At 35.8% G+C, this 144,179-nt stretch overlaps 1 pseudogene; it reads left to right on the top strand.

Annotated features, from left to right (window-relative positions):
* Positions 1-79,653: 79,653 nt before the first annotated feature.
* On the top strand, positions 79,654-80,222 carry LOC129512418 (40S ribosomal protein S19-like; annotated as a pseudogene).
* Positions 80,223-144,179: the final 63,957 nt, after the last annotated feature.

Genomic DNA, 144,179 nt, shown 5'->3' on the forward strand with positions numbered 1-144,179 from the left:
GAGTACATATAATAATGATAAGTATTAGTTCTGGTAGCCATGGGTGAGAATCAGATCACAAACATTTTGAATTTTTACTTTATAGCTTTGCCATTGAATTCAGTATAAGATGGAGATTTTCTTCATGTATAGTGTAATACCATATATCAGCAATTCTAAGATTTCCATTTTTTTTGATATAATGTCTTTGAAATGAAGATGTGGCATACAGTTGATGGTTTATCATAATTTAATGCCAATTGTTGGCTTTTTAAGTGTCTATAAGATAATGATGTCATATACTTGATAGTGCCTTACATTCAGTGAAATACAGTATATTAGAAGCTACCATTCAGAGTAGTGCAAAATTAGTAGTGAAGTATTGTATGTGAAGGGATATTTAAATCCTCACTCCTTTGCCAGATTGTCTTCTATTGTTTAACTCCTTTAGGCCTTAATTTCTTAAAAATTAAGCAGTTTGGCAACTTTATTCCTAATATTCTTTCAAATATAGTATTCTATATATTTTTATTATTTATTTATTATTTATTTATTTATTTTTCATACATCACTTTTCCATTTTATTAAAGTGGCAAAAATGAACAAGTTAATTAACATAACTCAAAGGTATATTGACTCCATACCACATGCAAATAAGCAACAAACTATATAAAATTAAAATTATGCCCTGCAACCAGTGGTTCACTATTCAGTCTTACTTGGAAATTATCTATAAATTCAAAGATTGTCCATTAACTCATTTCAATATTGGTTGCAGGATTTTAGTTATCTAAAATCTGAGATTTTTTGTTCAGTATGATCTGAGAAGTTTTGTTCAGTATGATGGGCTGTAAACTATATTTATACTTCATATAAAAAGCTTGTCAGAATTCTTTTTCCATTTAATTAAATTGTTATTTACATTTTTGTGATCTCAAACGTTATATAGGTTTAAACCAATATGAGAAGTATGAACTTTCAGATTAATGTATCTTTGTGAAAAAACAAAGCCAAATCTTATAAAAAAATAAAAATCTTTTAAATCTCATGAAAATATATAATCTGTAATCTATAAAGTTTTTAAAATTTTTACTTTGTGTTGAAACTCAACTAATACACATAAAGCTATCATTATTTATTTATTTTTTTTACTGAAGTTCAATTTGCCAACATACAGTATAAACCCAGTGCTCATCCCATCAAGTGCCCTCCTTAGTGCCCATCACCCAGTTACCCCATTCCCCCACCTCCCCTTCCACAACCCCTTGTTATTATTAATGATTTATTTATATATTTGAGAATGAGGGTGCGTAGGAGCAGGGGCAAGGGCAGAAGGAGCCGGGGTGGGGGCGGGGGGAAGCTAGATGTGGGGCTTGATTTCAGGACTCTGAGATCATGACCCGAGTCAAAATCAAGAGTCAGATGCTTGACTGACTGAGCCAACCAAATGCCCAATATTCTATCATTTTACTCTTCTTTTAATTTAAATTTTTTTAATATTCTATCATTTTAGAGTATGAGGATGATGATGATGATGATGATGACACTATGACTGAAAAAAAGGATATACATAAGGAAGTTGATAAATAGAAAATGAGCAGGCTATAACCAACTCTGTCACTCAATCTTTACTGTATTTCAGAAATGATAGGAGATAGCTTAATTTAGACTCATTATTGACAGGCATATTCATACCACCAAAGAGGAATGACTTTAACATATACAATGATTCATGGATGACATCCAAAAAAAGTGTGGTCACCTAAGTTTAATATAAATAAAATGTCACTGAATAATAATTTGCATCTCATGAAGTTAGTGCATGCATAAGATCAATTATGTATTGAATATTATAAAAGACTAGTTTAAATTTCAGACCTCTTTTCTTTAATGCATTTTTAGTTTTCATTATTCCATGCTTTCAATTCCCATGGGTTAATCATTTGGTTAGAATCTTGATTATCCTTGAAACTATACCTGGGTTTAGGATGTAAAAATGATAACTTTAACATTCCCAAGAAAACTGTTAAAATGCAATGTGTGTGTGTGTGTGTGTGTGTGTGTGTGTGTGTGTGTGTATAGAGAGAAAGACAGAGAGAGAGAGAGAGAGAGAGAGAGAGAGAGAGAGTTGGGGCTTTTTTTCATTGTCTACCACATGTCATCAATCTTTTGCAAGCAGTAAGTGAAAATAGAAGCTGTCATCCAGACCTCAGGGTTTGCTTCAGAGCCTTCAGGCAGCACATTTCTGTTCACTTTTCTTAAGCATTGAGCTTCATTCTGTCCTTTCTTGATAACCAGAACTTGACTTTATCTGCACCTGTCACTCTAGCCAGTACACAGATTTGCTTATTACACTTGTCTTCCATATCATTTAAAAGACTTAGCTATGGTTATGGATTGCTTTCAAAAAATGCTTCCTGCAGGTCATAGCTGTATATATCCTCTCATGCATAAAAACAGGTAGGCGTGAAGACCCTATGGCAACAGAAAGAGTTCCCATAAAATAGTGAGGATGCATCTAGTGTTAATGTGCCAATTCAAAGTAATAGAAGTTAAGCTAAAATTTCAAGACTATCATTAATGCCCTTGTACCTAGGAACTGAGAACAGTCTGTTAAGTAATGCATGTGCAGCAATAATTTGTACAGAAAGATTATGAAAAATGTGCCCTCTGAGTTTTTTGTCCTAATGATAAATGTGATCCAATCAAACTATTAAAATGACTTAAAAGCAACTGAATGTCATTTGTTGCTTGCCATAATATTTTAAGAAAAAAATAGTCATTATGAACTCTTGAAAAGGTCTTAATTGCTTTATAACCTATGACAGCTCTGGGTGACTAGAATAGCCATTTGGCTTTTGTGGAAATTATGAACTATGAAGGTCTAAATGTCATGTCTGCATGAGGGTGTAAAAGTGTTTCTTCCTTTAAAAAATTATATTTTTATAATTATCTAGAAAAATCCAAAGAAGTCAGAACTTGAAACAGCCTATTGACTTATTTCAGCTAGTGTAGTTTTCTGTGCTATGACCTAATTTAGGACATTTTAGATCAGTTATCATAGACTAAATATGTTAAAGTGGTCTTGGATCTGTTATCTTCTGAATCAAAATAGCCTTTACTGAGGAGAAAAGACCCCAAGCTACATATTTCCACTTATAATTAAAATATATACTTCTGTTGTTTAAGATGTTATAATATATCTTTTGGATGTTTTAGTATTAGTGTTTTTTTTTAAACTGTATTACATTTATGAAATTATACATGGCACCTGTTACTTTCCTGAGAAGTTACCCCTCAGATAAATGGGGGTAAAGCAGTTTTATCTGAGTTTTGTTATTTTAGTGAGCAATGAGTAACAAGCAGCTGACAGAAGGAGGACACCAGGTCTTTAATGACTCTTAGTGAGGACAAGGCCAGAAGGATAAATGTGATACTTAACTCAGATGAAGAGAGAAGACACCACAGCAGTTTTTCAAATAGAGTTGGGTCAAAGGAGAGTAGCTGACACTATCAGGGGATACATGGCCCTAGAACCTTGAAATATTCTATGTTCTAAAGTAAGCTTTTATCTTAAATCTTGCACAATACTATTAATTTTCTCAAGCAAATAATATTTTAGTCACCATTACATTTAGGGCTCTTGTTGTTGCAAATCTTGCTCCAATTTGCAGAAAAAAAAAGAACATCAGAAGTGTGTGTGTGTGTGTCAGGGTACAGGAGGAGACTGCATGTGTTCCATGTATGCTGCTAGAGAAAAAAGAATCATTGCTGTCTTAAACTTAAAATGAACTCTTTCAATTGTGAAATATGTCATGTTCTAATATACAAGTGGTAAAAAAAAAACACATTTCTTTATCAAGAAAGAGAATAAGAGCAAAGAAACCACAAGTACTTTGGCATCCCTTAATTGAAGCCATGTTTTAGTCATGACAGTTGAAGCTGGCAGATATTAGCCAGGCTCATTTGTTCATGTGTACTCTTTAAAAAAAAAGATTTTATTTATTTATTCATGATGGACACAAGGAGAGAGGCAGAGATATAGAGGGAGAAGCAGGCTCCCTGAGGGAAGCCTGGTGCAGGATTGATCCCAGGACCCCAGGATCACGACCTGAGCCAAAAGCAGATGTTTAGCCCCAGGTGCCCCACTCTTGTGGACTCTTCCTATTTGTTCTGCATTCCTTGGTGCACACATTTCTCACTCTGCTTCAGTCAAACAATATTTTGGCAAGGATTAGTATAGTCTATTGTCTTTGAAAGTGTTATTTCAATTATTTGAAATTGAAGTCATAATAATGCCTACAACATTATCTGGGTATAAATGTAATTATTCAGATGTTTCTTGACTCAGTGCATTAAATCATGTGTCTGTTGACTCAATTATCTTCTCTGGCAAACTCCCAGGGACCCTGCTTGACTCTCCTAAAGTGTCAGACCATTGATTCCCCCTTTGTCTCCTCTACTTTGTTAGCACTACGCCTTTCCCCTCCTACTTTGGAATTGTCAAGAAAGATAGTACAGTAACTGACTTAGGCCTCTGAATAATCACACATATATGCCACCCTGCCGCCTTGTTTGATTTAACACAGGGCTCTACTGTTGGCTTGTTTTTCATTACAGGTAATTGTGTTTTCACAATTAACTTCTGTTTCAATAATGAATTTCATTTTGCCTATTTTTAAGAAAAAAATTATTGTTTTGATCATGGAAGTATAAGCAGATATTAGCTGAGTTTAGTTTGGTTTCCTGGATTAAATGTTAAGTTTGGGGATCCCTGGGTGGCTCAGCAGTTGAGCGCCTGCCTTCAGCCCAGGGGTGATCCTGGAGACCTGGGATCGAGTCCTGTGTTGGGCTCACTGCATGGAGCCTGCTTCTCCCTCTGCCTGTGTCTCCTCCACCTCTTTCTCTCTCTCCCTCTCTCATGAATAAATAAATAAAATCTTTACAAAAAATGTTAAGTTTGTTAAATTCAACCATAATTATAGAAATTTCCTTTTTACTGTAGTACTAAGATTAAGGACAGATCTTAGAACTATTCAAGCATTTAACTTAAAATTTTTAGTTTTATTATGCATATTATCTAAAGTAGCATTAGCAAAAACTAAGACTTCTGGGCATGTATGTTTCACTGTTACATTAATAAGGTTACTTATATTTACTTGTTCCGTCAGAGCAAAAACAAAACCACAAGATTTCCAAAGAGCCAAGTCTAAATATAAAATTCATTATGATACTATCATAACTTTCTCTGGACTCTTAATGGATGGAAGATGCTAGAATCTCAGAGAGTTATTTTTAGCTAGTTTATTTAGAAAAAAATTATTGGATACATTATTAAAAATTCAAAATATGTGACAATTCATTTAGAAACACAGAATGTGTACAAGGTAGGATACAAGTGCCTCATAGTACAAGACATAGGATAAAGTGGCCTACATGCTAGAAAAACATTTGTGAAGAAAACAGGACTGAGAGGGAAGAGAAGATGATCCACATGCTTCTTCTTCCCCCATCCCACCTTTCATCCCTCTGCCAATAGGCAAAGTGCATCATAAGAAAGAAAGCTGTGGAATATGAACTCCACAGATTGCTACATTTCTATCAGAGATTCATTTGTTTAGTGAGTAAAATACCTCTGAGAAATTACCACCTGGAAGATTTGCTTTCTCTAGTATAGAAACCAAAGTCTCCTGCTTCAAACTTTGCCAAAGGCAGATAAAATATGATTAGAATTTCAAACTAAATGAAGCAACTGGGGAGAAATTCTTGATGTTAACATTGTCAAGAATCTCCCTGAATTTTGGCCTTTAGCTTTTACTTGCATGTTCAACTTTATCAACTCATCAGATAGAATTTATGTAACATCTCAAGTTCTCATGTACTCCTTTTCATAAAATGGAAACTCTTTTAATCCCCCCAAATTACAGACTATTAATTTACTGGATATTCTGTCAAAAACGTGTACCACTCTTTGGCTTATAAATTACATGCCTGAATTATAGGCCAATATTCCATGCAAGATGCACAGAGGTGATGGTGGTGAGTTGTAATGCCTATAATATTTCATTTCTGTGATGAAGGATCTATGATTCCTACCCTCAGGGTTTACAGTCAAGCAGGGAGATTATGAATTAAGTGTATCATTAGATGAATATTTAATTACAACCATGATGTAAACAGTATGATCCCATTAACTGACTAGTTATTTCATCTAAACTGTGTAGTTGCTTGCCCTGCTTACTTCAGAGAGATGAGATAGATTTGTACCAAGATTTATATTTACTTGTAAAGGGTTTCATTAGTTTGTTTACTGCTTTTAACATGACTACACTCATAGTACATTTCAGGAAGTATTAACTCACTGCTGCTCAACATCTATCAAAGCTTTTGTTGAGAGAAACCATATTTAAGAAGGATTGACTTAAAGATATGCTATTCATCCTTCTTCAGATGCTTTGACCCTGGATGAAATCAGTGCAATAGGTTGCTGCCTGTGTGGACTGCATTTTATTGCTCACCTTCCCTTGTGGAGTTTGTATTGACTTGTATTTCGACACAATGCCATTAACTTATGTTGAAGGATGTTGCAGCAAACAGGCTGAGGAAATGCACTGTGGCGCATACTGCAAGGCTGTTGTCCATTACATTTACACCTTATTCTCCAAGAGAACCTAGAGAGAATTTCTTTCAGGGGTTAACACACAAGTATTTGTGCATCTTCCTAGCAACTAGTTTGTCTTTATCTCATTATCTATGTGAATTAAGTAACTACTACTCCAGTCTTCTCATTTGATGCTAGAAAAAGTTTGTGGCTTATGTCCAGCATATATATAGTATTTTAAGTCATACATAAAAGAACAAGCAAACCTCTCTTCTTCTAGCTTTGTTTTCCCCTTACCTCATTTCTCCCTTATGAAATTTACCTTATCATGCTCTATGATATACATCTCAGTAAGCCATCTTAAACTGTTTCTGTAACAAGGAGGAATGTTAAAAATAAGTCTGGTGAATAGCTAAGCAATTGGCCTAGGAACATTTATTGTAAAACAATTCCATTCTACACTAATCCATGATGTCTACTTTGTCATATATGTAATTCTTTGCATATACTCATCTCTGTATTGGGGCAGTTTATTTTGTTTCACTCATTCACAGTACCATATTGACTCAGAAATTTACAGCTTGAAATTCGTCCTAGGTAAATAAGGATAAGCATAATGATTTAACTACAAAATATTCATTGGGTTATTTTTTTATAATAGTAAAAATTGGGAAATAGTCTAAAGATGTTGAGGTTGTATTGAACAAACTGAAAAGTAGTGATTTAATGGAATACTTATATAGCAAGATAACATTATAGTTTATCAACATGTTTACAATTTATTAAATGGAATAAAGCAAACAGTGTATGCTAATGATTATATGTATGTAAATATGTATTTAACTTAGATACTTTGCTTAATTTTTTAAGAAGCAGTTAATGGCTTTTCTTTTTTTTTTTAAGATTTTATTTATTTATTCATGAAAGAGAGAGAGAGAGAGAGGCAGAGACACAGGCAGAGGGAGAAGCAGGCTCCATGCAGGGAGCCCGATGTGGGACTCTATCCTGGGACTCCAGGATCACGCCCTGGGCCAAAGGCAGGTGCTAAACCACTGAACCACCCAAGGTCCTGATAATGGCTTTTCTATAGTACCCAAAGCACAGCAATGGAGCCACTTCCTACAAGGACTAGTGAAATGTTTTTCTTTCCTTGGGTTCTTTCTTCAGTGATATTCTCATGAATACTTAAGGCTGTTTTCCCATCCTGAAGGCCCCATCCTGGTTTTCCTAGCCATTTTGTAAGAGCCAGAATTGAGAAGCCCTCCCTCGAGGGCAGAACTGTATGTTGCTACTGAATACTGGTTGCTCCATAATATGTCACTACACCCCTAAGTTTCCAAGACAGGAAGAAGATGTTGTCCCCATACTTGGTCAGCATGAAAAGATAAGTTTAGGGCTGAGGCTCCTGCTATCAGTGTACATTCCTACCCAGCACAGGGTGCCTCAGGGCATGAGGGAGGAATCCCTTGTTCAGTGTTTTGTTTTCTCACCAGAAGTACTCAATGGTAAGATTGTCTGTACTCCTAAATGTATGGTTCTTTTATTGCTACTCAAAACCCCATTTCCAAGGCAAGTAATAGAAGCTGAGTCCAGTGTTTTCCAAGTTGTCACAAACCAACCCTAGAATCAGCTCAGTGCTTAGCCCCACTCTCAGTTCCTGTGTCTCAAGATAAATCATTTTTCTTTCATTGGAAAGCATCATTTTCTTATATACCCACATAGGAAAAGGTATGGAATGGTATGTCATAATGACATTGCTTGATCTTAGTCTTAATTTTGCTTATCTATTTTTTTACATGTTCGTTGATTACTAAAGAAAATCTCCCAGTATATCTGAGCCCACCCACTTCTTAAAATTTAAAACCCTTTTATTATGGAAACTTTCAAATACATCAAAAGTAGAGAGGATAGTACTGTATCGTGAACCCCAATATGCCTATCACCTGGAGTCAACAAGTATTATTATTGTCATTTTTCATTTATCTCTATTACTGCCAATATTGTATTTTGCTGAGATATTTTTAAAGAAAATCCAATATATTATGTCATTTTACCTATAAATACTTTCATATTCATCTCTAACTGCAAAGACATTTCTAACATACTCATAATGCCATTATCACACCTATTCTAATTAATCGTACTTTCTTAATGTCATCTGATATCCAGTATATATTCAAATTTTCCTATTCTCAAAGATGCATTTTTACAGTTGGTGTGTTCAAATCAGGAATAAATTGTGCTTCACATATATATTGTATGTCTCTTCGGTCCCTTTTCTGCTATAAGTCATTTTTTCATTTTGTCATTATTTGTTAGAAAACTAGATCATTTGTCCTTTAGAATGTCCAATGTTTGGGAATTTGGTTGATTGTTTCTTTCTTGTCTTATTTAGCTTTTAAAAAAGTATTCTATGTATCTTCAATAAACTGTTCAATTGCAGTAAATGTTCTATTGCATTTAGGTTGTTTTCAAAGCAAAAGAATGCGTTGACATATCTTGTTATTTCATTTTAGTATGAGAAGAAAATGCCTAACTGTTGGTGATGCTAAGACTGGTCATTGAGATCGTTTGCCTTTATGTACGTATATTTCATTTTTATGGAAGTAGCATATGTACATGGCTAAAATATGCAATTGTGCAGAGCAGAGGTCTTATATGGTTCTACCTTCCCTCTCATTTGCTCTACCCTGCACTATTCCCAGTCCCAAACTTAATTATTTCCATTTTTAGTTCTTCTTGTCATTGAATCTGGCCCTCTAATTACATGCTTATAGTCTTCTTTCTTGACTTACCAACTTTAAACATAATCTATTTAAGCAAGACAATGACTTAACTCATTTACACTATCTCTCCATGTTATGTTCCCACTCTTCCTGATGTAACAATTGTGTAATAACAATGTAGTAATGATTACATTATTATTTTTAGTTCATTTGTCTTGTATTTGTTACTATAAAAATTCAGTTTCAGTTATTTTTCGTGTTCTATCAATTTTAGACAGAATTACTAATTCTCTACATTGAAAGATGAAGTTTCTAGCATTCCTATTCTTTTGATCTCTTTTTTTACTCAAGATTATTCGTTAATCTGGTACCTTGAGTAATATTTTTACTCAAGATTAATCGTTAATCTGGTACCTTCTTCTTCTGATGGGGGAGAAATGCCATTTTTCTTGAAATGAATTAAAACTTGCCTCAAATAAAACATGTAGTTGTGGAACATCACTATAAAGACTGTGGAACAGGATAAAGATAGCTGAGGGAGCACTGTCCCAGGCAACCTCATGGACAGGACTGTCTCAGAGGAAGCACCAACTTCAAGTCTTGGTCTCACTCTGAGCGTGAAGTCCTTTCTAAAGAGACCAAAGAAGCTCGTGTTGGAGCTCAGAACTACAGTGTGTTTGGAGTTGGCCACAGTGAGGTATATTTGGTCCCAGTTGCTTTTATTTATTTATTTTTTAAACATTGCTGCAAATTCAGCAACTCTGAATATAGGCAGCAAGTTCACTCAGAAGTTTGGTGCTAGTTAATTATTCTGGGGACTTCTTAAAGTTCAATGGAAAAAAATAATAACTGATAAAAAAGAAGGAAAAGAATGTTCATTTCACCTTGTGGAAGTAGAGAATATCTTCTTAACAATCCTGAAATCTTAGATACTGTGGAATTGAAATGTATTTCAGTCGTTAAATGTATGAAAAATCCATAACAGTGTAGAGAATGATACATATGATAAAGGGTTAAAATTTTTAGCAGTTAAATATCCTCTCCTGACTTTGCAGAAGAGAGGAAGAATACTAATGATGGTAAAGACACACAAAAAATTTATCCTTTCACATGATTAAAAGGTAATAAGAAACAAGTCAGAAGATCAGATTAAGCAATACATGATAGAAGAAATACAATAGTTCTAAAATTCTAAAATCAGATGTTAATATGTATATGCATAAATGGTGTGTTTATACCATCACAAAATTGAATTAGAGAAAATATTAAGGTCTTCCTAGAAATGTGAGGAAGTGGCATTCTCTTATAATGCTAATTAGATCAGCAAATAATTATTACATTAAAAAAGCCCCTAATATGACCCAGGAAACTTACCTTGAGAAAGCTAGCATGGAAAACTTTACTGGGGTACCTATATTTTTATATAGGGATGTATTTTGCTTCCCTGTGTGTTGGATAAAAGAAACTCCAGATAATAGTAATATTAATAAGAAGAATGGCCATTAAAAAGGAAAAGAGGAAGAAGGTAGAAAATACAGTGCTAAATACTGTTGTTTCATACAGAATGTTCTCCTTCAGAGCTTCCCCTCTTCGGGGAATTGCTACAGGACATTCTCTGAGCTAATGGTATTGGAGGAGGTCATGGAGACGATGTGACCTCTTGTTGACCTGCAAGTGGACCCAGGCAATCAGTCTCTTTACCGTCTCCTCTGTACTTGGAGTGTACATTCTGCCGGCTGTTCCCACAGGGGGGCTCCTTTCAAGGACACAGCCATGAGAGATCAATGAGTTGTTGAGATCATCTAGATGGTATGTGTGACTGAACCCCATTAAGGCTCCATATAAACTTTTAAGGTTCTGGCAGGCAGGTGTGGTGTGGAGATTTATTCATCATGCAGCCACTGGAGATAAGTCACTTATGTAAGTTCCCTTGCTTAGTAAACCTGACACCTACCAACCTGGAATGGCCTGACTCTTTCTTCAGTCTCCCTTTGCCCTCCATGAATGGGGGTCAGTTTTGAATTTCACCCAGAAAATTCCCAATGTGGTAAATCAACAAATGCTAATAATTAACCTGTGTTCTCACTTATAGGTTTGAATTGATCATTGGCCTGGAAACTCAGGGTGGGGGGGGTGGAATAAGATATTTCAGTTATAGAAGAAACTGAAAAGATACTATTTCTTAGATCATGTTAAATACATTGGCACATGCAACTAAAAATGCGATTTTGGCCTAGAATGTGTGTGCATTAGGAGTATGTTGAATTTTGTTGGTGATCACAACCTGGTTGTACTTAGGACAAGATATTAATTTAGTTAGAATTGGCCTGATTGCATTTGGCTAAGGGATATATTCCTTAGGAATATATACACACACACACATATACATATATACATACATACATATATATATATATATATATATATATATATAATTCCTAAATGTGTGTGAATACATATATATTAATATATCAGAGATAATAATAATAATAATAATATATATATATATATGACAATAATATATCAGAGATCTCTTGATCTCAACGATCAAGCCCTGCTAAGCTTTCTGTCACTTCATCCTGGTTACTTGCCAGCAAGAGGAAATTTCTTACAGCTGAAAGAGAAGTAGAGAAAGGGAACCCCCCCAAAAAAAGAGGTTGGGGGGAGTTGGAGGCAGATAATCAGAATTGCTTTAAACAAAAAACAACTACTGTATACAAAAGATTGCATTAAAAACAGGAAAAGCTTTTATATTTTTAGTATGTCGAGGATGGCTGTAGTAAAGGAAATGATAAAGCAATGACATGATTTGAAAAAGTATAAAAATATGGTGTTGGTTATACTGAAGACATGAAATTTAATAGCAATAATTATTTTAATGTTTCCCAAGGCATGATTCTCAAGATATGAATACACCATAGAGCTTAGAGAATCACTATTGAGCACACATTTACTTAAAAGTTAAATTTATCCTTTAAAAATGGAAGTAATGACCTTGAACATAGTAAATGATTTTTGTTGGTTTGAAGATACGATAAAACCTCATTAATTCAAATTCTACTTAATTTGGAATTTCTGAGCATTTGCCAGGGCTGACATTTCCCTTTGTGTTATCTTGAAGGAAGTTTTAACTGAATAGATGAATAGCTTAAAGAAGATGGTGGGGGGTGTTTAACCTTTATGAAAGAGACAACATAATTTTAGGAGACTTTAGAATATTGTTTATATGCAAATGGATGCTATTATTTATGAATTGATTTTTGCCTATTTATGAAAGCAAGCCTAGAATAATTTGTTTTTACAAATACAGTCTTAGTTACTCTAGCATACATATAACAATTCCAACTAATTATTAAAGACAGTGAGTTAGAGATACTTATTATTCATTTACCTATTAAACAAGAATTTATTGAGGGGTAATCATGTTCAAGGCCCTGTGAAGGGTGCAGAGACAGACATAATCCCTCTTCTTGTGGTGTTTATGGTCTGGTGCAGTGTTTTATTTTTTTAAACCCGTTTGATTGCACAGCTCTGTTAGCAAAAATATTTGCAAATGTACCATTAACACATGCATATTTATTTACACATTGCATGCATGTACTACTTTCCTAATATACCAAGTATGTAAAATAAATGAATTCAGGAATAAATTTTGACAGGATGAGATAAAAAGAAACATAAAAATTTAATGTCATCCCTTCTTAGCAAGAGTAGCCATTTTTCAGGGGCAACTCAGCCCTATGGAAGGAGAAGCTCAATGCTACCAATTCCAGACACAGACAACAACAGAGGTGACAGTTGCAACAGAGACCTGCAAAGCCTTAAATGGTCCTTACTTAACCCTGAACAGAAAAAATATATATATAATCCCCAACCCTTGATTTAAAGAATAGATAGGAAGACAATTGCTGTTTAAGAGGATGTATGTAATATGCTGAAAACAGAGACCCAGAGAAAAGTATTCAATAAATATTAGTTCCATTCTCATCCTTCCCCTCATTTTTTTCATGTTTTTATTTAGTCACTTAAGGAAAATTTAAAATATTCAGAGCAATTCATACTGTTAAAGCCAAATATATTTACTTATTATGTTTACTTATTATGATAGTTACATATTTTGAATTTAGATTGGAATCCCAATTTTTTTTCGTTAAACATCATAAGTATACATTAAAGTATTTTAAAACAGTTTCTTGTAAATTTATAAGGTGATTGTAGTAGGTATTTAATGGCAGTATTATATAAAGGTGACCTGCTTAGTTCACAAAATTTCCTTTGCATTAAAATTTGCTGTCTTTGAAAATTCAGGTGTTTGAAGCAAATATGGTACCTGTTTATATTTAATGTTTAAAACTGTGGTACATTGAGTAGATTGGTTGAATATTTTGTCAGTTATGTAAATTAAGTCTAAATCAAATTGCTAAGTAAGCATAGTATATTAGATACATAAAATAATAGTCCATCAAGTACCATCAATACTGAAACCATGTCTTTAAATTCTTTTGTATTCTTTTGTATTCTTTTGAATAGAACAAAAGTGTTTTTATTTCTATAATTTGATTAGTGGTCAGTCTAAAAATTTCAGTTGAATCAAACATTTATTTTTGACAAAGTATTTGATCTAGTTTTTCATTTTGACAACATTTAATCAAATTTCAACCTATTTGAATTTCACAGAAATCATGTCACTATAAACTGTAAGACCAGGAGTTTATTTTTTAAAAAGATTTTTTTATTTATTTAAGAGAGAGAGAGAGCATGGTGGGAAGGGGCAGAGGGAAAGAGAGAGAGAAAGTCCAAGCAGACTCTGTGCTGAGCGTGAACCCAGACACAGAGCTCATTCTCATGCCCCTGAGATTACCGTGTGAGCTAAAACCAAGAGTTGGATTCTTGATCAACTGTACCATCCAGGCACTCCGAGATCAGGAGTTTAGAACCTTGATTCTAATCATTACCTTCCAATTAAAAATAAAATTCCTATCCTGGCAATCACATTTTTTTCCTCTTCCTAAACATTTTCTTTTTTCCTATTTTTCATATTTGCTTGTTTTAGGGAGGGATTACACCTATTGCTAAATACCTTGAGATGAATATTTAATTTAAAATACTGTGAAAAATAATATTTAAAATATCATCCAAGTGTAAAAGCACAAAGAAAATAAGCCTCTTTGCATTTGTGCATGTGATACAAAAAATAAACCCCTCTCCCCTATTATTGCCAAAAATATTATTTCCTGGAGAACACCAGTTTGAGATACTATATGGGAATACTTGTATGCTGCTAAAAGAAAAGCATAACTATTCAAGTAGTTAAGATTAAAATTTATTGAACATTTAAGCTATACATACACAACATACACATTATATATATATTTTTAAAAAACAGCTTTTTGCTACAGGTGGTAAGATACATAAAGTCAATCTACTTTATAATATATAAATTTTTCCTGAGTGTGGGAATGAAAATATGGTATCGCTATCTCCAAGGCTGATGAGAATGAAAACATTTCTTTGTGGGAAGAGCACAAGAGGGGATGTGATGGAGAGACAGACCTTTAATCATGTGCGGGATTCTCTGTGTGAACAAAAGAGAACATGAATCTTGAATGTTGGTATAGTCATAAGTCCTGGTTCCTCAAGCTGTAAGCCTTAAGGCAGGTATTTGTTGTCACTAATGAATTTTGGCTTTTCATGTTTGTCCTTTGTGAAAGGATGTGAATGATCTCATCACAGTCTTTTTACCAAGTGTGACTTTGTGCATTATTTTTTCATATTGCTTTGAGGTTTGAGGCAGTCCTAACTATACTTCTCAGATGCCCCTAAGATTTTCTATTCATTCTTATGTTGCTGGCACTGGGTGAGGAGAGATAATAGCTATTTCTTAGTTACTGGTGAATAGCCTCAGGAACGTGCAAACAGATTTTACAATAGTATCATACAAGTTACTATTAATAATGATTTCTAATAAGAAATATATTTTAGTTAAAGCAATTACAGTTAATCATGATAAGAAATTTGTTAAAATGGAAACTGTCTCTTTTGGAAAATATTATTTCCAAAGATATAATTGATAACCAAATCCAACAGTCATTTGACACTCTCATTCTGAGAACTCTGTCTCCCTGAGGATCTCTCACTCACGAACATTACCATTTGAACCAACTAGGTCAGATCTGTTCTTTCTCTTATAAAAATAACTTCCTGGTACAAAAATGCTTTCTCTGTGCCATTAAACTTTCTTTCTTCTATATAGCCTCAGCCCAGTGCCTTTTCTTTCTGAGTAGACTTTTTCTTTCTACTAGACTGGCTCTTGCATTTCATAATGTGGCCTCATGGTCCTAAGGCTATCCCATCATTTCCTCCCTATAAAGTTCACAAAAATTAATACAGCTTAACAGAAACTGGATCTTGGCAAAAATGAATGTGTACTTACTGAACATAAAGTAATGTTAGTTGGTGCTTATGGGGATAAAATACTGTTAAGACTTTTAGAGCAAATCAGAAAGTTTTGAAATAATATTTTAAAATCTACTCTAAGGATGACTTTAATTAATCTTAGAAATAAAGGGTATCATTCAGCAATTTTATTTTCTAAAATAAATGAATTCTTTGATTTGATAGATTAGATTAAAATCTCAATCAAACATTAAACATGTAAATGACCTTCCCCTCCACTAACCGTCCAAGTATTTGATTACAGATTTTCTTTTTAAAAATAATTATTCTTAGTTTCTTTTATATGTGTTATAAAAGCAACAACCTTTTTTTGGAATTGGAAATCTTATTTTTTTAATTATCTGTTAAGATAGATTTTCTTTTTGGTAGCCTAATTTTTATATCTTCTATTTAAAGCACATATAAACCACAGGTAGATAAGTATGAAATAAAATTAAAAGAAAACTCAAGATAGGTTCTCATTTTCTGGAGTTTGGAGCAATGATATTTCTTTTGTAGCTTCTATCAAAAAAACAATATTTATAGCTTACATTTCTATAAAACTTCAGAAGCAGATTCCCATAGAAATCCTTTGAGATACATTATTATTGGGTCCAATTTATAGATGAAGAAACAGATTCAGGAAGTCAGTAGATAATGTCAATATTCCACCCATAACCCTTTGTCATTTATTAATTATTTCTGTGCACATAAACTTGCTATCAAGCTGCCAGTAAATGTGATCTTTTACATTTCCAGCACCACAATCAGGGTGTCCACAAAGTACCTGATTTATCATACTGGAATTCCACACGATGTTGCTTGGACCAAGGGAACCACTATCAGGCATGAAATTTCAACAATGGACATGCTCTTGGCACCCATTAGTTCTACCATTTTGTGCATCACCCACCCAGAAGCTGCTGACCTGATGAAATGCTGTGTAATTTAGTTCTTAAAGGCACGGTCATAGAGTCAACTGGGGGATGAAGCTCTGAGGGCTCTGCTTAAGAGATGTTACATACTTTGAATTGATTGCCATTATAGGACTCTGTGTTCCTGATATATATATATATATATATATATATATATATGATAGGAAGTAAGAGTAGGCCATCTTAAAATCAGTCTGATTAGGGAATTTGTGATTTCTGGAACAACAACTTTAAATTTTGCTGGATTAGAGGTTCTCAGGAGAAGAAAGTACGTCTTCTCTCAAGGGACATTCCATTGAACCTTAGCTAGGGCTATCAAATGGTAATTTTGTGCTTCTTATAATAGTAGACAAACAGCCAAAGAAAGAAGTTACCATATTGGCATGATGGTTGGCCCTGATTTTTCAGAGGAGGTGGAATTGTTACTACCTAATGGGAGCAGGAAAGAGTATGTTTGGAGGCCAGAGGATCCAGTGAGTTCCCTCTAAATGCTTCCTTGCCTGATAATAACTTTGAGTCAGCCATATCTGACAAGGATAAAATAACCAGGAGCTCAGATCCCTCGGGGATTAAAGTCTGAGTCACCCTACTAGGCAAGCTAAAGGACTAGATGAGGATAAAGGAAAAGCAAGCATGAGTGATAAAGGAAGGATAATGCCTATCAGTTATGGTCAGGATCAGTGAAGCAGTGGGGACTGTGGCTTGTTCCACTAACACTTCTAATGTAATTTTAAAAAGAAATTGCAAATCAGTGACAGGATAGAGTGACTTTCATAGGTGGTATGAGTAAATCTAAATAGTGCAAGGGAAAAATGCAGCAAGGCATGACAAGTGTCCTTACCATAGTTCCTTGATATTTATTATTTCCAAACACCCTGCCAAAACTTATAACTAATAGGATTTTTGATACTTTGAGTGTTTCTAATCAATGGGTCCTTCCCTGTCTGTTCTAAGAGCAGGCTGGAATTAATACCCCTCCCAAAAGAAGACTTCAACAAATATCTCATAGGAATTACTGTTTAAATACCCTATTTGCCTCATCCTGGAGTGGGATGACTTAAAGGGAAATCCCCTATATATTAAGAGTTCCCAGCAAAATAAACTTCAGTTGCCCATGGTGGTATATTCATAATACCTCTGTTGCTGACTTCTTCCTTTTTTTATCTCACTTCCCTACTCAGCACATGTTTTTTGCAGTCATCTTCCAAGTCTGCTAATTGGACTTAGATATTTGTCTTAGGGTCTGCTTCTGGGAATCATAAACTAAGACAGCAAGTGATTTACTTAAGGTCATCCAGCCAGTGATAGTGCAGTCTAATTCCAGGTATTCTAACTCTTAGACCAGTGTTCTTGTCACTACCACATTCCAAAAGTTTTCTAGATATGATTCTAGACTTTTATGTAGAGAAGTTACATTATATACATCATGGAGGTTGAGTACAGTTAGATAATATCTCTCCTAGATCTTTTTTGTGTGTGCAAGAAATTGCCAACTAATATGGTTTTGAACTTTAGAAAAATAAAATATAATGACATATTTATCACATTCATATTTATCACATTCATATCTTTTCTCTCTCTTGTGCCCCCTTCAAATAAGGGAGGGGTCTATTCTTGATTGATGAGTCAGTTCATGGGCTCTCCTTTGTTGTACAGTTTGGGCAACGTTCTGATTCTTGTCAGAGAAGTAATTCAATGCACCTCTTTCTTTTGCAGTATGAAGTGTTCCATAAATGGAGAGCTTGGGCTTCTGGGGAAGGCATAGTGTGGATGAAGTGTTGGCATGTGTATATAGAAAGGAGAATTCAGAAGTAGTATATAGACAAAGAGAGCTGCAGTGATGAACAAAAAGTGATTTTTAGCCATTAACTTAAGAGAGAAAATATGGAAAGAGAGAAGAGCCATGTGAGGTTTTGTGAGGTATTTCCATCTGTGTAGAGAATACTGAGAGTGGCAATGATGGCTAGAAAGGATTTTAAAGATAGTTTGCTGTACCTTTTGGGCTTTCTTAAGAGATGAATGCAGATTTGAAATAATTTCTATTTACTTTTGTTTGATTATATTTCTTTAATTGTGATACCCTGCCAGACTAGATCACAGCAGACCTCTGTAATTTTGAGGTTAGAAGCTTATTACAAATTCTAGAGCAAATGTAGTTCAAATAGAGTTCCTACTGAATTTAGTTTTTGGATCCTTTTATACCTGTATAAGAGGCTTGTATTTCTGACGAGGCAGCATGACTGCCCCTGGGATGAGGGGTAAAAGAAGAACAAAGAGTGAGGAAAGCAAAGAACATTTAATTTAAAGAAAACATCAGACTAAAGTGTCCAGGACTCCTAAAACAATTTTCAGTTTTTAATCTAAGGGTAAAAACCCAGGTAGCACAGGTGTGGGAGTAGTCAGGGGAAAGCAACAGTCCAGTGTATGCTCAGACTTCTGTGGTCCTTGTGGAGAAGGAGAGCCACAGCAGGTACCAGCCAGGCAGAGTTCGCTTGTGATGAGCTCAGTGGTGTTATTCTGCTCCAGCCAAGCTCACACTCAGTGTCCAGGCTACCTGCAAATGTGCGCTCTGTAAAAAAAGAAGCAATGGTGAGAAACTGATTTAGTGTGGAAAAGAGAAATGAAGGGAAAGGAAAAGGAAAGCAAACTCACCTGCTGGGTTAGCTTTTTTTTTTTTTTTTTTTTTTTTAAGAACTAGTTTAGGGAGGAGCTTAAGAGTAAGCGTAAAGAAATTGTTCAGTCTCTAGGAGGATGCAGAGCTGCTGGTGATGCTTTTAAGGGAAGAATCACAGTGAAGATTTGCCATAGGGGGGCTGAGAAGAGTTGTTCAACCAGGGAACACTGATTAGAGACTCAGCTGGATTGAATACAAGAGGCATGTTTGAGATAATTAAAATCCTTGTTAATAATGAATTTGCTGTACGCTTCAGATTGGGTGGCGAAAGAAACAGATCAGATTTTGGAGAATATATGAGGAAAAAAAAGAAGTCAGAACTTTGAAATTATTTTTTAGTGATTCCTCTGAGTAAGCCAAGAATAAAGAGTATCACACAAAAAAGTAAAGGTCAGAAAAACTATGGTTAACAGATACTGTTATAGAGATAAAAACGTAGAATGTATAGCAGAAGTAGAAACATAGAATAGGAGAGAAATATAATTGGAAAATACGGTCAGACAGAATGACAGTGGGCAAGATGGAACTCAAAGGAAATTTTGAAAGAGTAAACTGCACAAATGTTTTCATCAAAATTGAAATGAGAACATGCTATAGAGTAGAACAGCTTTAAAGTTCTGATTGACATATATTTGAAAAATAACAGGAAAATAAAGTCATCTTGGGAGGTGGAGGACAGGAGAAAAATTATTGGTTGGTAGAAGGTAGGTAATAAAAATGGTAATGGGAGAAACCCAGGTAAAAATTTATCTTAAAATATTTGGAAAGATCACAGTACAGTCTCTGTCTTCTCCAGAAGGCAGGAAAGCCAACCACTGAGGTTCATAATGTATACACTTGAGCAGAGGATTCCGAGTGTCTTTCCATCATTACATTGCATCACTCATTTGTGCCAGGCTCCATAAACATGGCATAGGAATAAGCAAAATAAATGAACAAAAAAAATTTAGAACCTCTTTTTTTCCCCAAAGTGAAGTGACCCTAGGAGAATTGCAATATTAACACAAATGGAAGGAGATATTTGCTATACCCCACAATAAAAACTGAGTCAACATATATTATGTGTTTATGTACCAGCAATGTAGTACTTTAGAGCATGAGGGGATTACATAGTAATGTTCCAAATGACCATTTCTTGGGCTATGTGAAAGTTGGAGATGTAAAGATACAGGAGGAGTAAGTGAAAATTATTTAAAGTTCTAACTTTACACATGAAGAGATATTTTATATCAAAGGATATTTCAAATCTCAATTATTACCACACCAAATTGAAAATACAAAGATTCTGGTCCTTCAAAAAAAAGTTGCTGATTTAACATATTCAAAATAGAAAGACTGAAATGATGCATTTTGGAGTCACTTTGAATTAACACATTAAAATGGGTTTATTTTTTAATTTAATTTTTAAAATACTACCTTTATGGTTTCCTCCTAGTCAATCCTTAGGGATCTTCCAAGAAAGGAATGTCATGTATATTTGGCCCATGTATTCTATGTATTTATATTCCCACTCCCTCCTCACCTCAGTCCTTCCTCTAATAGAGTAAATATAGTACTTCTTATCATTTTCTTACCCATTAAAATTCCTTCTTGGAAAGCTAGGGCTGAAGAAGGGGCAACTCCTTGTTATATAAACACATCTGCTCCAATAATATGGAAGGATGATGATGCCTTAACTGGGCATTGTGGCATCTGAGGTAGAGAAAAGTGGATATTTTCAGATATATTTAATGGATAGAAATAACATGTAAAACTTAGGTAGATTAAGTTTGGGTGAGGAGGGAGGAAAGAGAGGAGTCAAGGGTGAGATTATGGTTTAACTTGTATAACAGGAAAGTTGATGGTGCCACATTTGAGATGGGGAAAATTAGAAGAACCTAGGAAGTTATATTAAGAGTCTGATTTAGAACATATCAAGTATGAGATATCTACTGGATATCTAGGTATAAAAACAGGATATATTAGAGCAGAGCTTGGGTGCTAGAGGTAAGATTTTGGAAGTCAATTGAAAAGTACCAATTCCATCCATGGAACTGGAAGAGATTACAGATAGAGAGATTAAATATAGAAAGATTAAGTCCTGAGATTCTCCAATATTTAGAAGTTGGAGAGGAGGAGGATCCTGCAAAGGAGATAGAAGATAGGATAAAGGAGAACCAGGGTTGCATGATATCATGGAAGTAAAGGGAGGAAATATTTTAAGAAAAAGTGAGTACTCTATGAATGCTGCTGAGAGGCCAAGGCAGAGATGACCAGTGAAATAAGCATGGATTTGACCAGGTGATCATTTATTAATTGCCATAGAAAGAACAAATTGTGTTCAAAAGAGAAAAAGCCAGGGTGATTGAAGAATGAATGCAAGTGAAGAAGTGAAGGCCATGAGAATAAACTTTTGAGAAGTTTTGCTGTGAAAAGGATCAGAGGTAGAATATTAACTACATGAGGATTTAGGATGGAGGCAGAAGATTTCTACTTTAAAGAGAATATATCCAAGAATATGTCAATAGCAGATGGATTGACATGGCAGAGAAGTGATTGATAATGCAGGGGAGAAATGGGTGAGGGTGACTGCGGAAGAAAAGCCTCAGAGTGGAAACAGGATCTGGAGTACAAGTGGAAGGTTGGTAGGGCATGTCTTCCATTATAATAGAAGAGAAGGCAAAGAATAAGGATAAGGAGCTAGGTTCATCAATTTCATGGTAAGAAGAGAAAGGAGTCCTATCTGGGCAAAGAGGGAGGAATCTGCATAAGACAAAATCCAGAAGAGGTTCTATGCAGAGCCAATACAAATATTATCTCTTTGATTACACTGCCTAAGTGGTATACCAGTTCCTCACTGAAGAGGAAGTGAACTGGAATTGTCATGCGTATCAAATAATAAACTTCATGTAGTTTTCTTTTACAGAGAATATATTTAGTCATTGCCAACAAATCCTTTTATCATTGCCAGAAAATCTTCAAATAAAGAACTCTTCTAGATGTTATTAAAAATAGATCCAGGGATTTGAAGGACCTCACCTTTCCACTGGGAGTTACAGTTCTGGTGCCCTGGATGGAGGACAAAGCAGGTCAACTTGCCACAGGAACTGTTACATGTTCCATTTGAAACGGTATTTAAATAATGGAAAGGGAAGAGTTTAAGAGCTACTACGTACCGGAACTTTGTTGAACACTATGCAAATTATTTGAATCCTCAGAACAGAGCTCGAAGATAGGGACACTACTTTTTTTTCACATGTGAGGGAACTCTGACCCAGAGAGAAAAGTATATCGCTAGGCTTTGAACTTAGACAAGTATGATTCCACCCACAGGCAGCAAAGTGTGTGTAAAGTATCAGAGCGTGCATGTGCATGTGCGTGTGCATGTGTGTGTTTGTGTGTGTGTATATATACATGCACTCACAAACTGAGTAGCATAACGAAGTCCCAGGTTTGAGACTTACAGAGCACGCTATTTAGAAATTTTACAATACAATTTCTCTATAGAGTTCAGACAAAAAATAATTAAAAAGTAAAAGTAAAGTAAAAATAAGGAACATAAGTATTATGATATTGTAGAATTTACAGTTGGAAACTGGGAGGAAAAAAGGTGTGATTCTAGCTTAGTCTAAGAAATAGAATTCAACAGCAAAATAGGTATATAGACATACAGTTATGGATACAGTTACTGATTCTTGCAATTACAGAATTTCCAGCACTAGCAGTAACCTCACAGAAAAACCTGAACTCCTTTCTCACAAGTGAAGAAATTGAGCCCCAGAGAGGTACAGTGGTTTGCCCAAGGTCAAAGAGACCGTTAATATGCCAGGATTAACCCCAGATTACTTCCTTCTTCCATACTTCCCCACTGTGTAATGAGGCATCTTGTAAGCATAGATAGAAAAAAATGAGAGTGGAAATTAAAACATAAATAATTAAAAGAAAAAAAGAAAGAATATGGTCAAGTGACTGAGAAAGGGAAAAAAAACACACAAATGAGAAAGTGAGTACAACATGCATATGCTAAAACATTCAAGTAACGTGCATGGACTGTTTTAAGAGAACTGTGTTATTTAGATAAACATAAAGAAGAGGGGTAGAATCAGGACTATTTTACAAAATGAGTTTGGAGATCACTCAGGAAACAGAATTAGGAAAAGAATGCCAAACACCACATGGAAGTCCAAGAAGAGATGAAGAGACAAAAGCTTACACAGGAAAGGTACAGATACAACTTTGGTGGGCCTGAGATATGCAATACTGCATTCTAGAAGCACTTGAAAATGTTCTCATCAAACTCAGAAATCAGTCGTTAGTGACATACGGAAAATGTCAAACAACTGCAGTATTGTAATAAGTTGCTAACAATGTTTTTACAAAGAGAAGAGTAAGAGAGACAAGAGGACCTTGATGTTGGTAAATGCAGGTTTCAAGGTTGCCCTCCGCCCTGCCCCCAGTAATTCTGCACAAATGTTCTCATGAATAGTTTATTGCATGACACATACAGCACAATGGTATACTGTAAATCAGAAGAAAATGACCAGTGAATTTGAACTTACAAAATATGTTATTTGAGGAAGCTGGGGAGGATACCTTGGTTTAGATCAGAGAGGTTGTGTTTTTCTCTTCAGGACCATGCTGAGCTATATGAGCACTCCGCATTCAAATGAACCAGGGTGCCCACCCTCAAGCGAGGTGGGGAAAGATGAAATGACGGGTGCAATGAATTACAGTGTCTTTATTACTTGGGTAATCCCATGTCCCTCCTCGTAAGGAGACATACCAAACTCATACCAAGTCAAGACTACAAGTGGAAGCTTCCGAATGAAAAAGAGTTAAATGGCCTGTGATTATCCAGTGATGTTGTCTGGGCAACAAACAACAGGAGGACGGTAGAGAACACATGACAAGTTGCAACAATAGGGGTGGTATGAAAGATGAAAATTAGCAGAGGTGTAGGCAACAGACCTTTAAAAATATACTCTCATGTGCCTTATACGGCTTATAACACTTATGATTCTATGTGATGGAATATATTTAATAGTTGTAACTTAGTGTGGTAGAACTTTGAACCATTGGTTTGTGGCATATATAATCACAGTCTTTTTTTAATTAAAGGAAAGCCTGAAAACATACCACAAATGGCAATGAACTTTATAATATGCAAAATATTTCACTCTAGCAAAACATGCCAATGAAAATAGTCATGAAACTGGATTGAAAAACCTCGGAACTAGACATGGTACATTCATAATTCTAAGTAAAGTAAACAAAACAAGGGAAGTAAAAACAGAAATCTGGTATGTATATTTTATATCATGGACTCTGGTAAGAACGTTATTGGAGTATGTTATTTTTGTTTCACTTTCTACCATTTCGATAAAAATCTTGCTAGAGAATCAACACTTGTGTTTTGTTCAATTAAAGTATAATTTAATTAGAATTATTGTTCCCATATTCTAAGAATATTTAAATTTTAATCATACAATTGTATAGGGACTCATAATTTTAATATCCTAGTCCCTAGATAACCATGTGTTATAATGTTTCCCTCACATTGCTATCCTGGTTAAAATACACACACACACACACACACATATCTACCTCTCTTGGATTTTAATTATGGATCCTAGGATATTCCAAAAGGAATATTTTTAAAATAGCATCTATAGTACCATATTCTAGAACACTTTTTATTCTTTGCACTTTATTAACTTTCCATAAGACAAAAACACTGTGAGGGATACTCAGCATTTATTCCTATTAACTTTTTACATTATTCCCTGTTTTGTGGGGTCAGAATCCCGGGAACCAAATTTCCCAGAATCTGTTGCTGGTATGATTCCAGTTTTCACCAATGAGAGATACTTCATGAAATTGAGTTGTAAGGAAAGAAGAAAATATTATTCTTCCTCCAATCATGGTGAATAAGAATGTGAGCTTCAGCAAACATGAGTTTTGAAAAATCTTTTTATTAAGATATAGATATATCCTATAAATTATGCCATAATATTAAGTTTACAACTTGATGAATATTTATATATGCATCTATGTAACCAACATTCTGATAAAGACACAGAATACTTTCAGCACCCAAGAACAATGCTTCCTCTTAAGTGTCAATCAGTTTTGACCTGACCCTCCAACCTTAGAGTTCTCCAACTGTTCTTCTGACTTCTAGAACCTTAGATTAGTTCGGCTTGTCCTTAGAATTCACATAAAGTGATGTACACAGTGTGTGCTTTTCTCCCCTTTAGCTTTATTGAGGTATAATTGACAAAATTGTAATATATTTGAAGTGTACAACATGATTTGATATGTATATATTGTGAAAAGAATACCTGCCTTCCATTGAGTTAATTAACACATCCCTTACCTCACATTTTTTACTTTTTTTTATGAAAAAGCCTAAGTTCGGGGATCCCTGGGTGGCTCAGGAGTTTAGTGCTTGCTTTCAGCCCAGGGTGCGATCCTGGAGTCCCTGGATCGAGTCCCACATCAGGCTCCCTGCATGGAGCCTGCTTCTCCCTCTGCCTGTGTCTCTGCCTCTCTCTCTCTCTGTCTCTCATGAATAAATAAAATCTTAAAAAAAAGAAAAAGCATAAGTTCTACTCTTATAGGAAGTTTCAATTATATAATACAATATTATAAACTATAGTCACCATGTTATATATTAGATCCTCAGACCTTATTCCTGTTATAACTGAAATTTTGTACCTTTTTATCAACCTCTCCCTTTTTGCCTCACCTACCAGCAACCACTTTTCTACTCTGTTTCTATTAAACTTTTTTTCTTTTCTTTTTATTTTTTTAAAGATTTTATTTATTCATGAGAGACAGAGAGAGAGAGAGACAGAGACACAGGCAGAGAGAGAAGCAGGCTCCATGCAGGGAGCCAGACGTGGGACTCTATCCCAGGTCTCCAGGATCAGGCCCTGGGCTGAAGGTGGCGCTAAACCACTGAGCCACCTGGGCTTCCCCTTTTCTTTTAGATTCTACATGTAAGTAATATTATATAGTATATTTCTTTCTCTATTTGACTTATTTCACTTAGCATAATGCCCCCCGTTTCATCCATGGTGTAGCAAAGAGTAGGATTTCCTTCTTAAGAGTAAATTATATTCCTATGGTGAACCTAACAATATATTAAACTTGTCAACTCATAGGTTGCATACTTGAAACTAATGTAACATTGTATGTCAACTATACTCAAATTTAAAAAACAATGAAAAAATCAAACTAAAACAAAGTGAATGACATTCCATTATGTGTGTGGAATGGACACACATGCACACACACACACACTACATTTTCTTTATCCATTCATCCACTGATGGACACTTAGGTTGTTTCCATACCTTGGCTACTATGAATATCTCTTCAAGATTCTGGTTTTATATCCTTTGGATATATACCCAGAAATGGAATGCTCGTTCATGTAGTAGTAGTAGTTCTTTTTTATAACTCCTTGAGAAAACACTATACTGTATTCCATAGTGACTTTTCCAGTTTACATTTCCACCAGCAGTGCATGCGGGTTCCCTTTTCTTGATATCCTTGTCAATATTTGCCATGTCTTGTCTTTTTGATAGTAGACAGTTTAACAGGTGTGAGGCAATAGCTAATTCTGGTTTTCATTTTCATTTCCCTGATGATAAGCGATGAGAATGCATCTGTTGGCAATTTGTATGTCTTCCTTGGAAAAGATTCTATTCATGTCCTCTGCCCATTTTTAAAAATTTGTTTTTTTTTTTTTCGCTACTCAGTTGTATAAATTCCTTGTATATTTTGAATATTAACTCCTTATCAGATAGGTGATTTGCAAACATTTTCTCCTTATCTTTTAGTTGCTTTTAGGTAGTCATGACCAGTAGAACTGATTTCTTACAGTTTTAGACCTGAGTATTAGATTTCCTAAAATCTAGTGGAACAGTTGAGACATAGAAGGGGCCTTTCCTGACCTTTTTGTCTTCCTCCTTCTAAAATACTTGTCTATTTAGAACTCCCTTTATTCAATCTCCTTCAACTTGGACTACCTAAGATGATTTCTGTAGGTAATTAAAATGGTTGCAGGATATAAACTGTCAAAGTTACACATCTGGGATTATTTATCTCACCTACAGATCCCAGATAAATAATAGAGTGCTCAGTTATTTTGAATTTCAGATAAAGAACAAATAATAATTTAGCATAAGTATACTGCATGCAATATTTGTATTTTTATGTGCTAAATCTGTCAACCCTAATCAAACGTAGTTAGGACAAAAGCAGTGATGATTCACCACCAGTAGGTACTCTCAGCTCAGGGGCACAGGAGAAATGAATCCCTGTGGTTGCTGGGAATGAAGCATATACAAAGGCAAGGCTTTGGGATAGTGGCATGTGGTTAATGTCAAGTCTCAATTTTTAATATAATTGGTATAATTTTTACGACAGACAATTCACCCCAGAACATAAGACAAAAAGGACACTTTACATCAATTAAGACTTTTTTTTCTATTGACAAAAATATCCAATATAAAACAACCTGCCCAAAGATTAAGTTTGTTCACACACTTAAGTAAAGTGCTGAGGTATATCTGGCTTCAGGCCCAGGTAGCTCCAACATGCTACCTGGACCTGGTGATTTCTTGTCTCTACTTGTCTTTTTACCTTTTTTGTTTGTTTTTAAGATTTTTATTTATTTATTTGAGAGAGAGCATGAGCTGGGGGAGGGGCAGAAGGAGAGGGAGAGGCAGACTCGCCTAGATCCCAGGACCCTGGGATCATGACCTGAGCTGAAAGCAGATACTTAACTGACTTACCACCCAGGCAGCCCTCATTTGTTTATTTTATTTAATTTTAAAAACAGTTTATTAATGTTAGGCTGATGTAACATAAGAAGCACAGGTCAAAAACTGTATAATTTGATATTTTTGATGTACCTATGTAGCCAGTAAACATATCTATCATACCCAAAAGTTTCTTTACTTCTTTATAATCCTAAACCTCCCTCTCTATTCACAGTCAACCACTATTATTCTTTTTGTCACTGTAGATTTGTTTTCATTTTCTAGATTTTATTTAAAAGGAACTAAACAGCTTCTCTTTTTTTATGTAACGTCTTTGACTCAGTATAATTATTTTGAAATTCATCTACAGTGTTTTTTTTTTAAAGATTTTATTTATTTATTCATGATAGTCACAGAGAGAGAGAGAGAGGCAGAGACACAGGCAGAGGGAGAAGCAGGATCCATGCACCGGGAGCCCGACGTGGGATTCGATCCCGGGTCTCCAGGATCGCACCCTGGGCCAAAGGCAGGCGCCAAACCGCTGCGCCACCCAGGGATCCCATCATCCACAGTGTTATGTGTATCAATTGTTGATTCTTTGTTATTGCTCTAAGTTTTACATTGAATGGATATACCACAGTTTGTTTATCCATTTACTTGTTGGATTCTAGGGTGGTAACCAGTTTGAGAAAAAGAAAGAAAGAAGGAAGGAAGGAAGGAAGGAAGGAAGGAAGGAAGGAAGGAAGGAAGGAAGGAAGGAAGGAAGGAAAGGAAAGGAAGGAAGAAAAGCAAGCCACTATGAGCATCCATATATAAGCCCTTGTATGGACATATGCTTTCATTTCTCTTAGGTAAATACTTATTAATAGAATAGCTGAATCATGGGACAGGCATATTTCTACCTTCATAATAAATTGGTAAACTAATTTCCAAAATGATTATGTTATTTCACCAGCAGTGTACTTGGCACACTTGATGTGGTATTTTCTTATGGATTATTGATGTGGTGTTTTCTTAATTATTGAGTTTTGAGAAGTTTTATATGTTATAGTTATAAAGTTTTTTATCAGATATGTAAATTTTAAATATATTCTTTTGTCTGTGATTTGTATTTATTTTTTACTTTTTAAAAAGATTTTATTTATTTATTTGGTAGAGAGACAGAGAGAGAGAGAGTGTGTGTGTGCGTGAGTCAGGGGGAGAAAGGAGGAAGAGAGAGAATCTCCAGCAGACTCTGAATTGAGTGCAGAGCTCGATGAAGGGCTTGATCTCATGACCCTGAGATCATGACTTCAGCCAAAACCAAGAATCAGTTGCTTAACTGACTGAGCCATCCAGGCATCCCTGTGATTTGTTTTTACATTCTTATTCCAGGGTCTTTCAAAGAGCAAGAGATTTGAATTTTTAGAAAGTCCAATTTATGAAGTTTTGTTGGGGGGTCATTCTTTTGATGTTTTATCTTATCTAATCTTTGCCTAATCTAAAGTCACAAAAGTATTCTTTTATATTTTATTCTAGAGGTTTATGGTTTAACGTATTACATTTGGGCATATGGTCCATTTTAAGCTAACTTCTGTACATGGTGCAAGGTATGGACTGAAGTTCAGATTTCTTTGTTTTTTACAGTTTAGCCAGTTGCTCTGGCACCATTTGTTGAAATCACTATATTTTCTCTAATGACTTGTCTTTGAATATTTGTCCAAAATCAGTTGTCTGAATATGTATGAGTCTATTGCATTATTTATGCTGTTCTATTCATCTATTTCTCTATATTTATACAAATTATTGATTATTTGATTGTCTTCATTAGTATAGCTTTAAAGTAAGTCTTGAAATTAGATAATGTTGGTCCTCCAGCTTTATCAAGATTGTTTTTTCTCATAAGTTCTTTGTATTTCTATGTGATTGTAAAATTAGCTTGTCAAGTTCTAATAGAAAGCTTTCACATATTTTAATAGGTATGGCATCAAATCTACTTGTCAATTTGTAGAAAACTGACATCTGAGCTATAGTGGGTATGATGATCGATCAGAATGGTATATCATTACATTGACTTTGGTCTTCTTTGAGTTCTCATAGCTGTGTGTTTTAGTTTTCAGTGAATAGGTTTTGCACATTGTCAGAGTCATCCCTAATTATTTCACACTTTTGCTGTTATGATATCGGTTTCTAATTTCAATTTTTTAAATGCATCTCTTTTGTTATCAACTATAAAAACAGCTATGCTTATTATTTTGAAGTTCATACATTTTCTGGGGATGTTAACAGTTGTTTTTTTATATCCCTTCCACTTTTAATTTTTTGTTTTCCTATTAAATAGATGCACAACACATTATTTCATATTTATCTTTTATCTTACAACCTTGATAAACTCATTTATCAATTGTTTTTGGGTTTGTTTTTGTTTTCTGATGGACTCTATGGGATTTTTACATAGATGGTAATGGTATCTCTGAATAAAGACAGCCTTACTTATTTTTTTAAAATATGGGTGCTGGGGGCAGCCCCGGTGGCCCAGTGGTTTAGCGCTGCCTTCAGCCCAGGGTGTGATCCTGGAGACCCGGAATCAAGTCCCACACCAGGCTCCCTGCATGGAGCCTGCTTCTCCCTCTGCCTCTGTCTCTGCCTCTCTGTGTGTGTGTGTTTGTCATGAATAAATAAATAAAATCTTTTTAAAAATATGGGTGCTGTTTCTTTCTTTTTCTTGAGAGAGCAGACATCCTTGTCTTGTTTTTGATATTAGAGAGGAAGCATTTAGTCTTTCACCAGTAAGTATGATGCTACTTATAAGATTATTTGTAGATGCCCTTTATTAATGGTGAGGAAGTTCCCTTCTTATTTTAGTTTGTTGGAAGATTGTTTTGTTTTGATGAATGGTGGTTGAATGGCTGAATTTTGTCAGATGACTTTTTTTGTGTATAAAGAAATGATGATCATATGACTTTTATTTTTTAGTTTTTGAGTACTTGAGGGAAATCTGTTTATTTGTTTTGTACCTCTCATCTCTGGTTCCCTGTCCTTAAAACTCTAGCTTCCTTGATCTCCATAGACTCTCAGTTCCATCTCTTCAGTTACAGTCTCTTCTAGACTCTGCCTTTGTTCTCCTGCCCAGGTTACAGTCTAGAAATGTTCTCAAGGCAGTGGTTTGGAGCAGTAGTGGGATTTACCTTATTTGTTTCTTGACTCTTAAGCATTCTTCTTTGCCTGAGATCTGTTTCTTTAATTGTTTCAAGTGAGAGGGTAAATCTGGTCTTTGTGTTTTCACCATGGCCATAATCAGAATTCCTGCTCATATCTATGATTGATTTTTTAAAGATTTTATTTATTTATTCATGAGAGACACACACAGAGAGGCAAACACATAGGGAGAGGGAGAAGTAGGCTCCCTGTGGGGAGCCGGAAGCAGGACTCAATTCTGGGATCCTGGAATCGCACCTTGAGCCAAAGGCAGATGCTCAACTATTGAGCCACCTAGGCATTCCCATGATTGCTTTTTAACAAAACATAGATTTAATCTATTGTGAAGGAAGTTTGGGGTCTCCAATGTCAACTCTTAGTACTTAATTTTTAATTTTAAGTGGGTTTATTAAGTAATCTATTAATATTTTAATAGCTGGTTATTTTAAATATGCTAGGTGGTAAGTTTATATCACAAAATAAATACACTCTTTTTAAGGTCATGTTAGTCCCTGAGTAGCAGCTACTCAGCTCAACTGACACTGTGACAATATAAAGTAAATAAGGAAAGTTTGTAAAAATATCTTGAAGAATTAAATCACATTATGTAACCAGCCAAAAGAAACCAGAAAATATTACTAATTGTTTCACCAACCAACTATCATTCTGACTCATTGTCTTTGTAAATTTAGTTGATAATAGTCCTATAATTAGGAACTCTTTTATAACTTTAAAAAGAGTTTAGGTTTTAAAATTTAAGTAGAGGCAAATCAACACTATCTAATTAAAATAAGAAATAATAAAATCATATAGATTGCATTCATGTAGTCTTCAGGATGAAAAGGATTACTCAATTTAACTTGATGAGGTACCATATCATTTTCTTCAAAGAACGAACATTTTAGGAAAATAATAGAGAAAAAATAGAAAGCTTAAGCATATGTGAAATGATGCACTGATGCATCAAAAAAAAATATCATTCAAACTCTATGTAATTATACCTGTGTGTAATCAGGGGTGGTTTGTGAGGGGAAGTAGGCCAGGTGTAAATTAAATACATCCAATGAGTTGACTCCCAGCTAGCACTTCCTGGTAGGTATTGCATTGTTTGGAAGGCCAGACAGGTATTCCAACGATTTATGTCACAAAATTTTGATTTAGAGAACTCTTAGTCCAATACTTCTGAAAATTTCAAAATGAATTTCATGCTACTTTAAACAGCTAGAGTTGGAAGATGGAAAGATTCTAATATAAGCTGCTTGATTACTTGTTACTCACTCATGGTAAAAAAAAAAAGAAAGAAAAGAAAAAGATGTATTGAATAACATTTTTAAGCTGTATTTTAATGGTGATCTTACTTTTAAAGAAAAAAATAAGTACTATATACTTGAATGGTAATGTTATCTTCCATAGGGTATATCCACCCACTCATAAGTTCCTTAGAAATACAAATTAGGAGGGATCCCTGGGTGGCGCAGCGGTTTGGCACCCGCCTTTGGCCCAGGGCGTGATCCTGGAGACCCGGGATCGAATCCCACATCAGGCTCCCGGTGCATGGAGCCTGCTTCTCCCTCTGCCTGTGTCTCTGCCTCTCTCTCTCTCTCTGTGACTATCATAAATTAAAAAAAAAAAAACAAAAACAAAAAACAAAGAAATACAAATTAGGGATGAGGTATATGCATTTTCACCTTATTTGCTTTAATAACAAGAAGCAGTGTGAAATCCATTGGTCAACAAAAGATAGGTCACCTTATCTAAACTAATTTTGGATAAGATAGATTTTCGAAATCCTTACTTGCATATTCTTGGTCTTTAATACAAAGTAAATCATGACTCTTTATTTTATGGAATTGAAAACAGGCATCTTAAGAAGTTAAGTAATTTTTGAAATGATACAAACATGTAGTATGAACTAAAAATAAAGGCAAGGCCTCTTATAATTTCAGTTTTATTTTCTCTGCATAAAAGTTTACTTCATTTATGATCTTGAACAGAGACCATTTATAATATTGAACCAGAGAATTAATTTAGGTCAGTTGAATTATTTTTTTAAAATATTTTATTCATTCATAAGAGACACACACAGAGAGAGGCAGAGACATAAGCAGAGGGAGAAGTAGGCTCCCTGCATGGAGCCTGACACAAGACTCGATCCCAGGACCCCAGGACCACACCCTGAGCCAAAGGCAGACCCTCAACCATTGAGCCACTCAGGAACCCCTAGGTCAGTTGAATTATTATGAAGCTGTAACTGTTGACAAAATGACTCAAAGGCAAAACAAAAAAATAAGACAAAGACCTAAAACTTTTTACTTGAGTGACTAAAGTAAGTTTCCTCTATTTACTTTTATGCTTATTATGCTATAATAAGCATAAAAAGCATATAATAGACACCATTTTTTTTCTTGTGTTTTGCTTTTATCCACTTAGCCATCTATCTATTTATCCCTCTTGCAATAGCACCCTGATTATCTTCTGGGGGAGGCATTTCTACCTTACTCTCAACCCATGTAGTGTGGCACTTGTAAGAGTACCCTGCACCCAGGTGGATAGAGATGCAAGCTGTCCCAAGTAGAATACAGAAATCCCAAAGCCACAGTGATTGCCTCAGGATAGTTAACTGACTGATGCCAAGCTATTCAAGTTCATTCAGGACCAAACTGTGGATCTTTATTTCAGGCACTAACAAAGGGGTTGAATCTTTTCTTCTGAGTCTAAGGCTATGAAGATATAAGTCTAAAACTACTGAAAATTCTCATAAAATCAAAGGATAGAGCTTTCTGACAATGTTACTTAACTCTTCCAGCAAAAAACAGAACTGAGAGGACTTTTGGGTTGTGACCAGGGACAAGGACCAGACTGACCTTCTTATGAGAAACAATGACAACAAAAAACTGGACAAAATATGTGAAGCAATGATTTTTCAAGATACTGAGCATCAGGCAATAAAGTACAATGATCCCTGAAATATGAGGGGAAAAAAAATAAGACATGCCCTGCAATTGTCCTCAACAATTGTCTTATAATAATCTCCAGACTAGGGTACACAGAGAGGGAAACAAAAGCAGAGGCTAGCAGACTCCTGATTGAAGGAGGCCAAGAAAATCTGAGTTTGTAGGAGAGAGTGCCAAATATCTGAGATGTGTATAGATAACTCCAGAGACCATCTGTGTACCCCTTGAGTATTCAGTGGTATACTGATAAGTACATACATGCAAGAAAAGTATTTATAGCCATGGAAAGAATCACCCATTAGAGGGAATAGTACAAATGCTCACCACAGGACTAGGAATAGACCTACAAACCAGACTAGATTTCACAATTCACAGAGAAATGGATAGAGTATCCAGAATAGTCTTGACTCAGTAGAGGGAAATAACTTTAAACTAAATATGACTCTGTCCCTGCCTTACAAATCTTAAAAAGTGAGACCTGAAAGAGTCAAACTGTTGCCCAGCAACTTAACTGCCTTCCAAAAAAAAAAAAAAAAAAGCTCAAGAATATTTATATGAGTACAAAAATATCTTGTATCCAACAAGGTAAAACTCTCCATCTATGGTATCCAATTAAAAATTAGCAAGCATGCAAGGAAGCAGGAAAATACAACTCACAATGAGGAAAATTAAACAAATAAAAACTCAAAAATAACACAGGTGTTATAATTAACATACAAAAATATTGACCAATTATAGTTGCATACCTTATCTTCAAAAGTATAAGTAGAAACATGAAGATATTAAAAATACCCAAATTGAACATCTAGAGATGAAAACTGCAGTGTCAGAGATGAAAAACACACTGTGTACGACTAATATAATGAGATAAAAATATACGGAATAGACAGTGAAGAAGATGAGATGAATAATTTCAAGACTTCACCATAAATACTACCCAAAATGAAAATGAGGAGAAAATGGGAAAAATAGAAAGGGCACCAGTGAGTTATGGAATCTACAGAAAAGTAACTAAAAAGTTACAAAAATGTAACTAGTCAAAAAGGAGCATGTTTATCAAGGTTACAGGATATGTGATTGATGCACAAATATCAGTTGTATTTATATATACTAGCAACAAACAAAATTTGAATTGGAAGGCAATTTAATAGCACCTGAATAAAAATTACTTAGAGATAAAGCTAATAAAAGTTGTGGAGGCCTTTATACTGAAAACTGACAACACTATTGAGAGAAAGCATTAAGACTTAAAAATTGTAGATATATAGTATGTTGGTAGGTTAGAAGACTTAACATTGTTAAAATGTCAATTCTCCACAAATTGTTGTATAGTTCCAATGCAGTCCCAGTCAAAATACAAGTAGTGCTTTTTAAACTTTTTTTAAATTTTTATTTATTTATGACAGTCACACAGATAGAGAGAGAGAGGCTGAGACACAGGCAGAGGGAGAAGCAGGACATGGGATTCGATCCCGGGTCTCCAGGATCGTGCCCTGGGCCAAAGGCAGGCGCCAAACCGCTGCGCCACCCAGGGATCCCCCAAGTAGTGCTTTTTAATAAATAATACAAGTTAACTCTAAAATTCCTATGGATGCAAAGGACCAGAATAAACAAAACAAGTTTCTCTCTCTCTCTCTCTCTCTCTCTCTCTCTCTCTCTCACACACACACACACACACACACACACAGTTAATGGGCTAAAGCTACCTAATTTCAAGACAAATTTAAAGTTACTATTATTAAATAATGTAGCATTGGGATAAAGATGGACAACTAGATTAATGGAAGAGAACAGAGAGTTGAAAAATAGATCCCACATGTATGGATAACTTATGTTTAACAAAGATGCAACAGAAGAAGAATCATCTTTTCAATAAATAGTGCTGGAATAATTGGATATCCGTTTACAAAACAGGAAAAAAAAGAAAACGAATTTGGATCCATATGTTAGACATGAATATGTTGCACATATGCACATACATAAAAATTAACTCACCATTAATCATATACCTAAATTTAAAATATAAATCTCTAAAACTTCTAGAAGAAAATACACTAGAAAATTGTGATCTTGGATTTGGCAAAGATTTTTTAAACAGGGCCAAAACTCAAACTATAAAAGAAAAGACAATAAATCAGACTCAAAATTATTTTTTTGTTTAACTTTCCAAAAGACACTGTTATGAACAAGCCCTTTAATGAGAAAATATTTGCAAAACATGTTATCTAACCAAGGACTTGTGTCTTAGAGAGTACACAAAAATAAGAAAGCAAACCACCCAATTAAATTTTGAAAAGAGGTAAGTATTTGAATAGACACATCATGAAAAAGATTTACAAATGTCAAGTAAGCACATGAAAAGATACTTCATATCATTAACCATTAGGGAAATGTAAATCACAATGAAATGATACTATACATCTACTAGAGCGGATAAAGCAAAAAGAGATTGACAGTACCAAGTGTTGGAGAAGAAGAAAACCAACAGGAACCCTGATACACTGCTGGTAAGAATGAAAAATGGTATATATATCCATTTGATAAGACACTTGGGATATTTCTTTAAAAGTTTAATACGTACCTACCATGGGATATAACTATTCCACTTCTAGCTACTTATCTGAGAGAAATAAATGCACATGTCAGTAAAGTTTTTATGTCTACATTTATTTATGTTGATGCAAAATACGAAGTTGCTGGGTCAAAGGACAAAACAATGGTTTATCCACAGAGCATCTCATTGCCATTTCTCCAGGCCCCAATAATTCATGGACTGACACAATGAGGGCCTGATGCTTTTGTGCACAGGCAGGGATTTGCACCACAGGAGAGGAATTTTGAAGCTATGAATCTCAGATTTTACACAGAATTGTGGGTAAATATACCAATTTTTCTCCTATATAAAAAGAGCAAGCTTTGCTCTGGAGTATGTAAAATGTAAGGAAATTCTCTCTGGGAAGGGGAAAGAAAGTCTCTAGGTACCTTATCCTCTAAAACGGAAATGAATGATGGCCTAAGGGAGAGATAAGACCTCATATCTCTCTGGTTGTCTCTATCTTTAGGCTTGTTCCTTAGTTATCTGCAAACCCCAATGCCATTGTTTTTTGTTTGTTTGTTTGTTTTGTTTGTTTGTTTAGAAAGCCCTGACCAGGCAGGAAAATGAAAATATTTATGGAGCATTGTTTCCCAACAATATCCATACAAAACTTGCATCTGATTACTCATAGCCCCCAAATGGTCACATTACAGATGTGAATGTAGCATGAAATATAATGAATAGACAATTGTGTTAAATCCATGCAATTGACTATCACTCAGCAATAAAAAGAAATGAGCTATTGAAATATACAACCACGTGGATGAATTTCAAAAAATTGTGCTGAATGAGAAATGCAGACCAAAAAAAAAATCACACTGGATGATTTCATTTATATAGAATTCTAGAAAATGCAAGTTAATTTATAGTGACAAAAAGCAGCAGATCAGTGGTTGCATGAAGGCTGTGGAGAAGGACTGAGATGGGTAGGAGGGAAGGATAAAAGGGTGCAAGGAAACTTCTGTGTGTATATGTTGGTCATCTTGATTGTGTTGATGGTTTCTTGGGTTTATACATATGTCAAAAACTAGCAAACTGTACACCTAAGTATGTGCAGTTTATTTAACATCAGTTTTACCATGATACTGCTGTTTTAAAAACTAGAAAAAGCCCCTCTAGACTTTAAAAATTATTTCTTTGAGTGTGGATTATAGATACATGGGGAGAGAAAAGAGCAGGAATAGCTTCTCCTCCTGTCAGGGAGGTCAAGGGTCACAGTGCTCAAGTTCCTCAGACTCATACTTAACCTGGGTCTGTACCTAGACTAAAGCAACCTCGGCCTGGGTTCTGGCGGAACCTGGGGCGGGGAAACTTCACAGGATTGACTGAACTGTAGTTTTTGATGAAACTCTACCAACTTGTCATAGTGAAAAAAAAAGGAGACAGAGGAAACTCCAACTTCACTCACAATTCTGGGACTTGTTGATTTTGCATTATGCAGCTTTTCCTATTATAACGATTTTATTGTTTGTCCTAATGTTTCAATAAAAATAAAACAATTACCGTGCATTACTTGGATTTGGTGAATTCACAGCCCATTGTACGGATAGTATTTTAATATTTAACTCTCAAAACAATATAGTAAGGTGTCATTGTTCCTATTCACACAGTCAGCTGGAGACTGCTCCCTGTGTTCATCTCTTTAAACTACAAACATGTTAGCCATCTTATTATTTATAAGGTCACTTTGACCTCTTCTCCTCGTACCTCCCATTGGCTAAACCCAACTGGCAGGCAGAGGGCAAGAGTCCTGATAATGCAGCTTCCACCGTTCAGGGTCTGCAACAAAAGCAAAGAATGAGTGGAATAAGGGTAGGACCAGAAAATAAGACCATTTCCCAATTCATGCTTAGCAATCCTAGATACTTCTGCATACTCCCAAGTAGAAGTTAATTTGTCCCTTAAACTCTATCAGTCTTAAGCTTTTGTTTGGAAAGAACTTCCCCATGTGTTGGAATCATGTAACTACAGGTTTGAATTGTGGTTTTGAACTGTGTTCTTGAACAAGCTAGTCCCTGACCCTAACTTTCTTCCTCTGTAAAATGGGAATATTGAAATACCTGACAGATAAAAGGGGATTTGATAAATGTTAGCTCTCCATTCCCCTTTCTCTTAGATTCTCAGCTCTGACACATGGCAAATACATATATTTTTCTTTTTCTGCTTCTCTTATGTGTCCTATTTGGGATTGTTCATTTCTTCTTTATTTTTATTTTTACGTTTTTTAAAGATTTTATTTATTTATTCATGAGAGACACACAGAGAGAATCAGAGACACAGACAGAGGGAGAAGCAGGGTCCTCACAGGGAGCCCGACATGGGACTTGATCCCAAGTCCCCGGGATCACTCCCTGAGCCAAAGACAGACACTCAACCGCTGACCCACCCAGGTATCCCTGAGGTTGTCCATTTTCAAGGCCTTTTGCCAAACTGTAGTAATGTTATATCACTCTATTTTCAGGTGAGCTTACTGAAAGAGAACTAAAATTGGAATGAACATTAGCTTTGTGCCACTCCTCTGTCCATGTATCAGGGCACTGTGATTGACTTTGATTTTTCCAATTGATGTTAAATTAACCTCTAGGTGATAAGAATAAAAAATGCTAAAGAAAGTAGATCCTTGTGGTAAGTGAATAATGTGCTAGAACCACGTCCAGATAGTCTCACCTCTTTAAGTGCTCTGTTTTGTTCCGGAACTTTCTGCCACATTGATGCAATTCCATCAATTGCTTGCTCCCAAAGGCAAGCGTACAATTTTTCTTTATGAGATGTAGTCTATCCTAGTTATTTGTTAATTCTGTAGTTTTGAATTCACCTACCTGTTAAGCTCTTTTTGTGACCCCAAAAGGAATACTCCGTTACCTTCACAGTCATTCCCATACATGCACAGAGCTGCGTAAAATCTGAGTGGTCTCCCTCCCCTGACTTACACATTCTGGCTGGGGTTGAAAATGAGGATGTTCTCCTTTCTTGTTCCCATTCTCGTTGTAAATAAGTATCCTTCTCAGTCTACTAAGCACGATGTTTTATTTGGGTTTTGGATTTTGTACATTTTGGTGATGATTTCATTGTTTAAAATGGTCCCCAAGAGTAGTGCAGAAGTGCTGTTTAGTGCAAGTCAATGATGGTGTGGCTTATGGAGATAATATGAGTGTTAGATAACCTTTGTTTAGGCATGAATTCAATATTAATGGATCAACCACAGTTTATAGCCAGGAAAAGGAAGAAGAAATTCTCCAATCTGTATGTGAGGCTGCTCCAGAAAGTGCTAAAGTGACATCTATGGTATGTGATGAAGCTATGGAAAAGTGGCTATATTTGTGGATTTATGAGATGACAACTGATTTTTAAAATGTAGTGGATAGTATTGTTGTGAGGATGAAAGCCAAAGAAATTTATGGTCACATTACTCAGGGTCAGGAAAATGTTTAACCGTTCTTGGCTAATGCTGGCTGGCTCCCACATTTCGAAAGGTGATCTGATGTGAAAAATGTTAAACTTGAACATGAAGCAGGTTGTGCAGATGAGGATGATGCAGAAATTTAAAAACTACCTGCTAAGGGTTATATAGGAAAAGAGTTATGTGGAAAAACAGGTTTTCAATACTGATGGGACTGGATTTTTTGACAAAGACTTTGGCAAATGAACCTATATAAGGCAAGTGGCATTTTGCTTGATGAAAATTTTGTAGCAGAGGCTCATAGGAGCCTCGTATTTATCCTAAGAGCAATAATTCAGAGTTCATAACAATTTTATAGAACATAACTACTACAGATAGGGAGCATCAACTGCACACATTTAATCACCTTAATTTTTTTCTCTACCCAGTTGAATTTCTTTGCTACTTTATATCAGTGAGTAATTCTTTTTATAACTACAAGATATTCATTTCTCTGAACAATGCAACTAATTTTTGTGCAACTCTTGTCTATTCCACATGTGAAAAAAAATCAAAACTTTAGGACTCTATACTTAAAAAATTATGCAGAATATAGGTAGTTAGGATTTAAAATACTTTTTCTCTGTGGCCATTTCAAAATCCAGTGAGATAATTTTCTAGTAAACACATAAGCTTGGGGGAAGGTGTTTGTCTTCTTAGATATTTCATCATTTTTGGAAACATTGAACTCTATCATACATGTGCAGGTGGGAGAATGAGAATAATAAATACTAATGTTAGAGGCTGCTTACCTTAGAAGAAGACTTACACACACAGAACATGAGGGACATGGGTTAATAGGACCTATAAGGTAATTACACTGGTGCGTTACTATACTTTTATGTAAAGACCTTATAAGGAACCAGGGATGCCTGGGTGGCTCAGTCAGTTAAGCATCCACCTTCAGCTCAGGTCATGACTCCAGGATCCTGGGATCGAGCCCCATCTCCTCACCTCATCAGGGAAGACTGCTTCTCCCTCTCCTCCCTGCTCATGCTTTTTCTCGCTATCTCTTTTTCTCTCTCAAGACAAAATAAATAAAATCTTTAAAAAATACTTTATGAGTAACCAGTGTTTATTACTCTTATGGTAAATCCTTATGGTTGTTTCACTTCCTTTTTTACATTTAATAAGTATTTTCCATACTCTTGCCTCTCATAGCCATGACTCAAACAATTTACATTACAGAAAGACACAGCAGTCATTGAACAGGTAAATAAGATCACATGATATCTTAAGATGTTTGGAAATGTCATTTCAGTCTTTCAAACTTGGTATTAACCATCTGCTAAGTTATAGCTGCAGAACCAGCCATATGGTTAAATCATTTCTATTATTCAATATATACAGTTAAAAAAAATCTTCAGCTGCTATTGTCCAAAAACCCTATGGAATGCTTTTCAAGATAGTCTCAGGTCATTTATTTTTTAGGGAATTTAGTTACAGTGATCAATAAGGAAATATCTCAGTTATTACATTGAATAATTTTAAAGCAATCACTTTATATCTGCTTTTAGCTTTTAATTATTCAACTAATTTAGTGAAATTTTTAGAGACTTTGCAAATGTAACGTATGTAAAACTGAAGCATATTATTTTAATTTTCTAAAAGTTTCTTCTAATTATATTTTTGGCAAGTACGTAGTTTTTCATATTGAACTTGGTAAAGACTGTTAAGCTGTTTTTACTTTATATAGAGACTTTTATTAGTCTATTGCCAAGAGCATAACGTTTGATTTATTGGTTTCTAGTTTTGTTAACTTATAATTATCACTTATAACTACTAAGAAAAATAATTTAAAATTTCCATTTGAACATATCCATGGTTATAGCAGCATATTCTCAATAGCCAAAAAGTGGAAGCAATCCAAGTGTCCGTCGACAGATAAGCAGATAAACAAAATGTGGTATACAGACATACCATGGAATATTATTCAGTCTCAAAAGGGAAGGAAATTCTGACATGTGCTATAATATGGCTGAACGTGAGGACACTATGTTAATTAAGTGAAATAGTCACAAAAAAACAAATACTGTCTTATTTCACTTATATGGGGGACCAAGAGTAGTCAAACTCATAGAAATAGAAAGTAGAATGGTAGTTACTGGGGGTCAGGGGAAAGGGAAGTGGGGAATTGTTATTTAATGGGTAAAATTTCAGTTTTGCAAGATCAAAAAATTCTGAAGATTAGTTGCTCAACAATGTAAATATGCTTAATGCTACTAAACTGTACACTTAAAAATCATTAAGAAGGTAAATTTATGTGTATTTTACAATTAAAAATAAGAAAACTCATTTGAAAGGATCAGTGAAATGATTAATTTATTACTTTGACATTTTATAATGTTTTAAAATAAATATCAGTGTGAAATTTCTTTCTACCACTAAAATATCATGAAGAGATAAATGATTTTCCCAATGAAGTAAATTTTCCCTGTATATGTGTATGTGTACATGTGTATATGAATACACTTATTTTATAACCCCATCCATATTTGTCTACTTATTTAAAAATAAAATCTTTTCTCGGGAGATGTTCAAAAGTCCTTCATTTCTTTTTTTTCTTCTTTTCTTTTTTAAAAGAAGTTTTTATTTATTTATTTATTTATTTATTTATTTATTTATTTATTTGAGAGAGAAAAAGAGCAGAGTGAGAGAGAGAGAGTACAAGTCAGGGGTGGGGAGGTGCAGAAGGACAGGGAGAAGCAGACTCCCCGTTGAACAGGGAGCCCAACTTGGGGACCCTGGGATCATGACCTGAGTAGAAGGCAGGAACTTAACTGAGTCACCCAGGCACTCCAAGTCCTTCATTTATTTTTTTTTAAAGATTTTATTATGTATTTATTTGAAAGAGAGTGAGAACACAAAAGGGGAGGAGGGGTAGAGGAAGAAACAGACCCTTGGCTGAGCAGGGAGCCTGATGTGGGGCTCAATCCCAGGTCCTTGCATCATGACCTGAGCTGAAGGTTAATGCTTAATTGACTGAGCCACCCACATACACCCTTCATTTCTATTTAATAAAAAAAGAAAACTACTCTGTGTGGCCTATAATACTTGGTTGTCATGTGATCCTGTGTCTGTCTTCAATGTTGGTATGAAAATTGGGTAAATTGTTCCTTGTTGAAATTTATTAGTTACACGTGGTAGCATTTCATAATTGACTAATCCCATCTTCATGAATCTTTTCTCTCCACCAGGATACATTATCCTAATATTTCTGAATATACTTTTTATTGCCTCCACTGTTACCTGATTTCTGCTTTCCCTATCTCTATTTTTCTCCACCCAACCAACACCTCCTCATATGGATGTCTTCCATGTTCAACCGTTGGATTTTTGCTATTCTCAATATATGCTCTTTCTAAAAATAACTCATTTACTCTTAAAGCTATAACTCTTACCTGTAGGAAAATGGACCACATCACTTGGTCTCTTTTTCCTGAGGCTCTATAGTAAGCTTAATCAGAGTTAGGATGTAACTCAGGGCTAAAAAGTTCCAAGGCATCAATAAAAGAGAACCAATAGTATTCTTATTATTTATTTAATAGACATTATTGAATACTTGCTATATGTGATGGAAGCTAAGGCTACACCTATGAGAAACTTAAGATTTAGAAAGGGAAATAAATAAATCCTTTTAGGACAGTGGGATATTTATGGTAAGATGATATATGGGAATTCAAGATAATAGAGAAAAGGAATTTTAAGCAGTATGTGCTGGTAAATGTTTACCGTTGGTTCTGTGGAGGAAAAAACCCACCCACCCTCAACCCGGATTTGTAGCAGTTGATTACTCCCATAATATACCTGGAGAAGGAGCTTTGTGAGATGGAACACAATACAACCTCAAATTCCATTTTTTCAGTTGATTTAAGTGTAATACATCTTGTTGATTATCTACTATGGACTAGGCACTGTGTTGGGTGCTCAGCACGTGAAGATGAATAAAACACAGCAGTTTTGCTCTTGAGGAGATGCTACGTGAATGGGCAATTTGTCAGAAGATGGAAAGGTACCTGGTACTTTAGTTAATGATGTTTTGTGGAGATTTGTATTTCATCTCCACTCTCTGGTTGGCCTCTGTATTTCCTGCATCCCCAAGGTTCCACATTATACTTATTCCTAAATCAAGCTCTTTGGCTTTGATGATGACCCTGAGATTAAATCTCCTGCTTTAACTCAGTACCCTAAGGACTTCCTTCCTACCTGAACATGTTCCAAACAAAACTCAGCTTTCACTAAACCAAGTCCTCTTGTAATCATCCCACTTCTATATTCTCAGCTTCAAAACTGTGGGAATAATCTTTAAATTACCTCATTGTATTCATTCCCCAGCCTTAGGTAGATGCACATTTCTTTGAGTTCCTCTTTTGCATTGATCTCTTATTGAATTTATTTATTTATTTATTTATTTATTTATTTATTTATTACTTACTTACTTACTCTGGTACATGGCTTTCTCATCCAAGAGCTAGGATTTTGTAGGAGACAACCAACTGAGTCTCAATGATTTATCCTGCTAAATAGTTGCCAAACTAACATTTCTTCCATACTATCAAGATCTAGTTTCCTAAAAAAAAGAAAAAAAAAAGATCTAGTTTCCTTACTTCCTGGATACTTTCAGTGGTAACATGGACAAGGAACAATAAGAAAGAGAATTATGATGCTGAAGAGGTGTGAGCCTGCTCTTCAAGATTCCTTCCTTTCCTCCTGCAGTCTATCCCAGTGGAGACTTGAGAATATATCAGCCCGGATATGACTCTCACTTCAGTCAGAAATATTCTATATTGATGAATTCTAATTCCAAGGACAGACATCCTTGTTTCGATTTGTCTAGGCCAGGTTTTATTCTGGGGAAGAGCTAGTTTGAGCATAAAGAAGCAGTGTTTCACTGCCGAGTCTTATTAAAGAGTTTCTTACTGCTGAGACCAGTCCTGCTTCTTTCTTGGTACGAAATGTTCAGTTACCTCACTTTGCTTAGGTCTCTTGTATGACCTCCATCTCCTAACACCAGATAGCCCTTCTTCCCAATCACCTGAGGTCTAGTCTACTGAGCCCAGTTTTCCCCCTCAGGACTCACACCAACCTGAGCTTTGGTAACTGACAAGATGCTTGGCCAACAGGCTTTGGATCTTTCTGAGTTTTGTGGTCCTGTCATGCTTTCTTCCTTGTGGCAGGACCCTTTAAGTCCATTCTGTTTGTTTATCCCACACAGACAACCCTTCTGATTTATGAGACCATTGTTCAGGAGCATGTGTATTGGTTTCTAGCATCAAATGCCATGCTTTTAAAGTTTTCTGCATTTCTTATTTCTTTTACATGTATTTCCACCACTTCACTATCCTTACCTCACCTTCTTTGCCTTTAGTTAGTGTATTCCACCCACATAATAGGCCTTGCTTCTTCTCTTTCCAGATCCAGCTGCTATTTAGCAGTTCTACTGCTCTTTCATGAAATCCTCCCCATCGAAAGACTTCACCTTGATTTCTCCTTTCTCTCCTTCTCTTGCATTTCCTATCTCACATATTTAACCTTCAGTTATATTAATTAGCAACTAAAATATCTGTTGGTTTCCCATGTATCTTTGTTCCTTAAATAAACCAAAAACTCCAGAAAGAAAAATTCTTTTTATAAAATATAATCTCTTGTCTGTACCCACTAAATCAAACCACAGCTCAGTGTGAAGCAACTCAATAAGTATTTGTCAGTTCTGGTGGTTAAGAGATGTGTAAATTATTGTGGCAACCTCAGGTACATAAAATAATTACATATGTAATATAATACAAAGTTAATTGTGTACCTTTTATAGGCTACCAGCATTGTGTACGGGTTACAGGCACTGTGATGGATGTTGAGGATATATACTCTCCACCATTGAGAAGATTATGGTATACTTGAAGTAAACAGGCAAGTTCATATGACTTAAGAAATCACCAATATCTGTATCATATTTTGGATATGTATTATTAGTGACAAGCATACAGAAATTTATGGTAGTTGCTTAATTCCAATGTTAATACTAATACAAATACTAATAAAAATGAGTTATTTAGAAATTCATCTGCCCAATATTGTATGGAAAACTGGTAATCCTTGCTTCTCCTCAAATGATATAACAAGCATACGGTGTTCTTGTGGTTAAGAGTAGCACTTTGATTTATACTTTGGAATGAAGTAGATATAGTCAGAAGGGTATATGACCTGGTTCTGTTACTCTGGTGATAGTAATTTTTTTTTCTTTTTCTCTTGTCCCCCGCATTGAGTTAATTAACATATCTATCACCTCACATATTTACTCCCCCCTTTTTTGGTAAGAACGTTTAAGTTCTTAAAAATATTTATTTAACTTTCTCTAGAACTCAGTTTTCTCTGATTTACTCAATAAATAAGGATAAAATGATACTACCTGTTAATGCACTTTGGAGAATTAAATACAATCATGAATCAGGTGTTCAGCAACAACTAGAAATCGAATATATACTTTGACTCTAATTACTCTCCAGCCCTAACATACTCACTAAGCTAGATCTCCCACCCAGCATTTTGTTATGGTGGTGATGATAATGGTGATGATGAAAAACAGGTGATATTAAGTAGTGTGTTTCCTATCTATCCGGTTCCTGTTAACGTTTCTTAATGTGAAGTTCCAGTTTATGTTCACACTTAAACCTTGGATCTCTGAGATCCTTTTGGGTCTCAGAGACCTAAGACTCCACAAGTGGTAGTAGTACATGTTCTAGCATAAGGGAACAAGCATAGGACATTGGTCTAATTCTCTCATCAACTTGCTGAAAGATTTGAGTTGATCAATTTCTTCAGGTAGAGAAGGAATGGTTTTGACTGGACAATTCTTGAGATGCCTTCTGCCTTTAACATTCTGTGATTTTGATCTACTGCTTCTGTACAGGATGAGAAAAACATGACTTAATAGCGGTTCATTTGAAAAAGTGACATGACTTCCAAAAACACTAATGTAAGCCCAAATTTCCATCAAATGATGAGTAGGTAAAGAAGATGTGGTACACACACACACACACACACTGGAATATTACTCAGCCATCAAAAAGGATGGAATCTTGACGTTTACAATGATATGGATGGTGTTAGAGTATATTATGCTAAACAAAAGAAGTCAGAGAAAGACACATACCATATAATTTCACTCATTTGTGAAATTAAGAAACATAACAGATTAATATATGGGAGAGGAGGAAAAAGAAAAACAGAAAAGGAGAGAGGGAAACACACCGTAAGAGACTCTTAAAGATAGAGAACAAACTGAGGGTTGATGTAGGGATGTAGGTGGGGGATTGGCTAGATGGGCAATAACTATTAAGAAGGGCATTGATTATGATGAGCACTGGGTGAATCACTGAATTCTACTCCTGAAATCAATATTGCACTGTATGTTAACTGACTAGAATTTAAATAAATTTTTATTTTATTTTATTTTTTATTTTTTTAAAACTTTCTTTTATTTTCATTTTTTAATTTATTTATGATAGTCACAGAGAGAGAGAGAGAGACAGAGACACAGGCAGAGGGAGAAGCAGGCTCCATGCACTGGAAGCCCGATGTGGGATTCGATCCCCGGTCTCCAGGATCGCGCCCTGGGCCAAAGGCAGGTGCCAAACCGCTGCGCCACCCAGGGATCCCCTAAATAAATTTTTAAAAATGTGAATGTAGTTTTTGATGGATCAATAAAAGCACAGCCCATTGACAAATGAAGATCTGTTAAGAAGGGAGCCATCAGAGTAGAGGAGGGCCTCCAATTTCATGTTGGGTATAGATGAGCTGAAGTAAGAAACTGGCACTGTTTAGCTTAGATGAGAGAAGACTGAAGTCTGAAGACATGATAACTCTCAGTAAATAGTTTAAATGCTATCACATTGAGAAAAGACTTGTTATAATCTGTGACTAGTCTAGGTCGGAACCAAGAGTCAGGAATTAAATTCCAGAGAGGAAAGTCTAGGAAATAAAGGGGTAATGGCTGGTTGATAGATGTGGTGGAATTTGACATGCAGATTCTATGATTTATGAATGTATCTGTCTGGAGAACATCCCTGAGGTAAAATCCCTAGCTATCCCCATTCTAGAACTTTCCTCTTGGTTTTACTTGGCCCTTCCTATTTCCTACTATTTCTCTTCCTTTGGAGATAAACTTCATGTCTATCCTTTTTTAAAAAGATTTTTTAATAGTGTTTTTAAATTGACACATAATTTATACACACTGAAATGAACAGACCTTAAACATAAACCTTATAATAGTGAAGGGGAATATAAGGGAAGGGAGAAGAAATGTGTGGGAGATATCAGAAAGGGACACAGAACATAAAGACTTCTAACTCTGGGAAATGAACTAGGGGTGGTGGAAGGGGAGGAGGGCGGGGGGTGGGGGTGAATGGGTGACGGGCACGGAGGGGGACACTTGACGGGATGAGCACTGGGTGTTATTCTGTATTTTGGTAAATTGAACACCAATAAAAATTAATTTATAAAAAAAAAAAAAAAAAAACATAAACCTTGATGAATTTTGAAAAATGAATGCAGCCATTTAACCCATACCCCACTCAAGATATAAAACATTTCCTATACTTCAGGAAATTCCCTTTGGTCCCTTTCCATTCTTTCTCTTCCTTCAGAAAGAACCACTATCCTGATTTTTATCCATGGATTATTCTGTTCTTTTTCATATAAAGGTAACTACATATGATGTATTCTTTTTTTAAGATTTTATTTATTTATTCATGAGAGACACAGAGAGAGAGGGAGGCAGAGACACAGGCAGGGGAGGAGCAGGCTTCATGCAGGGAGCCCGATGTGGGACTCGATCCCGGGTCTCCAAGATCAGGCCCTGGGCTGATGGTGGTGCTAAACTGAGCCCCCCAGGGATCCCTGATGTATTCTTTTGTATCTGACTTCTTTTATCCAATGTAGTTTTTTAGAGATCCATGTTGTTCTTTTTATTGCTGAGTAATATTTCATTTTGTGACCGTAGCACATTGAGTTTATCCATTCTCCAAATGATGAATTTTGGGTTTATTTTCTTCTTTTTGGATATTGAAAATAAAGCTATTATGGACATTTCTAAAACAAGTCTTTATGTGGACATATATTTTCATTCCTTTTGAGTAAATATCAAGAAAGGAATTTATTGGGTCATAGTGTGAGTACATGTATAACATAGGAAACTGCTTAAAAGTTTTCTAAAGTTGTAGTATTTTACAATCCCACCAGCAATGTAGCAGAGTTCAAGTTGTTCCACATCCTTACTAACATTTTATATTATTAGTATTTTCACTTTTGTGAAGTAGTGTCTCATTGTAGTATACCATTAGATGTCACTAAACAAAATTACTTTTTTTCATAAATTTGCAAAATTCTTAGAGTTTCAACCTTTGCAACCTACAGTTGCATTGAGTTTTGTAAGTCCTTGATTGGCTGCCATTACCAGTAAGTTTGTTCACATAATGAAAACAGAGAGCAAAGGGCAAAGTTTTATCATGGGAGGGGGTTGGGGAGAGTCAGGATGGACACAGTGGTTCTTGCTTCAAAGGACCTATGAAGCCTGTGAAATTCTTTGGAGTACTGTGAGATCTGTCAGTTTATATGTATGTGTCTATATATGAGCGTGTGTGTATGTGATTTTTACTGTAGAAAGAGCCATGAAGTCTAGAAGTGATCCATAATCTGCAGGAAGAAATAATTATGTATATAAATGATGCTTGGGAATATTATTTCCAACTTTTTCAACATACTTTTTTTTTTTTTTAAATTTATTTATTTATGATAGTCACAGAGAGAGAGAGAGGAAGAGACACAGGCAGAGGGAGAAGCAGGCTCCATACACCGGGAGCCCGATATGGGATTCGATCCCGGGTCTCCAGGATCGCGCCCTGGGCCAAAGGCAGGCGCCAAACCGCTGCGCCACCCAGGGATCCCTTCAACATACTTTTTTAATATTACATGGGCAATTTATTAATGTTTCCAAAAATTCAAATAAATACAACATATTTGTTACAGATTTCATGCTTTTCCTTTCTCATCCCTCCAGCTCCCTGTAGAACAAGAAAAACACTGATCCTGCTCAATATCACACAATTTGCTCCAAAGCTTAAGCTTTGCTCAGTTGCTATAATGTGTTAGAACAGAGAGCCTTGCTTTAAGGGGGGTTTCATCAGCGTTCAGAAAGCTCACTCTTCCTATTCGTCTGATCCCATGAGAGTTGAAAGGTCTTAGAATTTTTACTCTCCACGCAGGAGGAAAAGATGGAAAGACCTATTTGGTGACTTGGTCCTGCGCCAGTGAAGGATTACCTTCTCAATAGCCCTGTATATAATTTTCAGTTTAACTTTAGAAATTTTAAATTATTGAAAGTGAACTACTTGCTCTAGGAGACCATTTCAGAGAACAAATAGCTGCTTAGGCTTATCCCGTTCTAGGTTCAATTTAAATATAAAGCATTCTAAGCACTGAAAGCTAGATAAATCCTGATAAAAGGCAGTAGTTTAGATTAGGTTTGACAACTCTGTGTTACTGATCCTCTATTCTTCAAGTTTCCATTTCAAAAATAGTGAAGATTTATCCCTCTATGTCAGAGCAGTTCACTTGTATTTACAGTAAAATAAAAGCTTCTTGACTTTATAAAATTGGGCTTGAGAGCTTCCCTTCAGTTTCCTGTAAATTGGTGGCAAAATCTGTACTTGAGCATAGAACAGGCAATGGTGGTCTTGATTTTGTTGTAAAGTAGCAGGAGCCTAATGTTGGTATCTACGCTGGATGTGATGTGATATCTTCTGTATTGCCACTTGAACTCTGATCTTTCCCTCTTAGGACTGGTTTGGTACAAGAAGCAAGGATTCAGAACCATTTTCATTTTTATTTTGTGTAATCAGCACTGATTACCATCTTCTTTTCTTACAGACTGCCTTTCCAAAACCTCCTGCTTACAGTCACTTCTGCAGTCACGTGAGCAGAATAGTTTGCTGTAGGTCTGAGAGCAAAACTCCAGAGCTCCCAGATTTGTGTAGGTGTAAATCTTACTGTGTCACTTTTCCTTGTGCAGTAAAAGATTTATATTATTGCCTTTACTTTTCTTCCTCTTGCTTTCTCCTTGAATCTCAGCAGTCTAGTTTCTGCTCCATTAAAATCACGTCCTTATTACCAATTCTAAGTGTATGATCTCATTACTTACCCTTCTGGAGTTCATCATTGCATTTCTCTCTTTTTTCCTCCTTGAAATCACACTTCAGGATCCAGATGTATAATTTTTCCCTTCTATTCTAATTCTTTATATAGTTCTTTTGACCTTTGTGACAAGTTTTTTGTTTTTCTGTTTTTGTTTTTGCCTATCTCAATTACCATCATTTACCAGGAGAGTATTTTCTTAAGACTGATACCAACTGTTCTATATTTCCGTCTTTGTATTGGGAAAATTTGTTTTGAGAGAAAGCATGTAATTATAAAGGGTATGTCTTAGAGATGACCAGTATATCTGGCACTCAGCTTTATCAAGTCAGAAATCTAATCACATCTGTATTCCAGAGTGATAAGATGCTGGCATGTTGAATCATGCAAACAGATCTCACAAAAGATCAGCATGTAAAACAAGAATGCAGTTTATTAATTTATAATGAGAAATGTAACTATTAGAAAGATCAGATATCTCTTTGCCTGACTTGCCACTCTCTCTATATAAACAAACTGCTTGGGATTAGTGATGATATAATTAGTTAGTCTTAGTTAAATGTGCTCGATGCATAATGGCAGCCATCTTTGAGAGTTTACTGTATCTAGCTAAATAACAAATATTTCAACCAAACCAGGTTTATGCCGATGCTTGCCTGGAAGAGGTATCTTCTCTCCTAGGTAGTGTCTATATTATCATTGTGTATGTTTGCCTCTGTGACAGTTTTTTGTTTCTATTTTTGTTGTTGTTGTTGGCCATACATTCTTTCCTTTGAATGACATGTTATTAGCTCAGTTTTATCAATACTGTCGATTAGGTTATGATTAGTCCTTGCTGGCCAGAGTTTGTCTTTATATCTTTTGTGCTTGCTTTCTTAGTTTAATATTGGAAGAAAATCCCAATGGTTCATATTTTCCCTGTGTTCTTTAATGACTATAATAATCACCCATTTGATTACATACAGATTTTTTTTGTATTTATGTTATGCTATATCCAAACTATTACATTCAGATATCTGGCCCTGAAAATAATATGACAAATTATATGCGTGCTTTTAATTCCTTGCCTAGCTACTTCTAATAACCTGGCAAAATATTCTTTCCTATTATATTCTCTTTTTTTTTTCTAGTAGTATAGATATGCCCTGTACATTGGAGAAAATATTCAGTATCCTTAAGGAAAACTGTAGGTTGAAACAACAATGTAAAGACACAGCATTTGCAGTAACTTATGAAATATATATATATATATATATATATATATATATATTTAGAAACAAGGCATAGAAGATACTGTGCTAGAAGCAGAGATGGGAGTATCATCATATATGTCTCTAGGCATTCAAAGTATCATGGGATGTGCAAATATATAGCCATGTACAGGGAGGGCAAGGGTTTCTGAGAAGTAATATTTGAGGTTTTGTGAAAAGTGGATAGGATTTTCCTGGTCAGGCTAAAGGAGCTCACTGTTCATGTGTTTGAGGAAGTTGATTTTAGCTGTAAGTGGAATACAGAGTAAGAGGTAAAGGTGATGAGACTGGAGAACTCATCAGGGGGTTCTAAAAGACTTTCCCTATGCTAATGAAGAATCTTGACTTTTTAGAGGCAAACAAAAGTAATTCCAAGTACAGGGCTAGAGTTTGGGAGGAAGCAGTGTTGAAGACATGGGTTTGGGAGAGATCATAGACCACTGAAACTGACTCAAACCAGAGATAGCCAGTAGAGTAAGGGAAGAAGTTAGGAGGTTCCAGGACAAGTATCCTTCCCTTGGTATGGTGCATGGATCCTTGTTTGTGAAAGAATTGAGAGACCTGAGGATATTTCCTGGATATTAGGGAATATCTATTGCAACACAGATTTTCTGGAAATCCCTTAAAGCATCCTGTTAAAGGGTCTTTCAGGTAAGCAGAAACAATCAGTAAAGGTACTCTCCAACACCCTACCCCCAACCTTTGGGTCATGTCTGGACCACAGTCTTGCATCCATGAGTCAAGAAGTATGATGACTGCAGTTGTAAAAATTGTCACAATAGTTATTAATCCATTATGCCCTCAGGCCTCTGACACTTATTTCTTACTATCTTTAAGCATTATCATGCATTTTTGAATTCCATGCTTTCTGTTTCTTAATTTTGTTTAGTCAAGTAATAAAGTTTCTTTCCATAACTTTACTTCTTCTAACTCCTCTGCTTTTTTCTTTGGACAACCCTTGGAAAATGATCCTCACCCTTTATAGTTTTCACATGTCCATCTGTTGCTCTTTGCAACAAATTCCTTTCCTGTTTTCAGAGTACCCTTTTAGTGCCCTTCTGTATATCTTTATATATCCTTTGTTCTTTCCCCTGACTTCATCCAAATAACCATCCACTGTATTTGCTTGCTTTATTTAATAAAGCTTTATCTAACCCTTCTCTTAAGTAATTTACTGGTCTCTCAATCACTTTTTAAATTTTAAGCTTGTTTTAAAAAGAAGTCCTTCCTTAATTTATCTCATAGCACACCTTCAACAACCTTAGATTCTACTTCTTTTTTAAAATATTTATTTATTCATGAGAAACAGAGAGAGAAAGAGAGAGGCAGAGAGAGAAGCAGGCTCCATGCAGGGAGCCTGACATGGGACTTGATCCCGGGTCTCCAAGATCAGGCCCTGGGCTGAAGGCGGTGCTAAACCGCTGAGCCAACCAGGCTGCTCAGATTCTACTTCTGAAAAAGGAACTGTCACATTTGAACATCTGTCCACATTGGGATATACACTTCTTGAAGGAAGGGATTGTTCTTTCATATTTATATCTTTCCCATATTTTTGGATTTCTAAAATCCATTAATCTATAATGAACATAAGTCTAATTGAGAAAGATTTGAAACCAATGCTTCCAGAATTCTCTAGGTCCTGGTTCTATATACCATATATGTGCATGCATTTTCCCTATGGAGAGGTTACATAATTTTAGATAATTCTTAAAGCTCTCCAAGATGAAAATAAACATGCTTACTTAAGGGTTTAAGAATCAAAATCTTAACTTCAAATTATACAAGGAAGAAGTGTGATTAGACTTTTAAATAAACTTGAGATAATTCATGTATAATTGATATCACTACTTTTCTTCTTTACCCTGTCTTGTTGGTATTAATATTGCATTTTATTAAGTCACTGATCATATTCAACAAGACTTTATATTTGTGGACTGCCTTCTCACAATATTAGATATTTTTTAGTGATTTTGAATGCAGCTCTACTTAAATTTTTTTTTTGTTTGTTTAAAAAACTTTTGTTTTTTTTTCAAAGAACAAAGTCAGAAACAGGAAAACGGGAGCTTCTGGCAGTGTAGAGGCAAAGTGTGTAATTTTCTAGCCATTCAGCTGCCACCTGCCCTGCCACCAGAGATTCAGTCTAATTATACTCGCTGATCTGAGCCAGCCACAGAAAGAGACATGATATATGTGAAAGGGGAGGTTCTTTGAAGAGTTAAAGCAATCTTTCTTTAAAAGCTGGTTCTGTTTTTGCCTTGATGCATGCTTTAACTGCTTCTTCCTGCCCATGATGTAAACCCAGATTCCACAGAAGTAGGTGACAGAGTAGAAGCTGAAGGTACTAACATTAATCATGAAGACGTCTAATTTTTCTAGCCTTCAGTTCCACCAAGTGACAGGGTGATTTTTACTTTTCTCTTCCAGAATCCTAATGTGCTGGATGATATTTAGGCTTCACACTCTTCTCAAAGTATCCTGATGTCATTCTGACAAATGACCATGTCTTCTGTAAGATGCCAGGGTTTGGATGGTGGGCACATCTGGCTTATTTTCTTTTTTTCAGGGAAATGGAAGGCTGACTAAACTCTCACCTGCCTCAGGTGTTATGGGGTCAGTGTTCTTGCTGACCCTATGGAATCAAGTAGTGATTTTCCATTTTTGAATAAGTGTCAAAGGCTCCCATGGTGATCAACTCATCTGACATAGATATAGGTACTGCATATTTATCTTGGAGGCTTTTAAACTATTTTCTCACTCAATATTTTAATTTGTAGAGATATAATAACAGGAGAGAGATGTATCAGGTAATTAGTTATGACTTTTGGAGCTCTTTTTTATTCATAATCTAAGCAAATTTAATTCATAAAAATGTCTCTCAAGATGCAGGCATGGAGCAGACCTTTTTAGTGAAGCCAGAATGGCCACGTTCATATCTTTGTTTAATGTCCAAGTATCTCTTGGGACAAATGATCGTGTCAATGCTTTAGAAAACAATGCCATCCTTTGGATAAATTTTAAAACTTCCTTATTACTAGCAAAATTTAATTTATTTGCTAAATACCTAATTTTTCTGTCACTTTCAAGTTTAAGGCTGAAATTATTCCAGTCTAGAGACTTCAGTCAAAACTCACTACAGTGCCTTACTTCTGCCTCTTTTCATTACACTGATTTAAATAAATCTTTTCCCTCAAAATATTTCTCACCTCCCCACCACACACTATTTTCCTAAATTATTTTTATTAAATAAATAAATATAACTTGTTATGTGTTTTATAAGAATAATAGTAAAATCAGGGAATATGGTGGGCAGTGTTGGATGGTGTATTGGTTGTGGTTTTTTTTTTTTCATTTAAATTCAATTAGTTAACATATAATGTATTATTAGTTTCAGATGTAGAGTTCGGTGATTCATCAGTCTTATATAATACCCAGTGCTCATTATATCATGTGCAAACCTTCCTTAAGGTCCATTGCCCAGTTACTCCATCCTCTCACCCTCCTCCAGAAGAGACTCTTAATCACAGGAAGCAAATTGAGGGTTGCTGGAGGGGAGGGAGGTATATTTGTTTTTTAATACTGTGTAACAAATTACCACAATCTTAGTGGCTTTGGAACAAGCACCCATTTATTAGCTCCAATTTCTGTAGGTCAAGGAGTCCAACACAGTATAGCTGTGCTCAGGGTCTCTTCAAGGCTGAGATCAAGACAGCAGCTGAATTGAATTCTTGCCTGGAGGTGTTGGGGGAAAAACAATCTTCTAAACTCATTCTTGTTGCTGGCTGAATTCACTTCCATGAGGTTATAGCCTGAGGTCTCCATTTTCTTGCTTGCTGTTAGCTAGGGGCCACTCTAACCTTCTAGAGGTTGCCACATTCCTTGTCTCATGGCCTTCTCTATGGTCCTATGAGCAAAGGTGCCTTTCATTCTCCTTGGTTTCTCTTTGACCTCTAGACTCTTATTTAAAGAGCTATATAATTAGTCAAAAACCACCCACATAATCTCTTTTTTGTTAAAGTCAACTGACTTATGTCCTTAGTATCATCTGTAAAAATCCCTTCATAGCAAGTACTTACATTAGAGTTTGATTGTATAACTGAGAGGTTTGTATACACTAGAGGCCGTATACAGGAATTTGGGGGTGCAATTCCACCTACCACAGATAGCTAACCTAGCAGCCACTGTTAATCCTTTCTCCTGGAGAAATCCTTACTCCTGGAGTTTTTCTTTCTTTTATGGAATATAGGTATGATACTTGGAGCTGCACTGGTCATCTGGTGACCAAGAGGTGACAATCAAGTATACTGAGCCATCTGGGTACAAGCATGCACACATTTCTGTTGGGGGAACTGATGATATTCTCATTTGATAAAACAACACTAAGGTGGGTGGAGAAAATATAAAAAGTCCTTGAGGGCATTATCCAGGTACTGTTCTAAGCTTAGATCCTTTTACTTCTAGATTTTTTGTTAAATTTTGAGAGACAAAAAATAAATAAATAAATAAATTTTGAGAGACAGATGTGTTTAGTGACAAAGCTACTATTGTTTGTGTTTAAACATTTCTAATTGATATAAGGTAAAAGGGTGAATTAGTATTTATGAGTAGTAACTAAGTACCGGCCGTGGTGCTAGCAGTTTTGTACTTTATTTCACTAATCTTCACAATAATTCTGTTAAACAGGAATTAGTATTACCCTTGTCCAGAGTTCTCCTGTCACAGAGATTACAAGTGTCAGAATGAGATTTCAGGACAAATCTGTCTAGCTCCAAGTACCCATGTATAATTCACTGCATTATGCGGCATCTCTTAAAGGTTTAATCCTATTCCTGAGGATACCTTCTTAGTGCTTCAACATAATAAATTTGGTATTTTTTTTGTATTTATAGATACAAAGCAATATTATATTCAGAAATCCTCTGCTGTGGACTGAATTGCATCTCTCCCAAATTTACATGTTGAAGTCCTAACTCCCAATATTATGGTATATGGAGATGGGTGGGGCCCTTGGGAGATCATCATTAGATTTAGATGAGGTCACAAGGACAGGATCCTCATAAAATTGGTGTCCTTGTAAGAAGAGACATGAGAGAGAGTTCTCTCTCTCCCCTCCTCTTCCCCTGCCTCTTCTTGCTACTGCTGCTGCTTCTCCATCTCCTACTCCTTCTTTTCTCTCCCTCTCCCATCCCACCCCTAGCCTTGCTTTGTGAGGACACAATGAGAAGGTGGCTGTCTGCAAGCCAGGAAGACAACTCTCACCAGAACCCAACCATGCTGGCACACTGATCTCAGACTTCCAACCTCCAGAAATGTGAGAAAATAAATTTTTGTTGTTTAAACCATCCAGTCTCTGGTATTTTGTTATGGCAGACTGAGTAGACTAAAGCAGATGATATCTTTCAGGTCCTGCTTCTTCTAAACCAAGATCCCTAAAGCCTAACCTAAAATTTGGATATGGTAGATGTTGTCCATAGTCTTCAATCCTTGAAGACTTCCAGGCTTTTCTACCTTTGCTTCACAACCAGATGCATTTAAATCTTGTACTAGGTGCAGAAGAAATTGCTGAAGGCAAGAAAACATATTTAGATATATATCTGTCCTGAAAATACATCTGCCTTGGGACTCTTCTCTCAAGTTTGTCCCTTGGAGAGGTCTCTCTCTACCCATTGTGGACATTTCAGAAAGGGTGTAACTCATTTCTATAAAATCCTGATCTCTGCCCTTTTGACCACTCTATTCATATTTCTAATAAGGAAAGATCCCTGGGGTTGTATAACTTCAATCTGAATCTTGAATTTATCATAGCTGCTGTCACCTACAAGTTATAGCCTCAGAAGACACTCCAGCAATATGTGTTCACATTTTTACTGGAGCATTGAACACCAATCCCTATTTTATCTTTTATCCAATAGAGCTGGACTAAATCACAAGTGAGCCTCAACAACACTCTTACTTCTATTACATAATGGCCCAGACTAAAGGCAGAAAAAGCCTTTTCTCTTTCCACTAAATATGCATGTGGTTTTGCCCTTAGTTCCCACTCAAAAGTCAGGAAGAAAAAAATGGGAAACAAAACAAGAGGAACTTCATCTCACATAAGTTGGAGTGCCCTAATTGTGTCTGCTAACTTTAACCCAAACCTGGCCCATAAGGCTTCTTCAGTAGAAGACACTCTTATCCCATCTTCCTTCTTACCCTCCTCAATTCCATTTTAAATTGAAGTGAATAAAAAGAGCTCTTCAGAGATAAATGGAAATAAGCCCCCCCAAAAAGAGTGGTTTCGTTCACGTTCAATGTATAATTCCATTCACTACAAGCTGCACTTCCTTACAATCTGATTTCATTGTCTCCTTAGAACCACATGTGACCATTTATTCAAGAGAAATGCCAGTGTGGAAGTATGGAGTAAAGCAAAATCCAAGCTCCCATTTAGCCAATGATTTTTAAAATTTTAAACCACATAACCCTTTATTCTAATAAAAACTTACCTGAGATCCCACTTATGTAAATCTAATAAGTTCAGAGATTCTCTGGTTGAATCAACAGGTAGAAGACAATATCCCTAGATATTGGAGCACTGTTGGAAAAAACTGACTCAGAGGTTAGATGTTGTGGCCAGTATCTCCTGATCCAGGCCCATGCTCCTACAGTGCAGATAGAAAATGGGTCATGGGGAGGGTGAAGAGACTGGGCTTGCTCTTTGTCAGAGTCATGACTGACTTTTGTCTTGCTCCCTTTGGTAGAGTTGACATGTGCCATGTAAGGGTAGGAGGTAGGAGCTAAGTCTTGATGAGTTGATGGGTGAAAATTTTCCCTTCTGCTTAGGATTTCTTCAATCAGGAGCTTCTCTGGTACTCAGGCACTCCTGGCCTGCTTCAGTCATCAGTGAAGGAAAAAAAGAGAGGTGTGAGATATTCCAAGTAGGCTATAGTTCCTCCTGGGATACTCTCCTGCATACTACAAGGAAAACCAAGCTTAACGTTTTCTATTAGGATCAGAATTTCAGAAAGTCTGACTGAGTTTCTTAAGGTTGCAGAGCTTCCCTGGTACCCAGGCAGAGGACAGAGACCAGTGTTAACTGCTTAGTCCCCTTCCAGGTTTCTTTTACAACCTCTGAGGATCTGTTGATTTTCTCACTACCAGTTCTCTTCTTGCACATGAGTAATTGGGGGCAGAGGCTGACCCTACTGTTGTATAAAAGTAACTGATGACAGTAAAGTTGGCCCTTTGTGTTGTTCAGGTATAGAAAAGTCCTCTATTTCACACTACATCATAAATTATCCGTCTACAGGCAGGTTCTGAAATTGTCTTTCCCCATCTCAGTTAAAGTTCATGGAGTTTGATGTGTGGATTTAGTATGGGATTAAGTTCCAAGTCATGAACTTAGACCTTCTTACACATGGTATTCTGTATATGGCATTTTGTATTAAGATCGAATCTGATTAGAACATAGATATGTCCCCAGAGGTAGTGGTTGCAGAAGCAGTTTTCAAACATATCTCAATTACTACTAAGCTACTTCCTTACAAAACCTTGTTGTTGAGAACTGTTTTTGCTTTGCCCTTTTGATTATTACTTAACTTTGACTTTCATACCACTTTATATTTAACTGGTCACATGTAAAAAATATAAGCAAAAGGCACCATGTGAAAATATGCCAAAATAAATGGATAGGCACACATTTGGAGTTGTGAATTCAAGAATACACCGATTGGAGTTAGTATTTATTTTAACTTCTATCACAGTGAGTGACCAGTTGCTAAACCAACTTATTAACATGGAGCTGAATCTCAATTGTGTTGCCTGGCAAACGATATACTTTTATTGCATAAAGTAGGATATGCTAACAGTGTAAAGAACACTGAATTAGATAGTGAATTCTTGAGGGGTTCCTGGGTCTGGCTCTTGATTTTAACTGAGGTCATGATCTCAGGGGTGTGATCCGTGCCTCACTTCTCTGCCCTGCATGGAAACTGCTTAAGATTCTCTCTCTCACTCTTCTGTCCCTGGCCCCTGGCTTCTGTGCATTCTCTCCTGCTCTCTTTCTCTAAAAAAAATAATGTGAACTCTTGAAAAAAAAACTATTCCATGGTACTTTTTTCCAAGGCCTTGATTCATAATTCCTAGGAATATAGCTTAGTTCTGACCACACTCAGCTGTTTTTCAATGCTACCCCATCACTGTAGCTGTTGACTCTAAGCCTAATCCCTATGTCTGGTTATATAATTGGTGTGCCAGTTAATTTTTTGCTCATCATTATGTTTTTGTGAATAAACTGAAAAGAAGAAACTATTTGGGCCCCAAACCTGTAATCACAGATATGCTTGTTTCATGTAGACTCTAGGAATTTGCAATGTCTGTGTATATGCCAGGTATATGAACCAAAACAAAAAAATCAGAACCTTGGAGATTACCTAGGAGATGTTTCTTTCTATTGGTACCACTCTAACTCTGATGGGAATATTAAAGCCCTCAAAACAGAAAGTAAATCTACTAGTAAATTGGAATTTTCAATTTGTATATGGACAATCTAGTTTTATGTACTAAAGAGATTATAAATTTAGTTAGAATGTTCTATGGAATGCAGTAGTCGGTGACAGCAGAAGATGAGTAATGGGCAAGGAAAGCATGACTGCCAAGAAGGAACCAAAATAGACAGACAGAAAAGGAAATGTATGTTGTAAGGATTTAGGGACCCATAAGGAGAGATCTGCTGAAACTCCATGAGCCTTCAAGGTCATACTGACCCAGGACAGAAAAGAAAAGTTGAAATAAGATTTATTCTAGATTGCAAGTTGTCTGTGACATGAGGGAAAGGAGGAGTGAGAAGGAAGCAAAAAGGAAAGCTATGAAGTAATTACACACATACCCTAGTGGAATAACTGCTGGAAAAGCAAAATACCAAACGAATAGTGAGGCAGCCCAGCACTGGGCTTCTAGTTCAAATAAAATATCTCTGGATCCTATCTTTGTGCCCTATACTTACAAAAGTCCTTCAACAAGTAGTTTTGGCATTGGAACCACCAGTGTTTTTTACCTATAAAATAAAGGTGGAAATGGTATGTTGTCTTATAGGGTTATTTGAAGATTAAATGTTAATGTATGTAAAGTGCTTCATATGGTACCTGGCCCATGTAAATGTTCCATATATGTGGATCAATATTTATGAATAATTAATCAAACTATTCTAATTCAGTCCCACATCAAACTTTGAGATTGCTCCTATCGTATGGCAATTGTCTGATATGGGACCCTCTACCAATTTTCTCAAGTTCAGTATCAGTGTTACTGCGGGGTCTATTTATGTGATTCTATTCATTCATGCATATGTCTCTACAACAGATTTTACTGACTCTCTGCCCTCAAGGGATTTATATTCTACAGGCAATGTTATAATAAACAAGAAATTTATCAACAAACAAGACAATTTTGGAGAATAATAGTACTATGAAGAAAACTTAAGTGAAAGAAATAAGGGTGGCTGGGATAGAGAGACTATGCCAGATAATGTGGTCAGAGAAGGCCTTTCTCAGCAGGTGGCATTTGGACAGAAATCTGAATGAGGAGATGAAGACATCACTGGAAAATATTTTAAGAAAACATTCCAGGTAGAGGAAATGGTGGAGAGAAAAGCAGAAAGGTAAGAAGGAGTTTGGTATATTTAATTTCAGGGGATCAAAATCAATACTGGTGTCTCTAGACCACAGAGAACATGAATGCTTCTGAGATGAGAAGAGGCTAGTGAGTGGGGCTGAGAGGACAGGTCACCAAGCCACTGAAAGCTGCAGCGAGAGCTTTGGATGTTTTATATTCAGTTGCGTCATTAACATCGCTGCTTAGCCCCCTCAAAAGCAACTCATATTGGGCATTATCTTTAAACAAGCCTTTAACAATACTTTTGAGGTTGAAAACTGGAATACCATTGTTGTTTTAACATATGACTTTCATTATTTTATTTTAGTACTTTTCAACAACCTGCTATAGTAAAAAGTAACAAATTTAGAAGCATTACTAGTTTTCCAGAATCCCCATTGACCTCTCCCAAGAGGCCTCAGCTTTTGCACCTTTGAAACCCGCTGCTGCCTCTGCTGGTTCATCATGTGCATGGATTGTCTGGGGTTTTCACTCAAGCTGCATAGACCTGCGTTAGCCCCTCATGCCAGAAGGATTTCTGTTATTAACAAGATACCTGAATTCAGTTTCAGACATTCTCCTGACCTCCCCAAAATGAATTTAACCAATATGTTCTGATCTCAAGAACTGAACTCCAAAAATTCATCCTACAGGAACACTTACATGCCATAGTAAAGAAGTATAATGATTAAAAAAAAAAAAGCATTATTTTTTAGACCAGAAGAGCCCCAATGTGAACTTAAAATCTGACCTTAAAAGTTGCTGCATTCACTTTGTATCCAGAGGCCTTGTGATCCACCCTTTCGGAGTCCTTTTGACTGAGATGCAGGACTCAGTCTTGGACCCTTGTAAGATATAATAATACTCTTTCTCCTCAAAATTTCTGAATCTATCTCTAAGTTTTTCACATTTAATCTCCAGGATTAGTTAATTCTTAACTCTGAGAAACCTATCTCTAAGGCAAGGACATCACTCCTTCTCATTCAGCACAAATGTACAAGCTATGTGCTAGGTACTGTTAGATGTTCGGGTCATAGTAGTTAACAATATAACCACAGACCTGGTTGTCTCTGCAGTGAAGCAAGCATGGGATTTTCAAAGATCAGGAAATCTCAGAGTGCTGTGAGAGCATGCAGTAGCATATCCAACATAGACAGTATGTCTATTCTAGGATCTGTGAAAGGAAAGAATTTTCCTCACCAATACCACATGCAGGGTATTGTTTTGGGAGGAGCTAAAATTGAGGAAAGATTGTATAATTCTGTGTTGATGACTATAAAAGTCTTTTTGTATATTACTTGAGGAATTATGTTTTTTTCTTCTTTCTCTTTTTTTTAATGAGGGTTATTTAGATAAAGTTAAAACAATCTACAAAGTGACTGAAAATCAACTTTTTCAATTTCTTCCGTAAACTTATCCTCAAGATCTCAAAGGGCTGGGGCACGTGGCTAGCTCAGTTGGTTAAGTGACTGCTTAGGTCATGATCTCAGGGTCCTGAGATCCAGCCCCTGTCAGGCTTCCTACTCAGTGAGGAGTCTGCTTCTCTCTCTCTCTCTTGCTCTCGCTCTCGCTCTCTCTCAAATAAATAAATAAAATCGTAAAAAAAAAAAAAAAGGATCTCAAAGGCTTATGGTAGACTTTGTTTTGTCCCCAATTATTTACCATTCTCATATCTATGGCTTTTCTCATGTGACATTGTTGTTCTCTCCACTAAAAGTAGAGATAACTCCCCATCTTGACTTTGTGCTCAACTATGTGACTTGATTGGGCCAATGGGATATTGAAAGAAACACAAACAAAATGTTGAAATGGTGGAGTTTGCCTTCTTGTACTTTTGCTATCACTGTGAGAAGAGCTTCCACTGGGTAAATGCTGCCTATTTAGTCTGAGTTCCACATACAGAGCTGAATTGATCCATCTCACAGTGAGGAAATAAGTTTAGACGCAATAAAAACTTGAAGCAAAGATAACTGATTTAGCCAAAGCTAATCAGCAAACCTCTGGTGAAACCACAGATACCTGAGTAAGAATAAATAATTGCTGTTTTAAGCCAGTGAATTTTGAGTGGTTCATTACATAGCCTCATATGGTAATAGCTGACTGATGCAGACTACAACTACTGAAAAGTTGGAACCAATGACTGTCTTACCAATTTCAGTGTTAGGATTTCTGACTTACTCTTTTTTCTGTCAAGAACTGCATTTGCTAATTTGTGTCCTGGTTTCCCAACACTTGTGGCTAAACCCACCCCACCTCCAGTAACAATACATTCTTCACATTTACCTTTTATGATTACCCTTTGCCCAGATAACAGCATGAGTGAATAGACACCCTACATCATTAACTGAATCTTGCGCACTAATGCTATTCACATATCTTCCCTATGATCTCTTCTCCCTATGGATTTGGACCACATTTCTTCCATTGTTCCTAGAAGAAATTATTTGAGGTCTTGCTCTCAAGGTATGCAATGGAGGTCGTGCTAGAAACTGGAAATGTATAAGTAACTAAAACAAACGTACCTTCAAGGTATTCATAACTTAGTTGTTAGGTGCTGAATTGTGTATCTCCCCTAAATTTCATATGTTGAAGTCCTGACCTTAGAATGTGACTGTATCTGGGGAGGAGGGGTCTTTAAAGAGTTAATTAAATTTAAATGAGGTAATTAGGTTGGGGGCCCTAATCCAATATGATTGGTCTACTTGTAAGAAGAAAAATTAGGACATTAACATGTACAGAGGGAAAACTATGTGAAAACCCTGGGAGAAGATGGCCATCTAAAAGCGAAGGAGAGAGGGGATCCCTGGGTGGCTCAGCGGTTTGGCACCGGCCTTTGGCCCAGGGCACGATCCTAGAGACCTGGGATCGAGTTCCACGTTGGGCTCCCTGAGTGGAGCCTGCTTCTCCCTCTGCCTGTGTCTCTGCCTCTCTCTCTCTCTCTCTCTCTGTTTATCATGAATAAATAAATAAAGTCTTTTAAAAATAAAAAAATAAAAGCCAAGGAGAGGGACCTCATTGAAATAAACTCTTCTAATATCTTGATCTCTGACTTCTAGTTTCCAGAACTATAAGAAAATAAATTTTTGTTATTTAAACCACCCAATCTGTGAGACTTTGTTAGGGCAGCCATCAGAAACTACTACACTAGTCAAAGAGATAAACTAGAAGAGTACATTTTTTAAAAAGTCATACTTAAAATACAATGAAAACACAAAAGAGGTATTTTGGGAAGTTGGTAAAAAGGAGAAAGAAAGGAAATATTTATAGAGATGGTAACATTTTGAATTTTGATTGATGAATAAGGTGGTATTATGTCAAAAAGTAGAAAAAGAATATTTCAGACCAAGTGAAAAGCATATGCAACTATAGGAAGACATGCTACATCATAGTACGTTTAGGTAAATATAAACTATTTGAGTGAGTTGGAAATGTGAGAAGATTAGCAGAAATGACTATTGCAGACATCTTACACAGTTCATACTTAAAGAGAGCATGCACTCTTCCCCTAGAACACATAAATTACCTATCATATAAAATAATTTTTGTAGCAAAGAGTGATTTCTTCACATTCTATTCCAATTGGACCCCTGATGTCAAATTGGGTTAGATTTAAAAATATCTTGACAGCTTGATTCCAATATCTAGCTGCAAGCTTTCGGAGAGAGATTGATATTCCTGAATTTCTATCAATGTATTCTTACCACTGCATAATCACTACACCAAATGTTCTTCCATTTTATAGTCTATCTAACTAGCTCCCAAAGATAAAGCTCTGAAGTGGTTACATGGAGGTTATAAAATCAGAAAACCTGGGTATTATTTACAATCAAACTGAGCTAGACATGTTCTTTTTTTTTTTTCCTTTCACTTTTAGAAGGTCTGAGAATCTGTGATTGTTTAGACTATACATATGAGGCTAAGAAGAGTGGCTAAAGCATTGAGCCTGTAGAAGAAGGAAGATGAGTGAATTTTTCTTATTGGGCTTTTCTCCAGAAAGAGTCATCTGGCGAGTTGGCAAATACAAAATCAAACAGCCATGTGCCAGATGTGCACGGCTGCTGTTGGGCCATCTGCAGCTTGCTTTTGTGCCATATGCCACTTTTACATTTGGTTGACTGGGGTATCAGAAGCAAAACTCATAGTGCAATTGTTTTTGCATGATTCTTGTAAATTTAATAAAAAAATGAATTGATACCCAGCTAGGCTATGAAGTGAGCATAGTATAGTTGATGCAAACATGAGTACTGCCAGGATTTCTTAGGAACAACCTTTGAATATACTTTAGGAAAATAAATGACAAAGTGGTGCTATGCTTCTGAATCTTTGGTGGCCTTGTTATCTTCAGTCATCACTGAGGCAATCTTTTACTTTTTTCTTTTTTCTCTCTTAATTTGTTCCATTTAACTTGTCCTTTTGTCTATGAACACCAACACTACTACTCCAAATAAAAACCTAGCCAATGACTTACTCTTTATTAAAAATGGACTGTAGCTGTAGTTTTATATTTCCAAGTTGTTGGCCTACTTGGCACAGTAGACTAGCAAAAAACAGATTTGCTATGCAATCTGAATTCCATAAGCTATATAATAATACCATTGATGGGTATAAGCAGAGGAAAAATGATTATGATATGCTTATATTTCATACTCAGAAAATAATTCCTTGTTTTTCAACCCAATTTTTCCAAGGCTGTCTGCCATTACTGACCATATATAAACATGTTTGCTTTTTGCCAATTTGGAGTCTAGTTGAGGCTGAATTTTAGTCAACACTTTTCTGAATCAAAGCCTAGAGTTTTAATTAAGCTAACAAATGACTATACTTCTTAATTGAAATGGTCATGACACTCTGCTATTTCCTGCAGCTGGTATTCTTATTTTGGATATAGTGTGTATATTCACTGTAGCAGTGTATAAACCAATAGCATGCCTAAACTCAAAAAAGGTGGCCCATAATTTTAAAGATTTTGTGAATGATATTATATTACTATGTTAAAGTTTACATGGAATAGGTAAACCTAGGAGTCCCTAAGGGTATATGAGTAGTTGACATAAGGGGAAGAAATTTAGAGGAAGTAGCATGGAAAATGTATTGAGATCTATATTGTTTACTTAGAGAAAATTTAATGTTTTAGCTCTATTTTAGGGATTTTCTTCTCTAAGTGTTTTAATAAATGTTCTTGGTGACTTAAATCTTGTGAAATGGTTGCAGTTTATAATGTTTAGCATATTCATATCAGATGTTAAATTACATTTTGAACTTTAAAATGACCACCAAAAGTCCCTCTTACATGTTTTGGTATTTAAAATTTGAGTTGAGAGCTACTCTGTGACATCCAGACAGACTGGTTCTATAAGGAAAATTGGGGTTTATTGATCATGATCCTAACCTAGAGTGGTGAAGGGGTTCTGCATTTGTGGATAAGTTCATACTCTTCACCTGAAAAAGTAGTAGGCTGGAGGAATTCACACCTAAGGTCCAATTTAGCTCTTGGAGGTTATGATTATCACTTGCAGTATTTGGTTTTCCATCCCCTGGCTATCTTCACTAACACAGAAAATTAAGACCAGATTATATGTAAAGGTCAGCATCATCCATAGAGAATTGAGGGGAAATATGAGAGAACATTATTGTGGTTTGAATATATTCCAGGAAGTGTGCTAGACACTCTCCACATATTATTTCTATAATCCCTTCAGCATACATATTAGAGTTAGTTTTTAGATTCAACGACATGAAATTGCACTCTTTCTAGGTCAAAAACTGTAGAATATCTGCAATTTCAAATTTGTTATCCTAAATGTTATTCTCTCTATTTCACAGATCAAAACACTGAGACCTGGAGAAGGTAAATAACTTGGCCAAGTTCTCAGTTACTAGGTGCCCACCTGGGATTTAAACCCACTTCACACTTTTAAATACTATATAAAACACTGCTTCTATAAACTAGATAAACATAATTTATTATTGGGTATTTCTATTTGCATGTAAATAATACCCTAAGACCTTTTCATCTTGTGTAATTGAAACTTCATACTCCTTGAACAGCAACTTTCTAGTTTCTTAAAAGTGTTTTTTTGTTGTTCGTGCATACTTAGTTTGACTTATCTATGATTAGCAGATGTTGGGTACAGTTTCACAGGGTAAGCAAAGCCGGCAGCCTCTAAATGGCTAAAAATATGCTTGTTTGGGTTATATTTAAAGCCACTGCATGTGTAAGAACTTAAGTTTGGCGGGCTTTGGCATAAAAATCCTAGCTTGCTGTGAAGAAGTAAACAACATAAAAGCCAATATACAGGGGCCATCACTGGGCATTTATATAACACTGTGTTATCCAGGTATGTAGCTGTGGGGAAAGGAAACAGGCAGTGCCTCCACTGATGAAATAGCAATTGCCCTTCAATGATCACGGTGCTGCCAGGGGACCAAGGAGAAAGGCCACCTCTCAGAAGTCCTGAGCAGTCCTTTTAATAGCTGCAGGTCTGCTCTCTTGTGAACTTCTGAGGTGAGGTCTACACCCATATTTACACAGCACCAGGTAAGCATTGTGCACATTGCTGAGCTATTTCCCTAACTAGAACTATTCTTGGCACATACTAGGTACTCAATGCATCTTTTTTGAATAAATAAATCATCTCTAATAATCACAACAATATTAGGAGGTAGATATTGTTGTATTTGTGTTACAGGTTAGGGGCCTGCTTTCCCATATAGTCATTTTGGATGGCATTTGAGATGCGATAGCTATATTTTAACAGTATGCTGTCAAAAGTTAGCATATAGCATATAGAACAGAAAAAGTAGAAGATTTCTACTAAGAAAAACTGTGTGCTGAGGCACATTTGTCCCATTAAAAATACAATTTGAAAAGGTTTTAGGGTATTATTCATATGCAAATAGAAATAGCTAATAATAAACCATTTTTATCTAGTTTATAGAAGCAATTTATAATATTTAAAGGTGTGGACTGGGTTTAAATCCTAGGTTGGCTATTTGGGCATCTCCCTTCTGCAGAAAAGTGAGCAACTGATATAGAAGCACGTGATCGGAAGGTGATATTGTTTAAGTTGATGGGAAGAAGAAGAAGGCAGAGGAGGAGAAGGAGGAGAAGGGAAAAGAAGGAGGAGAGGAAGAGGAAGATTGAGCCCTCCATACACAATCAGCTCAGAAAAACTGATTATTAATATGCTCCAAAGATAGATTTGGATCTCAGTCCTCACTTCTACCCATTATTCAAGCAGTTAACACTGTGTTGTGGAGAAGTCATGAATTTTGGAGTCAGATCTGAATTTGAATCCTGATTTGTCACACAGTAGACAAATAATCTCTTGCATCCTCAGTATCACAACCCAGAAAGTGGAACCTATAAGACACATCTCATAGTGTAGTTTTGAGAATAAAGTAAAATTAAAAATAAAATAAAATAAAATAAAATCTCTAGAACATTTAACAGAAGATTTGGCTCATATTTATGATAAATTAGGCAATCCAGAAGAAATGGATGCATTTCTGGAAAACCACAAACTACAAAAACTGGAACAGGAAGAAATAGAAAATCTGAACAGGCCAATAACCAGGGAGGAAATTGAGGGCCAGATGGCTTCCCAGGGGAATTCTATCAAACGTTTAAAGAAGAAACCATACCTATTCTACTAAAGCTGTTTGGAAAGATACAAAGAAATGGAATACTTCCAAACTTGTTCTATGAGGCCAGCATCACCTTAATTCCAAAACCAGACAAAGACCCCACCAAAAAGGAGAATTATAGATAATATCCCTGATGAACACAGATGCAAAAATTCTCAACAAGATACTAGCCAATAGGATCCAACAGTACATTAAGAAAATTATTCACCATGACCAAGTAGGATTTATCCCCGGGACACAAGGCTGGTTCAACACTCGTAAAACAATCAATGTGATTCATCATGTCAGCAAGAGAAAAACCAAGAACCATATGATCCTCTCATTAGATGCAGAGAAAGCATTTGACAAAATACAGCATCCATTCCTGATCAAAACTCTTCAGAGTGTAGGGATAAAGGGAACATTCCTCAGCATCTTAAAAGCCATCTACAAAAAGCCGACAGCAAATATCATTCTCAATGGGGAAACACTGGGAGCCTTTCCCCTCAGATCAGGAACACGACAGGGATGTCCACTCTCACCACTGCTATTCAACATAGTACTAGAAGTCCTAGCTTCAGCAATCAGGCAACAAAAAGGAATAAACGGCATTCAAATTGGCAAAGAAGAAGTCAAACTCTCCCTCTTCACAGATGACATGATACAGTACATAGAAAAACCAAAAGACTCCACCCCAAGATTGCTAGAATTCATACAGCAGTTCAGCAGTGTGGCAGGATACAAAATCAATGCCCAGAAATCAGTGGCATTTCTATACACTGAGACTGAAGAAAGAGAAATTAAGGAGTCAATCCCATTTACAATTGCATCCAAAAGCATAAGATACCTAGGAATAAACCTAACCAAAGAGGTAAATGATCTATACCCTACAAACTACAGAACACTTCTGAAAGCAATTGAGGAAGACACGAAGAGATGGAAAAATATTCTATGCTCATGGATTGGAAGAATTAATATTGTGAACATGTCAATGTTACCCAGGGCAATTTACACATTTAATGCAATCCCTATCAAAATACCATGGACTTTCTTCAGAGAGTTGGAACAAATCATCTTAAGATGTGTGTGCAAATCAGAAAAGACCGTAATAGCCAGGCGAATATTTAAAAAGAAAACCATAGCTGGGGGCATCACAATGCCAGATTTCAGGTTGTACTACAAAGCTGTGGTCATCAAGACAGTGTGGTACTGGCACAAAAACAGACACATAGATCGATGGAACAGAATAGAGAATCCAGAAGTGGACTCTCAACTTTATGGTCAACTAATATTCGACAAAGCAGGAAAGACTCTCCACTGAAAAAAAGGCAGTCTCTTCAATAAATGGTGCTGGGAAAATTGGACATCCACATGCAGAAGAATGAAACTAGATCATTCTCTTACACCAGACACAAAGATAAACTCAAAATGGATGAAAGATCTAAATGTGAAACAAGATTCCATCACAATCCTAGAGGAGAACACAGGAAACACCCTTTCTGAACTTGGCCACAGTAACTTCTTGTAAAATACATCCATGAAGGTAAGAGAAACAAAAGCAAACATGAACTATTGGGACTTCATCAAGATAAAAAGCTTCTGCACAGCAAAAGAAACAGTCAACAAAACTCAAAGACAACCTACAGAATGGGAGAAGATATTTGCAAATGACATATCAGATAAAGGGCTAGTATCCAAGATCTATAAAAAATTTATTAAACTCAACAGCAAAGAAACAAACAATCCAATCATGAAATAGGCAAAAGACATGAACAAAAATTTCCCAGGGGAAGACATAGACATGGCCAACAAGTACATGAGAAAATGCTCCGCATCACTTGCCATCAGGGAAATACAAATCAAAACCACAATGAGATCCCACCTCACACCAGTGAGAATGGGGAAAATTAACAGACAGAAAACAACAAATGTTGGAGAGTATGTGGAGAAAGGGGAACCCTCTTGCACTGTTGGTTGGAATGTGAACAGGTAGCAGCCACTCTGGAAAACTGTGGAGGTTCCTCAAAGAGTTAAAAGTTGATCTTCCCTACGACCCAGCAATTACACTACTGGGGATTTACCCCCAACATACAGATGCAGTGAAATGCTGGAACACCTGCACCCCAATGTTTATAGCAACAATGTCCACAATAGCCAAACTGTGGAAAGAGCAGAGGTGCCCATCGAAAGATGAATGGATAAAGAAGATGTGGTTTATGTATACAATGGAATATTACTCAGCCATTAGAAATGACAAATACCCACCATTTGGTTCGACGTGGATGGAACTGGAGGGTATTATGCTGAGTGAAATATAAGTCAATTGGAAAAGGACAAACATTATATGATCTCATTCATTTGGGGAATATAAAAATTAGTGAAAGGGAATAAAGGGAAAGGAGAGAAAATGAGTGAAAATATCAGTGAGGGTGACAAAACATGAGAGACACCTAACTGTGAGAAACAAGGGGTAGTGGAAAGGGAGGTGGGCAAGGGGTTGGTGTGAAGGGGACACTTGGTGGGATGAGCACTGGGTGTCATGCTATATGTTGGCAGATTGAACTCCAATAAAATTTTTTTTTTAAAAAAAGATTTGGCTCATATTTAAATGCTCAACAAATATTAGTTTCTATCCCTACTTCTTGAGCCTACATTTTCTACATCAAGGCTTTCCTGTTGCTCATTTTACTATGATATTGCTAACATTAAAATGTTCAGAGTGGAAGTAATCGAATACAGTGATATGTTTCTTCTTAGCCTCCTTCCCTTTTCCCAGGCCTAGGAATGGTCCTAGAAATGCATTTAGTTTTACAATTTCCTCAAAGGCTGTAATGTCCAGCAATAGATGAGTTGGGATGCTGGGCTATTCTTCTCACTGAAAAGTACAACACAAGTTATAAAACAAACAAAATTGGTATGGAAGGAGAGAGGTCCATGCATATGTGGGGGTCTAGAAAGTTCCAGTCTTTCTTCACGTGACATACTAAGTTGAATTGGGGGTGAGTGAGGATCTGGGCACAAGATGAGGTGCTCCCTCCCAGTGAAAATATGCTCCCCATGAGAAGGTAGGATGAGGTAGAGCTTATGGCACCAGATGAATATTTGCTATATATCCCTATCCTCTGTTAGAAAGTATTTGCAATATGAGTCATATTAATATTTATTTATTCATCTGGAGAAATGTTTTGCTTTCTGTTTTTATATTTCTGGATGCTACATTTATTTTTTCTCTTTGAAAATTCTAATGACCATCTGCAGTACTGGGAAGTAGAGAAGTTATTATGACAGCTATGTTTCAGATTTGGTTAAGATTACTGGTAAATTGCATGCATTAGCTTTTAAAAATGTGGGGCAGATTCTAAACACCTATATACTAGCTTTTAAACAAAATGTGTCCCTCTTAAATGCTGGAAAGTTCTCAAAAAAGAAAAGAACATAAAATCTGTTCAGCATGTTTCTTTGAGAATATTTTTCAGCACGTAAAATCTTAACTTCATTTAATTGACTTTGTTTGAAACAGAACCACGTTATTTTCTCCAGTTAGTTGGCTTCCTTCATCCTTAACCACTCTAGAGCCACTAACACTAATGACCAACACACATTCTTGTGGAAATGTTTTTCTTCCCTAACCTGGGTTTCCTATCCTAAAATGACTGTTTTTCTATTCTTTAATTATTTTTTTATGTTTTCTTCGTTATTTTTTTTCTCCTGCAAAAATATACCTTTCTGTCCTTTTTTCTCTTTTTTTTTCTATATTCTTTGTTCTTTAGTGAGCTCACATATTCCCATGACTTCAATGCTTATTCCTAATTATGTGATTTTCAAATATCGCTCTCAAATAACAACCATGCCTACAAGTTCTGTTTCACATTTCCAACCTTTGATCGACAACAACCCAGAAGTTCCAATGGTATCACAATGACATCATTCCCATTTTTTAATACTGGCATTAAGAAATAAAACTAAAAATCTTAGTTCCACATTTGATTATTTCTACTCCCACTCAGTTTTTGGTAATTCAGTTATCAAATTCTATCAAAACTTTTAATCTCCTCTTTCCTTTCATTACAACTATCATACCATATTTCATCAATTCTAACATACATATTTGTTCAAATATTAACATCTCTGAAACTGGAATATGTCCTACAATCAGTGATATATTAGGGTTGTGTCATAGTTTAATTAGCAGCACTTTCTGTTCTTTCATTTTAGTAAATACACTAATGATGCATCTTACAACTGATGGTGTCTTACATTTGATGTTCTGCTTTATGTAAACTCCTAATTGCCACACTCTTTGATTTTGGTAATTGTTTTTCAAGCTCCAGTTATTCCTTTCATCATTACTAGAATATTTTTCTTATAGTACAATTCTGATCCATCACTGCCTTGGTCAAGAATGTTTGTTTATCCTCATTAGTAATTATATAAATCCAAATTATGTGTCTTAACATTCAAGGCCCTCCTATAGTTTTCTCTCACAACTCTCCTAAAAATTTCCCACTCCAGGGACATCTGGGTGGCTCAATCTGTTAAGTGTCTGACTCTTGATCTCAACTCAGGTGATGATCTTCGGGTTGTGGAATTGAGCCCCATGTCGGTCTCTGTGCTCAGCATGGAGTCTGCTTGAGGTTTTCTCTCTTCCTCTCCCTCTACTCTTCCCCCTGCTTTCCCCGCCCCTCTCAATAAATAAATAAATAAATAAATAAATAAATAAATAATCTTTAAAATATTCTCACTCCATGTACAAACTGCAATCTCTGTCAAAAACACCCTGTAGTTTCTTACCTCTCTGTTCCTTTGCTGAGAGCAGTGTTCTGTTTCAAATGCTACATTCTTCATTCCATTTGTTGATAACCTATCTGTGAATAAAGGAATTTTAAATTTCACTAACTCCATGAAGACTTCCTGATATGCCCAGCCTCTATAGATTCTCTATCATTCATGGAAGGTAATATTATTATTCCCATCTAATATGAGAGAAAGTTGAGAAATTAGAGAGTTGTCACTCAAGGGCCAGGGTAAGTGATAAAGTCAGGATTTGAACCCAGATCTGCTTACTTGAAATAATGAATTCCTTAGTTTACATGAAGTGAATTCCTTAGTTTACATGTAAGGAAAGAGCTGTGGGAAACATCTAGGAAGAGAAGTTGAAGCCTCTGCTTTTTTGTTGTAGAAGTAGAAACCCAGAAATAACTTAATGTAAACTTTGTATCTACTTATAGTGAAATAATCTAAGATATTCTGTTTTCCACCAGGTGATTTATAATTTATGACGAGAAGAATCTAGAACCTCCAGATTTGATATATTTTACGAATCTGAAAATAGCACTATAATTATCCACATAGTATAGAAAACTACATTCAACAATGTTACCAACCGTAGGCTTTGCTAATCAAAACATAAAATAAAAATTAAAGGACATACTTAAAGGATAAAATGAAAATGGTAAAAATATGAAATTAGATATGGATATGAATACATACAAACATATAGAAAGGATAAAAATGTACAATATACAACTCCGTTTTTCCATAGGGCCCATTCACCTATCGATGGATGTTTAGGTTATTCCAACATCTTGGCTATTATGAATAAAGCTGTTTGAGTATTCTTCAACAAGATTTTGTATGGGCATATATTTTCATTTCTCTTGGGTTACTATCTGGGAATGGAATTTTTGTATTTTGTTATGTTTAACTTTATGAGAAACTGCTGAAATATTTTCTAAAGTAGTTATATCATTTTACATTTTTAGTAACATCATATGAGTTCCAGTTAATCCACATCTTCTCTCAAAGTTAGTAGTGTCAGTCTTTTTAATTTTAGAGGTCTTGATGGAAATGTATTGGATTTCACTGTAGCTTTAATTTGCATTTCCCTGATGATTAATGATGTTAAGTATCTTAATTGGCCATTCCCTTATCTTCTATTAGGTTGTTTTCCTATTAAGTTGCATTAAAAAAAAAAAAAACCTTTACTTCCTTTACCCACAGCCCTTCTGACACCAGATGCGTGGATTTTTTTCCACACTGACAAATTCTCTGACAATGGAGTGTCCTAACAATTCAGTCCAGTTCTGACACTAACCAGAGTTTGTGCAGTCCCATTGATTAAAGGCTCAATCCCACAAGACTGCCTCCCACTTCAGATACCAGTTGGTAGTAGTGTGTCCCAAAGTTACCCCCACCTTTTGTCTGACTTGGCTGTAAATTGGATGTTCTCATGACTGCCTCCTTGGGTTTGATAATTTGCTAGGGTGGCTGATAGGACCCAGGAAAATAGCTTACTTACTATTACTGACTTATTACAAAGGCTGTTTTCAAAGATACAAATGAACAGCCAAAGGAAGAGATATATAGGTGAAGTCTGGGAGGGTCCTCAATGCAGGAGCTTCTGTCTCTGCAGAGTTCTGTCTCCACCTTCCTGGCACATGGACATGTTCACTAACTTGGAAGCTCTTTGAACTCTGTACTTTTGGAATATTTATGAAGGCTTCATCACATAGGCATGGTCAATTATTAATTATCTCTTCCCTCCAGGGAATGGGGTGTAGAGCTGGAAGTCCAAGTTTCTTGTCATGGCTTGGTCTTTAGTGACCAGCCCCTAACCAGGAGTCTACCAAGAGTCAGTCACCTCATTAGAACAAAAGGTGTTCCTATAATATAGGAAATTCTAAAGGATTTAGGAGCTCTGTCTCAGGAACTGGGTCAAAAACCAATTAGCAGGGGCTTGGGGCAGATACCAAAATATATATTTCCTATTATTCAACAAGTTGTAAGAGATATTGATATATACTATGGATAGATATCTTTATATATATTTGTGTGTGTGTAAGTCGGCCAATCTTCACTATAGTGTACATCTGAAAGTAATATTTTGCTATATGTTAACTGGAATTTAAATAAAAACTTTAAAAAAATAAATTGGCCAATCTGTAGCTAGTCTTAAACAGTGTCTTTTGATAAGCCAAAGTTTTTAATATTGAGGAAGTCTAATTATTGATTTTTCTTTTGTGATGTTAAGAAATATTTGCCTAAAAAAAAAAGAAATATTTGCCTATTCCAAGGTCACAGATATTTTCTCACTCTTTCTTTTAGAATTTTTAAAAGCTTAGTTTTTATATTTATAGCTATTTTAGTTAATTTTCATATGTATTGTGACATAAAGGCTGAGATTCCTATCCATTTATATAGTTACCTGGTTTTCCATTACTGTTTGTTGAATAGTATCCATCCCCATTAAATTGCCTTGGACCCCTTTATTCAAAATCATTTGATATTATATTAATGAATGCATATCTGTATTCTGTTACCTTATTCTATATATTTATTCTTATGCCAATACCACATTGTCTTAATTATTCTATTTTATAGTTAAATCCTCAACTTTAAACTTGTTATATAACCTATTAACAACTACTTGTGTATAGACCTGCCACCTCCAGTCCATTCCCTTCCTGATTACCAAAGTTAACTTTGAACAGGATACTCCAGTGTTTGGCTTTTAGAAGTCCTTTCTTCTTTTCAGTGACAATTTTAGAAACAGGTTGCCAAGTTCTACAATGATGCTTCTGAGGTTTTGATTGATTTTGTGTTGAATATATAGGCCAATTTGGGCAGAAATTACATCTTAACAATATTATTTATGTCTTGATCCGTGAATATGATCAGACCTTTCTATCAGTTTAGATCATTAGTTTCTCTCAGCAATATTTTACAGTTTATAGTATACAGATCTAGCATGTATTTTATCAAATTTACCCCTAATTATCTCATGTTAGAATCCAATTAAAGTGGTAGTAATTACAATTTCAAGTTCTAATTTTTCATTGTCAAAGTTCAAATGCAATTGATTTTTTTTATAGTCTCCTTATGTCCTGTGGACTTGCTAATTTGCTTACAAATGATAGGGTTTTTTTTTTTTTTTGTAGATTCCTTAGGATTTTTAATGTATATGACCATAATAAAGTTGTCTTAAAGTAAGGAGAGTTTTTTACTTCCTATGCTCTCTCCCTGCCTTTCGTTCCTTTCATTTTTTCTTGTTTGCCTTATTGCACTGGCTATAACTTCCTTTACATTGTGGAACAGAATGGCTGTGTGCAAACATTCTCTTTTGCCCTCCCAATTTTAGGGAAAAATATTTAATCTTTAATCATTGAAGATGAGGTTAGCTGTAGGTATTTTGTGCATACCATTTATTAGATCGAATAAGCTCATTTCTATTACTAATTTATAAGTGAATGTCAAATTTTGTTAAATACTTTCACATCTATTGAGATAATCGTGTGGTTTTCCTCCTTTGCCTGTTAATATGTTGAACTACATTTCACTGATTTTCAAATTTTGAACCAACCATTGATTCCTGAGAAAAAAACTGTGGATGGTCATGGTGTGAAAACCCTTTTTAAAGATTGTTGCATTTGACTTGATAATATTTTACTGAGGATTTTTATGTCTCTATTCATAAGAGATTCTTGTAATGTCTGTGTCTTATTTTGGTATCAAGACAATGTTAATTTTATAAATGAAGTTCAAAAGTGCCCATACTTCTACTTCCTGAAGGAGTTTATGTAGTTTTTATATTATTTCTTCCTGTAATGATTGATGGAATTCACTATTGAAGCTATTCAGGCCAGGGATTTTCTTTATTATATCTATAAATTGAAATACTTTAAAACTTTCAGGGCATCTCAGATTTTCTACTTTTCTCTTGAATCACTTTAGATAATTTTTTGTCTTTCAAGTAGTTTGTCTACTTGATCTGAGTGGTCAAATTTATTGTTATAAATATACTCCTGATATTTGTTCATAATTTTCTATTACTTCTAGGACCTATAGTGATAATTCCTTTTTTATACTTGAGTTAGGTAACTTTGCACTCTCTGTCTCTCTGTAGATGTTTGTATGTCTTCGTCTGCCTGGAGTTGATCAGTTTTATCTTTTTTTTTAAACAGCTTTTTGTTTTATGATTTCCCTTTTACTTGTTTTTATTTCACTTAATACAAGATTCAAAATATACAAAACACAACATGGTACAGACAGAATTGTATTGGTAGGAGACTTTATTTTTCAGAAAATTATAAATTTAAGGATGAATAATAAGGACAGGTATAGAACTAAATAATAATGTTATATTTCATTGGGTATAAAGAGATAAATATCAAACACTTTAAAGAAAACAGCATATACCTTCTTTTAAGGTGCTAAACTATATTAGAAAAATGGTTATGTATTATGCAAATCAAAAACTAAACAAAATGTTTAAAGTAGAAAGAATGAAGGCAATATTTCCTGCTCAGAGGTAAATAAAACTAGGAAATAAAAACCCTGCCACCTGATAATTAAAAAAAATAAAAACAACTTAGGACTGAAGGAACTCCCAACCAACAATTCAGAATACTTAGAAAAAAATAATTATGTCTCTTCCTAGCAGAACCAATTGTATCCACCTAAAATAGGATTCAAAGAAAGTATATATACTTAAGAACCTGTAGAGGTAAACCAGTCAACCTGTAAAAATAAACACCCAACTCAATTATAAAAACAAGAAAAGACTGGTTAAATGAAAGCAGAAGAAAGGAATTGACAAAAAAGACTAAAAACTGGATAACAAAAAAATTCCATAACTAAACAAACTCAAGAGCTGTTTTAGTAAAAACAACAATATCAATAACATCAAAAGAAGACAATGAAAGTGTCCCCTGGCTGGCAGCTCAGAGGCTGCAGAACGCGTGGAGTTTCTGTAAAAGACTGGAACCAGCAGGAGCTCCTCAGGGCTCTGGCAACCTTCCTCAAAAAGTCTGGGAAGCTGGAAATCCCTGAATCGGTGGACACTGTCAGGCTGGCCAAGCACAAAGAGCTTGCTCCCTAGGATGAGAACTGGTTCTATACAAGAGCTGCTTCCATAGCAGGGCACCTGTACCTCTGGGACGGGGGGAGGGGGGTGCCCAGGGTCGCCTCTAGGACCAGGATCTGCAGGGAACATCAGAGAAATCGGGTCCTGCCCAGCCACATCCCCAGTGACTCCAAGAGCTTGGCCCACACAGTCCTCCAAGTCCTTAGAGAGGCTGAAAACGGTGGAAAAGGACCAAGATGGGGGCTGCAAACTGTCCTCAGGGACAGGCAGATCTGGACAGAATCATTGGATAGGTGGCAGTTGCCAACGAGAAGCATTACAACAAAAATGCTGAGTTAATAAATTGCCTCATTTGTAATCCTGAAAAAGAAAAAGACAATAAGAGATATCATTTTATCTGATCCAATCAATACATGAGAATAGTTTAGTTGATCCAGTCAATAAATGAGAATAAAGAAATAACCAGATCTTTGGAGGAAATTAGAGTCATAGGAGGCCATAATGAACATGAGACTCTGTCTGAAAATATAAACGGAGGAAACTATGAATATGATTTTAAGTATAATTAAAAAATGAATTTAGAAAGGTAGAAATTCTAAACAAGCCAATTACCATAGGAGAAAGAGAGAAAGTTATTGAAGAACATTATGACTAAGTATATCAGGACAAGATATATTACATGGGAAATCTATTGGGTCATTAAGTAAAAATACTTTTTTAAATGCTGCAAACCCTTCCTTAGCCTGGAAGAAAGAGTTGTGGTTGGAGGTTCAATTACAAAGTAAGTTTTCTCTTGACTCCTACTGTCCTCTGAAATTATATTGTTTAGTGAGCATGTTGTTTTTCTTTTCTTTAAAATTCCTGGTCACACTGAAATAATAAAACACTGCATTAGTTTAGCAATTAGAATGTCCACTTTCAAGAAGAATCAATATTCTGATTTTCTTCTATTTCCCTCTCCTTCAGAAAGGACTTACTGCTGATAGAAACAGGTAGGCAACGATGAGGAAGTCAACGTCTTTCTATTGCAACTAGTTTCAGGCCACTAAATTTTTGCAAGTTCTTCCAAGTGTTCTGTCCTACAAAACACTTTGGTAGTTCCTACTTCATACCTTAGGGTCTTGATCAAAATTTCTATTGTTAACACTGTGACATAAAAATGATTCAATAAAATTCACTAAATGAACAATTTCACTGAGAGAAATCATAAGAGTTGTGAAGACATTAAAAATACCTTGATAAAATTCAATATCAATTTAAATATTTTTAACAAAGTAGTATTGGATGGATAATTTCCTAACTTGATAAAATATATTTATCTCAACCCTCAAACCAGCACAATAATTAATGTGTCTTTTAGTGTGGTGATGTCCATTATCACCACTATTACTTAACATATTACTTAACATATAACATCAGTCTCAACAATTAGAAGAGAGAAAGATGTAAAAGTGAAAAGCAAAAGATAACATGATTATTTTTCTCAACAAATGGTATAATATGATACCCAGACAATCCAAAGAATCAAATCTAAGAAAATCAATAATGTTTCTGGGGGTCATTCTATAGAAAAATAATAACCAAAATCAGTGATCTTTTTATGTAGTTACATAAAAACCAGTTTGAAAATATAATTGAGAAAAAAGATGAAATAACAGGAAAAGTACAATATTTAGAAATAATCTTGCAAGAAATATGAAAGATATGCACAAAGAAAGCTCTAATGTGCTAATCTGACACCCAAAAATATAACCAAAAAAAGAAAAAGCATTTTCTATTCTTGAGTGGGAAGACATAATATCATAAAAACATAATTCTCTCTAAATCTGAAAATTTAATTTGCTCTCAATAAAAATACTAATAAGTATTTTTTATAACTAAATAATCTGATTCTAAGTTTTTTGTGGAATAAGAGAGAAGTAATAAATTGCTTATGTTACAGATACTGGAACAGTATAAGTACTATAGAATTTAAAACAGCAACTTCTTTGATAGGCAAATAGATTAATGTAAGTAAATACTTAGAGAATCCAGAAAAAGATACAATTTATTAATAAAGGATTTTGGCATCTGATGAAAATCATATTATATTCTAATGATGAATGGGTGAATTATTCAACAAATAAAGATGAACAGCTAAATGGGTACTAAAACAAATTCAAAGATTTAAATGTAAAAAGTGAAAGTATAAATATACTAGAAGAAATCATGAAAGACTTTTAAAAATTGTTCTTGGAGAGAAATAGTTTTTCTAGAGATAATATAAGGCACTTAAGCTATGAAAGAAAAGATGTATAACTTTACATAAAAATAAAAGAAATATGAGAAGATAGAATTGGGAAAAATTAAAACAATTGACAAAGGATGGGTATGTGGATTATATATAGCTTTCCCAAAAATAAGTTTCAGAAAAAGACCAATAATCCAACAAATGTGAGATGAGACCATAAAGAAATAGTACATAGAAAGGAAAATACAAATTACTCTTAAATATGTAAAAAGAGTCTAAACTTCACAGACAATAAAAGACAAGAAAATTGAAACTATACTAAGAAAATGTTCATATATAAGATTGTCAGAGATGGGACGCCTGGGTGGCTCAATGGTTAAGCGTCTGCCTTTGGCTCAAGCTGTGATCCTGGGGTCCTGGGATCGAGTCCTACATCAAGCTCCCCACAGGAAGCCTGCCTATGTCTCTGCCTCTCTCTCTGTGTCTCTCATGAATAAATGAATAAAATCGTTTCTTTTTTTAAAGAAAGATTATAATATATTGAAAAATTGATGCACTGTTGGTAAAGGTGCAGGGAAATAAGCACTCATAGTTATTGATGGAAATGTAAATCAGTATAATTCTGTGGAGGGCAATTTGTAATATCTATCAAAATGAAAAAATACACATATGCTCTCACCACCAATATTGCTTTTAGAAATTTATCCTAAAGGGCTACTCACACAAGTGCAAAATAATCTATGCATAAGGATATTTACAACTGCAAAAAAGGGTAGAAATAAGCTAATTTTCCAACAATAAGGCATTACTTAATTTGATTATGGTATATTCATGTGTGATTTAAAAAAGATGAGGAAGTTTTATATGTGTTATTATATATGTGTTATATATAAAACACATATATGTTTTATATGTGTTATTATAAAATGATCTCTAGAAGTTACTATTATATTATATAACCGAGTAATATTATGAAAAAATAGAAATCTATTGAAAGTGCAAAAAATGCCATGTTATTCATGGTGAATGAGAGACTACTTTTCTCTGTATGACCTTTTGCACATTTTGAATTTTGTAGTTTTTGAATTTTGCAACATGTGATTAACTTTCATCTATTCAAAAGTATTTAAGTTAAATATATTAAAAATAAAGAACACTCATGATGATGTTGGTGATAGCTACCATATATTGAATTCCTCAAATAGAGGCTTTTATATATTATCATATACATATGTATTTAAAAGATTTATTTATTTATTTGAAAGAGAGAGCAAGAGAGCTCTCACACCCACCAGCAGAGGGGAAGGGCAGAGGAAGAGAGAGAGAAGCTAGCTCCGCTGAGCATGGAGCCCAACGCAGAGCCAAGGCAACCAATCTCAGTCTCACAACACTGAGATCATGACCTCAAGCAAAATCAAGAGTCAGACGCTCAACCCACTGAGCTACTCAGGTGCCCCATATTATCTTTTACATATTATCATTGCTCACAATGACTATTTAAGACCATATAATCCCCATTTTAAAGATAAGAAAACTGAGGCTCAGAGAGGCTAATTAATGTGCTCAATATTACAGATTAATAGCCCGCTTACCATCTGGAAATCAGGTCTAACTTCGAACCCAGAGATATCCAAGGTTTGGCCAAGTTCAACTGAGCATCACATTTAACTAAGTTTAAATAGATGTTAACCATTTCTCTACCTCATTAAGCCACATAGCACAACTTTTTCTTTTTAAGTACCAAGTTTGATATAAATTAGCTAACTTTATTACTATAGTTTGTTATTTTATGTACATGAAATCTTGTTCTTTTGAAAGATCCAATTAAGATTACATAAAGGTTTACAACAGGCCTGTTGTGTAAACGGTTCAACATTCCAACAACAAACTAGATAAACATTTTGCCAATCACTAATTAAAAAGCTGGCTCTAAGTACAATAACCTGGAGTCAGTTTGCATTCACATTTCTATTAAAGGCTAATGAATACACAGCTAAACTAATTTAGTCAAATTGTTCCTTCATTGTGTTCAAAGTTAAAACTAACAATTCAGCTTTAGCCCTGAGTCTTTTAAATTATTTTTTCCTCCCCTATTGAGTAAAAGTCTAATTAAAAGCTTTTAGTCTTTCACATTGTGCAGGCTGCTAAGTGATATTGTTTAGTCTGCAGGGATTCAATTATTACTTGGCTTTAAAATATACATTTCTACAAGGATTTTTTTAACCTACTTTGCCTGGAAGGTTTTGTGTTCTAAAATTTAATTTGATAACAAGATTACTAAATTGCAAGACAAAGAAAAATTATCTTTGGTGTGAGATTTTATGTGTATTTGCATTTGGTGTGCAATTTTAACTCAGCCCTAAGACTTAATGACTTACTCCTGTTTCCAGTCAGGTGGCATGGAGATGTAAACGGTATCCAAAATATTATTTAGTAAGGGTGAGTTTAACTCTGCATGTTCATAAACAGGACTGCTTGTATAATTTGCAGGGCCTGATGCAAAATGGCAATGTGGGGTCTCTTGTACAAAAGCTAAGAATTTCAATATGGTCACAGCAGAGCAGTAAACCAAGCACCTGGCCCACCTGACCATGAGTCTGTATGCAGCTGCCCAGGCTGTGTGCTTGTGAACCTAGCCCTGCTCACAAGGATCAAGGAGAGCAATCTCACATTATGTCATTATTATTTTTAAAATTAAAATGACTCTCCAGTTCCCATTCTGCTAGACTGACAGACAAGTTCCCATTTTTACAACTTCCTGAGGCCTCACAAACACTGCAGGCTCCTCCTGGACTTTAGTCTGCTCTGGTTGCCACCAAAATGCTCCAAGGTTGAGGCCACTATTTCACTTCTGTTGCTGAAGATACTAGAATGCTGGACTGGAACTTAATGCCTCACATTCAACTTTTCTAGCTATACTAAATTTCTAATCCAAAGCAATACATTTTGAAAGTAAACAGGGTCCATACTAACCTAACCGGCCTGAAATGGGCCTGCCCAGGTGAACTGGGATGCACAGTCATCATCATGCAGCCACTTAGTCCTCTAGTCTCCAGCCTCTGGGTGCCACGAAGGACTGGGATGGAATGCTCCCCCTTAGCAGAACCTGCACACTTCCAGCCTCTCCGTGCGCTTGGGGAAACTCTCCTCTCTGCAACCTGATGTGTAAAACCCTGGTGTATAGAAGACAACCAATTCAAGTTAGTTTGAACTGCTTATTACTTTTTCCCCTTTCTTCTTCTAATGAAGTGGTCAAAGATAGTCTCTCATTTTGGTTCTTCTAGCTATTTAATTTCCCAGACAGAGAATTGGCTATAGGTAGCCAGAATATTTAAATACTATTAAACAATAGTAAACAACAACAACCAAAAGTGCTAGTATTATTGTATGAATTTTTTTGTTATTTTTTTCACATAATGAAATATGAACAAAAACAAACTAAAAAATGTGAAAATATTTTTGAAGGACATGTTTCTTAAAGAAACATTTCCATTTCCCCGTTTTCTAAAAAAAATATGTACATTGTCTACAATAAATTTGTTCTTTTGTTATGCAGGGTTATCATATTTTTGAATAGAGCAATTAAAAACATATGCTCTGAAGCTTATGGGCCTGGATTGGAATCTTTGCTTAGCTGTGAGACCTTGGATAAATCACTTAAATTCTCTGTGTCTCAGGGTCCTCATCTATAAAATGGGAATACTAACAGTTCCCACATCATAGTGCTATGGTAAGCATTGCATGCTAATATATATTTAAAGTAATGTAAACAGTATTAGTCAATATGTGTGAATAACTAATTAAAATATTATACTTGGTAAAATAACTCAGGTGCCTCCAATAAATGATCCCATTTTGAGTTCCTAAGACTACTTTAAAATAAAAACCATATGTCAGTGCTTCAAAGACCAGATACCTCTTGTACTATACTTCATGTGTCCATCTCCTTTCCCCACACCTCTTCTGGCATTTTCTAATCAGGTGTGCCCAATTTTTTTAGAGTTGTGATAAGAAGAGGTCAAAGTAAAACAGAGGCGTTATCCTAATAGTAAAGTGGGTACATTTTATTACCTGGCTGTTCTTGACCTTAATTTGAGTTGATTGAAATGTTTTGTTTTTTTGCTTCACTTCAATGCTTGATCATGGTCTCAGTAATTGAGAGCGCTAATAATGGGCCACTAGTTGAGTAGGCATCACAATATCTCACAAGTTTATTGTGAAGATGATGTTTGCAAGCTAATATTATTGGATGTAGGACTCTAAGGAATATTAAACTTACATGTAATATTGAACGCAATTATGAAAATTCTAATGGAATTTTTCACAGAAATAGAAAAAAACTCCTAATTTTTGTATGGAATCATAAAAGACTGAATATCCAAAGCCATCTTGAGGAAGAGGAACAAACCTAGAGGCATCACAATTCTTGACTTTAAACCACAATACAAAGTTGAAATAATCAAAACAGTATGGTATTGGCATAAAAACAGATACATAGATCAGTGGAACAATATAGAAATCCTAAATTTAAACCCTTTCATATATCCTCAATTGATTTCTGACAAAAGTGCCAACAATTTACAATGGGGAAAGGAAAGTCTCTTTAGTGGATAGTGTTGGGAAGATTGGACAGCCATCTTCTGTGAAGAAGAAAAAGACCACTTTTTTGGTTATCTTGCACCATACACAAAAATTAACTCAAATAGATGAAAGACTCAAATATAAGACCTGAAACCATAAAAGTCCTAGAAGAAAACATGGAGGGTATGCAATCTAACATGGTCTGGGCAATGATTTTTTTTTTTTTTTTTTGCATTCAATACAAAAAGCAAAGGCCTTACAAGCAAAAATATCCAAGTGGAATTACATCAAACTGGAAAACTTATGCATAGCAAAAGAAACTATCAACCAAATGAAAAGCAAACTTTGGAATGGCTGAAAATTTTAGCAAGCCACACATCTAATAAGGGTTGATATCTAGATCATATAGGGGACTGTACAATTTAAAAACAGGAAAATAACCCAATTTTTAAAAGGCCAAGGACCTGAATAGACATTTTTTTGAAGAAGACATATGGCCAACAGGTACATGACAAGGTGCTCAGCATCCCTAATAATCAGGGAAATCCACAATGAGATATTACCTCACATTTGTTAGGATGTCTATTTTTAAAAGTAAGAGATAACAAATGCTGGAGAGAATGTGGAGAAAAGAGAAGCCGTATATAAGTGTGTATGAAAACTGCCACAACAGCCACTGTGGAATACAGTGTAGAGGTTCTTTAAGAAATTAAAAATGAGGGATCCCTGGGTGGCGCAGCGGTTTGGCGCCTGCCTTTGGCCCAGGGCGCGATCCTGGAGACCCGGGATCGAATCCCATGTCGGGCTCCCAGTGCATGGAGCCTGCTTCTCCCTCTGCCTGTGTCTCTGCCTCTCTCTCTCTCTCTCTCTCTCTCTCTCTCTATCATAAATAAATAAAAAATAAAAAATAAATTAAAAAAAAGAAATTAAAAATGAAACTAGTATATGATCTGACAATCCAACTTCTGGGTATATATCCAAAGGAAATAATACCAGGATCTCAAAGAGATATCTGTTCCTCTGTGTTCATAGTGACATTATTCACAGTATCCAAGGCTTGAAAACAAGTGTCTGTCAGCAGATGAATGGATAAAGAAAATGTGGTATAGATGGAATATTATTTACCCTTTAAAAAGAAAAAATACTGTTAACTATAACATGGATGATCCCAGAGGCCATTATGCTAAGTGAAATAAATCAGGCAGAGAAAGACCAAAAAATCCTGCATTATGGTATCACTTACATGTGGAGTCTTACAAAAAAGAAAAAAGTTGAATTCATAGAAACGGAGAGTAGAAATGTGGCTGCCAATTTTCAACTGTAAGATGAATAAATTCTGAGGATCTAATGTGTAACATGGTGACTGCAGTTGATAACACTGTATTGTATAACTAAAATTTGCTAAGACAGTAGAACTTAAAAAAAAAAGATCAACATGTGAGGCGATGGATGCGTTAATTAGCTCAAAGGAGGGGATCCTTTCACAATAAATATACATATGAAAATCATCACATTGTACCTTTTAAATATCTCATATTTTTATTTGTTAGTTATACTTCAATAAAGCCAGGAGTGGGGGGAACTGATTTCTCTACCACAATTCCTGAATCCAGTTTTCAGTACGTATGCTTTTTGTTTTGTTTGTTTTGTTTTTTAGTACTTATGCTTCGTCTGAGGAGAGGGCTACAATCTCCTATGTAAAAAGGCTGTGCCAAGAGTAAGAGATCATCCAGCTTCAGGAAGCTGAGCACTGGAACACTGAGGATTGAGACAGATATTCTAACTGGTTTCACTGTCTTCTTGCTGGGGAAAAAAAGAGTTCGTAAGGCTAGAATCAAAATCTTTAAAAATATTTTCATGGTCTAGATGTGACCCAAGTAATGAATTTTATTATGAATATTTGTTACTTATTTGATCGTCCTATTTTTCATGAGATGGAACGTTTAAAAGATTTTTCCCCCATGTGAACAGATTCTCCTGACCCTACTTGACATCATTCAAATATAAACTAAAGCTGTATCTTAGAAATTGCCAAGTCAGAGAAATCAGGATAATTGGAAATTCTGTGAAATAACTTAATTTGCTTCCCCTTGACCCTCTCCATTTCTCTATTCAGTTTCCTTGACCCAGCCTTTCTTCCTCTTATTCAATCTCTTATTCAATTTTTCTCAAAAATCCAAATGATACAAAGAAATCCAGACATTCTTAATTTACAGCATGCATACATTTACCATCTTATTCAGCACAGTTTATATTAGCATAATGGATTCTGTGAAGACCCTGTCACCCCTTCCCACTCAGATGGCTGCAGAAAATTCACCCCCCAGCTTGAGAGGAGCCCTCTCCCCTGGAGTTGGCAGGTCCTTAGAAAACTTCTACAACTTTGCTTTTGACATCACATTAATCACTCACATTTCTCATTTAAAACTCATAATGATAGTAATTAGATAAAAATGACTTTATTGTAATAGTTTCCCTATCATTGCCAATGGTACCTTAACCAAATGTTCACAGAAAAGGAGAAACCGAGAAGCCTGCAATTTACATTTACGGGAACTTTTTTTTTTTTTTTTTTTTTTGCACTACCTTAGTTTCAGCTTCAATGAGATGCACATTCAGATGGAAACCTTTAGGGAATAGTTAATGGCCAAAATGAATTTCCCTTAATATCCCCACTAAATTGTCAACTTGCTAGCATAGGACTATCTCAATAACAGCTAAATTAGAAGTGCAATTGAATGAGATGTCAGTACAGAAGTACAAACTGATGAAACTTTCTATTTAAACTCAATTTTCAATAGTCTGCTAAGTCCTTAAGTCTTCAGAGCTATCAGTTTGGTATAAAAAAAATAGATCATATCCATGATTGTGTAGCTCATTCTCATTTGTACCACGTCAGTCCCTTAAGAGAACTTTGTTTTAAACAGTCACTTTCTGCTTTCATACCTGGTGTTCTCTGGCTTTTTCCTTAATTGCCTTCTCAAAGTGCATTCCTGACTGGGAGAAGTCATGGCACCATTTGGGGATCTGAGATCTTTTAGAAACCACAGTAATGATGTCAGAGGGGAAGGCTTCATGGATATAAGCACGTTTTTCCAGAATTTCTTTCTCTCTCTCCCTTTCCCTCTCTCTCTTTCTCTCTCAGTTAGTTCGCAATCTGGAGGGGCCTAGAAAATTTCTATCAGCTCACTGAGGGTCCAGTGAAATTAATGAGGTAATGAGGTTCTGGTTCCAGCCAGAGGCAAAGCTGACACCACAGCCTAGACCTCTACCACTCTCCTCATTTAGCCGCCTGTCAGGTGACTAATTGTTCATTTTATATCTCTACCTCTGAATTTTAGCTTTTCTTATTGGTCCTTCTCTATGCTTTTGTTTTTTTCTTCTTTAACCTATTGAGGCTGATTATTTCTTTTTTCACTTAAATTCATATTACTGTTTTTCTTCATGTTTTTCTCTTTCAAGATATTTTGGCCCTTCCATTTCAAAATACCTGCCGAGAGAATGAGTAAATGGAATGAAATGACATCAGAATAGCTGTGGTAGTGCAGTCTTTAGGAATACCAGCTCTTTTTGGCTGGTATTTTCTTGGATGGTGCTCAGTTTTACACTGTGTGAAGGGTAAACTGTGAGACTAGAGTATACAAGCTTGTCTTTAGCACTGCTTAAGGGAAAGGTCTTTTCACTGGAGCTCATTATCCCACAGCCTACTTGTTATATACTTTACTTAAAGGTATTTCTTAGTTTGAATTCAGGCCCTTGTTTTTTCTGTTAAGGGTTAATGTGCATTTGACATACATTTTCCCTTTAACATTATTTAATATTTTCTTTTATTAAACTAAAAGCTGTTTTCAAGTTGGGCAAAATCACAAGTTGCTCCTATAAGCCACAAAATTAGTGGCTTTAAACAACACAAATTTATTACCTCCCAGTGGTATAAGTCAGATGACCGAGTGGGTTCAAGTTGGAAAGAATGCCATTTTAACAATACTGAATCTTCTATTCCATGAACACAGAATATATCTCCATTTGTTTAAACTTTCTTGGTTTCTTTCACCAGAGTTATGTGGTTTTCTGCATATAAATCCTGCACATATTTTCCTTTTCGATCTATACAGAAGTATTTAATCTTTTTGATGTTAATGTGAATGGCATTGTTTTAAATTTAAAATTCTAATTATTGGGGCACCTGGGTGGCTCAGTCAATTGAGCATCCAACTCTTCGTTTTGGCTCAGGTCATGATCTCAGGGTCATAGGATGGAGCCCCACCTCAGACTGGTCAGCTCTGAATCTGTCTGTATTTTTGGTAGATATTCTATATCAAGTTGAGGAAATTATGCTTTATTCCTAGTTTGCTGAGAGTTTTTAATCACAGATAGTTTTGGATTTTGTCAAATGCTTTTTCTATAGCAATTGTTATGATCATGTGATTTTTCCTGCTTAGCCTGTTGATATAGTAAATACATTAATTGATTTTCTAATGTTGAACCAGCCTGAATAAATCCTACCTGGTTGTTGTTATAATTGATGATTGAATTTTAATATAGTGTTGAGGATTTTTGTATCTTTGCTCATAAGAGATTCTTGGCTATAGTTATTTTTTTCTGGTAATGCTTTTGACTTTTTTGTTTTGGTTTTACATTAATAATTTTTATTGTGACAAAATGTGTATAACATAATATTGATCATATTAACCACTAAAGTGTGCATTTCAGTGAAATTAAATACATTCATAATACTTTATAACAATCACCAGTATCTATAAAAACTTTTCATCATCCCTGAAAAAAATTTCTGTACTCATTAAGCAATAGTTCTCCCCTTCTTTCTCTGTCCAGCCCCTGGCAACCTCTATTGTACTCTGTCTCTATAAGTTTGTCTGTTCTTGGTACTTCATCTGTGTACTGTCATTTTATGTACAATATTTGTTCTCCTCTGGCTAACTCTCTAGGCATGATGTTTTCATAGTCCATACATGTAATAGAATATATCCCAAAGTCATTCTTTATGGCTGAATAATAATTTCACTATTCAATATTTCATTATATAGTATATATTATATGAGCACACTTTGTTTCCCATTATCTGTTGATGGACACTTGAGTTGTTTGCACATTTTGCCTATATTGAACAATGCTGCTATAAGTATTTATGTACAAATATCTGTACAAGATCCTTAGTTCTTTTGGGTGTATATCTAGGAATAGCATTGCTAAGCCATATGGTAGTTCTGTCTACCTTTTGAAAAATCACTATTTTTGACAGTGGCTGCATGATTTTATATCCTCACCAACAATGCACAAAGGCTCTAATTTCTCTATATGCTCATCAACATTTGTTATTTTCTGTTTGTTTAAGTATAACCATCCTAAAGATATGAAATGGGATCTGATTGTAGTTACAATTTGTATTACCCTAATAACTAGTAATTTTGAGTATCTTTTCATGTACTTATTGGCCATTTGCTTTGGAAAATGTCTATTCAAGTTCTTCGCTCATTTTTAAATTGAATTGCTTGTTGTTGTTGTTGTTTAAGACTTATTTATATATTCTGGATATAAATCCCTTATTAGATATAGAATTTGCAAATACTTTCTCCTGTTCAGCAAATTGTCTTTTCTTTTCTTGGCAATATTCTTTGATACACAAAAATTATTAATTTTGGTGAAATAGTTTATATATATTTTTTCTTTGTTTGCATATACTTTTGGTGTTATATCCTTAAAGTCATTGCCAAATCTGTCACTGAAGATTTCCTCCAGCATATATGGATAAAAATATAATGGTCATATATTCATTACTAGGATCAAGCATTTGGAACTGGAAATCTCAGTGATATACTAAAATTCCTTCACCTTGAGAAAAAGGTAATTTTGAGATCTTTAGTGTGTTTACCATCTCTTTGTGGTCTCTTATATTTGGATTTCTTCCTCTTATTTTCTACTTAGCCTATCAGACTATTGGCTCTACTTTATAAATTCATTCAAAATAAATAGTATTATTTTGCATATTTTATAGCCTTATGATATGATGTCATATGTGTGATATTCAAATCTATAACACTTCATGTTTCTGTAGCTTACCTATTATGTAAACTTGGTATGTCACTTAGGTCTCAGTTTACCATTTAGAAACTTAATATTTTCTTCATGTTAAAAATGAAAGAATAGGTATCTTAGCTATTAAAGACTAAGTTCTACTTACAAAGATGAAACTAAAGATATATGTATAAATATGTAGATTAATTAATGGACTGTTCTCCAAAACAGATAGTTTCAATTCATTGTTAGATCTCATCAGCCTATGAGAAATCTCTAAAATTAGTATCAAATATCTACCATAGATTCTCTTGTCTCTCTGACTTATGAAAGAAATATTTGCATTTTAAAAATATAAGACTTTCCCCTTGAATGAGAATTCGAATTCTTTCTTTCATAGCTAATTTTTTAATCAACAGGAAACATTTAATTATCTTTCTAAATATTCAATACAATTATTCAAACTGCAATACAAATTGAAGAAGGTGAAAACACTGCAATTTACAATCGAGGAAATATGATGAATTAGGTGAGAAAACTTCATGTATTAAGTGAGGAAATGTAATAAAATATCAATATTCAATTTCTCTCCATTGATTAGATATTAATGACAGGAAATTTTAATAAAGCTTTTATTTATTTTTGTAATTAGCAAATCATTCACCTGAAAGATGATGTAGTATATTTTTTCTTAAATAACAATAACTTGAAAAGTGATACCTTTGGTTTGTTTTACAATCTGTATGTTTTATCTTAAGCCTGGAACACTATTCTATGTAATGAAGAATCAGTTATGGTCAGACATGTTAAAATATAGCTGAAGGCTGGAAGAGAGTATTCTCTGGAGTGAGACTAAAATGTGCACTTCATGGTGGACTTAGGGACCTGAGTTTTTAAGGAAAGGGACACAAGCAAAAGTCAAATTGAACTTTGGAATAGATCAAATTATTGGTATCAGTTAGATACTAGCTACCAAAGTAAAGTGTGAAAACAAGGAATCGTAGTCAGAAATAAATCTGTACCTGGGACAGTAGGGCCAAAGGTATGGACAGGGTTAGGGGTAGATTCTGAAGTTAGAATACACTGAATGAAGTAAGGGTGGAAATCTTGATAGGTCAATCAAGATTTGATAGGCATAGGAAATGTTAATAATCCAAGAGCACAAAGATTTGAACCTAAATTTTCTAAAAGTTTTATACTTTGATAAAGCCATTCCTGTGTTGTAAAACTTTTAAGAGACTGGGGGAAGAATTACATCTCAAAGGGACAGAGAGAGAATTTTCCATTATGAGCTATATAAAGTAAGTTCTCTAAGTAAGGAATGACGGGAGACTAAGACCCAATCCTCATCACAAGTACCCTGCTTAATCCTCATCACTTATTTAATCCACTTCTCACCCAGCTCCCCTCTGGTAACCATCTTAACTGGCCTCATAGTGTTACTTATTCCAGCCTATGGACCGAGAAGCAGTGGTGACTCTCTTGATTTTTTCCTTTGTCTTAGCTAAGTACTGGGTGGAATGCTGAATACTGATCCCTGTACTTGAGTCCTTTCCCCATATTCAGAGTATTTAATATTTAAGGGTAACTGAAGTTTATTTTCATCAAGTCCTAAAAAATGCATATATTAGATTCATTGTGTCATCTGTTCCCAGGTATGTTTTCTTATCACATTTAACAGAATTTAGTTATATCTATTTGAATGTTCATCTTGGGAAAAAAATAAAAGGATAGTCCTTGACTGCATGAAGCTTGTCTAAAGTTTAGGAAGGCTGAGGGAAATTGAGACCACCTTGGTCATAATTCCAACTCTTTTTTTTTGGTTACAGGTCCCTTCAGATTCTGTATTCCTTTTTGAGTCATGTTGATAGTTTGTGTCTTTCTAAGAATTTGTCCATCTTATCTAAGTTATCTAAATTTTGGAATACAATTATTCATTTCATTGCCTCATCATTCTTTTCATTTCCTGATTTATTTTAGGAAATAAGATAAATCTGGTCCTTATTTCTCTCAAAGCACAAGTTGATGATTTTTAATGACTGATTTAATGGTTTGTTTTATTCGTGTTTCTCCTTCATTTTGATTCAGTTTTAGTAAGTTCTTTTTCTAGAAAACTATTTTGTTCACAGTTTCACATTTATTTAAGTCATTAATAGTATTGTTTATACTTAAATTTTTTCTTTATTTGTAGTTATGACACTTTTATCATTGTTAATATTATCTTTTCTTGATAAATCCTGTCATAAATTTGTCCATTTCCTTAGACTTTTCAAAAAAGCTGTATTTTGGATCCGATTCTATTTTATCTTTATTTTCTATTTTATAGCATTTAGCATCATATTTATTTCATTTTTTATATGTTCTTTGAATTAGTCTATTGTTATTTTTCTAACTTTAAACGCTTAACTCAATAATTTTCATTCTAACTTGTTTTTCTAAGTAATTAGGTGATTACTAACCCTCTCAGGAACACTAGACTCCACACTATGATTTTGCTGTCTTGTAAGTTCATTATCATATTTTTCAGATATCGTCAATTTCCAGTACAAGCTCTTTCTTTTTTTGCTCATAAATTATGTAAGGCTGTTGTTACTTTTTAATTTACAGTATCTTTCTCATCCGATACTTGCTGTTCACTCATTCTTCCAAGTTCGTTCCTCCTGGGAGTTTCTCCTTCCTACAGAATTAGATATCCTAACTCTTCTGTACCCATCAGTCTCCTGGTCACCTATGTGATTTCTCTGGTTTAAGTAGTTTTGCACAGATATTAAGACCTGCATCTATGTGCAAACACTTTCATCTTCCACTGTGCCTCAGTGCTTGTCTTCCTCTCCTCATTCTAATCTTTTTGGTTACTGGTTTCCATTATTCCTGTTCTTATTCTGCATGTTCTCTTATGGGCATAAAGTTATTTCTTTTGACTGCCTTAAATCTCACCCCCACTCTTCTTTTTCCCTTGGTACAAATGAACAATCCTAGGATGCCCTACCAACAGGTAGGAGATAGGTTTGTCAGAGGTCAGCTGTTATCAACTTTCCAGGAATTTTCCAGTTCTGTGGATTTCTCTTTTAACATCTCTTATCATCTTTCTTTCTAAGTTTTTGTTTAAAGTCCAGTTAGTTAATATACAATGTAATATTAGTTTCAGGTGTACAATTTAGTGATTCACCACTTACATACAAAACCCGGTGCTCATCACAAGTACGCTTCTTTTTTTTAATAATTTTTTTTAATTTATTTATGATAGAGAGAGAGAGAGAGAGAGGCAGAGGGAGAAACAGGCTCCATGCACTGGGAGCCTGATATGGGATTCGATCCCGGGTCTCCAGGATCGCGCCCTGGGCCAAAGGCAGGCACCAAACCGCTGCGCCACCCAGGGATCCACAAGTACGCTTCTTAATCCCCATCGCCTATTTAACCCATCTTCCCACCCAGCTCCCCTCTGGTAACCATCTCAACTGGCCTCATAGTGTTGTTTATTCCAGTGGTGCCTCTCTTGATTTTTTCCTTTGTCTTAGCTAAGTACTGAGTGGAATGCTGCTGAATATTGATCCCTGTTCTTGAGTCCTTCTCTCATCTTCAGAGTATTTAATATTTAAGGGTAACTGAGGTTTATTTTCAAGTCCTAAAAAATGCATATATTAGATTCATTGTGTCATCTGTTCCCAGGTATATTTTCTTATCACATTTAACAGAATTTAGTTATATCTATTTGAATGATAATCTCAGGGAAAAAAAAATAAAAGGCTAGTCCTTGATTCCTTTACTCCAGCAAGCTTGAGTAATTCTGCTGCCAAAAGCTTTTAAATTTTACTCCTAATTAGAGACCATATGCTGAAAAATCACTCTCACAGAGCAAGATCTGTGAGACCCTCCTTTGGTTCAGTACCAACCTATTGGGTTTTCCTCCAGACTTCCTCATCAACAGAGAAGGTATTGATTGCCATGTGTTTATGGTTACCCAAGGCACTACCTTGGCAAGAGAGCTGAGGCCAATTCTGGGTCATAATTCAGTTCTATCTACCTCAAATTATATTGACTCCATCTAGGAGTTTATTTTCAATGGCCTGCAAACAAAGCAACAGAAAGTGCATCCACATCTTTGCTACTGAGACTTAATGTGAGATATACAGTGAAACTATAGTTATTTGGTATGGTCACCCATTATTGCTACTTGGTATATAGAATTTGGCACTACCGTGCAGGTTGTGAGTAGGTCAGCTACATGTCTATTCCTTGTTAGCAACAGCTACACTTAACACAGAGGTCCTAATCTGTGAGTAGAATACAGGTTTTCACTTTCAGTCAGATAGGTTCACAGAAGCTTTTGGCCTTTATTCTATATTCTTTGTCTTGGTATAGCTCAATCTCTAAACCCTCAAAATCAGGACTTGGGTGAATAAGGAATTACAGAGCATGGTCAGCAAAGGCTAAGGTGAAGCTCACAATAGACTATTTTCATGTTCTTGCAATCTGTTTAGTGTCCACTCAGAGCTCTAGGAAAACATGGAAAGCTGGGGGTGAGTTGAGCTGGGAATTTAATCATCTAATCAGGAGAAATGAGTTTCTCCTGATTTTCCTGGCTTTCCTCAAAATAGAGTTAGATTATTAAGCAGTTCAGTAATCTGGGTACAGTTTTTCTTTAAAGATTTTATATATTTATTTGAGAAAGAGAGAGAGAGCAAAGTCAGGGGTAGTGGAGGGGAGAAGCAGACTCCCCACTGAGCAGGGAGCCCAATGCAGGGCTCAATCCTAGGATCCTGAGATCATTACCTGAGCCAAAGGCAGATGCTTAACTGACTTAGCCATCCAGGAACCCCCCCAGGGAACAGTTCTTCCAGAGCTAAGGTTACTGCTCAGCCTCCAATAATTTTTATTTCTTTATAATTGGAAGGGCACTGCCAACTGGTGTTAGCTGGTAACTTTCCAGCACTGATGCTCATTCTGTACTTGAACACTCTGTGCCCAACATATTTGAAAAAAGTTGGGAATAAGTTGGAACTGGTGATTTCAAATTTATCCTTCTAAAACTCTTCAGTAGTTTAAGAACTGGTTATTCATGTTTTTTCTAAGTCCTGCAGAAAATAATTATTTTATCTAATTAAAGCAATACTTCTGGCTAATTGGTATCCCTAATTACCTTTTTTGCTAATCAATGAAAAGTGGCAGTTGTCCCTGAAATACCTTGGACTTTATTTTAAATTGATAGAATCCCACAGATCACAGGACATAAATTCTTTGTGCTTGCTTGAAAAGCATGAGTATTTTCCTAATTATTCTGGAGTGGAGAGGAAAGAGAGAGGGAGACTGGTGAAGATAATGGAAAGGGAGAAAGATTGTGTGTGTGAGAGAGACGTGAGGGAGAGGGCAAAGAAATTGGATTCCAGGAAACTGGAGAAAAGAACAAAAGTAGGAAAGTCCCTAGATGGGTGATTTTTAGTTCCTAAGAGTGCCCCAGGTAAGGGGCAAAGACCTCAGAAGTCTGCATAGTGATCCAAATTTGCAGGGCTCTGAGCACAGGAACTCACTGCTTCTACATCTGACAAACAAAGCTGTCAGATCTGAACGGGCCACACTCCCTGGGAAAAAGAGGTTTCAAAGATCAGCCAGGTTCAGTCCCTGGAGAGGACTGTGGGAAGCCCTGGTATGATGTAAGTTGCTGGAAACTGCGTATCTGTGTTTGTTGGGGGTGGGGTTTGGGGGGAGGGAGGGGGTAACAAAAAAAAAGTAGAAACACTAGTGAAAATTTAGTTAATTTAAAGAAAAAAGGAAGAGAAAGGTCCCAATTTTTGCATCCTTGAGATTTTCGTCCAGATTCCTATCTGCTAAGGAATGGCAAAATTTATATACTAGAAATGAGCACAGGAACAGCTGAGACTAGTGTCTTTATAAATTAGGCCTACTTGATTATTGGCTGGCAATAAGTGAATTGCTAATTCCTAAAATGTGTTCCTCAACCTCTCGGTATTTTAGTTAGCTCTGAACATCATTGATGACACAAATAAGCCTCTGTTTTATCAATTACACTCAAATTTCATTAAAATCTCTCTATCCTCAAACAACATTTTGAGGATCAACTTGGCAATATATATTAAGGTTGAAAATGCAAATGGACAAAAAATATCTATGAACCAACAATGCCACATCTATGCGTATACTCTACAGAAACACCTGAATATATGCAGAGGAGATAGATACAACTGTGCTCACTGTTTCCCCACCAAAAAAAGCTGGGGAAATTTTTAATATCCATTAGTAAGAGAGTGAATAAATAAACTGTGGTCTACTTATAAAGTGATATATATATCATGGTCAGTTCAAATTAATGAACTGGATCCTAATGTACCAATATGGACAGATCTCAAGAGGGTAATAATTTAGTGGAAAAAGCAAGTTGCACAGTGATACCATTTATCTTAAACTTTTTAAATGCACAAAACCATACTAATGTTAGATTATTGGATATGTAAAAATTATTAAAAATAAAAACCTCAAACGGATAAGATATAGAAAAATTCCATGAGAGCTTCTCTCTAGTGAGTGAATACCAAGGGGCCACAGCTGTATCAGAAATGCTTTGTTAAAATTGAAAAAAATGGTGGCAAATAACACAAAATGTCAACATTTGTTATTTATTACTTCTGGATAGTCCATTAGTGTTTGTTATAATATTTTCTGCCCTTTATTTTGGAATTTTACATAGGTTTTTTATTTTTATTTTTTTTTAAATTTTTTTTTATTTATTTATGACAGTCACAGAGAGAGAGAGAGAGAGAGGCAGAGACACAGGCAGAGGGAGAAGCAGGCTCCATGCACCAGGAGCCCGACGTGGGATTCGATCCCGGGTCTCCAGGATCGCGCCCTGGGCCAAAGACCGGCGCCAAACCACTGCGCCACCCAGGGATCCCTACATAGGTTTTTTAAAAGTTATTCCCCTTCCCTACTCACTTAGAGCAATTCAATATAAGATTTCTAATAAGTCCTTAAATTCTGCTTAGATATTAACTAATCATCTTCCATCTATCTTCAAATATCCTTTGCTAAATGTGCATGTAGACAACCAACAAACTAGAATCACCTAAATGTTCTAGCAGAAGCAACAGGCTCCATGCTGTGTGTGTGAAGGAGAGAGGGAGAAGGGCCAAAAAGAGGAGAGATGGAATCTCATCAGACCTTCTAGAAGGCTTCTTAGAGGTGGGGCCATTTGTAATGAACTTTATTGAAATGCTGTTCATTCTTCGAGTAGAATATTCCAGGGAACAGAGATAGGAAAATTGCACCGTGCACTCGGAGAGCAATAAAATATCTGGCAACCCCTGAGAGAAGAATTCTCACAGGGATGTCTGTGAAGTAAGGCTCAAAGTAAGGCTGGGATCAGATCTTGGTAGAGTGCTATCAGCCATCAGCACTAAGGAGTTTACATAATATTGTAAAAGTAATAAGAAACCACAGAGTTTTCTAAGGAAGTGAATGATATGATTTAGCCTGTATTTGGTAGATAGCTCTGAAAAAAATTTAGAGTTAAACTAAAATACAACCTCAAATCTGGCAAACAAATCAGAAGGACACATTAGAGATGAAGGACTACATCTAACCTACAAGATAGTCCTCACCTACAAGAACTAGGTCAGAGATGAAGAGGGCTGAGCAACAGGTACATTTATAAAATGAATCAAAAGGGAACAAGGTGGCAAAAGGCAGGTATTGTGAGTGGATCATCTAAGGCTGGGAGCTGAGGGAGAGGAGCCAGCAAAGGCAATTGTGTACCAGCCACTGAGAGGTAAGAGGAAATTGAGAAATAAATTTGCAATCAGTGTAGGAGAGGATTTCTAGGAAAGGATGTTAGTGTCAAATGTTTCATGACCTTAGGGTAGATAAGGTTTCAGCTGATGATCTCCAAGCGAGCAGCTCTAGTCTAGTCATGAGGGAAGAAGGCGTGTTCCATGGTAATGACCGAATGAGACCAATGGCTCATTGTAGAAGTGTAACGGCAAAGAGAAGGAGAGACTTAGAGTAGTAGCTTCAGAAGAAAGAAAACTAATTCACAATTGTATCTGAAGTTTGTTTTCAGATCTATTATATAATATATGCCTTTCAGATATATAACATACAGAGCATCAGACTTATAATAAGATGGGTTCTTTGGGAGCTTTTAATAAAGGGAAGCATGGCAGCGTTCTGACTTTTAGCAAAGGCAAGAGACCAATGAAATATCTCATTATGAATTATGCTATTCATTTCATTTATCATTTATACCCAATACTGGATTGAAAGAAGCTTTCATAAGGGATTGTATAAGCATGAAATTCAGGAGTTTGAACAAAAAACAAAGCGTTTTTATATGAGAGTATCATTTTTTGTTTGTTTTTCTTTGCTGAATAAGGTTTCCCCATGAAACCTTGAGGAAATAGAGTCATGTTTTGGTTACCTCTTTTGGGAAGACAAAATGAGGTGTTAATGAGAGTTCTGTGAATCTCTAAAGGCTTTATAATAACTTATATGAATTAAGAGAAGGCAGGCTGTCCAGGGAAATCACTGATTAAATTGCATGCTGTGCAGGAGTGCTTGGGGAGTACTGAGATGGCCAGAAATAGAACTGTTCCTCAAACTTTCTAGACAGACCAGGTGCCACCCAATACAGGACTAGGTTTTCTCTGGGCACAGCTGGCTGTGGGTGGAAGAGTTGTGCCCACCCAAGCTGTGAATTGAAAACCAATTTCTCTAAAATTGCCTTAGTTAGAAAGTATTCTCTGCCTCCCTCACCCACCAGTTAGCTATAGGCACTGGATGTTTTCAGTTTCTGGAACCAGTGAGGACAGTGAGGGTACTCTGCCATTCTTTTGTATCTGATCCATCTCCATTTATAGTATTTTATACTTTATTTTTTTAAAGACTTCATTCATTTGTTGAGAGAGAGAGAGAGAGAGAGAGAGAGAACAAGCAGGGGAAGCAGCAGCAGGCAGAAGGCTAGGGAGAAGCAGACTCCCTGCCGAGCAGGGAGCCCATGCATGTCACCATCCCAGGACCCCAGGATCAGGAGTTGAGCTGAAGGCAGATGCTCAACCACTGAGCCATCCAGGTGCCCCTATTTTATACTGCATCAAACACATTCATTTAACTCTGGAAGCAGTAATTCTAATCTCTGTTTTACAGAAGAGAGAGGGAAGGCTGAAAGGTGAGTTCTCCTAACTGCTGAAAAGTGTTGGGTGCACTCAGCCTACAGGGAAAATGTTGCCCCTTTACTGTTTTTGATTTGAGAGTGTCAGTGGAATTATTTGGGTCCTTCATACACTTCTTTCAGTCATCCCACCCAAGAAAGAGCATGATAGTTTGGTCAAAGTTTGGAGAACTCAGTGGTCTTCAGACAAATGGAAATAGGTCTCTGTGGCCATGGGTAGAAACAAGCTGTCTGTGTTCCTGATGCCTAGGTTCTTAGGAAAGGGGTTGCTAATGTCTTTGTTGTCATACATACACCATGGTGAGTGGGGAAGGCCAGTCATTCCCACCCTCCATTGCAGAAGCTGTGTGAGAGGTGGTTAAAGATGCATCCACAGCACCTGGATTCAAATCCCAAATCTTCACTTTTCTACAGTACCTTTGCTCATAGTTGTAAAGAAAAATCCACACAAGAGCTACCACAGAGGGCAGTGGCCCTCATAGTGGCTAGGCTCCCTAGGATTTGCAAGGGCAGTCATTAGAGCAGAGAAAAAAATAAGTGGATCTTTTATTTATATTACTTTTCAAATAAAAAGTTAAGCTTTTCTAATAATCAGTGTATGGATTAAGACTGGTTCCCATACCAGTTGGCATCTTAGCCAATAAAACTAGATCCTTGAAGTATCCTGAAGAAAAAATGGAAGTTTCTCAGCCTGGAGGTGTAGGCAATGCTGCCCTCACTCATTTGATTTTAGTATCTGGTGACAAAAGTATATTTTACTTACTATTTGTTGCCAACATAAAAAAAGCAAGACCTGGAAAAACAATTTTTAAATGCCTTATAATAAGAGGTAGAATGACTTTGAAAATCTGTTCCACACAGAGGTTTGCCATTTGTCTTGTGGCAAAATATTTAAAATAATTGCTAAAATTTCGAAGTTATATGTTTTTATTTCGTAAGAAGATGAATATTTTAAATTTACTAAATACTTTTGTGAGGGAAACGGATTTCCAACCTTATGCGATCTAGAAGATATTAAAAAAAATTCCCCCTAAGTCTGTCTCTCTCAAAGGTAAAGGTGACATTTAAGCAATAAGTGAGAAAGTAAATGCTACATTAAAGTCTCTTCTGCAGAGAGAGCATTTCAAAAGTAGATATTTGGAAATGTTTCCATTGCTATGTAATTTTATTGCTGAAAATAATATGTCACCTATAAACACTCTTGCACTTACAAACTCTATGTACTTAAAAACCTCAGAAACTAAATTTCCTAACCTGTTTTTTTAAAAACCCGAAGTTATACAGTGAATTTTGAACTAATTTATTTTAAAAATCAGAAAAATTGGGGTAGAGAGGGGGTGAGATCAGAAAAATTGCCTTATAATTTATTTATAAGAACAACTGATTAATATTAGGGAAGATGGAAATTTGCTATCTGAATTTTGGCAAATATCTTTGTGTGATTGACAGATGGGACCGAAACATCAGTTTCATGATTTTGTAAGCACAGCCAGTGATATACTTCTATTTTTTAAAAAGGTTTTATTTATTCATGAGAGACACATAGAGAGAGGCAGAGACACAGGCAGAGGGAGAAGCAGGCTCCTCACAGGGAACACAATGTGGGATTCAATCCCCAGACCAGGATCATGCCCTGAGCCGAAGGCGGATGTTCAACCACTGAGCCACCCACGTGTCCCGATACACTTCTATTTGAAACTAGGTATATTTTCCAGCTATCTTTCCAAATATGATTTCAAGTAAAATCATGTATTCAAATAAATTGGACTTAAAATCAGAACTTTAAAAGCTGAATCACAAAGTTTAAGCCAAATTTTCAAAAAATAATAAAAAATAATAAAACAACTGCTGCTCCCAGAAGCTCATGTTAGTGATCACTCCTCTTTTCAACTTCCTGATGTCATGATTCCTCTCTGACCATACTTTCTTCCAGCTATTGGTGCATTTATTCATGGGTTCTCCCCAGTTGCAGTAATTATGTGTCCTTCCTATGTTAATCCCTAAATGCCTGTTGATCTTCGCTACCTGTTTCTTTGATCTTTCTTCTTGAAGATTCCCCAAGCTGCTTCAAAACTTATGTCACAAGTTCTAGTTTGACAATCCTCCCTTGTGTTGATGCAGCAGTTCCAGCAGTGTTACTTACACACTCATTAACTACCTTATCAGTCAAAATCCTTTGCCAGGAAACAAAGTAAATGACAGGAGCAGGGATAACAGTAGAGAAACAGTGTAGGTTGTAGAACTCACTCAATTTAGGGTAGGCTGTAGAAAATTCACTGGCTGAGTCTGTAGCTCAAGAGAGCACAGAACAATCTGTCATGAGAGTTCTAAATAACTATAAAAGCCCTTTTTATTAACATGAATTCAAAACTAAAAAAGTCAGTTGGACTGATCCAGCCTGCCAGTGAATTGCACTCTTCATACGAAAATCCCTCAACTGAGCTTTCTTTCTAGTTCTCCCAGAACAGGGGACAAACCTTCTTGTAGTCTGTAGCAAAAGCATGGATGCAGAAACCTAGATTTCTCTAGGGTCGAGACCATCTCACAGGTCACAGGTTTTTGTTTGTTTTTTCTCTCCTTTCATCTTAGTTCATCCCCTACATTTGCAGCTCAAGGCTACGTATACAGTAGAGCTCTAAGATATACTTGTTAAACTGTGGGTTGAAGTTGGCTGGTGAAATGGAGCAGTGAAGCTTGTAATGCAAGATTGCAAATATTGACTGCCAAATAATTTAATGTTATTTTTGGTTTTGCATATGACTATATCTGACACTTCTATAATATATACATTTTAAGAGCATATATTAAATTATTCTGTGAAAACATAATTCAGAGGAAGTTGGAAAAAAAATCAACTTCAGTTTCTTACCCCAGTGCTTTTAAGAGCCTTTAACCTCTTTCTCTCTTAGTGCTGAGTTCAGATCTCTAAAGTTGATGTACTTTGAGCAGAACTCAAAGAACTCTCTAAAATCCTGCCTCAATTTACTGATTTCTCTGGAAGGAAAATCATTTATGTCTGTCCCTCCCCTTTACTCCCTACCATTCCCCATCTCTTTCCCACTAGAGCTAAGCTATTTTATTGGAAGAATATTTTCCTTCCCTTCCAGGCCTTTGTGAAAATCATAAAGAAGAACATAAACATTTACTGAAAAAGTCAACAGTAGTTATTAAATATAGCCTCTAAAGTATTAAAATTGGAACTCCCTTGAGAATTTAGTTAAGAGAAATCATGAAAAAATGAAGCTCCAGACTGGTATCTTTTCCCTGGCTCCTCTACATTTTGGGTTTAAACATTAAATTGAGAGGTCTGATTCATGGAAATCCAAACAACTAAACTGACTAAATTTCATGGAGGCTTCCAAGGCCCTAGTGTATTCGCTTCTACTAATGTAAACCCAACTTATACCGTTTATTGCTTATTCTCCCATTTTAAAATGTAAGGGGATTATCCTCCCTCCCAACCATATATACCCCCAAGAGCATCATATTGAAAGAATGATAAAGATAGCACATGGCACCTTTATTATATTTCCTTACAGCAAAATACTCATGTCTCTTAAAGAATATTATTTTGTGCTAAAGAATATTATTTCCTAGACCAGTTTTTCCCAATTATTTTCAGTTTCTATAGCTAATCCTGGATTTAATTTAAAGAGAGGTGAGAATTGACATATTTTTAGTTAGTAGTCTAAACATGTCAATTTAAGTGAGGTTCAGAGAACCAAGGTATTTATTATGCTTCTTGGGAGGAGAAATGGTTCTGATAGCAGATTTCAGGTGCTTACAGGAAGAACGCAGCTTCAGGCATGCACATACAGGCCAAATACTGTGATTCAGTGGTGCCAAAATGCATTGGAAAGATTTGATAACATTTTTATTAAAAGCAATGGGAAGAAAACATGCAAAATATGGTACATTGAAGAAGCCTTTTTTTCCCTTCTCATAAAAGGATATAAAATGAGAATACATTAATGGGGAAGACTCCAGACAACTTAGAAATAAATTATGGAACTACATAGTTTGGTTCATTTTAACTCTCATCTGAAAATATATTTCCCATAACTTCTTGGGCTTCTCTCCCTCCTTTTCTTTATCTGTGAAGCACCATGTTTTCTCTGGTTTCTTTGCAATAAAATGATTTGATATTCTCTCTCAAAAGAACATTCTATGACTTTAGAAGAACATGAAGAGTTCATAATAAGAATAATAATTTTAATAAATCAGTACTCAATTTGAGAGGAAATCTAGGGACAATTTCTGAGGAAAGTAAAGTATTTGAAAATTGAGAGAAGAACTTTTGTTTGGCTTGATTAAGAAAGAGTTTCGTGTTTATGGTTCATTCACATAGAGGTAAAAGATTGATGTTAGTTGCCTTTGTTCTTAGTGTGTATGTATGTGAGTGTGTGTGTGTGTGTGTGCATTATTGACATTACTCTGCTAACCTGCCTGAGTCTTCAACTCACTTGATCCTCTACAGTCTAAGAAGGGGTATACCATAAGAGTATGCTCATTTAAATGTCTTTATCTAATTAGCGATAGAAACCTCCAAATAGATCTTTTTCCATCCTTGAGTATTGATTATTACATTTGTTTTTCTGCTTCACTCAAAATGCATACAATACATAGTAGCAACATCATGAAGTTCCTTTTCTTTCAAAGCCACAATTATATATCTCCAGTGAAGTGAGGCTCAGGAGACCTTCTTCACACTAATCTCAACAAACTGCTGTCCTTATACCAATTGCTCTCTTTCTTGCACTTGCAGAATCACAGCTGGGTCTCCTTATGAAAGAGAGCACATAATAATTGCACTAAATATGCATTAAATTACTTTGCAAAATGATAGTGGCATCCATTATAAATCCTGTGTTTGAGAAGTTTAATCAGCTATTTAAATTTTCATCAGGATGCAAGTCGACATGCGAGTTCTTGGCCAAAGGCATTCTATTTACCACATAAATATTTGTTGATTAAGAAAAGCACAGGACCCTACACTCTCCTAGGGTTTCAGAGGCACACAAGCATTTCTCAGGAGCAATAAATAAAAACATGAAATTTTAAAAATCAAACTTGAATTTTGATACATTGTTTAGCTGGCAACTACATTTCCTGTGAATAATATGCCACTTCACAGTGATTTAATATTAATATTCCTCAGGAAATCAAGTTTAGGAGGGTAGAATTAGAGAACATAGAAATTCTAGTATTTGTATTTTTTTTTAAAAAACAAAGCTAATAAATGCAAACTATTTGCTGATTATATCACAAGGTTTTATTTTAGTTTTTTCTACATTAAACTTTTGTACATCAGAGCACTTATACCAAAATAAAAAAGAATAGAGTATTTGAGTTTGTGGTATTTTATTTTCTCATTTTCCCCCATATTTACTTGATCTGAGTAATATCCAGGGTATAGATCTATATTGATTAGCTTCAGAAAACAGAGTTGGTACATTTTCTCTCTGTTGGGCTTCATAGAAGGGATCAAGGCAAGAGTGACGTCTTGTCTTCATCACAGCAAGTGCTCTGTTTATGGAACCCTGGGTATCACACAAGTACTAGAAGAAAGAGCAAGAGGAATTGAAGGAAGGAGGATTCGAAGGGAGTTGTGGTTGCCTTGAACTTGGTTCAGACTGGTTCCTAGATAACTGGGTAAAAATTTTAAAACTTTTTCCTGGTATAATTTATTACTCTGAACTGAGGGGCAGGAATGGTGATCAGCCATAGAAAATATAAATGAGACTACCCATTGGGGGGGGGGAGAAAAAGCAACATATTTGGATATTGTGGTTTTGCACTTTGAGTGGGAGTTTGTAATTCTCAGTTATTATTGTACTTCTAATATCTAGCAATTACTGTGACAGGTCTAAAATGGTAAAGCTGAAAAAGACAATAGAAAATAATTTAGGCAAATCTCTCTTTCCCTTTGTAAGAGATAGCTTAAACTATAAATGTGTAGCCTCATAGAAGTCACATGATACCTTGTCGCTTCTATTTAATTGTATCCACCATTTAAATTCAATTATAAAAAGAACTTTTCTGCTTTGTTACTTTACTTACCTGTAACCTAAAATGGTGTCTGGAACATAGCAGGCACACACAAATGTTTATTGAATGACAGGGTGAATGAATGAGTGAATGTGTGCTTAAGAGACTGATGGAATGAAGTGAGGACACATTTGTTTAAGCCAGGAAGCATACTGTGTTTGCAGGGGCTTCCGCCAAGTAGAACAAAACTACTGAATTCAATTGTTAGGCCTACTGTTGCTAAATGAGAGATTTGAGTGGAGAAGATATTGCTTATTATGTTTATGGATGGTTGCTTGAAGCTCTTCTTGGAAGACGTCACTACTAACAGGAATGGATATCTACATAATTGAAAGGAATTTTTAAAAATTGCAGCAGCCAGTACATTTTTTCCATTATTTATACATAGAGACTTCCCCTTGTTTTCTAAATAAAAATCTTTTGCCGGAATTGCCCTGCAAATTACCTGTAACACTGAACCTTACTCAAAGCTTTGGCTCTAAAAATCTGAAATGTTGGTCTACCTGCCATTGCTAACCAGGCATATGACCCAAGACAAATAACCTTGCTTCACTGTCCTCAATTCCTCCATCTAAGGACCACAAGTTAGGCTGTTCTAGGACAGCTTATAGGTACGTTCTAAAGTAATAGCCTATGAATTTACATTCTGATATCTACCTTGACTGCTGCTCGCAGCCCACAGTATATGGCGATCTAACACTGCAGTGCATTTTAGAAGTGTGTCTCCTGCTCTCCTTTGTTTTTTAGTGGCTTACCATTGCCACACCTTGGCCCTCCCCTACTAGAGAATTGACTTAGGTAGAACTTTTGTGTCTCGGAGCAGTGTTTTGGACACCCATACTTCAGTCACCGAAGCCACCTGGTGAGACAAATTAACTATGGGACTAGCAACTCTGTCATTCCATTTAGCATCAGTAGGACTCATAAGGAAGTCATGACAGTACTCAAGTTTCAAAGAAGATATCTGTACGTTCATTATCTCAAAGCTACGTGGAACCTGCTGTGTATGTGTGTATGTACTTGTTGAATGTATGTGTATGTATGAGCCTTCACCAGCACAAAAGAAGCTATGATCCTGAGATAGAAAACCATCAATCCTTTCATAAATACAAACACCCTTAAAAGTAAAATGAGAGCAAGATTTTCAGAACCACAATAGTACCAATTAGTTCACAAAGCATCTCACTAGTTGGATGAGAAAAAGATTAACTCAGAAATCTAGTCTGTTCTCTAGGGTGAGAGAAGTTTTGTATATTTACAGTATCTTTAATCCTGCTATGTGCTTCTCTATACTTTAGGATAATGGCTCTGCTACCAAAATCTTTCCCGATTTTGAGCCTCACTTTCTTTTTCTTCTTTTCATTCATTTCATCTTAATCATATACTTGTAAAGCCTCTTCACTTTCTCTTTTCAATGAATTTAATGAACTTTTTTCTCTAAGTGTTTGAAAGATAATTATAAAAACTCTACTCATTTAAATAATTTTAAGTTAATCATACTGTACCCTTTCTCTCTCTCTCTCTCTCTTTCTCTCTACCCCCTCCCTCTTTCCCTCCCTCCTTCTCTCATAATATTGAGGAGTGTGAGATTCCCCTGGCAAGGATGTGAAGTTTATCTGGTTAATCTGAACAGCTATTTATCTGATATTTGGAAGCTCACTGGAGCATATCCAGTTTTCAAGGTAAATAAATTTACTCCTTTCCCTCAAAATTGTTAGAGATTTTCAGTTTTCAAGCTCAATGTCTTTGCCAGCTCTCCTCATCTTGTCTTATAAACTCACCATCAACTGCAAACTTATATAGGTATGGAGTGTGTCATGCTCCTGGGATATAAAGGGCAAAGATATTAAAAATATTATCTCAGACTTTAGGGGAAAGAAAGATAATAAATATGAATATAATTTTTAAAAAACTATACACTGGTAGCATATCCTAAATGTCAGATAGGTGAGGAAAATAATACTTACTATAGGAGTTCAGAAGTCAGAGCTGGGGCAGGTAGATATTCCAACAGAGTAGGGCAATGGTCTTCTATGCTTCAATCCCGTATTTTGAGACCTGGTTGTTTGTGAAGTGATTTATGGTACATAGTGAAATATGTACCACCAAAGGATCCACAGATGGAATTCATAAATGAAAAGAGCATCCTGAAATGGTATGGGAAGCTCTGTTTTTATGCCCTTTTACATGCGGGAGTCAGCTTTTCTTCTTTTCATGGCTGAGGCTCCTGACTCTCAAGGTAGGCTGCCTTCTGCCTAATGCCATTGGCCAGTCTGGTTCTTCAGTGTTTTGCCTCCACTCTGACTTAGCATCCTATCATCTGTCTTCCTGTATTGTGAATCTGTGGGTAAATTCTTGTTTTATGTCAAGTTCCTAGTGATCAAGCCACCATTGGGCTACTGTGGTTGAGGCCCTACTATCCCAGACCTCCCAGAGAATGAATTTTCTATCTTTAACCCAACTTCTCAGAACTGGTTTTCTAATATCTGTTGCAAGATTTCTAAATGCTAGTTATTTATCTCCCTGCCTTTTTTTTTTTGCTATTATTAAATACCCTGGTGTAAATTGATGCCTTGAATTTCAGACAAGGTAGAGAATCTTAGACTACTAGTCACTAGTCATGTTTTGGCCCTATGTGTTTTTTTTTCCCCCTGATTAGCTCCTTTCCAAATTTCATATCTATCCTTGGACCCACGATCTCATGCTTTAAATTATTAATAATATCCTAAATACCTGCCATTGTTATCCAACCTTTCAAGACCCAACACTTATCTAACCCTTGACAGGAATTATGTATAATCCTGAATTTTTTAAAAGCTCTCAAACTTGAGCAAAGTCTTATAAGACCTAATACAAATTGAGGTGGGTAGCAGGAAATTGTTGAGAAATAGAGAAAGCATCCTAGTAAAAGGCAAGAAAATTAATTTCAGCCAATTTAGGGAGGTTGAACTCCTCTAGCATGTTTAGGAAGGAAAAGGTAACTATGTGAAATAATAATATCCTAATTTGTATAGTGGCTTTTATAGGAATAAAGAATTTTTATACTTTTGTTTATAATATCTTCTGAATTGGAACTTCTAGATTTTAAAAATTTCTCAAAATCTTTAGAGATCCTTGGCAATGTTGGTTTCTCAGAATCATCATTCACAACTTTTATTGAGTTTCTTTTTGTAGATGATTTAAAACTAGGTGTGTCTTTTATGCAAGAATAATCTTCACTGTGTTTAGCATCCAATAAATTCTTGCACTGTTTTCATCATCACATTAAAATATTTTGTGGCCATCATATGGTAGAACACCAAGATTTCAAACTAAATCTTGTTTTGTTTTGTTTTTAACTAATATGCATTGTTAATAATCTGTAATTATCATACCGGTAATTTTCTACAATGCTGTAAAATATTATCACAAAGAAACCATTTTATTTGGCAGTTTTATATCTCAAAATGTGTTTTTGTTATTTAAAATATGGATATTTCAGTTTTGAGCTACAGTGCCATGTGATGTTCTCATCTTATAAAATTATTATTAACAGCACAAGCCCTGACTTTTAATTTATGGTGGGTTTAGCTTATAATTTTTAAAGTACTTTTATGACTAAAAGCTATTTTTCAGTGATAATTAAAATTATATTAAGTGAATCCTGTAAAATGTAACACCATAAACTGTTACAGTGGTGTTAATATGATAAATCTCAAAAGCAATGAATGTCATTAGCACTTTAAACACATGGAAAACAAACATGAAGGAAAATACAGAAGAAACATAATGGTAGTCCTTCGAGTTTGAAATGATCGGCAGTAGTGGTGATTTATAAGTTTAGTGTCTTCTGAGACTCTTGCAAGGGGGTTAAAGGTTCTAAATCATGCCACTTATTTTATTAGAAGTGGAAGAACATGAAAATGATTACATGAAAATATTTGCCTTTTAAGAAAAACAGAAAAGCTATGAATTGGTAAACTGAACATTTAACTGCAAACAGAGAAGGAAAGAAAAAAATGTGAGAGAAACACAGTAGGTCTTCCATAAATAAATATTGATTTTGTGAGTCTCCAACTCGTGCTTCAGACTATCTCTAAGCTCCCTTAGTAATTCCATTATAGGTCCACCTTGATATTGTAGTCCAAAGAACCCATAGAATATGAGGACAACACTGAAGTCCTTTGAGACCCAGATTGTCCTTTGAAGAGAAAGAACTAAGGCAACAAGGTTAGTATAGCAGCATAGATCAGAACCACATAAGGATGTCCTAAAATAGTCCACCTCTCCCTAGGGTCAGGAACGAGGTCCAGCCCCAAAGGAGATCACATCTCTAACACACTTATGTTCACCAAATTGTGTCTAAGAAGGCCTTGACCACACAGCCTACAGGGCTTTATACACAAAATAATATTTTTCTCTTCTAAAATCAAAATGTGAGGTTATTTTTATATCCTCGCCCTCTTACAGATAACATTGACAAGGAATCAGTCATAATTTTAAGGTCTGCTTAAAGCTAGGGAAAGAACAAATGCTCCCATTTGAGTATAATTCTGTTAAATTAAATTTTACCTTATTAATGTACAGTACCATATGTATAATAAAAAAATGCAATAACAGATTTTCAATTTGCAACTTCTTAATTTAGTCTGTCCTCATATACGTTTCTTTCCCTTGAAAATTTGGTTCAAAAAGTGCTTCATCAACACAGAGAATTTCGGTTTTAGTAGATGTGGGTTTTGAAGCAATTTTGTGGTGGAAAATTAGGGAGGAAGTGAGACTTGGGAGAGAAAAGGAGCCTGGGGGAAGGGCAGGGAGAAATCAGGGGTGGAGGATAGTCTGGTTGCCTCTCCCTAGTATCACAGTATCGTGTCCCACACTCTGAATAAGAAGAAAAGAAAATAGTAACTCTTAGAAACATACTAGAATTGTCTCCAGTACCTTCAACTATGAGAAATAAATTATCATCTGGAATAGTGCCTTAGTGTACTCTGGATGTAATACCAAAATACCCCCCCACCACAAAATGGGGGACTTGAACAACAGAAATTTATTTCTCACAGTTCTGGAGGCTGGGTAGTCTAAGATAAAAGTGTCAGCCAATTAGGTTCCTGATGAAGATTTTCTTCCTGGCTTGCAGAAGGCCATTTTCTGTATACCCACAAGGCAAGTGGAGGGGGTAAGGGGAGAAGAGGGAGAAGGAAAGAAGAGGAGAAGAGGGAGAGGGAAAGGATGACTCTGTGAAACTTATGTCTTTTCTTGTAAGGGCACTAATTCCATTGTGGGGGCTCCACCCTCATGACCTAATTACCTCCCAAAGGCCCCATCTTCAAATACCATTACACTGGGGAATAAGACGCAGTATATGAATTTGGGGGTGGAGGTGGCACACTTCAGTCCATAGAAGATAGGGTAAGTTTTTTTTCTTACTTTTTTTTTTGGCTTTTTTTTTTCTTTTTGGTTTATTTTTTAGTCAAGGCAGAAGATAAAAACAGAGATTGACTAGTCCATCACAAGTGGAAACACCTAACACCACACACTCCAGGAAGGGGGCATAACAATAGATAAAGCAATAGTGGTCAGCAATGTATGATAGAGGGTTTTGAAATGCTGATTTAAGGGAGAAATAAAAAAATGAAGCAAAGAACAAATAACTCTAAACCTTCTCTGTTAGGTAGGAAGCTGTTAAAAAGTATCTGAGGTGGGGATCCCTGGGTGGCTCCATGGTTTAGTGCCTGCCTTTGGCCCAGGGCATGATCCTGGAGTCCTGGAATCGAGTCCCATGTCAGGCTACCTGCATGGAGCCTGCTTCTCCCTCTGCCTGTGTCTCTGCCTCTCTCTCTCTCTCTCTCTCTCTCTCTCTCTCTCCTCTCTCCCCCTCTCCCTCTCTCTGTCTATCATGAATAAATTTAAAAAATGTTTTTTTAAAAAGTACCTGAGGTTTTCACAGAGCCAGGTCCACATCTTGCTGTGTTCTAATTTATACTGGCTTTGGTTAGGTTCACAGATGAAGCTAATCCTAAATAACTCTGTCTGGTCTTTGGGGCATATTCAAGGTGTGGGAATTAGGCCTTGATAAGATCTACTTTTCTGTAACACACTGAAAAAGTTACAAGATTACCCCAATTTTGTTGTTGTCATCATCTTTTCCCCCTTCATCTCATATGTCAAGTATACAAATTATTTTGGTTTTCTTGGATCTCTAGAAGCAGAATTCAACAATGTGAGTCATAAGAGAAGAAAGGTATCAAAAACTATAAGATACTACACTCCTCTTCAGTATATTATTAAGCTGTAACAAAATAAAGACATGTTATAAGTCACTTACTAAAAAAACGGGAACAGAATATCCTGAAGTAGCCCTAGTAAAGAAGAAACAGAAAATAAAAACTAAGTATTAGTTACTCATGTAAACATCTTTAATGCATTTTTGCTATTCCATTTAATCAACTTTATTTTTCTTTTATTTTGGTTAAGGTAAAAATATTGATAGGGCTTTCACAGGTCTTTTTGTGTCATTAATTCCCTAAACCCATTTCCACTGAGTCCTAAATTCCTCAGTAGAGATTTTTGTTTACAGCAAAGTATTTCAAGAACATAGCAGAAGCTGGGGAAGGACTACTCATTCATTCCTAGAGTGTTGTATTTAAGATTAAGAGACCCATACTGATTCTGACTTCTTTTCATGACTATGGGGAAGATCCATCTAATCTCTTTCACATCATCCTCTCATATTTCCAAGAAGTGGATGGACACATAGGGATCTGAGGAAGAGGTTTCTTTGGATCACGCTGCTGACTGATTTTTCGGGAACATGGCATTCAATCAACTGAAGTAACGTCCCATGCAACAACATTCACTTGACTCGGCATGTGTCAGATGGTGACATTAAAAATATATTGTGTCAGTATTACTTGATGTTTTCTTTTGGAGAAGGGATGCCCTTTGTTTCTTGATTTTGTCAGGTCTTGTGATTCTTTTTCACCTACTTCACTAGGCTATAGCAGTTTAGAAAAAAAGTAGAATACATTCCATTCACTTCATTATTCGTAATTGTAAAGTACCATGCAGAAGGAGTAAACAGCTTGGTGTCTCTACCTTCTTTCTTAGCTCTGTCCACCAGTCACCCTTACACTTATCCAGATGTCAGGAGGACTTGCTAATCTAGTTGGTCACATTATTAAACAATATCCCTGGTGGACAGGAATTTGTAAAATGTATTCCAAATTCATCAACTCACATTTATTTTCTTCCTTCATGATGCTGAGTTCAGCTTTGAATAGGGAATTATAAACCCGGTTTTGCCTGGAGGTATAATCTGACCATTAATAATAATAAATGTCTATAGAGCACTTCAATGCAGGTACCAGAGTAACTATCAGCTATCATTCTTTTTGAGAATGTAGGGGAAAAAGCAGTATTCTTATGGCATGGCAACTTAGAAATATATGGTGCTTTGATTTTTATTTTATTTCCTTGTGTTTAAAGTCATGTGATAGCCTAAAATTCTGAGTGTGACTGTGAAGCAGAGCTCCCTGCCAACTCTTGTAGGATATTTACCTTGAGCAAGAAATAAACTTCTGTGATTTTTAACCACTAAAATTATCCTGAATGCTGTAGCATAATCCTATACTGACAAATGCAGACTTTCATGGTGTATATGTTTTACTACCATCCGGTTTTCCTTTCACATCATGCGTTTCTCTTAATTTTGTCTTTATTTATGCCATTAGTTATATTCCCAAAGTCCTTCCCTTTAACTATTAGCAGATGATTTGAGATCTAATTTCTAGTCATCTGGATTTCTCTCAGGAATAAGGAGAGTTGTATGTCTCATTATATCCCAAGGTGACTTAGATTAGTATCTTTTGTTTCAACATAAAAGCCACGTCTTAGTCTTGTTATCTCAAGTTGATTAGAATCATCTGGCAAACTCTAAGGAGATATCTATGCCCAACCCTTACCCAAAACCAACTCATAGGGTAGGAGGGGTGGATAGGCTTGAATATTTAAAAAAGTGATGTTTCTAGTGTGCAACTAGAGTTGGTAATCCTTTTTTGGGAAGAAAGGAACAACTTTTATCATCCTGTAATCTGTCAAGATTTTGTGTTCTGGGATATACTCCCTAAGCTTTATAGTCAATGAATGACACATATGTTGTGGTATTCTGGTAGATTGGAAAGCATCAGTACCATTTGAAGATCAATTTTATTACATTTTTTATTATATTATTTAATTGCTTATTTTCTTATTTAGTATCTATTTCCCTAACTAAACTGTAAGTTCTATAAAATCAAGGACTTCTCTGTGTTATTTTTTAAGATTTTATTTATTTATTTGACAGAGAGAGAGAGAAGAAGAGAGAGAGAGAGAGAGAGAAAGCACGAGCAGGGTGAGCAGCAGAGAGAGCTACAGAAGGAGAGGAAGAAGCAGCACCCCCTGCCCCAAGCAGGGAGCCCTACAAGAGGGGCTCAATTCCCTAGACCCAGGAGTATGACCTGAGCCAAAGGCAGACACTTGATTGACTGAGCCACCCAGTCAATCTTCTCTGTCTTACTTTCTTTGCAAAATACACTGTCTCATTTCCCCAGAGCATGGAGCAGTGACCAGCACACAGTTGGTGCTCAATAAACAATTGTTGAATGAATAAAAATATCACTGGAAACAAAAGCAAAACATAAATAGGAACTGTAGAGAAAAATTGTCAAAATATGACAAAGGGTTATATGATAAAACAACATCATGATAAAACACAAATAATTTAATAAAATGATGGTCAAAAGATGTGAACAGGGATGCCTGGCTGGCTCAGTAGGCTAAACGTCTGACTCTTGCTTTCTTGCTTTCTGCCCAGGCCTTGATCTCAGGGTCCGGGCATGGAGTGCCACAGCAGGCTCCTTGCTCAGTGGTGAATCTGCTTGTCTACTTCTCCTTCTGCCCCTCCCTGTGCTTACACACTCTCACTCTCTCTCTCTCAAATAAATAAATCTTTTTTAAAAGATGTGAAAAGACAATTTACAGAGGAAATACAACAGACATTCAAAGGAACATATTAATTAATATACACTTTTTATCTATAAAATTATCAAAGATTACCTAAAGGTAATAGTTACCACTGAATAAGATGGAATTTAACAACTCCAACTCTCAGCTCTCAACTCCAGCAATAGCAGTGACAGTTAGGATAGCTCTTTGGGAAAACAGTTGAGAGCTACATATAGAGAGCCCTGAAGATGTTAATTCCTATTGACCAAGAATCCCATATGTAGAATACATCTTGAGAAAATAAAAATCAATTATTTAGCCTAATGTTTGCATACAAATATTTATTGTAGCCTTTTCAAATAGTAAGACTGGGAACAGCCTGTTTCTTAGAGAAATTTAAATGTATCACAATAAATCCTCATATGAGAGACTATAAGAAAACCATTAAAACCATTATTGAAATTGTTAATGACAGGAGAACATCCTCCCATTATAATATTAAAGGAAATGGGCATGATAAAATGTGAAACATTCTGCCTTTAAATATGTAAAATATGTAAAGTGTTAATTTGGTGGTTAATTTGATTTCTAATTTTTATATAGTTTGTTGTTTTGTATCTTCAGAATTTGTATTTGATTATACCTTGTATAACATGACCATTAACAATAACAGTTTATATAAAGTACATTCTGGTATGAAATACTATTCTAAGTGCTTTCCTTGTTAATCCACAAAAGTAAGTATGATTATTTTCCCTATTTTATACGTGGGGATGTGTAGCCAAGGAAAGAATCAGTAATTTTCCCAAGGTCACCTAAATCATAGACTCAAGAGTCCATGCTCCTACACTATTAGGAAAAGAAAGTCAACATAGGAAATAGTTTTAAGTTCTGAGGAAGTAGGTATTAAAGATTATTGGGCAGAGCACGCCCAACGTCTGGAAGAATTAGAATTTTTTGGCAGTACAGAGATTCTAGTGATCAAATCTAATCTTCTGCTTTTCTGATGCATAAAAATGTACATTGGCTTTGTTGAAAAATCATTATATTATCCTGCTTCAAAACGGAAGCCTAGAGAGGTGACATAATCATGGTGACATTGTCAGTGAAGACAGACTCAATTTGTTCCTTCTGACTACTTTCCCCTACAACTACTGACTATTGGCTATTCCCTGACAATTTGCTATGCATGAGGCTGCTTCTTCCATCCTGGGGAAGGTGCCTTTGGAAGAAGCCCATGCACTCCTCAGTGAACCCCAAACCAGGAGCAGTGGCGTGACTCCTGGACTCTGGCTGCTCCAAACTAGAAGAGGAAATGCCAATTTCTGTCCAATGAATGTGTGTTTTTGCAGTGGGTGAGAGATCTCCCCTTTACTAGCTGGTCTAGGGAAAGGATTCCACTTTTACCTGTGTTCTCTCTCCACATTTATGCTACTAAGAGCATTAGAGAATGCCTTAGGTAGAAGGGAAGGGGCCTGGTGAGAATTCAATCTTATTTCTCAGGGGGTAGGGTATTGGACAGACTAAAGAGTTTTTTTGTCACAAGTGTTGTGTAACAGTTTTACATCTGATTTACCAGAGATTGTCACTCAAAGTTTTTGCCATGCAGAAGGGTGGATGACCAAATTCTTGTTAAACTATCACCTCAGGCCAGCCCTTTGCTCTTACTCTCTGTGCAAATACATGTAAAAAATCTAAACTTAAAATGTGAAGGTGCTAATATTTGTTAGCTTTGGGTTATTTCTAAAACTTCCATTTAGGTATCATTTTGTTTTCCCTTCCTTAAACAAAATTGTTTTTGATATTTTAATTTAAAAATATATCACTAGGCACTTCTCCCAAGCTAGTAGTAAGATTTTCTTTGTAGTAGCTTCAGTTAATAGAGCATTTTGGGATAATGAAGGATGAAAATCACAATATAAATGTAAAAATTTTTAGAGTAGCAAAGCATAACATATTACCGGGCCCTTCATGGAATTTTCCATTGCCAAATCAAGGCTCATTATTCTGCACCTGAGCACCACAATCCCTAGAGTTCTTTGGCACCTTTTAATAATAAGACAAATGTCCTGATTTGTTTTATAAAACCTTATTTTCCCTTTCTGACAGTCTTTTTCTCACTAGCTTTTAGTATGGCCTCAGAGATTCATGCTTTCAAATATAAATTCTCTTAAGACATATATTTTTCAATTGTGTGGGTTGAAGCAGGGTAGGGGCTTGCTCTAATCTGAGAAATAGTTTGGTAAGTCTTGCCAGAAAATCTGCATTTGAAGATATGTAATGAAATATTTCTGACTTCAGGTTTATGATCCAAACCATGACATCTATAGCACAGACTTCATGGTATTTTGAGGCCAAATTTATGTATTATGACAATCTGTCTTTTCTGATCTCTCTCATAGGCTGTAATAGATATTGGAGACCCTGTTAGAGAAAGGCAATGATTCGTTATTGCCTTCATTGATTCTCCTCTCAGAATTACTTTCTCCACTTACTGTGTTCTCTTACCAGACTTTGTGTGTGACCTTTCTCTCTCTCTCTCTCTCTCTCTCTCTCTCTCTCTCTCTCTCTCTCGTAATTGCCCATAATTTTCATTTCATTTTATTTTATTTTTTCATGAGACCACACACACACACACACACAGAAGCAGAGATGTAGGCAGAGGCAGAAGCAGGCTTCATGTCGGGAGCCCAGTGTGCGATTGGATCCTGGGACCTCGGGATCACGCCCTGAGCCAAAGGCAGACGCCCAACCGCTGAGCCACCGAGGTGTCCCTTCACAATTTTCTTAATGAATCATCACCAGTGAGAGAGAAAGGGTTGTGGCTCATTTATGATACTATCCCACATTATTAGTACAGAGCCTAACACATTACTGGGTTGGATTGGTTGAATGGATTTGATTGCATTGATAGGATCAATGTATTAATGCAAAGTAGTAATTTCAGGTTATTCTTTGAATGATAAGTAGTGCTTTCAACTTATCCTATGATTCTTATCAGTTCAGAGAAAAAGTGAAAAATATTTTGGATAGATTTCAAATGCTAAATTCAGGTTCACTAATAAGTGTAAATGTATGTATTAATTTCTTTTAAGGAATCTCACATTGACTGCAAATATAAAACTTTAGGTCTTAATGCATAAAACCAGTAGAAACGATATATTTTTAAAAAGCAATAAAACAGAATGTTATAGCAAAAATAGGAACTGAAAATATTGAAACTGGTAAACACACACACACACACACACACACACCTCTCTTCCACACAACTCAATTCTTAGATCAAAGAAAAGATCAAAACAAACTGTAGAATTTCTAGGACATAAAGATGCCCCATTATAAATCAAAAGCTATAGGATATGACTAGAATGTATACAGAAGAAAATTCCAAGCATTAAACATTTAACTTATTGAACATAAAAGAATAAAAATGAATTACATGATTATCAAACTCAAGAAATTAACTCAAAGAATACACAAAAAATAAAAGTAAAAATGTAAATTAAAGAATTAGAAAAATGGAAAACAGTGACATAGACAAATCTGAGAGCTGGTTCATGAAAAAAAACTAAGCTACAAGATAACTTAGTGAAGAAAAAAAGGAAAGGGAAACATAAACGGGGATAGAAGGAAAAAAAACCTTACCTATGAATTGAGGGAAAATACATGCTTTAAATGTTAAAAAAAATTTTTTGCACCTTTCCATATTAATGAATTTGGGGAAAAGTCCTAGATAAAATAGATGTTACTGAAGAAAATAAACAATTAAAATTTATCTTAAAAGGAAAGACAATTTAACTGACCGAATAACGGTGTGATAAATTATGAGATTAAAACAAAAAAAAAGATCTATACTCATTCCTAGCTGCCAACAACCAAACCAACTAAGCAAAGGAAACCAATAAAACAAAATCTTTCAGATACTGAGTGGATTAGGAGGACCTGCATAATATGAGTCCTCCTACTTCTCCTGTAACCCTTCATCTCCTGGTCCTTTCACTCCAGGGCACTTCTCTCTAGCCACACTGGCTTCCTTGCTCTTTTCTGAACACTCTAGGCATCCTCTGCTAGATCCTTTGCACTAGCTACTTTGTCTCCTGGAATACCCTTCCTCTGAAATGTATGTACAATTTATACAAAATAAAGATTGCATTTCATATCACTGAAGCAAAATGAATTATTTAATAGATAATAATAGAATAATTATTTAGTCTTTTGGAGGATTGGGTTATATTCTCCACCTCATTTTTTTTATACTAAATTAACTCCATGTGAATGAAAGCCTTCAATATAAAAATTTAAACTGTAAAAGAAATAAGGGAAAACATAGAGGCAGGATTGATATTCAATATGTGCAAACCATTATACTAGTAGCATGGGATATATAGCATTTCTATGTATCTATCACTACCATTTTTGTGCATAAATCTAAAATCATATTGAGATGGTTCTAAATATCTTGACACTACTCTCCCACCTTTGAATATACTTATTATATATATTTATATATAGGGAAGATCTTACTAAAGATTGCACAAGCCATCTCTATGTCATAAAAAATCTAAATATCATGATCAAATTAAAAAATAAGCAATAGCACGGGAAAATAATTGGAACAGTAAGACTGGCTAAAGGCAAATATTCCTATTATACAAAGAGTTCTTAAATAATCCACGAAGAAATAATCTACATAAACTACCCAGTAACTTTACCAATAATCAAAATATAAATTAAAATAAGATATTTATTATATAAAATATTTTCAGGCATTAAGACATTAGGGCACTATTACTTAATTGGGCAAAGGTGTAATGAAGTATGTTCTGATTCATAGTGGTGAAAAGGTAAATTAATGTAATCTTTCTAGAGAATTTGGCAATTAAAATTTTTAAATATGTATATTTTGATCAAGAAATTCCATTTCTAGAAAATTCATCTTACAGAACTGCACAAGAAAGATCAGAGGGCAATAATATTCACTTATAAAAGGGGGAAAAAAAGGAAAAGATTACATGTCTTCCAGTCCAATATTAGATAAACATTTTATAGTATAGTCATAAGATGATGCTGTTTTACAAAATGAGATTTATCTGTTTTTACTAACATGGGAAGGTTTATAAGATATGTTGTTAGACAAAAAAATGATACTGTATAACATACTATGTTTTGTATGATTACATTTTTGTAAAAACATATAAGCATAGCTATCTAATAACACAGCGCACAGTTTAGTATATAGAGTGAAAAAATAGGAAGTATATGTTCATTACCTGTTAATAGTTATTAGTTTTGGGGTTTGGTTATTTGCAGTTTTTAAGGCACATATTTGGCTAATGTTTGCATTTTTATGAGTATATATTTTTAAACATAAATAAAAAGAAAGCTTTAAAAAGATTAAAAGGAAGCAGTAAATGTAAAGACATCTCTAAAACATATTTTGGGTGTTTGCTTCATCTAACAGAGATCCAAGACTGCAAGTCAAGCTGAAGGATGTATACAGTATCTCTAAACATAGTTTCTGGGAAATAAAAAATGATGGATTATTTCTGGGTAATAGATAGCAAAATGTTCAATCTGATCTCTGTTATATGAGTTCTGAAATATATTGCCTTGAAGGAGATGAACTCCATGCAGTGTTCTACTTATTAACTTCTGTCAATGGATATGCTTAAAAAAAAAGTGTGAGTTTTTCTAATCTTTGTGATTTTCCTTATTTTATCTTTTGAAACATTATTGAAACATTTCTACTAATGTTTGAGAAATGTTCTCAGAGTAAATTGAGTATGAGGAGTTTTAAGAAAAGGATTTAGTAATATGTCTTTTTGAAATGCTAATCCTTCGAACATTTAAAAATTTCCAGCTCACATCAGTCTCCTGGTTACAGTGAATAAATTGGAACATTTGCACTTAGCCAGTTAACTTCCTTGAGGAGGCAGCTTAGCAAGGAGTTTTTTTTTTCCTTGAGTATGCCCAAGTGACTTTATACATTCTAAAAGATACTGTAACTCAATATGATTAAAAGTAACATCACATAATAAAAACTTATTTCTAAAAATAACAGCACACAATTTTTGGAGAAAATATTAACTCTGAGCCTGAGACAAGCCTGGACCATATGAAAAAGTCAAATTGTGGAGCCTGTAAGCCTTGGTCTACCAGAAAAGGGAATTAGGTACTCTCTAGGAGTAGGACTAGGTATACAATGCATTCGTTCAATATTCAGCCAAGACTTCAGTACCCATCATGTGCTCAATATTATTCTAGGTGCTGAAGATAAAATAATGACCAAAACAGACAAAAATATGCTCTTGGAGTTTACACTCTTGAAAATAAAACCACATTAATACCAATTCCTAAAACCTAAACTAATTTTAGATTAAGACATCTGGGCATGAGCTAGGTTTGTCCTGTTTTACTTAGAAATACCTTTCTATTAAAGATACAGGTTAATAAACTTAGACTTGAGTGATGTTTGAGAATTACTTGAGTAATTCTGGAATTAGTATCTTAAATGCTTTGGAAATGCACATTCATAAACAATTTATGAACTAAAGAATAATATATATATATATGGAGAGAGAGAGAGAGAGAGAGAAATGAATCTGATGAATCTGATGATTCAAACTGGAATTTGTTTGAACTCAGTATGGGGTTAACTAACATTTTAGGTTTGTTACATGCATTTGAAAATAATTACAAAATGAATACCTTTAAAGTACTTTAAAATAATTTAGATTTGTTACCCCTCAAATTTCATTAATGTATTGAGTTTTCATATTAAGATCTGAATTTAGAATTCAAAGGTACTTAGAATAGAGGTTTATTTATTTTCTAATGTATTCATTTTGGCCAAAATTCTTCAAATTATTTTATGTATCTATAACTTAATTTCTTAGGTTTGTTTGTAGAGATTATTTTTTAAAATTTTCTTTTGGGGGCACTTGGGTGGCTCAGTCCATTTAGGGGCTGCCTTCAGCTCAGGTCATGATCCCAGCCCCGGGATCGAACCCCACTCAGCGGGGTCTGCTTCTCCCTCTCCCTCTCCATCTGCTTCTCTCTCTCTCATGCTCTCTCTCTCAAATAAATAAATAAAATCTTAAATAAATAAATAAAGTAAAATTTTCTTTTTATAATTAAATTAACACAAGATTATGAGTATTAAGCTGATAGTCAAAGAATAAAGCCTATTCTACTAAACTTTGGAACAAAATGATTCAAATGAGACTCATTTTTCTTCCCACTTATTTAAAGTCCTCAATTAGCCTCAACTTTATCTAAAATAGATTTGTGTTTTTTAGAAGTTGAACAGTCTAGCTGTTTTTTTCCTCTTCCCCCTCAGATGGATGGCTAATGATTGTTTGTTGATGGTGTCTGTAAGTTCAAAGTACTTGACATATATAGTCTGTGAAGCATTAAATATTTTAGATGCATATTTGAGACCTGAAATCATTCCACATTTAAATCTATTTATACTAAGCACACTCTGAATTCCCTAATGTGCATTGGGGGAAAAAGATTGCTCAAAAATGAATCTGTTTCCCAGGTTTTACAAAAATGATTTAACTATTCAATTATCTTTACAAGATTTGGCTTTCACTTTTGGAGATAATTTTTATTGCATGTCTAAAGACTGTTTTATCCTTACAAGGTGAGAATACAATTCAAGCAACCATTAGTCTGTGACTCTAAATTTGCTTTTATTTTTGTTTTCCAGGATCTTTGTTCAAGACAAATCATAAGCTCCTGATTGACAAAGGCCAATTTCATTGATCTGTCCTGATTGTTTTCCAATGGTCTGTTGGTTTGCTGCACTTTAAAAAGGGTGCTGAACTTTTGTAGAGAATTTTTCCATCCTGTGTCAAAAGAGCAGATAGGTGGGCAGCATTAAACACTGCTTTGATGCCACAATGGTTTCAAGTCAAGTGCATCTCATTCTGTATGATTTACCTTATCACCCGTAAAGGGTAATAGGCAATGACAGAGCATAGAGGAGGTGGTTCAGGATCAAGCAAAGAGTAGGATGGGAGTTTTTTTTTTTCACTCCCAAAGAATATGTGGAACGCAATTTTGTCACTGTAGATAAGTGAACTGTGTATGAAATAGATGGGATATTTCATGTATCTGACACACAGATTGTCTGCAGTTAGCCTAATGGAACTAAAAGCACTATGTCAGCAAGACATAGTCTATTAAATCATAAGTAGTGTTTTGCATGTATAATTTTTTTTAAAAAGATAGCGTATGTATGCTAATTATTGCACAATAATAAAATCTATTTCTGCCATTAAGTCACAAAACCTAACACTTTGATCTCATTAGGGACTAAATGGTTGTGTCCCCCCACCCCAAATTTTTATGTTGAAGCTCTCTCAAGTTGATGGTATTAGGAGACAGGGCATTTGGAAGGTAATTAGGTTTATTTTTTTTAAGATTTTATTTATTTATTCATGAGAGACACACAGAGAGAGGCAGAGACATAGGCAGAGGGAGAAGCAGGCTCCATGCAGGGAACCCAGTGTAGGACTTGATCCCTGGACTCCAAGATAGCTCAACCTGGGTTGCCTGGGTGGCTCAACCACTGAGCCACCCAGGTGACACACTACTTAGGTTTAGAGGAAGTCATGAGGGTGGGAAGTCCTCATGGTGGGATTAGTGCCCTTATGAGAAGAGACCCAGAGAGTGTTCTCTCTCATTCTGTCATAGGAGACTACATACAGCACGAAAGCACCAGCCTATAAGCCAGCAAGAGGATGTTCACCAGGACCTGACTGTGTAGGCCTCCAGAAAGTGTGAGAAATAAATGTTGTTTAAGCCACTAAGCATATGGTATTTTGTTATAGCATCCTGAACTAAGATCTATAGTACCTTTGCACATTTCCTCTAGATTAATTTTACATAGCTTTGTGATAAAATTTATACTAACTTTTCTAACTATGTGATTGAGGTACATTCTTTAGTTCATGGGTTACTGTCAGTACCAACAAAGATGTTGTCTCCTTTAGACTATAAGTGCTGAAAGGGCAAGGACTCCACTGGATTACTGCTCCATCAGCCAATTCAGTTAAAAATGAATTAAGTCAGATACACGAAATAATTGTGTGACAGTTTTACTTTTCCACCTGCTACTTTGGGCATGTAGATACAAGCTTACTAGAAACTATTTTGTTCAGTATCAAAATTGCATCTTGTATCACATACATATTTATTGATTATATGGTGCTGTTGCTTTAGAAATTTTTTTTACAAATATGGCATAGAAATAGGATATTTATGACAACCAGTGGGCTAACTAGTTCCACTTTAAAAGTTTTTGGGGACTTTCCTTTTTGTCCTTTGGGTAATTTTAACATGCCAGACATTTCTCGTTGGCTGTTAGCTGATCACTATTAATACTTTTTTTTAAATTTATTTATTTATGATAGTCACAGAGAGAGAGAGAGGCAGAGACATAGGCAGAGGGAGAAGCAGGCTCCATGCACCGGGAGCCCGATATGGGATTCGATCCCGGGTCTCCAGGATCGCGCCCTGGGCCAAAGGCAGGCGCCAAACCGCTGCGCCACCCAGGGATCCCACTATTAATACTTTTTAATAATTATTATGGCTTACATTATTTTTTAAAGATTATTTATTTATTTATTTATTTATTTATTTATTTATTTATTTATTTATGAGAGAGAGAGGCAGAGACACAGGCAGAGGGAGAAGCAGGCTCCATGCGGGGAGACCGAGGTAGGACTGGATCCCACGTCTCCAGCATCATGCCCTGGGCTGAAGGCAGCGCTAAACCGCTGAGCCACCCGGGCCGCCCTGTGGCTTACATTATTAAAATAAATAATATTCTGCCGTAATATTACAGTGCAGTTTGGAAATAATTGTGTTGTCTTTAGTGTTTTAATATCATTTTATTTTATTTAAAATGTCATTACACTTTATTTTTTTTCCTATTTTTAAAAATTTTTCATTATCAATTATTGACATTCTGGTCTTACATTTTAATTGTAAGTCTTCATGGTATGCTCTAAATATCAGTAGGCTTAAAAATGTGGTCTCCAACCTTGTCACTACCACCACCTATGATGTGATCTTAGATAAGTCACTCTACCTCTCTGGAACTCAGTTTCTGAATAACACTTGGACTCTCATCCTGACACTATGCTATAGCAGTCTGTAAGTTATATTTTGTGATTAATTTGTTTCTACAGATAGATGAAGTGCCAAATTTGGCCTTCTAGGTGAATCCTTCTTTTTTTAATATTTTATTTATTTATTCATGAGAGACACACAGAGAGAGGCAGAGACACAGGCAGAGGGAGAAGCAGGCTCCATGCAGGGATCCCAACGGGGGACTCCATCCCGGGACTCCAGGATCACACCCTGGGCCAAAGAAGGCAGATGCTAAACCGCTGAGCAACCCAGGCATCCCATTGGTGAATCCTTCTTGATTTACATTTTATTTTAGGGTGGCTATCCCTAGAATAATATCATTCACACTAATTTTCACTCTTATATGTAATTTTGAATGGAAGAAAAAAAGGATGGATTTGTGGTCTGTATATCAGGAATAAACTAAGAAAGTAGTTCATGCTTGTGAGAATCATCTCACATATGAATTCAGAAAAAGAGGTTGAGAACTTCAGTACCTAATTCAGATGGTCACTAGGCTCTCTACTCTATAACATTCCATGATCCCATTTTTGCACTAGAGATATCCCTCATTCTCTGTATCAGGGACCAAAGGGATCCAAGATACCTTTTGAGTTACTTCACCTACTACCCTGGAAGTTATTTTCTTTCATTTTAGCAATTCAATGGCAATCTAAGAATAATATATTCTGAATAATTTGTTCTATTTAGTACAGCCATATTCTGACTTATTTGTAATCAGTTTTAAGCAACAACAAATAGAAATATCTAAGAGATAGATGATAGATAGATATAAATATAGATAGATAGATGATAGATGATAGATAGATAGATAGATAGATGATAGATAGATATAAATATAGATAGATAGATGATAGATGATAGATAGATAGATGATAGATAGATATAGATAAAAACAAAAAAAATCTGAAAAGAATGATAAATACAAACATAAAAATGTAGCAACACTCTCACTGGATACGATAAGTTAAATCTTAGCAAGACAAAAGAAGACAGGGAAAAATGGGAACAGCAAAAAAAAGTGATATTGGAAGTACCTTTGGGGATTAAAAATGGTGGTGGGAGAACTTGCTGACACCTGAACAATGGTAGGAGTATCTGCAGATAACAATGGAGAGAGGGAGAGAAACATCCATTAGAGCACTACAGCATTTGAGGACACTTAATATAAGGGCAAGTTAAGTTCTGTACAACTCAGTAACCCTCTAGGGATTCTTAGTGCCAATTTAAGACTAAAGCTCACCAATTAGAACAGCACAGCATTCTGGAATTATACAGTGTTGGGGAAAGCAATCTTTCATACTCCAAAGAGCAGAAAATAGCAATATATTACTGCATGGTTCAATTTGTCAGTTATTCATAAAAATTTTTGATTCATCAAGAAAATTTTGAAATATTTTGAGAAACTTCTATTTTATAAAGCAGAGAACTAAATATATTTTCAAAAGACTTTATTGACAAAAAGAGCACTTTTGTGGAGTCTGAAGATTTCGATATTGTGTTCTTTCACCAAGTGACTTTGAAAAAAGTCATTTAGCTTCTCTGAGCTTTAGTTTTTTTCCCCTCTGTTCAGTTAAAAGAACTTGTCTTACATACCTTGCCGAGTAAAGGAAAGGATTAAAATCTAACTAAATAATGTATGTTCTTTGGGTAATTTAAACATATAAGATATATTTATAAGATTATGTCATTATGATTAATTTTTTAAGGTTTAAAAATATAGTTAAAAATATAGTTTAAAGGATCAACAAACCTCTCTTTTCCAAAATCTCATGCCTGGTGAAGAAAGCATTACTGCAGAATAAATCAGTTACTATTGATTTCAAGGACCAGAATTTTTCAGAGGAAAAAGAAGCCAAGTAAGTAAACAAATAGCAGGATGGTCTTATTTACATTTGAGAATGGAATTTGACTTATGTTGTAATTAATTAAACTTGATGAAATTTTGGTTTTATGCATATAACAAGGTAGCTTCTAAATGAATGCAATTATTCAGCTTTCTAAAAGCATACAGAAGTCTAATTGATGCTCTGTGATATTAGCTTTAAGCATGATTTTATAAAAGATGAAATTTGCATTTAATGGAAACTTAACACTGACACATACTTGTCAAGATATGGAGGAGTTGGCATTTTCGTACATACAGTTTCTGCTTAATAGAAGTGCTTCTAAGTGGGAGCCCAGGGGACCCTCAGCCGAGTTTGCCAGCACTTGGCTCTTTAACACAGCTCTGTCAGATTCAACACCCTGTGATTTCATCTCCAGTTATGTAAGAGCATACTCATTGCACATCTTTATGTGTACCTCCTTTTTACCTAGCCAAAAAGGTTGTAGTTTCATAAATATAGTGGATTTCTTATCGGCTTTGTGAGTGCTAAGCAGTGGGCTGGGGCAAGGTAATAAATCTCTTTGAATAAATTGGTTATTGTAGATGAACAGCATGATACATGAGGAAATATTGACTATTCATGTTTTCTTGCAGAATGAGATTTGTATCAAAATAAAGAACTTCTACACGAAAGTCATGTTCTGTTAAAAAATGAAAGAGTATTATGCTTTTGTGATTGGAGGCAGAATGGGGTGAATTTGGGTCATATCTTGCAGGCTTTCAAAACTCGTAATTTTTTGATGGAAGGGCAAACCAGAAGATTTGCAAATTCATTTGGAAAGGGATGGGGACAATAAAGAGTTATTTCTTTCCAGTTTTTCATTATAGAATTTGCTGCAAAGCAAAAATAGGAAAAAGCAGGATAGGAAACCTCTATATTTGGATACTTTCCACCATTCGTTTCTAAAATATATTCTTTGCAATTGAAAGACTGTTTTTACTGTTTTACTAAGGGGGAACGAAGCTGTTTTCAAAGGTAAAAGGACAGCAGGGGAATGGCATTAGGCCATGTGATTTCATGAATTTTGCTGCCAGCTCTCCTGGTTCGGAAGGTGGTGATGGAAACAGCAGTGGCCACCTGCCTGAGCCAGTAGCTCTCCCACCCACTAGAGGGGAGATTCATTTGAGTCCATAAGTTCTCGTTTGGGGAGGGAAGTTTGGGCTTACTGTTCATTTACCACTTCCTGTAAACTGCTTTAGGATCTGTTTCAGTGACTGGACATTGTGATGGGAGCATAGTGGATAGAAAAGAAAAAGAAGTAAAGGAGATTGTGCCTCTGGAGACATGTAGCTCAGATAAATGTTCCAAAATCTTGCCTCCATTTTTAAAACCCTATGTCTACTGTCCATAATAGGCTTTTACTTGGTTTTGGATTACAGAAACCTAGGGGAAGACTTGAGGATTTCTAAGCTGTCATTGCCAAATTTTCCCACCTTGGGAAAACACTCCTGCCAGGTAGTGATGGCCTCAACCTGGCTGTGAATATCATGAGATAGAAGATCTGCTTGGATGATATCAACAGACATTGATGCCATGTGAATGCTCAGGAGAGCAGTTTCTTGTACTCATGTGAACTGGAAGGTGAGCTCATCTTAAAATAATAGAGAGAAGAGTTGTTATGGTTCAAAGGAATGAAGAAGATGGAAAGGGGTAAGTCCTGTTCCAGGAACGCTGCAATAAGGAGCACCGTGGGGGAGGAATCTGTTAGCACATGTCCCTGGCTCTCAGATGACAAAGTCATCTTTAGAGTCAGTGTAAAATAGGCTGCTGGAGGGATGGTTGGAGCCAGATAGTGAAGTGTTCCCTCAGGTCAGGATGGCTGGGGAACTGAAGTGGAGAAGAGCCAAGATCAGTTGTGGCATGTGACCCTGAAAGGTGATGAGGGATGAAGTTGTGGGGAGAACCACAGACTGACCAAATCTAAGCACAGTGGCAACTCAAACCCACATCAGGCTGGCTGTCCTGGTAGTTTTCTCTAGTGCCCGTTGAGACAGGAGTGAAATGAGAACCTGAAGTTCATATCAACCCAAACACAATGGATTCAAAACTTTATTTATCGTATGTCTAAGCTCTTGTGTTTTTATGGGGCCTGCTATCTTCCATTTGTTCTCAGAAAATTTATTTATAAAAACTGAAATTCTGCCTACTATAAAAGTAGTTGCATGGAAGAAGCATACTCCCCACTTTTCAACCCAACAACATTTAATAACACAGGAGAAAAAACTGGAGGAGGCTCTGGGGCATGGTCCAAAGTGGCCTAATACACCTAGAAATGTCTTTGATGTCCCACATCTTCCTAAAATCCTTACAAAGTTGACAGTGTGTTATATAAAAAGCCACGCATACTTATTTTAATATAAAATGACACATCAAGTTGCTTTCTAGTTGAAACCCTAATATAGCACCACATACTTCTGGCTAAATGGGCTATAGTTTGAGAAGCATGAATTGAACTTATGTCTCTCATCCTTACTGGCATTGTGACCTTGGTCAAGTTTCTTCCCAGCTCTGAATCTCTTTGTCCTGTATACAGAATGGAGAGAAAAGACACTCAACAAAGTTTGCTCTAAGTATTAAATGACAAAATGTGCCCTTAGTAGGCCCTAGTAGGTGCTAGTACTAGCATTTGTCATTTTAATGAACTGTAGCCCTGGGAAGAAATAGTTGCCTCCAGAAGAAGGTATCTTGAGAGACCAGAGTGCCTCTAGAGACCAAGCATGGGGAGCCATAACCTTCCCTGTGGGGGAGCAGATGGAGAGCTAGGAAGAGTGTGACTGCCACACCTTTGCAGGTGGCTCCTTAGTAACATCATATCCATGGAATAGGCTACGGGGCAGGGGGTGGGGGTGGGTGGGCATATGACCGCTGACTGCTGCCTTTGCCCCTGAATGTTATTTCTCCCCATCACTCTCCTGTCTCTAGGAGAAGGTCCTCAGACTTTTAATGTCTTATGGAAATGTTGCAATTCTTTAGTTGAGATCGAGTTCATTTTTAGTTTCTAGGATTGTTATTGTCTCTTAGACATCAAATCAAAAATGAATTTTCAGTTTTATTTTCTTACTGTGGCTAACAAAAGCACAGGGTGTGATTGCATTGCATACGGATTTCTGTGGATGTGGATGGCTTTGCAGAGGCAGCGTCTTGGCCCCACACCCCCATCCTCTGTCACTGAGCACAGGCAGGAAGGGTACAGACAACTTTTACAGTGACCCTTCACAAAGCATCAGTGTGCCATTACCTGGGGCGTGTCACCGGATTCCAATCATTGTCCTTCGAGGGAAGAGAAAAAATAAAAGAAAACCAAACACTAGGGCAACTTCTGAATATATAGATTGAAATGATGAGGCTGTGTCACTTGGAAATAAGAGTCAGAATAAGTAGGGAATGGCTATGATTAATGAGGAATTATTCAGCAAATCCAAGAATAAGAAAAAAAAACAGAGAGTAACTCTTTTTTGAATTAATTTTAATGACAGACTCTTAAAAACGATAAAATAAAGCATCATATTTATTCATATTTCCTCCTTTTTTTTTTTTTTTGCTAGTATGTCTCACACAGAAAGGCCAAGATCTTGTGGGTACCTTTACTGCCATACTTACTTTTATATTGTTAAATGTTTTTTCACATTTCTTATACAGAAGAATGGGTCTTCATCGAGAGTAACATAGTATTCCTTAGCAAAGCAAATTGGATTGTAGATATCTAAATACCTTTCTTGGCCTCCAGCAATTTTTTCTGCACCTAGGGAAAGATTTAAACGCATCTGGCCACTGAGCAAAGAGAAAGGCCTGGAAGCCTGCAGGTATTGAAGACTATAGTCAATATTTACCACATCAACATTTTTAGATTGGGCTTCAGGGACCTTTGTTTAGGAAAAGCAGACCTGGGCAGCCCAGGTGGCTCAGTGGTTTGGCGCCTGCCTTCGGCCCAAGACGTGATCCTGGAGTCCCAGGATCGAGTCCCACGTCAGGCTCCCTTCACTGAGCCTGCTTCTCCCTCTCCCCGCCCCTCTCTCTCTCACATGAATAAATAAATAAAATTTTAAAAAAATAAGAAAAGCAGACCTTGGCAGATAACACCTTAATCTGCTCAGGCTACTATAACAAAATACCATAGACTTGGTGGCTCAATCAACAGAAATATACTTTCTCCCAGTTCTGGAGACTGGAAATCCGAGATCAGGGTGCCAACAAGGTTGGGTTCTACCGAGAGCTCTCTTCCTGGTTTTCAGGTGGCCACCTTCTTACTGTGTCCTCATATGGCAGAGAGAGAGAGAGAAAATTGTGTGTGTGTGTGTGTGTGTGTGTGTGTTCTGGTATCTTTCTTAGAAGGACACTAATTTCATCATGAGGGTCTGACTCTTATAACCTCATCTAAATTAATTATCTCCTGGAGGTCCCATCTCTAAATGACATCATATTGAGAGGTAGGGCTTCAAAATATGAATTTTGGGAGGACACAATTCTATTTACAGCATCATCTAATTGTAGGTTCGATCTTAGTTTTTTATCCCTAATGTTGGACCTGTCTCTGGGCAGCAAGATGCTTGGGATTCTTTTTGCCTGATGTTTTGGGTCAGTGCTGAAGCTAACTTTCTGCTGGTTCTACTCTGACCTTGATGGTATCTTTTTTTTTTTTTTTTTAAGATTTTATTTTTTTGAACAATTTCAGGTTCATAGAAAAATGAAGTAAAAAAAATGAAGTAGAAAGTAAAGCTTCCATATACCTCTGTCCATCACCAACACACACATAACACACACAGCTTTTCCCCACTATCAACATTCTGCACCAGAGTGATACATTTGTCACAATGGATGAACCTACGCTAACACATCATTATCACCCAAAGTTCATAGTTTACTGTAGGATTCATTGTTGCTGTTGTACATTCTAAGGGTTTTGACAAATGTATAATGACATATATCTACCACTGTAATATCATACAGAATAGTTTCACTACCCTAAAAATCCTCTGCTCCCTGCTTATTCATCCCTCCTTCTGCCCTGATCTTTTCACTGTCTCCATAGTTTTGCTTTTTCAGGATTGCCATTTAGTTGAAATCATAAAACATGTGGCCTTTCCAGGTTGGCTTCTTTCACTTACTAAGAGACATCTAAGATCCTTCCATGCCTTTTTATGATTAAATAGCTCATTTCTTTCCTTTTTTGGAGGAAGATGGTACCATCTTTAATTGTCTGGTTTCATGCCCTTGACTTCAAGTCTCTTGGTACCTAGATTCAGCCCCAGGTGCTTTCTCAAAGTGTCTGAGTCTCCTACTCTGCTGCTTAGATCTTGATCTTCAGCTTGTAGAACGTGAATTCTGTTTGTCATCCTTCTTTTTCTCATTTATCTCTCATCTTAGATCTATGTTTCTTCATGAGCATAGCTTGGTGGCTCATTGGCAGCTGTTCTTTGTGCAAAGCCCCTGGATTTCTGTTCAACACATAAGTTTGTTTGGCCTTCTCTTGTGTGAAGTCCTATTTTTGCCAGAACCCTGGTATGGCAGTTGTTAGGCAGGGGACAGCAGTAATGCTATAGAAGTGTTTGTGCACTTGTTCCTGGCTAAACGTAAGGCTGTTCCAAGCGAAAAATAGGAATCCCAGTCCTGATGATAGAATTCTGCAGTGGTCACATGCATTCAGTAAAAAAACACACAGACACATATATCCTCCCCACCAAACTAACAATCAAAAACACTAAAATATGGGGCAGCCTGGGTGGCTCAGCAGTTTAGTGCCACCTTCAGCCCAGGGCCTGATCCTGGAGACCTGGGATTGAGTCCCATGTCAGGCTCCCTGCATAAAATCTTTAAAAAAATACAATAAAAAACACTAAAATAGTAGTTCAATTTTTTTTTTATTTATTTATGATAGTCACAGAGAGAGAGAGAGAGGTAGAGACACAGGCAGATGGAGAAGCAGGCTCCATGCACCGGGAGCCCGACGTGGGATTCGATCCCGGGTCTCCAGGATCGCGCCCTGGGCCAAAGACAGGCGCTAAACCGCTGCGCCACCCAGGGATCCCAGTAGTTCAGATGAATTATTAAAATGTCTTTTTTCTTGTTTTCATTTCAAAGTGGGATTGATATTAGCAATTTTTGAAACTTGCCAATTAACACTTGTTCTTTTTTTTCTTGGGGAGAGAATTTTTTTTTAATTTAAATGCAATTTAGCTAAGTATAGTGTACTATTAGCTTCAGGGGTAGGATGTAGTGATTCATCAGTTGCATATAACACCCAGTGCTCATTACATCAAGTGCCTTCCTAAATGCCCATCAGCCAGTTGCCCTCTCCCCCAATCCCTCCCTTCTAACAACCTCAGTTTGTTTCCTATAGTTAAGAGTCTCTTATTGTTTACCTCCCTCTCTATTTTTATCATATTTTATTTTTCCTTCCCCTGTTCTTTATAAAACATGATTCATGTGCAAAATGTATTACTTTCCCTCCTTCCATTCCCCCTCCCACCATGGACGTTAAATAGGTAGAAAATCCACATAGTGGAAAAGGATGTTGATAGCTTCACGTATGCTAGTAGTGTGTGAGTTAGAGAGAATCTGAGAGCCAAGGCTTGACTCAATATCACTAATATAATACTGACTTATTTGGTTCAATTCTTTTATCACCATCTATAACTGCATTTTTTTCCTCACAGAGAAATAAAATGGTATGATGCAGAAAGAACTCTGTTAAAAGCATTGGAACATTAACCTTTCTTGGTTTCTCTGTACTGATATAAATGACATAATTGCGTATTGTGTTTGAATCCATGTGGGATGTCTGAAGCGATGTTGTGAGAATTTATAGGCAGGTTGTTCGAGCCCTATGAAAATATGAAAAAGCCGCTAAGTTGGAAAAACTGCAACAATAACAAAATGCGTGGTTGTTTTACTATAGCAGATGCAAATAAGATGTAAGGGGGAAGCCAGGCTTGAGAAAACACAGCAATGGGTCAGATAGATAAGGTGGTTGTAACCATTGGTATCTAAAGCACCCGCTTTACGTGGTCTTTGAAGAGAATGGAAATAATGCCAGGAATTATGAATGTATGTCATAATTATGTTTAACTTCATCCACAGTGACCTGTTCTTGACCCATAGCTGAGAACAATTTGGTAGTTGTTTCTTTTCCAATGGAGTGGTTGAAATCTCTTTTGTTTCTCTTTAAGTGAAAGGCTAAATTCATGGTTACAGAATTACAGATGATTTAATTTAACATGAAATGAATAAAAAATGGACTTACTCCCACCTTGATTGCTGTCAGCATTTTAATAGTGGAAGAAGTGTCTTTCTGAGCCTGGGATTGGACAAGATCTGAGGGAGAAAAGGCTTAGAATGCAGGACTGAGAAAGCATCATGCTGTCTGTCCCTGGGGAGAAAAGAAATCTGTCCTCATTTTGAAATAGCTCTTGGCTATGGCTCAGAAACACTCAATGGGCAGCTTTAGAAATTGTAGCACTTTCTTTGACAAAGACAAAAATCACTGTATGTCTGTGTACTCTTCAGGGAGATAGAGGAGGTTAAAAAGTAAATGCAGAAATTCTATGCTTGTAAACAAGTACCCATATTATGAGATACTCTCGCATGTGTGTGTCCGTGTGTGTGTTTTCTAATTAGAAAACATGCATTCATCTCTTTTTTTATATATATATAAATTAATTTTTATTGGTGTTCAGTTTACCAACATACAGAATAACACCCAGTGCTCATCCCATCAAGTGTCCCCCTCAGTGCCCGTCACCCATTCACCCCCACCCCCCGACCTCCTCCCCCTCCACCACCCCTAGTTCATTTCCCAGAGTTAGAAGTCTTTATGTTTTGTCTCCCTTTCTGATATTTCTCACACATTTCTTCTCCCTTCCCTTATATTCCCTTTCACTATTATTCATATTCCCCAAGCATTCATCTCTTAATATAAGTAAAATATTCTCAAAATTTTCTGATTTCAGTTATTTTTTTCTATATTCAGATTATGTGTTCTAAACCCTCATTAAGGAGTATACAAGATGTAAATATATTGATTAATATAATTACTATATAAGAAGACTTTACCATAGTATTAGAATGTTTTTTCATCAATATTCTTCAATCTTTAAAAACCTCTTTACCCAAGGTGGGGTAGTCCTCATTTTGCAGTTGAAGTGAGCTGGGCACACATCTCCTGTTTTCTATCAATTACATCTTCCTTTCCCACATTTGAAGGTCTAATCTTAGGTTTCCTTCACCTTTATATTGCAGGCAATAGAAACTGCCAGACTTAAAATCAGTTTTGAACTTGAAGAGTTTACGTAGGTCACTGGAGTTGGAAGTTAGGATTCTTTTCTATTTAAAAGGTATTGCAACCAGGAAAAAACAAAACAAAACAAAAAACTGTTTTGTTGTGGTTGTTGTCTGTATGAAACAGTATAATAAAACTGACATATAAATGAGATATTTCAACAATATGCTGAGATAAGGTCCTGAAAATTAGTTTACTTTAAAAATGTTTCAGAGTTGTCCTTCTGGAATAAAACCACCGTTATAGAAAATAAGTGAACACTATTTTAAAAATTCCTTGATGGTACTGATGTGAAACCAAGCATATTATCAAAGCATATGCTGAGCCAGGAGAAGGCCTCCCATCTGACCTAATACATATCACTTTAAAAATGTTATTTCTTTGTTATCAAAATCCTTCTCAGAGAGTAGAGTGCAAAGAGTGTAAACTTTGGAACTAAGGAAAACTAGGCCCAACAATCACTGAATAGACCTAACATCTGAAGACCCCTGAGAATTCATCTCCACACCTTCCTTCAGGGATTGTTTCAGCAGAATTTAAAGAAGTAAAATATGCAAAACACCCAAGGTACTGTCTGTATATAACAGTTTCTTTAAAAAAATTTTTTTTTAATTTTTATTTATTTATGATAGTCACAGAGAGAGAAAGAGAGAGAGGCAGAGACATAGGCAGAGAGAGAAGCAGGCTCCATGCACCGGGAGCCCGATGTGGGATTCGATCCCGGGTCTCCAGGATCGCGCCCTGGGCCAAAGGCAGGCGCCAAACCACTGCGCCACCCAGGGATCCCATATAACAGTTTCAATAAAGATTTGTTCCTTCTTCAAGCCTCAAAGCAGTATAAGGACCCTGCAAAAAACCAACACATAGTTTTCTCTGTGCTCTCATCATATGTTATAGGAGAAAGTTGACTATTGATCACCTGACAAAGCCTTACACAATCACAAACAAGTAATCTTGGGAAAAGAAGAAATAATTACAATATAAAGAATGTTCCCGGTAATTTTGTCTTGGTGACAGAAAAAGGGGTGATGCATTGCTAGTATATACAATAAAATCCCTAGTCCTTTTGAGCATAGTCAGTTGGAATTGCTGTCCAATGACCAGAAAAGTAACAGAGGCCTACCTTTGAAAATTGGGCATCTCCAGTGATCACTTTATTGTATTTAATTATTAAGTCCTATTTCTGGAAGAAAAAAAATGAAAGTTGTAAGCTTAGAGAAATAATTATTATAATACTTTAGTAATTATGAATGGACATAATTTCTAATTTGTATCACATATGAGATAAATATAATGTGTTTTACATGTAAGAAATTATAATATCTCTGTGACTGAATCAGTTGTATTTTGCATAGTGCTTGTGAGATAATAAGATTTCTTCAATAAATATTTGTTGTCTACTTAATCTATGTCAGGTCCTGACAATAGAATGATAAATAAAGAAATCATGGTCCTTATTTTTATGGGGCTTATATTACAGTGAAGCAGATAGTGATATATGCTAAGAAGAAAAGGAAATAGGAAAACATGATGGACTATAGCAGGTAGGGTTGGATGGCTAGGAAAACCATCTTGGAAAAGGTAACAACTGAACTAAGACATGAAAGATAAGAATAATTCAACCACATGAAGATCTAGGGCATGAGAACTCCAGGCAGAAGGAACAGGGAGTGTGGCAAAGTGAGCAAATGAGTGCAAAGACCAGGAGAGCTAAAGAAACATCATGTGTTCAGGAAAAAGGGAAAAACAGTGTGGTTAAGGCCATTGTGACAGAGGGTGAACTTGATAGGAAATTAAGTTAGAGAGATGAATAGGTTTTATAGGACCATGATTAGGAGTTGAGTATTATAAATTTCATTGAATGAAGCAGGTATCAGAGAGTTTCAAGTAGGAAGATGCAGTATACGGTAACTTTGGTGCTATGTGGGGAATGGATTGTAGGAGATAAGAACAGAAAGCAAGGATACAATGTAATTTGTTATGGCAGTGGGCTAGATGAGACATGATGGTGGCTTAGGTAAAGGTTATGGCAATGAGCATGAAAAGATGGATAGATTTTGGAGGGAGAGCTAATAGGACTTGGTGATGAACTTGCAATGGGTGTGGTGTTAAGAGGAAGAGGAGAATCATGAGTGACTCATGGTTTTGACATGAACAATGGAGCAGATGTTGCTGCTATTTATGATATGGGATACACTAAAATTAAAAGGTTTCAGGTGTATCTGGAACTCTGTTTGGGACATGGTCCTATTATATAGTCAAGTAGAATTGAGTATAAGAGTCTAGAGCTTATGAGGAAGTTAAGAATTAAAGATAAAATATTTTAGGGCTTTGGCATATAGATGGTTTTTAAAGCCATGACAGTGGAATAATTCACTTGAATGTATAAGAGAAGATCTAAAACTGGATCACTCCAACATTTAGAGGTCAATAAGACAAGGGAGATAAAGGAGACTGAAAAAGAAAAAAAAAAAAGAAAAACATGGTACAACCAATATTAAAATAGTTATAAAAACAAAGACAATAACAAAAGCATTTTAAATCATAATAAAAGCATTTGAAGAAAGTGATATTGGTCTACAATATATGAAATGCTCTTGAAAAATCAAGAAAATAAAGAGAAAAATAAGAACATGGGACTCAGCAACATGGAACAGGCTGGTGATCTTGTCAAGAGCAGTTCTAATGGAATGGAAGGGACAGATGCCCAAGTGGAGTATGTCAAGATGGTGATGTAGGGAAATAGAAACAAGTTCAGATGACTAAAAAACTTCTGCTTTGAAGATCAGCAAAGAAACAAGACTGTAGCTGAAGAGAGGCATGGGATGGAATGTTCTTTCTTTTCTTTTTTAAGAAGCAGATGCTTGGGATCCTTGGGTGACTCAGTGGTATAGCGCCTGCCTTTGGCCCAGGGCGTGATCCTGGAGTCCCAGGATCCAGTCCCACGTGGGCCTCCCCGCATGGAGCCTGCTTCTCCCTCTGCCTGTGTCTCTGCCTCTCTCTCTCTCTCTCTCATGAATAAATAAATAAAATCTTAAAAAAAAAAAGAGGCATGACAGGATCAGAATGTGTGTGGGTGCAGAATTCAGGACACGAGTCCCAGAGTGACCTTCAAAAAAGAAGTGGGATCATGCCATCTTTTGGAAGATCAAGGATATGTCACAATATGGAAACTGGTGGCAACAGCAGAGTGTACTTGCTGATAGGAGATGAGAGAATTCCTGTCCGATGACTTCTTTTGTCTTGAGTAGGAACAAAACATGTTATAAGCCGAGATGAGAATTTGGAGGGGACGGCAGGAGATGTGAAATAATTTTATAGAGCAGTCAGAAAGCAAAATTGCAGGTCTATGTTGAGAGTTCAATTGAAATGAGAGTTATTAATATTGTTTGGTCAGATTGTCCATGTATGAGTTTCCTAGGTCTGCCATAACAAAGTACCACAACATGGGTGGCTTAAAACAACAGAAAATTTTTTCTCTCACAGTCTTGGGAGGTCAGAAATCCAAAATGAAGGTGTTGACAGTGTTAGTTCCTTCTGGGATTTCTGAGGAAGAATTTATTGCATGCCCTTCCTTTAGCTCCTGGTAGTTGCTGGCAATCCTTGGTGTTCCTTGGTTTGTAGCTGTATCACCCCTACTTCTGCCCCCATCTTCACATGGCATACCTCCCCCTGTGTGTGTGTCTGTGTCCAAATTTCCCTTTTCTTCTAAGACACCAGCCATATTGGATTTAGGGCCCACCCTAATCCAGTATGATCTCATTTTAACTTGATTACACCTACAAGGTTAAAGGCTCTCTTTTCAAATAAGGTCACATTCATGGGTTCTAGGTGGACATGAATTTCAACCCAGTACATTCAGTTATAATTTTCTTTGGAAATGTTTAGTTGCTAAGGTCGAAATAATGAGTGAATTTAGTCAGGGTGATGTTTATAAAGTTTATAAAAGTATATCGTTTCCTCTATATGTTAACTTTAGGCATAAATTTATCAGATTAATATTTTTAGCGGTTTTTGCTAAGTGAAGATTATTTATCTTTCTTTGGTAAGAAGATATGTTTTCAAGTTAGATGGTAAGTTTTGGGTGTTTCTGATGACTCTAAATGAAAAAGAAAAGCAGAGAACTGTACATCTTCTGCAGCTTAGCTTTTGATTTCAGATATCTGATAGTAAGTCAATCTGGAGGTCTGAGTATTGCCCCTGTTCCACCAGTGACTTTAATGAGATCCTGGTTCCATCAAGAAACGATTATTTTTTTGTTTATTTGTTTTAATTACCAGGACGTCATAGATTTTAAAATAAATCCCTGCTCCTGATTTTACAAATGAGAAAACAGAAGCATATAGGTGTTAACTGAATTGCCAAAGACATATTTAAACAAAAACTCATTTGGTGGAACTCTTGGTGTAGTATTGTTTTTGCTGTGCCATAAAATTGTTCTGAACCTTTTGTTCTTCATTTATAAAGTGGGAAGAATATAAGCCTTGACTCTCTGTAATGGTTATTATAAGTATGGAATGAAGAGAAATAAGTGAGAAAGATCTGCAAATCCTATATTCACCCTCTTTATAATTGAGACCAATTTCCATAATTCTGGCTTCTGACAATTGGATCTTAATTCCTAATTCCCTTATTGTAACATTATAAATATAATAAAGTGCATATAAATATGAAACCTATGTTTTTCTTTAAAATGAGTAAATAGGGGAGCCCCAGTGGCTCAGCGGTTTAGCGCTGCCTTCTTTGGCCCAGGGCATGATCCTGGAGACCCGGGATGGAGTCCCACATCAGGTTCCCTGCATGGAGCCAGCTTCTGACTCTGCCTGTGTCTCTACCTCTCTCTCTCTCTCTCTGTGTCTCTCATGAATAAATAAATAAAATCTTAAAAAAAATAAAAAGAGTAAATATCGGAAAATTTGGAAATTACTACATTTATTCTGCTTTCCCCACCAAAATAACAATTTCTAATGATCAGATATCATTTGTTTCCATATCACAGTTTCTTTTCTTCTATTTCCCTAATTATATTTATATCTAGTTTTGTAGAAATAACTCCAAAGTTATCAGTTTGTCAGCCTAGAAGAGCAAATAACGTATCAAGGACAGTGTGTTTGACCACATTTCCAGTTTGTAAACAGGTCTTGGTTGGATAGTTCTATTTGTGAAGTGGAAGGGTGGTCAACAGACCCTTAGTCCCTACAGTCCACAGAGAAGGCTAAATCTGCTTTTGATTTTTACATGATCAATTACATAAAATGTTAATGCAGTTAAGTGATGCATCGCTATTGTTCATCTCTTTGCACTCAAATTTAACATATGTTTACATAGGGACACTGATTTGGCAGCAGATTAAAACAGTTAAATATTAAAAGTTTAACAGGACAACAGATTGCAAAATAAAAATTTTCTGATTCTCACACTTTCCTTTATTATACAGAATATGGGCCTACATTTCAATTCTAGCTTCCTTTCCTTCTTTCCTTTCCTTTCCTTTCCTTTCCTTTCCTTTCCTTTCCTTTCCTTTCCTTTCCTTTCCTTTCCTTTCCTTTCTTCTTTCCTTTCCTTTCCTTTCCTTTCCTTTCCTTTCCTTTCCTTTCCTTTCCTTTCCTCTTTCCTTTCCTTTCCTTTCCTTTCCTTTCCTTTCCTTTCCTTTCCTTTCCTTTCCTTCTTTCCTTTCCTTTCCTTTCCTTTCCTTTCCTTTCCTTTCCTTTCCTTTCCTTTCCTTTCTTTCCTTTCCTTTCCTTCTTTCCTTCTTTCCTCTCCTTTCCTTAAAACTTATTGCCTCATCCATTAATTTACAGAATTAAAAACCATAACTGAATCCTATTACCTCTGTTTTGTGCTCTCCAACAGTGCAAATCCAAACAAGGCCATGACAGCTCTGCTCCAGAAGCCCATCAGATCCCTCGGTAAGAAGGAATATGAAAGGTAGTTGGTCAGCAGTGTCCATATCCTTAATGAACGTCAGCCCTTGAAGCTGGGCTCACTTGCAATAAGAAATTTGAAAACTTTGCTAATAAGAATTTTGAAAACTTTGCTAATTAGAATCACCACTTTAAAGTAAAGGAGGAAAATCTCTTGGCACCCTGGTCAGTTTCTAAAGGTCCTACAAAGCAGCTTTCTACAGCACAGATGACTTCTCCAGGCAGGGCCCATTAAGGAAACAGCCTTAATTCTGTATCCAACAACTTCTTTTATGATTAAGTGAATCAATTGAAATGTTTCAGTGCTGAATAAAAAAATACCTGTAAAGCCCCATTTGGCATTCTGAGGACGTTCTGAACCAGTTTAAAAAGTTTGCTTGAATCCTGTAACATATACAAGTGAACTATATTTTATCATTGATTGAAATAACCCATGAACACAATGTTCTTAGAAATAATCTCCAGTTCCAATTTTGGAAGGCACCAAACAGTTGTAGAGTCACAAAGTGAGAATATAGCTAGTAGGTATAGATTCTCCCATAGAAGGAATAATTAGGAAGATATTATCATTATGGATAGAGGATCATTACTAGAAGCTTTTGTCTTTAGTTCTTACTTATTGCAAGAATTGAGCTTCTGGTGAAGAATCTCCTTTAGGTTCTGTTGATAACACTCAAGGGATCAGATCAAATTCTGGGGTTTTCCTTGGACTCTGATAAAGTCTGAAATGAAGAGCCTTCTGCTTGCTTTTAAGTTGGCATCCCCTCTGAGAGGCAGCTGTTTCTGATTTCTGGCTCCAGACAAAGCCTTTTCTCAGGGGTTCTCTGAGGGAGCAGATCTGCTCAATCCTAGTTGCTCCATATTCTCCAGCCCTATGCGTCCTCAGCCTAATCTGTAGGGTCTGAGTCCTAACAGTTTATAAGCAAAATCTGATATCCTTTGAGAAAAGAGGCAGAGAACTGGAACATATACCACTGTGCTCTACCTGCCTCCTCTGCTGTATTTGCAAGAACAATAAACTACAAAGGTTTGAGTCCTAGTTTTACATTTGCTAGTTGGGCGCCCATAG

Source organism: Nyctereutes procyonoides, unplaced genomic scaffold (assembly GCF_905146905.1).
Source record: "Nyctereutes procyonoides isolate TBG_1078 unplaced genomic scaffold, NYPRO_anot_genome, whole genome shotgun sequence".
NCBI lineage: Eukaryota > Metazoa > Chordata > Mammalia > Carnivora > Canidae > Nyctereutes > Nyctereutes procyonoides.